At 38.9% G+C, this 144,179-nt stretch overlaps 2 protein-coding genes and 1 pseudogene across 2 annotated transcripts; 2 read left to right on the top strand and 1 right to left on the bottom strand.

Moving 5' to 3' along the window:
* The first annotated feature begins 1,288 nt into the window (after positions 1-1,288).
* LOC139725101 (neurotrypsin-like) lies at positions 1,289-24,639 on the top strand. The gene is made up of 5 exons (XM_071636186.1): positions 1,289-1,658; positions 17,039-17,350; positions 22,962-23,306; positions 23,998-24,048; positions 24,434-24,639. The coding sequence occupies exons 1-5, from the start codon at positions 1,289-1,291 to the stop codon at positions 24,637-24,639; spliced, it is 1,284 nt and encodes a 427-aa protein (XP_071492287.1).
* A 29,363-nt stretch (positions 24,640-54,002) lies between these two features.
* LOC139725092 (peroxisomal acyl-coenzyme A oxidase 1-like) lies at positions 54,003-95,984 on the bottom strand. Its single transcript, XM_071636180.1, has 14 exons — positions 95,810-95,984; positions 88,761-88,923; positions 83,940-84,100; positions 78,460-78,567; positions 73,500-73,619; positions 72,824-72,939; positions 66,063-66,232; positions 63,150-63,312; positions 61,870-62,060; positions 60,602-60,763; positions 59,072-59,177; positions 57,804-57,950; positions 56,643-56,849; positions 54,003-54,152 (listed from the first exon to the last, which is right to left on the bottom strand). Exons 1-14 carry the CDS (start codon positions 95,982-95,984, stop codon positions 54,087-54,089), a joined length of 2,055 nt encoding a protein of 684 aa, XP_071492281.1. The 3' UTR covers positions 54,003-54,086.
* On the top strand, positions 67,799-71,471 carry LOC139725100 (uncharacterized; annotated as a pseudogene).
* Positions 95,985-144,179: the final 48,195 nt, after the last annotated feature.

Genomic DNA, 144,179 nt, shown 5'->3' with positions numbered 1-144,179 from the left:
GGTGGGACCACTTCACCGGGTTAAACACCCTGCTCTTTGCGATGAATGAATGAAGCGGGATCTTTTACGTGCATGAGTTGTTACTCTCTCATACACGGGACCTCCATTTTATGTCCTATCCGAGGGACAGAGTGTTTTGCCTCTTGCTAAAGGGGACGGTATGTTTACATACAAAATTGCTCAGTCCAGACTCGGGTTCGAACCCGGGCCGCGTGATCGTGAGGCAGACGCGCTACCGACTGAGCCAACTCACCGCCCTTAGTGAAAGTTTATAGATAATTAATTTCAGTAATTTTATCTTCATTTCTATGTTGTTGTTTTTTCAAAACAAACGCATTGGGTACATCGGTTAAGCTCCGTTGTTATGCTTCTCTTTCGCAGTTGTATGGCGTGGTGCTCTGATATGAAATAAGTATAAAATAACAAAAATGGTTACCTCAGTACCAACAGACCAAGAGATTAGAGCCATGCAGTCAAAGGAGAGTTGAGCCATGGCTCAACTCTCCTCTGACTGCATGGCTCAACTGAGTCAACTCTCCTCAAGGTGGCCATTTTCAAATTTCCCAACGCGTATCAAAATCAGCAAAATCAAACATCCATCAAATTTACCTTACTGAAAGGCTACAATGGGAACTAGATTACACATATATCACTGACTAAGCAATTGCTGTCATGTGAGTAATAGAAACAGTAATACCGATCCAGGAATTCCGTAAACAGAAGGGGAGGCACCTTTACAAAATTTCCCCTCCCATTGTTTTTCTTTTGTTTTGTTTAAAAAAATAAATAAAGAGGGGGCACGGGCCCGGAGCGCCCCATCTGGATAAGCCACTGATACCTGAAACTCGTATAAACTCACTTTTGCAGTCGTTTGGTTTTGGGTGGGTTTTTTTTACCCGTGTCTTTGTTGTGCTTTACCACCTCTGTTTGCTTGTACAAACATGCTAAAGTTACAGTGATGGTAAACACTATCAACAGAGGGCATAAGTGGTTGCACCTGTAAACTCTAAATACAAGTTTGAGCAAGGAGAGGAGTTAACCAGCTCTCCTTATGGCTCAACTCTCCTGCATCTCCCCTTATCCCTCTAATGAGTAATTTCACCGTGTCATTGATTTTTCTCTTGTCAATATGATTACTAGTAACTTTAGCTCTTGGTTAGCATTTGCATCTAGTAGTACCAGAAGTATTCATCCCCTATCAATCAAAGTAGACGACAACACCATGGTCAATTAGCTACTTGCCCAATCGACTGAATAAAGTGAGAGTTATAGCACATAAAATGCGGCTATGCAATCACACTTGTGCACAGATGGTTACCAAACAACAACTGCTCCGAGCAGCATCCGCCTTGTCGGAGGAAGCTCCCTGTACGAGGGTCGGGTTGAGGTTTATTACGGTGGAGCCTGGGGCACGGTGTGCGACGATTCCTGGAATGACAACGATGCGCAGGTCGTGTGCAGACAACTCGGATATTCCGCCACCAACGCCGAGGCTTTTCGTGGAGCGACATACGGTGCAGGATCCGGGCCCATTCTCCTTGACAACGTTGGATGCTATGGCTGGGAGTCGAACATCGCTAGTTGCTCTCACAACGGGTGGTACAACCATAATTGTGAACACTATGAAGATGCCGGTGTGCGATGTGGTAAGATCGCGAGTTTGACATTATTTTGTCGGCCATCAGCCCCATTTAAGTCATAGCTAGGCCTCACCCCTAAATAGACTGGGAGGGGGAGGGGTGAGATAATGTGTATAGATGAATGTATTACGATAAGAATGTCAGGATTGTGTGTGTGTTTGTGTGCATGTGTGTGTGTGAGTGTGTGTGACAGAGAGAGAGCGCGCGTATTTAGTGGACTTCTCATCAATTTCTTACGTAATACTGAATTTTCATGGAAAGGTTTATTCTGCATTATCTCATCATGTGTCCCTTTTTGGCATGTCCATCAGTGACTTGGAATTTGACTGTTGATATAAAAAATAGCTGTCACGGATTGATTTTCTTTGTTTACAATATTCTCATGTTTTACTTTTCACTTCCTATGTTTTATGTTTTAACATAGGTTATATGATAATAAAAGATAATAGCGAATAATTTAGGTAATAACATGTGCCTCTTAGTAAAAGTTTGAATAATCAATGGACCTTTATTGATTTGTGGAGTTAAATATCGTTTTGCGATAATGAAACGCGCGTACAAATGTGGCTGGCCCATGTTGATACATAATATATCATCGGGTTTTGCTATAATCCGGCCCCCGCACGTTAAGTCCGACCACCAGACTTTCTAGGGCTGTAGTAGTTCCAGTGCCATGCTGACGACAAACATACTATCATATTAAATGGGTTAGTCAAATGCCGGTTAGTGATTGGCTAAACACAGTCACGTGATCATGATGGAGGCACATTGGTTATGTTCGCCCATGGGCAGAACATTTTTGTAATGTTCTCCCATGGGAAAACATTTTCACGTAACAAACAAAATCTAATGACAAACGATACCAAAGGATTGAACGATATTTTTCACCCAATCGATAGGATGAATTTGCCTATTCCATATAATGTGAAAAAGCAGATTTGACTAACCCATATACCAGATGATGACATTTGTTGTCGGGAACATGTACCAAACGTTCCACCCTCAGGGTTTGAAATGCTGTTTCGGGAGGCTATAGGTCCCTCAGTAGCATTTCAAACCCTTCGGGTGGATTACTCGGTATGTTCCCTCCCCCGCCAGTCATCATCTATATAGCATGATAGAGTGTGCTCTGTCATTTTTTAGACAGTAAAGTGAAGATTTCGGCCTGCTCAAGTAAATGTCTTCTACATCAGGACCGAAATCTCCCGAATTAACTTGGACCAATTCTGCCCGAATACGGCCTGAATCGGATGAATTCGGTGGATTCGGAAGCTATTTATCTCTGATTCGGGGAGCTCCCCGAATCAGAGACGAATACGTTCCGGATAGGTCCCGAATAAGAGCAGAATCGCCAAGAATTGACCCGAATCAATTTTGGGCATACCGAATAAAGCCGAATGCCAACCTGAATAGTGGCCAAAATCGAGCCGAACATGTCCCGATTGCCCCGAGTACAGCCGAATAGAGCCGAATGGCGACCCGAATGTCAACCCGAATCGGGACGAAAATGACCAAATGCGCCGAATACGAGGCCTCCCTGCAGGCGTATAGCCAATCTGGGTATATTCGCGATTCTATTCGGGTAATTCCAGCCGCTTATTAGACCTATTCGGCTGCTATTCGGCCGTATTCTTGCCTATTCGGCTCACTCGCCTGTATTCTGCTCTGTATTCGGGTAACGATTCAGATGAATTCGGGGGGAGGGGGGGGGGGGTATTCGGGCCATTCTGGGCAGATTCGGCTCTATTCGTGATATTTGGGTCTATTTGGCTAGATGATTCGGGCCGTTACTCTCCTGATGATGCGAATATGCCCCAATCTGCCCAGAATGCCCCAAATGCCTTCCCGAATCCAACCGAATTCCATCCTAATACATCCAGAATGTGGTACCCGAATGAAATTTGTCGGGGCCACATTCGGGAGTATTTTTGAGGGTATTCGGCTGGTTTTGAACATTTCAAAACGAGCCGAATCCCTCCATGAATGTTTCAGAATCCCTCCCGAATTTTCGCCCATTCGGGGAAGGAGATCAGAATGCTCCCGAATCCATCCGAATACGTGTATTCGGGTGGATTTCGCAGCTGATTCGGCTCCGGTGTAACCGAGGCTTTAAACTACCACCATTCGACTACTCGGCCGTGATCTGGCAAAACTATGGCACAAATTGTCGCCCCTGCACAAATTGTTGCCCCCTGAAACGGGCGACAAATAATTGTGCATGGAGCTGACGGCACAAATTGTCGCCCCTGCACAATTTGTCGTCTGGCGACAATTTTTGCAGAGCGTTGACGGCACAAATTGTCGCCTGCCCTCAAAGCACATTCAGGGGGTAATATCATTCTTGACATAGGCATTGGAATACCAACACAAAACTTACATGGCTTCATCCATCAAGTTCTGGTAGCGTTACGGACAGACATCGAAGGTGATCACTTACTCTTACCCTCACCTCTAGTGGGCTAGAAAAAAAAAAAGACGCTCAAACATACGTACACACATACATGCATGCATTATACATTCATACACCCATGCAGACATATTAACAGACATACATACTATATACACCCGCATACAGAGAGAGAGAGAGAGAGAGAGAGAGAGAGAGAGAGAGAGAGAACCACCACCACCAACAACACATAGACTCCACCAAACACGCACGCATACTGACCACAGGCCATGTGAGCCCAGGGCTACACATGCACACCACACATACACCCGTACACACAGACCACGATACTCATAACACACACACACCATACACACCAAACACATGCAAACACACACACGCACAAATATCCAAACACAAACAAACACACACACACACACACACACACACACTGCACACACACACACACACACACACACACACACACACACATACACTGCACATTTACCAGTCATACCGACCCTACCAAAGCATAACACAGGAACACACTCCCCAACCACACAATTCGTATTAGCATTATTTTCTCCAGCTTGAAGACAACGACCGACGACAATTTGTAAAGCTATCTTTCACTTTACCTGCACAAATTGTCGCCATTGAGGTCAAAATTTATGAACTGCACGAGCAGCACAATTTGTCGTCAGGCGACAAATTGTGCAGAGGCGACAATTTGTGCCATCACTCCCTGCACAAATTGTCGCCCTGTGCCGGGGGCGACAATGTGTGTAGGGGCTACAATTTGTGCCGTAACATACGTATCTCGTTTGAAGCGATTTCGAGATATTCACGTTTAAAATTTAAACGCCTACCGTTTTTATAGAGTGATTCACATAATTTGGAATTGTGTTCTATAACAAAAAGGAGACTTTTGTGTTTAAATAACTCCAAATACATGCTCTTTGCCACATATTTAGAAAAAAAAAAGAATTTTTTAAAAGATACGTAGTTCTGCCCAGAGTATATAGAAGCTAGCGCTATTTAAAGGGCGTACTCTCGTGATTTCGCACGCAAATGGACGTAGTACGCCATGGGGCCACAGAACTCTTACACATAGAAGAATCATACCCATTCACAACCCGCTGAGCTCGGTGTCGCCACCGCGCACCCCGGATGCGACGCCTCAGTGCACACGCCGCCATGTTGCTTAGCGGTACCTCCGCAGCTCCTCGCGAGTACGGTACGGTCAACTCACTGATCGGACAGTATGACAGCCGCTATAGCCCTTGATATTTACTTGAACTTGTAAACTGTCAAACTGGTACTTCTCAATCCAGCGTTGACCACAGATTCATGTACTCATTTATGTTATTTATTTCACACTCTTCCCTGAAAGTTGTCTGTATTGAAACAGGTGTTTTTTCCCCTTTCGGATAGATCTATTTGACTTCGGAGACGTGATCTGCTTTGGTATAAAATAATCTAAGACGCGCGCCTGTCCTTGTCTGTGTCCTGCCATTTTTCTGATACCCCTCTCACCCCTATGTCTTGCATTTTTCCCCCTCCAATGATATTGTAAGAAGATGTGTGTTCGTGCTTTTGATTTTTCTCCCATTAAACAGGTCAAATTACATTTCCAGTCAGTCCAGTTGTAAAAATCAGTGATTTGTGGATATGATCATGTAATACATCTTCCCCATCTGACACTCGTTCAACATATGAGAAATTTGGAAGACAACATCACCTTAATTATCTATATTCCTGCTGTTATCATTATCATTAGTAGTGTGTAGTACAATGTAGTTACCACTATTGCACATATTGGTATAGGAAGCAATATGCCTATAGGCATGTATACACTGTATATCTGTATACATGAATAAAACAGAAATCGAGTTCATGCTAATCACCAACAATTTATTTCACCACACCAATTTTTGAGCGATTTGCAACAACACTTGAGAAAGAGCGAATCGCTCAAATATTTGTGTGCTGTAAATAAATTGTTGGTGATCAACATGAAATTGGTTTCTGTTTTACTTTCGATATCATGATATTGCTGCACCAACATGTAGACTACCTGGTACTCAATATATATATATATATATATATATATATATATATATATATATATATATAATAATCTATGTATATATATATATATATATACATAATATATATATATATATATATATATATATATGTATGTATTCACACACTCACACACACACATTACAAGCATGAACTCCTTTCAAGATTGTCTTCCACAAAAAACAGAAAGTTAAGTTGGACAGAGTTAATTTTCCATCTTCACAGATGGAAAATGAACAACAACAATTTTCCTGATTTTTTTACAATTTATTTGACATTCATCAAGGTCAAAGTTGATTGCTGAGAATCAACCACAGTAAAGTGATATACCATTTGCTTGAAGTACACGTACCATTATCATACCTAATACGGCGGCTACAATCACAGGCAGTACATGCGTCAGGAACATATTATGCAAATGATAGGCAAGACCACCAGTGTCGCAAATTTGTGACAACTATTGTAATCACAAAATCAAATGCATATACATCTATAATGGACATGCAATAGGGCAACAACATAAAATTCATGAATAATGAACACTGTCTGGCAAGATTATCTAAGGCAATACATCAATATAGTGCACAATTTCACTTGCCCTTGATAGCTTCAAGCGTGATTCAAAAAGAAAATCCTAATGAGTGTAAAAACACACTATGGTATAGTATGAAAACATATTGTGTTGATCCGCATGCACTATGGCAATATAAATCTACGCATTATGAACACTGAAAAGAACACCAAAGGCATTCCTGGCAACAGTATTAAAGGCAATACATTTGTAAATGTAAGATTTCACTCGTACTTAGCTCAGCATGATTCAAGATTAAATCCTTAGTAATGAGTTTAACAAACACTATCCCATACAATGTGTAGTATGAAAACATAATTTGGTAGCAACATGTAAGCAAAACAAGTATCACAGATATACAACAAATGTTGTATTTCACGAAAGCAAATGCCTGTATAATCAACTATCATGCAATATAGCAACAACATAAAATCCATAAAGAATGAACACTGTCGGGCAAGAATATCAAATGCATTCTTGGCATAACAATATCAACTAAAGGCAATACATGAACATCTGTATAATGCAAGATTTCACACGCACCCATTTGCTTCAAACGAAATTCAAGGTGAAATCTAAAGAGTGTGAAAACATACTACACTGCATCTCAAAGTATGTAAATGTAGGCAAAACAAGTGTCACAAATAAGACAACTACATGTATTGTATATCATGAAAGCAAATGCATGTACAATCACTTAGCATACAATATGGCAGCAAAATAAAACCATGAATAATGGACACTGGCAAGAATATTAAAAAAAAATACCAAAGGCAATACTGTATAATCCAAGATTTCACTTGCACTTGTTCGCTTCAAGCACAATTCAAAATGAAATCCTTATGAGTGTGAAAACATACTATATGGTATAGTACGAAATGTTAACGTGGCAACAATATGTAGGCAAGACAAGTCTCGCAAATACATGTATGACAAATATTGCATATTGCGAAAGCAATGTCCTGAGGTTACTTTAATACTAGAGTACACAGTCAGTCTAGACAATCTAGTATCTAAACGACCATAGTGTTGTCACTGACACTGACACTGGCCCACACCACTGGTACTGTGACTCTAACTACCTAGACAAGAATAAATCTACGTGTAAAGTTTACACCTAAGCTCAAATTAACATAAATTTACACTTTTTTCATGTACAAAGCTGTTTGCCCCAACTCCCAACGTACAGAGTGTAATATAGCCCCAGGGCCTAAATTAGGCCTAGATCTATTCCAATTGATCTTTTTTATTTTGCATAGTAGTTGGTGGTAAACAGATATGTCGACGGCAAACACAAAATCCAGTGTCTGGGACTACCTTTGCTACTGCGCTCACAAGAAAGCCAACATACGACCGATCCGCCTAATTGTAACGTTACTTGGGGAATTACTACTTCTTATTCTAATCATGGCTTGGTGTCAAACTTACCTGTTTCCAAATCCTTTTTTCAAGTGATTTGTGCAGTTTACAGCCGCACAATATGGCATTTTAATGCCTCGCTCAAGGTCTCGGAACGTCAGAAAAACACGGTACAACATGCAGTCACTGTATGTGAATAGCGTCTGCTGGGATTTGCACGCAAAAAAGTTCCGCTAAGCAAAATGGCGGACGTCACGTGACAATGAGTCGAGCGACGGCGACAAAACGGGTGGCGAGTGATTCTTCTATGTGTAAGAGTTCTGTGCATGGGGCCCCATTTGGAGCCCAATGGCGGCCATTTTGGTAATAATAACGCGAGCTTTTTAACACGTGAGCCTATGGAGGACCTGTGCCTTCCTTTCATTTTCTTCATTTTGAGGACGCACACAGCGGTAAAATTGTGTTTCAGACCTCAAAATATCACCAGAAGCATATTTTCTGTTGATACGTTAAAAAAACAACAACGAAGTAATGTCATTTACTTTTCAATCTGTAGTCCCTCAAAGTTTGTGTTTGAGCTGACTAACGCCGTCTATCTCTTTCTCTCTCCCTCCCGAAACATGGTTCGGGCTACTTTAGCTCAAACTTTGTGGGACTGCATATTGGAAAATAAATGACATTTCTTCAATTGCATTTCACGATTAGACAGGAGTGATACTTCTGTATGAAAAAAAACAAACCGAGGTCCTAAGTACATATGAAGAGTTTGTTTGCAAAAACCAATAAGTCCATATTTGTCAAATGGAGATATTCGCGATTAAAGGTCAACAAAAATAAAGAGAATAATAAGAACATTTTTGCTTCTTCTGACCATAACTTCAAAAATATACCTTTATATGTAGTGACCAATATAACATTTAAAAGTTATTATTTTGTACTTTATGACAGAGACCGTTCTTCAAAATCTTCAAAAATGGACTTATCGGTTTTTGCAAACAAACTCTTCATATCTCTTTCCCTGTATGCCTCCTAAAAAGGGGAAAAATGAAAGGGAGACAGAAATGCGGAGGACCCAGTGTCATACTATCATACGGCACATGCTATGATCACGTAATACACGCCCTCTATCTGTCTGTTACCTTTAATGGCACCCGTATTTCGCCCATGAGCGTACTACGCGAAATCGCGGAAACAAACCCGCTATTATAGCGCTAGCTTCTTTGGTTCTAGTAGACTTGCTAAGGGGGTAAACGCTGTATTTTTTAGTACAATTGTCCTACTTGGCACAGATGTTCCCTAGGGCAATTGAAAAATTTTCATCTAAAGAGACAATCTGTATCTATGCAAATAAGCCTTCATTTGCATAATTTATGCAAAAATACATATAAAATTATTTAAGAATATATGTGCATCCAGCGGAAATACCTAATTTGGCAAAAAAAAAAATCTATTCAGTAAGTGGAAACAATTCCTGCAAAAATTGATTTCATACCTATGTAAATTAAAATAAAATATGCATAATTACGCAAGTTATTGGGCAAAAATCTGCATTTTTGAGAGAATTTCTAAACTATTAAGCACTGGATCTTGTAGTACAAAGTTTGAACCCGGGATGGATGTTCCTTTGGTCAAAAGTAAATGATTCATCTGAAGAGACAAATTGTCTCTATGAAAACAACCTGTTATTTGCATAATATGCATATCAATACCTACACATCTACAGATAATCAGAACAAACAGTAAGCCTTAATGTGACAATGTTTTAAATCGCTTTGAACTTAATATCCAAAAAGCTAATAGAATAAGACTATATTCTCACAGCAACACTTTTCAGTTGCTTAAATCGTTTCCATATTGTTAAATTAACTTGGGCATTTTAAGCATAAATTATGTAAATAAGTACACCAGACGTGAAATTTCAAAACATATTGATCTTTGAAATGATTTTTGCTCGCAAATTTCCCTCATTGCATAAATGCTTAGCAGGGTAGACAAAATAACAATCGATAGTGACACTCTTTAAATATGATTATGCAAATCTAACCGTAGAGCCTACATAATTATGAACAGATGCAAACTGGAAAAAAATATTGCTTACAAAAGGACTGTGTTTCCCTTGCAAACAATACACAACTGAGGTAATGGTTAGAAAATCATTACAAAAAATACTTCCATAGTGAAAGTGTGAATTCTAATTTTCATTGTATTTTCTAGGCAATCAAGCGAATAAGAGGCTTTTTACATCAAACTGATTGTGCAAATTATGTGGATGCAAGGGTAGCTGCACACATTAAGAACATACAAGATTGAGTTAGAAACAAAGTCTGTTTCTGGAAAAAAAAAAGTTAACTCAGTATACTATGAGCTACTATTGCATGGGAACTATGCTAGGAAATTTATACACAATAACATTTTGATATGGCAATAATATGCAAAACTTGTCATGTGAACAATAAAGGAGATGTTATACATGTACTTTAAGTCAAATAATCTCAGTCTCTGACTTAAAATCAGTCAATTTCAACCATAAATCAAAGCAGAAATATTATGACCATAGCCATAAAAGAGTTAATTCGATGGCTTTTACAATTACATGTATTAGGATGTGATTTGGCAACAAATCGTCACAGGCTACTGTTTACGTGAATCGTAAATGTCATATTCCTCCTGGTTGTGATTGTTTTCCCTTGGGAAAATGTAACTCCCTGGCGGTCCAAAGAATGTTATATTCCACCACATATCAGCTAATACCTGTATAGATGATCATGACCTACATGATCTTGAAGCTTTTTCCAAAAAAAAAAAATAATTATGTTAAGTGGTTTAGTGTAAAGATATCAGACGTTACATTGAAAGAAGTTCGCTCTTTAGCAGCCCCTCAATTTCCATTTCCATGAAATTCTTTTAAGAACCAATATGTATTATTATGTTCCAATGTATGTAATCATGTCAAAGTGTATTACCTGTGTTTGATTGGAAATGAAAATAAAAAAACATGCATGTGAACATGCATGTGTGAAATGAAGAAATACACAGGTAAAAATGTAAAAGGTATAGAGAATGTCAGAGGTTATACATGTGTGCATCAAAATTAACTTCCATGCGACCCATACATTAACTCTTTATGTGCCACGTTCGCACGTCCGACTCAGTCGATGGCGTGCCAACTTCGCATATTCTGCTCAACAAACAAAGCCGCCGAAACCGATCGATAAATCGCTAATCCGCCGGTACAATGAAAACGTTTCTCGCGCTTTTCTTCCTCTCATTTACGGCTTGCAGTCTATGTGGTGGTTAGCTATCAAGCTGTGTTCCTAACTAGATTTGCGTTTACATTCTAAGTTTCTCTCATAGTTTTATGCGCAAAAGTCATGCCTTTACAGTAATGAAGCAACTGGTCATTTAACAGAAATATTGGAAATAGATTTGTCATACAATGTATATCGAAGCAAAGTTTGGCATTCCTCTAACACTTTGCCCACTATTATGTACAGCTTAACAGAAATTTGAAGAAGTTATACAAATTGGAAACACAGAATTCTTTCTCAAAGCATGACTACCTTCGTGTCTCAGAATAACGTGGCACACAGGGGGTTTCCACCATGGCACATAAAGAGTTAAATGTAATGACGGTGATAACTATACCATGTCACTGAATTTCATGTCCTTTCCTACTTATCAAGAGGAAACAAAAACACTTGAGAGGGGAGGGCTTAAGTTTTTTTCGATAATAAACAAGGTATCACTGTCAGGTAGAACATGCACAAAAATGTACTAAGTTTCATGATCTCACCTTGATTCACATTCAAGATATGAAAGAAAAAGTGAAATATAGCACTTTTATCAGAGCTTTGACATTTTGGCAGGAAATTTCCCAGAGAATATCCATTACATAAAACATATATATATGAAGGTTCAAGAGAAATCCTGCAAGCATTGCAAAAACATGAGGGAAATAGTGAAATTTTGAGGGCTCAATTGACCTTGATCTTTGACCCCTGACCTTTGACAAATGACCCCTAAATTCCCTAGAAAATCCCTGCCAGTACCAAGTTCCATGAAGACACCTTGAACCATTTGCGAGATACATCGAAAAAAAGTGAAATTTAAACACTTTCACCTGAAATTTGACCTTTGACCTCTTGACCTGAAACTCTCTGGAGAATCTTATTTTGGTAGTAAATTGTATGCAGTTAGTAAGTTTGAGGAAAGTACCTTCAGACGTTGCATAGATATGGGGAAAACAATTGAATTTTAGCATTGACCTTGAACTTTTTGACCTTTGACCTCTTGCTGATTTTACACAAAAAACTGCTTAATCACTTGCCCCATCATACGTCATCTTTGGAACAGGTTTGGTGAAATTTGCATAGTCTAGTCTCGAGTTATCGCGTAAACTGATACAATTTCTTAAGTCGACCTTGACCATTGACTTCTGGTACATTCGGGTATTAAAATGCATAAGATGCTAATTAGGTGGTATTTGCATAGTCAAATAGTCTTTTGATATTACAAACCATTTCCTTTTGACTAAAGGAAATGCATACTACTTCCGTAGTTTCGATTATAAAATGCAGTTCTTTGATTGTAAGAAAACTTTAAAAATAATGTTTTTACTTTACTTTCCTTAGTAATTATGTAAATTAGCTGGTAATGATGGTTCAATAAATTCAATTTGTTTTCTCATTTTGTTTCATAAATTGTTTCTAACGGGTTAAATCTATATAGGATGAGATTTAAGGGGAGTTTCTTTAAAGCTCCATTAAGGCTTTTTGTTTGTTCTGATTATCTATTGATGTGTAGGTATTGATATGCATATTATGCAAATAACAGGTTGTTTGCAAAGAGACAGTTTGTCTCTTCAGATGAATCATTTACTCTTGACCCAAGGAACATCCATCCCAGGTTCAAACTTTGTACTACAAGATCCAGTGCTTAATAGTTTAGAAATTCTTTGAAATATGCAGATTTTTGCGCAATAACTTGCATAATTATGCAAATTTTATGTTAATTTACATAGGTATGAAATCAATTTTTGCAGGAATTGTTTCCACATACTCTATGGAATATTTTTACCAAATTAGGTATTTCCGCTGGATGCACATATATTTTTAAATAATTTTTATAGGCATTTTTGCATAAATTATGCAAATTAAGGCTTATTTGCATAGATACAGATTGTCTCTTTAGATGAAAAAAAAAATTCCAATTGTTCAGAGGAACATGTGTGCCAAATAGGACATTTTTACTATAAAATGCAGCGATCACCCCTTTTTTCGCCCTTAGCAAGCCTACTATTCTGCCTGATCATGTAAATCCCATAGATTATGTACAAATACGACACGCGCGTACGGATCGGAACTTGAGATACGTAGTTCTGCCAGCCGCTCAAGCTGCCTCAATAAAGCCCCAGTCACATAATGCTCTGCGTCCGGCGTTACGTCCAAAGTCATTTTTCCGCGGACCACCGCGGATCCTTTGCCGTCACCAGAAATATGTACAAAACATGCGGGCAAAAAATGCGGGCGATACGGACAGATACGACCAGATGCGAATACTTTCGTCCACTTGCGGATATTCTTACGAATTGGTACATAATAGTTCTGGACACTTGCGGAGAGTTGTGCATTTTTTGGATAGTTACGGATAGTTACAGATTGCTATGAATAATTATGGACAATTTGGTTTTCTCTTACGATCCCTGCTAAGTCAGTGTATTATGACAGCAAGGTTATCACATTTTGGACTGTCTTACATTGTACACTGGGGAAAACTGAAATTGAATTACGTACAAGTTGTGAAAAAATCGTAATCCTTTAATTTACTTTACAATAATAAAAGATATATGCAATTTTGAACTTGAAGTTTGAATTTTGTTTGTGCAACTCAGATATGAATAAACGTCATAAATGTAAAGAATGTATGTGACCGTGCATCACAAAACGAACAAAAAGTAGCACACACTGATTTTGTGGGAGGACTGAAAATAGATGAAATGGGTCAACCGAGCCGATCTTGACTTGACTACCCTGGGTAAATAAGGCCTTATCATCATTATTATTATTATTATGATTATTATTATAATTATTATTGTTGTTAATAATATTATCATTATTGTCATTATTAGTAATATTATTATTGTTATTAATATTATTATTATTATTATTATTATTATTATTATTATTATTGCTATTGTTATTATTATTATTATTATTATAATTATTATTATTATTATTATTATTATTATTATTATTATTATTATTCATTTCAGTTTAGTCTGATAATCCCCTCATTGTTGTTACTCCGGTGGTTTCCATCCTGTTTTTTGTCCCATTCATCGCATAACCAGCACGGCTTGATAAAGATTAAGCGCTTGAATAGACACTCTACTTCAGAGCCTCTTTTCTCAGTTTACTCTTTTTCTGAGTGTGTGCATTCTTTCCAATATTTAGATAGGTTAGGAGAGTCCCGTTTGATTTGAGTAATACATCATTTTAAAGCTTAAAGTCTGCTCTTTTAGAACATGCTCCCAACTAAAATTTCATGTGTGGCGGCTTTTTGTGTGTTTTGTGGTGCAGGGTCATATAACATCACTATACCATAAATAAAATACAATATAGATCGAAAAGTTAAACATTAGAGTAAGAAAATATTACTTGCAGTCATGGAATAGACAAACTGTGGTTACGCTGTCGTTGTTCAGCGATATTCATGACTTACTGGGTTATGTGAAGGAGATATTTATGATAAAGCAATGCTTATAAGATTTACAGGAAAAAAAAGACATCAAATTAACCTCCGGCCAAACACCCCTCCCACACCCAAGTACAATATCAAGTCATCTCTTGAAGTAATGTATTTTCTGTTTGAATTTCTTGTATGCATGTCATTTTGTAATGCGCAGTAGAGTATATTATTATAGTAGCTGCGCAATATATAAATGTCCTTATTATTATTATTATTATTATTATTATTATTATCATCATCATTATTATTACTACTACTACTAGTAGTAGTAGTAGTGGTAGTAGTATAAAAAAAAAAAGTAATACACATTCGATGGAGCGTAAAGTGCATGGGTATAAATAACTATAGAGAAATACTAAATTCGTTCTCATTTTATGTAGTTGCCCCTGTCCCACACCTTCCCCCGGCCAGAAAAGTTAATAAAATGCTGTCACCCCATCCCCTACCCAAAATATTGCTTTTTTCGAAAAATATACATTCGAAGAGTACAAGAAAAAAAGTTCAGCACCAAGAGTCAACCGATGTCATGAGTATACATGGTATATGGGTGCCACTTAAAATGACCATTAATTGTGGGAGAAATTTCATAATTTGCCCATGCAGTTCTGCCTCTCCACCGCTCCGACTGTGTTGTAGCATTCCTTCAGGTAAAGGCGCTGCAGCTTGGCAACAGGAGTAGTGTGCCTTTCCACGAGTCTCTGTGTTCCCATGCGAGTGGAAAACGGCCACGTCGAAGGACGTAATTGTCCGCAACATCCGTAGCTGTCCGTAAATATCCGTAAGCGGACGAAACTGTTGTGATACGTTAACTTGCGGTTAATTTCGGATACTTACGGTGGACGTAAGCGAACGCAAACGGACGGGAGGTAAATTCTTTTGCGGATGGTATGCGTCCATGCCACTGGTAGTTACGTACAGTTACGGATAGTTAGGTTTGGTTACGGTTACTTGCGTAAGTTTGCGTCCGTGGCGTCCCTCTGCGAAATTTTGAACATTTTAAAATTTCGCAGGTTCGGCGACGTCATTTTGCGTTTCTTTACGGATGAGTTACGGGCAGTTACGTCTACATACGTCCCTGCGGATGCCTGCGTCCACGCTGCGTCCCCCTGCGTCCCCTCATTCGTATCTATCCGCGGCGGACGTAATTCATCGTAAAGCACTGTGTGACTGGGGCATAAAGGAGTACGATCAGGCTTTACGTAACTTCATGTGTATCTGCAGTTACGTGCTACGTATCTCAAGTTAGGTAGTTCTACCAGCTCAATGACGTCATTTTTACCCCAAAACCTAGATATTTCAGAATTGCATTATAAAAATGACAAAGAGTTATAACGTCATATATAGGAGGCAAGAGTGGGAAATTAAATTATATATATATATATATATATATATATATATATATGTATATATATATCATATCATAGGGCTGAAAGTGCTCCCCCCCCCCCCCTTTTTTTTTTTTTTTTTTTTTTGGCTTGATGAGGTTAAAACAGTCCCTGCAAAATGTTGCTCGGACGTTTGTCGCGGAATTTTTATCCTCGCGAGCTAGGGTAATACCCTGACATCTCCCCGACAGCCCTTCTTCAAGAACGGTCCTGTGGTAACATTCTTTCATATACTCAATGTGCATGCGCAACATTGCAGATAGATAATAAAACGTTTGCTTTGTTTACTAGCTATGCCATTGCAAAAAAATAATAATAATAATTTCACATACTTTTCAATTTGTTTAATTTTATTAGCCTTCAAGCCTAAAAGCGTCGTGAGCTTCTCTTTGATGGATTGTTGCTCTGTAGCAGTGTATACTGTTATTATCATCAATAATTGACACACCGCGCGCCGATAACGAGCACGGATTGATCTCTATGTAGTTGAAATCAGTGACTATACCCACGTTTTGTTTACTCATGATTGACTGCTTTGATGTGCATAATCTAGAACAATAGATGGCGCTAGCGAATGGGCGGGATATATAGTGGACATATCCAGTGGATTAGTAGACAAATTAAATAGTCGTATTTATAAAGTGAACACGCCCACTTCGTGGAAACCTACCCGGACAAGGTTTCCGGTACGTGTATGTCAGAACGGTACCCTCGCTCTCTCCTGCGGTTTTCTTGACCGGACGTTCTCCTGACGTTGTCGAGGTAAGGTCTGTTAAAATAGGGCTATAGAACGGATTCCCCGAAACGTGTGCTTTCTTTTCATTTCATTTCACGTGTATTCTCATACCATTTCCCTGAACAGTAAGCAACATCCGTCTTGTCGGAGGGAGTTCAGTGTACGAGGGTCGAGTGGAGATCAATCGCAATGGAACTTGGGGCACGGTGTGCGATGATAGCTGGAATGACGCTGATGCTCGGGTTGTGTGCAGACAACTCGGATATTCGACAATCTTCGCAGAGGCTGTGTCTGGAGGGATATATGGGGAAGGATCCGGGCCCATTCTCCTTGACGATGTTCGTTGCTATGGCTGGGAGTCGGATCTAGCTGACTGTTCTCACAGAGGATGGTACAGCCATGATTGTGGACATCATGAAGATGCCGGGGTTAGATGTGGTAAGATTACGAGTTTGACGTTTCATGCAGTAAATGAGTCTCCTCGAAATAAATTTTAAATCCCTAAATTCTAAATCCCATCCTTTTTTGCAACCAACAAGTAATTGCTTTTCATTTTTTAATTTAGCCGCCCAATCTGGCCACCAGACGATTTTTTCGACATTTAGGGCTCCACATATTCTATCTTTTTTTTTATGCCTCCGCCACGAAGTGCACGAAGTGGTGCCGGAGGCATTATGTTTTCGGGTTGTCCGTCCGTACGTCCGTACGTCCGTACGTCTGTACGTCCGTACGTCTGTACATGTACGTACGTCCGTCCGCATTCGTTAATCGATAATGTCAGTAATGTGAAGTATGAACAGATAATATCGAGGAGGATTGAAGAATAGCTATAGATATGAATTCAGAAAAACTAGTTTAAGTTTATGTTTAAATGAATAAAGAGACTGAGATTGGATTATTTCTCTATCCAACTCATTCCAAAATTTAGGTCCTGTAGTGGTTATTGTTTTTAAAGCAGATACGGTTCGTACAGGAGAAAGATGAAAAGAATCTTTTTGTCTAGTAGGGTAAGAATGAACTTCAGTATTTTTGACAAACATCGAAGAAAACACATCACGGAGACCACCTGAGTTTAATTGATACATAAATGACCCGATATTAAAATGATATAAATCCTGGATCTTAAGTGTTCTACTGGAAAAGAATAAGACATTAGTGTGTTCGAAAAATGTGGCGAAGTTAATTATCCGTATAGCTCTTTTCTGTATCAATAACAAAGAATTAAGTCTAGTTGTACAGCAGTTTCCCCATGCCAGGATTCCATAACCTATATAAGGCAAAAATAGAGTAGAATACAATGAATGTAGAACATGTTTAGGAAAAAACTGTTTTAACTTATACATAACACCTACATTTTTTGATAATAATTTACGCAAAGAATCAACATGAACTTTCCATGTCAACTTACAATCAATATAGAGACCAAGGAATTTTATATATTCCACCTGGTTCAATTCTACGTCGTTTACAACCAACTTACCCGGTAAAATATTGATTATATTGCTAAAAACCATAAATTTTGTCTTGGTCAAATTCAATGACAATTTATTAGCCTGAATCCACTTAGATACTGATTTTAATTCAGTATTTACGGTATTCAGTAAAACATGAGGGTTTCGATTTGAATAAAAAATACTGGTGTCATCGGCAAAAAGTAGAAAATAGAGCAGAGAGGACGAACTGCGAAAGTCATTCATATAAAGAATAAACAATAAAGGACCTAAAAGGGATGTATGTATGATGGGACAATATACTTGATCAGTTTTTTAGTGAAATCGGATCGAGGTCAGAGGTCAAAGATCAAGGTCAAATCCTAAAATTTATCTGTTTACGTGATAACTCAAAACTGGATAAAGCAGCTTTCACCAAACTTGGTCCAAGGATGATGTATGATGGGGCAATTAGTTGAGTAAATTTTGGTGACATTGGTATGAGGTCAAAGGTCAAAAGGTCAAGGTCAAATGCTAAAAATGTTGTTATTTCCCCTATATCTATGCAATGCCCAAATTTATTTTCTTGAAACTTAGAGTAAACATGTACTCTTGTGTAAAGATTCTCCAGAGAGTTTCATGTCATAAGGTCAACGGTCAAAAGGTCAAAGGTTCGGTGAAAATGTTATAATCACTTTTCTCGTTAATGGTTCAATGTATCTTCATGGAACTTGGTACATATGCATGTACTGACTGGCAGGGATTATCTAGGGAATTTAGGGGTCATGGGTCAATAGTCAGGGGTCAAAGGTCAAGGTCAACTCAAAATTTTACTCTTTCCCTCATATACTAGTACATGCAATGCTTGCATTATTAGTTTTAAAACTACATGTACATGTATTACCTAATGGAGATTCTCTGGGAAATTTCCAGCCAGAAGGTCAAAGGTTAAGGGTCAAAGGCCAGGTTTAAATGCAAAAAAAAATTATTTTGTACTGTAATTACACTCTTTCTTCATACCTTGAAAATTACTGAATGCATAAACTTATAAAAGGGTTGGTCAGAAGTCAAGTAAAAATCCTCAATTCACCAATATACGTGTACCTGCACTCTAAGACAATTATAGCAAACCCAGTTCAAGGAAAGTGAAAATTCAAGATATTTCTGATAAACCTGTCATTTCAATATTTTGCCAGTTATGTGAAACTGTCATCACACATTGTGAAGACTTTGTACTATACACCTATTGGGAAAACCATGCATTATGACGGAGGCATCATTCGCCATAGCGACATTTCTAGTTTATTTGTTTATTTATTTATTTTTTATTTTATTTTATTTTTTTTTTTGGTGGCCCGTGCTTCCAGGCTGCCGCCAATGTCGAGTGTTGCGACACGGATTGTCGCCCCGACAAGGATTGTCGCCCTTGGCTCGGGGGCGACAATCCTTGACGGAGTTGGCGTCAAGGATTGTCGCCCCGTCAAAGATTGTCGTCTGGCGACAATCCATGACGAGGGCTGGCGGCAAGGATTGTCGCCCGCTCTCGAAGCACATTTTGCTGGGTAAAATCGTTCTTGACATAGTCATTGAAGCACATGGCTACATCTATGCAAACATGCCATGTAAAAAGTCATGGTGAAGTTTCAAGAAAGTGTGTATGTGTGCGCGCACATGATAATTTAGTGTCCGTTTGTGCGTGTGTGTGTGTGTGTATGTGCGTGTGTTAGTGTATATGATGGAAGAATGTGTTTATTATGTCAGCTTTTTGCGTATGTGTTTTGGCTGCGCGTGGGGAGGAATGCCTAGTAAGCTGTTGCTGGCATAAACGTTGATATTGATTTTATCAGCAGCTTTGACTTTGATGAGTTTGTTTGACGGATTTGTATAATTAATGAATTCGGAGTGGTGCTTGCGTGCGGGCGGATGCTGCTTTTATGCATACGGTCCATTATGTCTTATGTATCAACATTGGGAAGTCGTTTCATCAGGAAGGAAGGTGGTATCGGTTCGGGTGTGTGTGTGGGGGGGGGGGGGGGGGGGGGTTACATTTCGTTATTGCAAAAGTTCGTTATTCTGAAGGGTCTTTAGTCCGAAGGTTCTTTATTCCGAAGGTTCGTTATTCCGAATTTCATTTTTGGATCAACGAACCTTCGGAATAACGCCGCAAACGTTCGGATTAACGAATTATAACCCTTTGTCATTTTTCGGATTAACGAACCTCTAGGTATAGGAAATTGTGTGTTTCGGATCAATGAACCTTCGGAATAACGAACCTTCGTGTGTGTGTGTGTGTGTGTGTGTGTGTGTGTGTGTGTGTGTGTGTGTATGTGGGTTGGTGAATGTGGGTGTGGGATGATTTAGGTTTTGGTTAATAAGGGGTTGGTGGGTTGGGGATTGGATTTGAAGAAGGATAGTAATGGTATGGCAGATTTTGGTAGGATTTAATATTTAGGATAGATGTAGGCCCTAGATTTGTTGCGGTTTTTTTTTTTTTGGGGGGGGGGGGGTTGGTCGGGGTTTTTATGACTGATTTCATTATAGATTTGTGTAATGTATTTGTGTTTTTTATGTATATGCCCTTGTAAGTAAGAAGGTGTTACATGATCCAAACCAATGTATTCAAGGAATATAGGCTTGGTAGGGCCCTACATGTCAAAACTTTCTCGTCAAGACTTAGTAGGGTTGGTCTATAATCGAGATATCTATGTTGAAGTGAGATTATTTGTAGTAAAAAATTGACAAATGGATTTGTTTGTGTTTCGAATTTCCATTTGTAACTTTTTTGCAATTCTCCGCAAGTGTTCTGAACTATTCGGAAGTTTATGCAAGTTGAAAGAACAAAATTACGTGCCAATTCGTAAGAATATCCGCAAGTGGACGCAAGTATTCGCATTTGGTCGTATCTCTCCCTATCGCACGCATATTTTTCCCGTATGTTTTGTAAAAATGTTCTGGTGACAGCAAAGGATCCGCGGGAGTCCGCAGAAAAATAGACACATACGTAGGGCCTACGTAGCCCACGAACACCAAACCCCTCAGATACTCATGCAGGCACAAAACTGCGCCTACAAACACGCACCATCACATACCCTTTGATATACACATACGCCACTATATACCCACATAGATACGTAGGCATACAGGCACACGTATACACCCAGACAAACAAACCACTACCACTATACAACCACCACACATGCACAGTTTCTACATATTGTATTATCATACTCCAAACACACACACACACACACACACACACACACACACACACACACCTATACGGAAACTCGTACATAAGTCACTTATTGTACGCACCTATAAATCATAGACAGCACATACCATGCAGCTCACACCAAACACACACACACACACACACACACACACACACACATACGCATAACTATCCATGAGCTGTTCAGTTACCATGGCAATTATCCCTTACTTGACCGAGTTTATGAATGGGTCATCGTAAAAGTAGCGCGGCTCTGCTATAGTTACTGAACGCAATTTTTAATACTTGACGCGGGTTAATTTAGCTCGGACCAGGAGCGGGCCAAAAAATGCATGAGTTACTGAAAGCGGTATCAATTTCCCGTCTGTCACCGGACGATTTTAGGTACAAATTTTGCGAAATATTGCGATTTTATCCGCGCAGAGTCCGAGAAGTCACCGAGCGATGCCCCATCAGCAACTGGACGATCTCCCACCGGCCACCGGCCGATTTTTTACGAAATCGCTCGGCGACTGACAAGTGATCGATGGGTCATCTATACAGGTGTCCAGTAGGCGTACCGCCGGTTTCTGCCGGAAATTTCTCAGGGTCTACCTTGGTATAAAGTGACGGTGCGTCACAAAATCAACAAAAAGTCGCACGCACTGATTTTGTGTTATAACTGAAATAGGTGAAATGGGTCGACCCAGCCAATCTTTAGTTTTTCATATTTTTTGAAAGAGTGGGTCTTCTACTTTGAAATAGAGAAGACATTACAATAATTTTTGGATCATAAAATGAAAAGGAAATCATGTTTTCAGTAGTTTTTCTCAAACACTTTTTGATGGAATAGTGCATGTGATTGAGTGTTTCTCATGTAGTCCTCTTTTCATTTTTATAAAAACCCTGCCCATACTTTTCACTTTCAAGTTCAATAATTTTGAAAAGAATTATGCTACCGCATTGCAAGTTAGTATTAACCATTTAAAGAATGTGTTGATAAAACATGCTCAATTTATTTAGATAAGTTAGTAGAGTCCACTTGAATTAAGTTATACACCATTTCAAAGCTTAAAGTCTGCTTATTTTTGTTCACTAAATCGCTCGAAGGCGACCGCTCGATTACGTCGCTGCCTGGGCGGTTGCCTCTTGGACACCGAGCGTATTTTGGGCAGCGAGTAAAAACTGAAATTCTAACTCTAAATGCCCTAAAAATCGGTGGTACCTGGTCGGTCACCAGTCGGTCACCGTTCCGTGTCCGACCGACATTGGTTAAAAAATCGCCGACCAGTCGTCGAGCAGGCTGAATTTGGGGGTTGTGACCGCAGCCTTTGGGTAGTCGAGTTTTAGAATGCATTAACTGAAACACGTTTCCTTGTTTTTATTTTTCTTTCTTTCTTTCCGGTAGACGTGTTTGATTTCTCCACTACCGTTCCCGCAGTCGACATCCGCCTCGTCGGAGGACTCGCGTACTATGAGGGTCGTGTGGAAGTTTATTACAATGGAGAGTGGGGCACGGTGTGCGATGATAGTTGGGATAACGATGCTGCTCGGGTTGTCTGCAGACAACTCGGATTTCCCTCAAGCTTACACGGGGTGGCCGTGACTGGAGGCGTCTATGGAGAGGGATCGGGATCCATCCTCCTTGACGACGTTTTTTGCTACGGCTGGGAGTCAAATCTAGCTGACTGTTCTCACAATGGGTGGTACAACCATGATTGTGGCCACTACGAGGATGCCGGTGTGAGATGTGGTAAGGCAATTGGTTTTACATTTCTTCAAGGAAATTATTCTATAATGGCAGTGAAACCAAAAACACACTAACAAACAAATCACATTCGTGACAATTGAGGAAAGATGGACAATTTATTTCTCGTTCAAAAGTTAGGAATTTTTAACGATGTGGCTAAGTCCACGTGCCGCCGTCGCTGGATATGAAGGCTGTAAGTCTATAAGGCAATCACACAGTGGAAAAATATAAGGAGTGATGTTATTAAAATACAGACAGAATTCCACACAGTGTTTCAATGAATAGAATACATTTCATCGATTTGCGACTGCATGCCATTATGTATGTGTAGGGGTGATCACTTTATCCGGTTTTTGAAGGAGATACGTCAAATTATTTTTCACGGTGGTAACTTTGTCAAACACATGAAAGAAATTCAAGAAACTCACACGTATGTTGAACATAAGTTGCAAATAAGGTTCTGCTACTATTGTTTCGGGAAGGAAGAATAATTGTTAATTCCTTAACCAAGAAGAATCAAGAGCTGTCTCACTTGAAAACATAAAATACCACAGACATTACGGATGTTGCTTAGCTTCAGTCACTGTAAAGCTACCGAGTACAATTTGAAGGCTTTCGTAACAAAACAAATGTAATATATTCCTCGCTCAAGTTTGTCGCATTCTCCTCTTGATTGATTCCTTCTTTTCTTTAGATGAGCATGCCTTCGCCACTGACCCGCCCGACTACGGTAATCGACATGTCGGTAGGTGTTCGTATTATGATTAGTGATTGGAATTCGTCTGAATATATACTTGAGCCATAATGACTTATATAGGGCGCTCACGTGACAACGAACACGGCAATACCGAAACTGCGTTACAACGAGGTAAACATTCAGGTCCAAAAATGCTTGCCTGTATGCATCTTTATACTATATCACCCTATCTGTTCGGCTTTAACAAAATTACGATATAACGAAAGGAAACTTCGTTATAACGGGTTTCGCCTGTAGTCTAAACAATGTAAAAGAATTAACACGTTGCAATATTTTCAGCCTTTGCTTGTATTTCTGTCTAGCATGTGACAAGAATGACCAAATTTCAGTGGGTTTTTTTTTCGTTGTTTTTGTTTGTTTGCCTTTTTTTTAGGGAATAAAGTAATTGGCACCATGACAGCCGTGGGCGCTGCGCTCTCGATCGTGTTGATCGCTATAGCTGTCGTCTCATGTCGGGCTCTAATAGGCACCAACAGCGTCCAACAGCAACCAACGGCTCCCCAAGGCGGGATCGACAACACGACCTATGTCCAGACTGAGACTCACGAATATGCAACAAGTGATGTCTCACAAATGTAAAAGAAAAGGACCATTTTGAGCCTTATTATGAAGAATTGGGATATTGATAAAGAAGACAATCAACTGCAGTTTTAAAAAAAATGATGGGGGATAGGCTGAATTCCTTGACAGCATGACCTTATATGGAGACTGGTCAGACTTAGAGGAACTGCTTTGAATCGAGCGAAGATTTAAAAAAAAAAATGTTAAAGTTCTCAAAGATGAATCCCGTAGTCTTTCCTTTATGCTCCTGGCAAAGTTTGAGCTGGAAAAATGATTAAAAAAAAATAAAATAATAAAAATGTTCATATTACTAGACTAACATTGATCAAAGTGAAAAAAAAAATGTGTTTTACTTAAATTTGCCATAAAAAGGATTCGGAATCTTTCGCGTTGTTTATTGATTTTTTGTTTTTTTACATTTGTCCTTCAGTGCATGTTTCTATTGAGAATAAATCAGTCACTGATGTAAGACATATCAGACATTATACATGATATACATAGAACTGGTTGGCAGCATAATGGGGAGCAATTTCAGGTCTTGTGGAAACTGTGGGGCCTTTGAATCTTCTTAAATACTGGGTCTTAAAGGGATAGTACTGTATTGGTGGATATAAGAATTGGGCTTTTAACTTTTTGCGAGATACCAAGAAAACACTTATGAAATAGTACAGAGTATAATATTTCAAGAGGAATTTAAAGTTTCTTTGATAAAAATCGGGTTTTGAATGACTGAAACATCCAAAAACAAAGTAAAACAAAGCGATCGTAATAAAGTGTGGGTCCCACACTTGTTAGAATCGCTCTGTTTTGGATATCTCAGCCATTTCAGAACCAATTTTCATCAAATAAACGTTGAATTCCTCATGGAATTACATGCTCTTTCATATTTCATAAGAGGTTTCTCATTATCTCACAAAAAAAAAATAGAAACCTGAAATTAGGTCTCAACCAAAAGTATAAAGCCCTTTAAATCAAATTCTTTACAAGCGCATCATTGAGGACATGAGAGATTTAAAGTTTTGATGCCTGCTTTACCCTTAGAGATCTTAGGCACTGATGCGTGTTCAAGATCATGGGATTATTAGCCCTTATATTTACCTAACTGCTAACATTATTAGATCTTATGTGAACTGTTAGAACTGTTGACGATCTTTAAGATAACTACCTAAAATTTGAGTGGGGGCCATGCACACCATAATGTTATAATTTTGGTAATAAAGAAATGTTGCAATGATCAAAAGCATCAAACATCAAAAGCCTTGAGAAGATCAATAATATTGATGCATATTCTTTATTATCTTTAACACCATATATTCTATTTACAAGATCTAATGTTGCTTTAGCTGTTGTACGACCCCTCCTAAATCCAACTGACTTTTTATCAGAATACTTTGTAAGTCTATAAGCTCAATGAATCTGTACATCAAAAATACATTTTCTCTCATACGTTTGAAAATATAATTAAAATCAATATTGGTCTGTAAATACTAATATCATTACAGATACCCTTTTTATCAATAGGTATAACATGTGCAATTTTCACTTTTTGATGGAAAAAAAAAACCCAACAATTATACAATCATTGAAAGGAAAATTTGATGGTTCACATAAAGAGATTACAAATATTGTATTTAGGTCATAAAATGTCATAGAATATTTAACTGTTTTTAATATTTATTGTACCTGTTGAAATATTATTAATAATTTGTCATGTTGATTTTATAGTCTTTTAACTTGATCAAATTTGTCATTACAATTTTCCGTTTCTGCTTGACTTAACTCCTGTGTAAAAAAAAAAAAAAAAAAAAAAAAAAAATCCGAAATTCATTATACACCTCGTTTCTTTATTAGTAAGGGTTGGTTTTGTAACACGTTTATACTTGATTATTATTTTTATTACAAAGTTTAATAAAATCCTTACTCAGCCATGGATTCTTTTTCTTCTTATATATGACTATGATCGATAAGAAAAACATTCATCGTCAAATATCTTTGAATAATTGCAAATATTGTTGTTGTTTTTTAATTAATACTTCCTTTACCCATTTGATTTTTTTTTCATTCAACAATTTTCAATGTCTTAAGAAAAGAGTTGCATTTGATTGGGTAATATTACGCTTCACATAATTGGGGATGATTTGCTTTTATAATGAGCAATGGATGAGGACATACAAAATATATTGGTAGTTGATCACTGACATCACTTATCAAAATTCCTGAATGAGTACAAATATTAACATTTGTAAAAATATTATAAAAAAATACCAGCGGTTGCAGTTATCCAAGTGGAACTGTTTAAATGAAAGGTTCCAGATAAAATCCGTACGAAATATCCATAAACAAATCCATCTTAGACTTTTAAATCTAGGTCTAAATTCAAATCATCCACTATAAAACAATTATGCACACGTGGATTTCGATAGAGAAACATTCGGCGTTAATTTTTTTTTCTTAGTTTAGATATTGAAATGCATAACTGTTATCTCTGCATTTACTGGAGATTTGCCTTCCTATCACTTTTTGTGATCATACCAAACAAACTTCACTCGCACTATGGTAACCAGACTTATTGTTATGCACATATGTTATTATATTTTCAATTTCAATTTATTCTCATATTTCTCGGTGAAAATGCATCTAAATGATACATGGTATCAAGTTATGAAGCATAATATAATAGTGCAAACATAATAGAATAAAGTGGTCAATCTATTCAAGTTAGAACCTGAGAATGACACAAAGGAGATAATATGATAAAAACACAGGCTCGTTGATATAAAGATGCTTGTATACTGCTTTATGTCTAAAGCCTTGGTCACAACTCGCCGTGCGTGCTTTTAGTACGTTTTAGGCGGAAGCCACGGCATTCACGTTTTTCCTGAAAACGATGGGAGGGAGTGACTAGAGCAGGGAGGATCGAAGTACGTCAACGCACGACACTCGCACGGCTGCGCAGGGTGCAAGTACGTGGCCCGCACGCCACGTCTGGCCGTAAGGGGTTACGTGCATCGTACGTTGTGCACGTGGTAAGTGAGTTGTACGTGCTTACAACGTACAATCTCCGTGCGATTGCCACGTTATCTTGCGGCGGCTATAATTACACGTGCTGCTCACGTACAGTATCCCTACTCTCTCTCTCTCATGTTGTAAGTGCGTGCAAGTGCGATTATTTTCTTTTTTTTTTCCCCATCAGATATTGGGGATATAGGCCTATAGGACCACCTTCCGAGGTTCTTCGGATGTGTAATCATACGTCTTCTCCATACGTTTACATGGTAGTTTAACCTTCTGTGCCATACTTATTTCATGTCCATAGGTTTATGTGTGTATATTGTTGACTCACTGACAGAGAAAGGGTTAATACATCAGGTATAAATGCATAGTGTATACAATGACATTGTATAACATAATTTTGGATTAAATAGCCTAACACATTGACACTGGATTGACAGCTGAGAACAGACGTTTGTTATTTCAGATGCACATGATTTCCTGTTATGAAGTCTGCCATTTTTACAACCAGTTTCTGAGGTGACCAGTGGTTCATTTCAGCCATCCAGGCATATTTTGAGCTAGATTAACAGCACATTGCTGGAACGATGAATGTAGGTCTATGGTTTTGCAGTTTTCTCTGAGTCTGAAAGAGTCACGTTTGCAATGTATGTAAGGTTGTCATCATAGCCATTTTTTCCTTTATCACTGTTCTACAAAAATAATGATGACCAATGAATTTTTTTACCAAGCTTGTGCAACTCTTAAATGTAAAAAATATAAAAAAATAAAAAATAAGAAGAAGAAGAAGAAGAACTCCAAAAACCTGGTCACTTTGCACTTAGCACTCAGCATTCAAGATTTCTAAATACTTTGCTTCTTCAAGCAGTTTTTGACTGTCTCTGAATGTTCTGCAAATATATATATATATATATATATATATATATGAAATCCTGTGACAAACTTCACTTCACTTAATATATATAGGCCTATATATATATAATTATATATATATATATATAAAGCAAACATCGCCCGCCAGGCAGAAAGGTCCTATAGCTTGACATTTTGGTTTCTGACATAATGCGATAGAGTTTTGAAAGTTCTTTCATATGGTATAACAATCATTTTTCTGTGTATGCGATTTTTTTTCGAGCCCACCATCCATATAGGGCATTTCTGCCCGGTAGGTGAAGTAAAACAGTACGAATACCTAATTACCAACATCTTGGAGACGAAATGATGACACAAGATCGTCCTTCGGCTCGGCTTGTGTACATTGCAGATATAAGTGCGCACAACCTGCGTTGTAAGTGCGGAGCACGTGCTTATTCGGTAGGATCTGCGTGCTCTATTGAAGAGTTGAACCCACGGAAGTGCCGAATAAGCACGGACTACACACTTATTCACGTGCTCAACACGCACGTGCTACGTGCACCGTCCTTCGAGCAAGTGACGATGGAAAAATTTTAAAAGATGCACGGAGTCAGTGCGTTGTACGCACGTTTACTATAGAGGGCACGTACGTTGCCCGTACTTAGGGTGAATCCGTAGCCCGAACACAGCGAAAGTTCCTCGTGTCCGAAAAGTGCTACGGCGTGTCTGCGTGCTCCAAAATCCGTACTGAGGCACTGGCGTAGCCAGGGGGGGCGATGGGGGCGGTCGCCCCCCCTAAGATTTGGACCGGGGATTTGGGAGGCGGAAAAAAAATGCGTGTATACTGTATGCATGCACATGAAGTGGGTCTCCTTTGCAACCTTTCATCAAATAAGATATTTTTTTGAATAGTTCACCCAAAGTGTGCACCAGATCGTTGAATTTCAGTTCAAAATATGCAAAATTTCTCGTGCTTGGGAGGGGGTATCCCCCTCCCAAACCCTCCCCCTCTGTGTCTCTTTCCCTAGCTAAGTACACTTTTTAGATTTACAAAAAATTCTGAATAATTCTGAGTCCACAAGACTTATATTCCGAAAACTGAAGGTTCCCTCATAAGGGGAATTTCCCCTTTTAATCGACCCTTTCCTCCCTCAGTCCCCCCCCCCATCAGTTTTTTTTTTTTTTTTAGTGATTTTCCAAATGTTGATTCCATCAAATATGCGTATACGAGATATCTCAATTTCAACCTTAAAAAGATAAAAGCTCCATCGGAAGGGAAGGGTGGAGATAACACTCGCCCACGCCTTCTCCCTGCTCCCCCCCCCCCCCCCGCCATGCAAAGAAGTAGACTGTGGCTATACCCAGATCGCTTTATTTCAATTCTAAAAACGCAAAAGCTCCGCGAGCGGGAGGGGGAATCCCCCTTCCCCTAAGCTCTAGACTTTATACATACGCACAGATGGTGCACATTCGGAATAAGAGCTAAATTCACACTTTTAACACTTCGATGAAAAAGCATTGCACCAAAAATGTGCACCAGATCGCTGAATTTCAGGTCTGAAAACGCAAAATCACCTTCGTGTGGGAGGGGATATGCCCCTATCTACACCCTCGTGCTTTTTCTGTTTTATTGCTGAACAGACAGTGTTCATGATATTCAGTGCAAGAATTAATACAAGAAGACTAGTGTATTTAAATGATACCATTTTATAGGCAAATTGTTCAATAATAATCTACACTAAAATATCCTGCTACCTTAAACAAGTGGGACTGTTTCACGTCGATAAAACGCGCAAAAACATGCATCAAATTGCACCATTTGCAACATCAAAATGCAAAAAGTTCTTACCGTGGGAGGGGGACACCCCCTCCCACACCCTCCCCAATGCCTCCCCCCCTCGCTTGTTCCGCTCGCTCGGGTTCAGTCGCGTTCATGATATTCAGTGAACAGAATTAATACAAGAAGTGTGTTTAAATTATACAATTTTATAGGCAAATTGTTCAATAATAATCTACACTAAAATATACTGCTACCTTAAACAAGTGGGAATGTTTCACGTCGATAAAACGCGCAAAAACATGCATCAAATTGCACCATTTGCAACATCAAAATGCAAAAAGTTCTTACTGTGGGAGGGGGACACCCCCTCCCACACCCTCCCCTCCCCCCTCGCTTGTTCCGCTCGCTCGGGTTCAGTCGCGTTCATGATATTCAGTGAACAGAATTAATACAAGAAGTGTATTTAAATTATACCATTTTATAGGCAAATTGTTCAATAATAATCTACACTAAAATATACTGCTACCTTAAACAAGTGGGACTGTTTCACGTCGATAAAACGCGCAAAAACATGCATCAAATTGCACCATTTGCAACATCAAAATGCAAAAAGTTCTTACCGTGGGAGGGGGACACCCCCTCCCACCCCCTCCCCTCGCCCCTCGCTCGCTTGCTCCGCTCGGGTTCAGTCGCGTCCATGATATTCAGTGAACAGAATTAATAAAAGAAGTGTATTTAAAATTATACCATTTTATAGGCAAATTGTTCAATAACAATTTAATCTACACTAAAATATACTGCTACCTTAAATAAGTGGGACTGTTTCACGTCGATAAAACGCGCAAAAACATGCATCAAATTGCACCATTTGCAACATCAAAATGCAAAAAGTTCTTACCGTGGGAGGGGGACACCCCCCTCCCACACCCTCCCCTCGCCCCTCGCTCGCTCCGCTCGCTCGGGTTCAGTCGCGTTCATGATATTCAGTGAACAGAATTAATACAAGAAGTGTATTTAAATTATACCATTTTATAGGCAAATTGTTCAATAATAATCTACACTAAAATATACTGCTACCTTAAACAAGTGGGACTGTTTCACGTCGATAAAACGCGCAAAAACATGCATCAAACTGCACCATTTGCAACATCAAAATCCAAAAAGTTCTTACTGTGGGAGGGGGGACACCCCCCCCCCTCCCATACCACACCCTCCCCTACCCCCTCGCTCGCTCCACTCGCTCGGGTTCAGTCGCGTTCATGATATTCAGTGAACAGAATTAATACAAGAAGTGTATCTAAATTACACCATTTTATAAGCAAATTGTTCAATAATAATCTACATCAAAATAAACTGCTACCACAAACAAGTGGGACTGTTCGACGTCGCTAAAACGCGCAAAAACATGCATCAAATTGCACCATTTACAACATCCAAATGCAAAAAGTTCTTACCGTGGGAGGGGGGACACCCCCCTCCCACACCCTCCCCCCCTCGCTCGCTCCGCTCGCTCGGGCTCGGTCGCTTCGCTCCCTCGCACACTAACCGCCCCCCCCTAAGATGAAATCCTGGCTACGCCGTTGTACTGAGGAGGTACCGTAGAGCTGCATTATGGGCGGTACTTACTACGTACGGATCCCCAAATTTTGTCCACGTTTTTGCAAATAGACAGCACGTACTTGCAAGTATGACGAGTTGTGACCATGGCTTCATTGTATGTAGTGATGTGTTTGGGGTGTGCTGTGTTTTGTTTGTATCTACATTTTTCATAATTGGAATATTTTTCTTACGTAACAAACAATTACTGTCCTCATTTGTACATCCAGATTTATTATCATTTCAAGTAAATCTACCATTGTAACAATGAACATTAATAAAGGCTGGTTGTTAGCAGTTTTTGATGTTATTTTTTTCTTTTTTTTTTGTGGCCAAATCAATAAAGATAAGGTATCACCATTCGCATTATTTATGTCTGGATGTTTTTCGTATGGTCGTTCGTGAATATTAATCATAGGTTGATTGGATGAGATTAGATCTATGACATAGACATGTGAAAACAGATAATGCCCAGGATCAATGGTCACACAGTCCATTTGATTATTTTGTTGATTGTTAATGTTCATTAGTTAGGTGTTGCAATCTTGGATAGTGTGGGGGGGGGGGCGAATGGGGGCGGATGAGAGAGAGAAATATGGAGAAGGGCGAGATGATGTGAAGACGGTGTGGGTGTGTATGTGTGTCTATGATGGAGATGGTTATACGGCACGCGGGTTCGGGTGGGAGGTCGTGCAGTCAATAAAGACAAACACTCGACAGGAGTCCTGTGAACAGCAAGCAGAGAGGTCACTTTTATTGACTCATAATATAGTCACAACACAATTACAGCTCCTAAAATGTACTTTAGGAGAACCCTTGAAACACTATGTGCACGTCATCAAATCCGCACATGTTTAACACCAAAACAACTCATTCATTATAACACACAGATACCAAGTGAATTATTGTCTCTATAGCTATATAAATCCACAATGGAGTATCAATAATAGTATAACTAGTGAAAGCATCTGCCATATAATCAGCTGTATGTGACATAACTCTCTCTCTCTCTCTCTCTCTGTATTATTTCACTTATCATGACTGTTAAAAACCATTTATAATACATTAAACAGACTGTAAATGGCTGGGTACAAAATGTTGTGGAACCATTTGATACAATGTAAATGTGTAATTGTAACAATATCTGTTTTTTGAGACCTATATCTTACAACACTGTGATGTCTATTCACATAAAGGGCTCACTCTATGGAATAAAATCATACTCTCCACACTTCATGATAAGCAGCCAATGTCATGTCCACTCTGTTAGTGTAATGTCAGACCCCATATAGTAGGATAGGCTTTTTACATGTGTGACTACCAGTCCTTGCATATACATATACATATACATATCTTATTCATCATTATTTGTGAAAAGAATACCTGTTTTGTTTTAGAGTCCAGCAAAGATCTGACTCAAACTATGCTATTTTGTTTGATTGATAATAAAAACAAATGGGACAGCAGTTCTCTCTTCACTGATTTGAATTGCTGAACAGTTTACCAGAGCCTGAATGCATCCATTATTACTTCCACATAACCCTCTCGTTGTAGCCTATAATTAAACGAAATGATTAACTCACATCACTTCTTACACTGAGACCCTCCTACTACATAAGTTATGCTGTAGCAGTATAACCGCAACCTAAACAACCATCACGAGTTATCAAGGAATACAATACAAGGGTTCCCTCTATTAATTAAAACCTCGGCTGAATTACTGTACAAACCCTTATTGTACAACATTGTGCCTTTACTGCACTGAACATCTCTTTTGATCAACTTTGATTCTTATCATCTCTTTCACCTTAAATGCATTACAAATGTTGCAACATCGTGCCTATAATGTGCCTACGCTACACATCTCTTTGGTTAAACTTCAATCCTTCTCAACTCTATCACCATAAATGCATTACCAAAATAGGTAAATAGCTTCCAACAAAAACCATCAACTCAGCATCTTATCACACTATTATAGGCGCCCCATACTACACAGCACCATGGTACACCAGAGTACACAGATCACGCTAAATGCCCTATACTGTTACACAGCGCTACATAATAGAAAATTTAAATGAGAACTTACCTGTTTGAAATTTAAATTGTATTTTATGAGGAAGGCGAAGGAAGAGACTACGATGCATAAAGAGTAATAATAGGAGAGCCCGCACGCGCGTCCAGCAATATTAGTAGCTCCGAAAAATGTGAATACCAATACCAGCAGTCATCCTACTGCTATTGAGAACTACCTGAGATTATGAAGAAGGGTGGGAGAGGAGGGACTGTAGTCTCTTCCTTCGCCTTCCTCATAAAATACAATTTAAATTTCAAACAGGTAAGTTCTCATTTAAATTTTCTATTTTATTTCGGAAGTCTCGAAAGAGACTACGATGCATAAAGAGTAATAATAGGAGACTTTGAAGCTGGTAGTCACATTTTTTGGCCACACAGAAACTGTGCCAATGACCATAATTACCACAAGGGGTACAATGTATGGCTTTACCTTTTACGATAATACTGCATGGCTGAAACCCCTATTCTCATTCCTGAGGGGTTTCGCGTAATATGTTTGAAATGTCTTCTCGTTACTCCAGCCTGCCTGTGCCAAAATCTCATGTACAGGCAGATCTTTCCTCTGGGCAGCAGACGCTGAGGCTGCTCTCGTGGAGTGTGCCGAGAACATGCTGGTGTCAATCCCAGCTTCTGTCATAACTGTCTTAATCCATCGTGACAAAGTTTGGGTAGAAACCCTGTGATACGGTTTACAAAAACTTATTAACAGATACTTTTGGTCCTTCCTAATGATCTGAGTCCTTCTCAGATACTCTCGAAGGTATCGTACAATGCAAACTCGTCTGTCTGGAGGGTACGCTCTTAGGCTAACGACTTGGCCTGTATTACCAGGTCTGTGGTGCTTTAACAAGTCATCAATGACGAAATTGACAGAGTTGTCTTTGAATGTCATCTTGTCTATTCTCAAAGCATTCAATGTCTGCACCCGCTGTGCTGCGAGAAGCGCTAATAACATTGTCACTTTCAACGTTAGCTCTTTCAAACCCAATTCACCTGCAGGTGATTTCCTCCTCAGATAGTTGAGGACAGTTCTAACGTCCCACACCTCCGTGTAGCGTGGTCTGGGGGGTCGTAAGTGAAAGACTCCCTTCACAAATCTAGTTATTAGAGGATGAGTGCTTATGGAAAACGAACTGTCTGTGAGTGTCAGAAAAGAAGCCAGTGCACTTCTAGCAGAGTTTATAGTACCGTAGCTGGCTCCCTTATGGAACAAGTCGGAAAGAAATTCTAGTGCCCATTCCGATGAGGTCTGGAGATAGTTAATGTTGTTGGCAGTGCAGAAAACTTTCCATTTGCTGATGAAGCTATGATATTGCTGTCGTGTAGATTTCCTCCAAGAAGCTACGATGACCTTGACGGTCCCTGCACTCAATCCCTGCGACCTGAAGGGTTGGCTGAAAGCCTGCAACAGAGCAAATCCAAATGTTTGTGTAAGGGGTGGGGCATAAAAGACACAGGTTGAACAAGAAGTTGTGCATGTCTACATAGGACAAGTGGTTTTTCAGTCAGCATGTCCTGAAGTGCTGGGAACCATGATTGTGTAGGCCAGTTTGGTACTATTAACAACCCTGTGGCTTTATCTGCCCTTATCTTTTGCAGACATTTAGGGATAAGGCAGAAGGGAGGGAAAGCATAGAACCATAATGGACCCCAATCCACTGTAAATGCATCTACATTCTCTGCCGAAGGATCAGGCTGCCAAGTGATATACCTGGGTAGCTGGGCATTAAGTCTGGAAGCGAAAAGATCGATTTCAGGGAGGCCGAAATGTTCTACCACTTCAGTAAATTGGGCTTTGTTAAGCATCCACTCTGTTCGATCATTAAACTTCCTTGACATGAAGTCTGCTGTAATATTGAGCCGTCCTGGCAAGTAGGCGGCTGTGATCCAAATCTGTCTTTCAATACACCATTCCCAAATATCATGTGCCAAATTGTTGCATTCCTGGGATCTGAAGCCCCCCATATTGTTGATATATGAGACTGCAGTTGTATTATCCATTCTAATGAGAACATGAACATTTCTCAGGTTAGAGCAAAAGGACTTCAATGCCAATCCTGCTGCAAGGGTTTCTAGATAATTTATCTCATTGTTAACAGCCTTCTCTCTTTCCACTTCATTCCATCGTCCCCCTATGTTTGTGCACATGTCTGTTGCTCCCCAACCAGACCCACTCGCATCAGTGCGCAATTCTATTGTATGCCTGGGTCTGTCGATAGGATTAGAGGTGTACTGTATGTGATCAATCCACCACTTAAGTTCCTGTTTGGCTCTACTAGACAAGCTCATTTTCCTATCAAAATGACCTTTATTGGCCTTCAATGCCAAAATCTTCTCTTTTTCCAAGATTTTGTAGTAGAGGGGCCCATATTGGGCTGCAGGAAAGGTAGCAATCAGTTTCCCTATTACTCTAGCCACTTCTCGGATAGAGGATTCTGTGGCATGCAACAGACTTGTGCACTCAGCAGTGATATCTTCCTTCTTAGATTCAGGAAGAGTAACTGTCATGTTCACAAGAGTTAAGGACAAATCCCAAAAAGGTGATTTCTTTAGTGGGTTTTAACACTGATTTAGTCTGATGGACAAGAAACCCCAAGTCTTCAAGGAGATCAGTCGTAGCATCGACTGCTCTTTGAGTGCTAGCCTCACTCTTCCCAATAATGATAGTATCATCAAGGTATCCCACTACCATGTGACCTGCTCTTCTCAGATGAGCAAAAACTGGTTTGAGAAGCTTTGTGAACAAACGCGGTGCTGTACTAAGCCCGTTTGGCAGTGCGCAATATTGCCAAAGTTTGCCCTGCCACACAAATCGCAGGTATTTCCTATCCTGCGGATCAACTGGTACTGAATAGTAAGCATCCTGAAGGTCGACTGAGGCTAGCAAGCAATCTGGTGTAATAAATTGCGTTGCTGTATGGATGGAATCCATTTTGAAATGCTGATAGACTAGGCTTTTGTTCAACTCTGAGAGGTCAAGAATGACCCGAAGGCTGCCATTCTTCTTAGGGCGGGTAAAAATGTTCGAGATGAACTCCCCCACTTCATGTGAACAAGGTTCAATAACATTCTTGGCTGCCAGTGAATCAATTTCAGCTTGGATATTGGCCAAATCTTCATTCTTTACTTTGAACTGAACCAAAGGATTAACCCTTTCAGGTGGAAAACATTCAGACGTGAATTCAAGTTTATAGCCATTCACAGCTTGTAGTACTGTGGGATCTGAAGTTAACTTCTCCCAATTACATGCATGAAGCCTCAGTCGACCTCCAACTGGATGGTCATTTACACATGAAGTGGTAGGTCTAGATTCTATAGATCTAGTAAATTGAGGAGTAGATCTAGAATACCGTTCTTCTAGATAAGGTAGAAATGCATCATGGTCAGTTACTGACATGTCAAATGAGCAATATGTTGAATCTATATCTCCTACCTCTTCAGAGGCGGGCTGTTGGGTTACTTGTTGTGGGGAGTCTTGCTTCTGGCCTGTGGATGAGCTCTGCTCTGTGGCCGTTGCTGTGGGGGAGGTCGCGACTTCCCCTGGTAGCGCTGGTCTAAAAAAGGACGATTTGCCGTTCCATGCACGAAGCGTGAGGCTGCAGCGCTACGCGAGCCCGTCCAGCCCGCATCGCGAGCCTGCCGGCGAGCTCCGCTGTTGAAGGGCCGTCTGTACGGATGGAAAGAGCCGCTCGGACGAGAAGTATGTTTCTGCTGGGTCCTCATGACCCCAGCAGAGGCCTTATGTTGTTCTTTTAGATCTTTCATCTGTCTTGTGAGATCATCACCAAACAATAGCTGCGTGACTGGTGTAGAAGGCTTACAGAGATGCACGTATTCCGAGTTGATGTCCGGCTTAATCAGCTCCTTCCGCACGCAATTCAGTTCAAAGTGCGCATTACTCAATAGAGCAAGTGCGTCTTGCTGAGACTCGGAGATATCTCGCGCGTCGAGAGAGCGAAGAAGAGCCCCAATACCGCGAGTCAGACATTTCTGCACTCTCTGTAGTTTCAAATCACGATTACGCGTGACGGACTGCAAGTGTTCCCAAATGGGAGCGTTCACTTTAGGTGTATCGAGGTGGGGGCAGTTGCTCGGTGGGGGGTATTTTTCAACCGTTTCCTCAATGGCTTTATCTTCTAGTTTGTTGCCAATAAAGTAGTTCACCGATTTTGCGATTTCCTCGTCAACTGCCTCCCCAATCCCGAGGGGGATAGCATACTTGGCTGCCAACTGTGGTAGCTGTGCAGCAGGGGGAACCTCTTCCACCCCTTCGTCAAAATCGAACGGTCCATCACGCTCTGCGTCTTCAGACGTAGACGTATCGAAATCGTCCCCAACAAAATGGCGGACGTTAGTAGGCAAGCGGGAAAATTCCTCCGCTGTAGATTTCGATGTAGACGCGCCTGTATGTACCACAGCAGCACGGCTAGTGGTTTTATCATGCGATTGGGGAAGGTGTTTCACCACTTCGGCGAGGAGATTTTCAAGTTTGTCTAGACGAGAACTAACGTCCCCGGAGGTAGACGCCCGATCCTCGGAAGGGGCTTTTGATACCGTATGAGGAGCTTTTTTGGGAATTTTCTTCATCGTCTTCTTCCCTGAATCTTGAGCCTTTCCGATGCTCACATTCTTCTGTACGTGCGCCGTACCGGCATCGCCGGAGGGAGGCGCTGGTGGTGGTAACTCTGACTTCGTGGCACAGACCTCCTGTCCACGTGTAGCACGTAAAGCGAAGGATGGATCGTGCTGCTCTTTCGAGCTCATATTTATCGAACCACCGTAACGTTTAGGCTCGAAAGATGCGTCAAAACACTTCTCAGTAGGTTCCGGATGACCGGCGAAGCAAAATTTCTCGCGAGAAGGAAAATTCCGGCGATGAATTTATGGAAAAATTTCAAACCGCGGAGCTATGCAGGAGAACCTCCTGTCGGCTGGAACGAACGCGAACGTATTGCTGGACGCGCGTGCGGGCTCTCCTATTATTACTCTTTATGCATCGTAGTCTCTTTCGAGACTTCCGAAATAAAATACACTGTTCAATACCGTAATTGGTCACGTACACAAACCTACACAGGCCTGCAGCCCTTAGCCTTGCATTGTACTACTGTACTACGAATACATTGCGCGTACAAGACTACGGCAGCCGCAATTATCTACGTACGCCCTTATACACAACACACGTCCGTAGACCGACTTAACACAGGCACGTACATACATATGTCACCGTGCATTCAGTGCCACTGAACAAAACCACCATCAACCAGAGACACAGAATGGCTTCATGTAAATTATGACAAACACTCTCACTCCACATAATATGCCTGTTTGGCCCCTAAAACTCTTCATAACAATTACCAATACTGATAATCCAGCACCATAACATCTAAGCACTGAAATTCTTGTGTAATTTGCGACGTTCTCATTTCCATCAACTCACCTGTGAACAGCAAGCAGAGAGGTGCCTGCCACATGGGGGCGCCCCTCCGTTGCTGTCTGTACATAATTAACACATCCCCACAATAGTATTGAAACATTCTATAATCTAAACTTTTTTAATATTACTTTTTATATTGTTTTTATCAATATCATTGATATCATTATCATCATTGTTATTAAATTCAATCATTACGTAACATGCAAGGATTAATTGAAAAGGTCATTCAGCTTCACATGAATAGTAAAACCTTTCAGCCTGCACATTGTAAAAATCATAAGGCAAACTGGCGGGTTAAGTATATTTATTTGGGATGAATACATTACACGAGACGGTTCTTATTGAGGAACAAAGCGATCTAGAGTACCGGTAGTTATCAAACAAGGGTGGCCACTATTACATTACCGTCAGCCAAAAAGTGTTAACAAAATGTGGTATATATAATGTTTATGTATAGGCAACATGTAAATTTGTCATTTAAGGGTGAGAGGGGAGAGAGTTGGAAATACATGTACGTACATGTATATGAAAATCGTAGACGACATACCTGCTCTTATATTTGGTGTTGTTATGTTCCATTTTCCACTTGCGTTTACATCTTGAGTGTTACTATTTGTTTTCTTCGCCGTTATCAGTGTTGGTATATCTCAGTACATTGTTCTACGGTTTTCATTCATTGCGAGTCTCGTCCATACGAATGTAATGAAAAACGATAAGTCAATTCAATTTTCAATTTCAATTCAATTCATTTATTTTCATTCTTCTTTTTTCCAACGAAACATAACACAAGATAAATCAGGTATTTTGTCATCATAAACAAAAACATTTGCCTTTGCAGTAGCTAAATGAAATCGCTAAACATAAAAGCGCATACTGGCAAAAAAAATGATACAAAGTCATGCTTCAGTTGAAAAAAAAAAGAATAGAGAGGTCCACTAAAAAGCAAAGCTTGTATATTATGAACCACTCATAAAACTTATGAATTACTTATTTACAAACACTTGTCACAAATATGATATAAGACATGACGGGACAAAACAGAAGAAACAAAACAACATGACACAACTTTCCAGAATAGATGAAAAGAATGGAATGAAAGAAAGAAAAAGAGAGAATGAGAAAATGCCTACACGCTGAACAAGGGAAATGGAACAGGGGATGGTAGAGAATATGCGTCATAGAGTTGGCGCTGCATGCAGCTGTGCAAGGATTGTGATGGCTACTTCATTACGTAATAATGAATTCAGTGATTGAATGATTGGTGGATGGATGATGGACCCTGAGGTTGACGAAACCTATAGCTAATGAGAAAAAGGCATATCAGAGAGGATTTAATAGAACAAATTTCAACTTGCGCTTAAAAGAATACAAAGATGGGGAATTTTTTATTTCACAGCTTAGTGAGTTTCAAAATCTTAAACCGGTGTATATAAATGTATTCTGAGCCAATAAAGTTCTCAGGAGGGGTAAAGGAAACTCAATGGTAAGGTTTACATCTAATTGATGTTTATGAATACGTTTATATGTATACATCATGTATACATCATGTACAACTGGTAATATATTCATCTATCTATGCATGACGATCCATTCACAAGGATTATCAAGTGAAATTCACGCTTATACAACTCAAGGTATCCTTTTGAGTAAAATGTATATTTAATGTATAGTCATTAACATTAAATCTTTATGACAACATCGTTTTCGTTAACATTACCATGATTACTTTAATTGCAGGCAGGGCTAACGACCCAACCGTTACCTGTATGTTGGTAGGGAACAACCCTCTTAAAAATTCTATAACCCCCTCCTAATCTGCAGAAAGTGCTAGCTATAGTGTTTCCAAGTGCAATTCAATTCCATGTTCGGGCAGATTTGCCAAAGTTAGAGGAATCGATTAAATTGGTAGAATTTCATCAAATTTGGATGTGATTGTACGAGGTATGACATTTGAAAAGTTCGTTTTCGTGTGTGAGATGCAGTTATAACTTCCGTCTTGTTTGATAGTTTGCAGTGAAAGAATGACATTGGAAAATCACAAAAAGAAGGAATTTCTATCAATCAAGAGTTATATGCATATAATTCTTACATTTATAAAAAATTCCTTCTTTTTGTGATTATTTTCGACCGTCAGTGTTCAGGTTAAATGTATTTTAAGGTCGATATGATGGTAAAGGTTTCACTTTCTCCTGTGTCTAGTTAATGTCATACTGGCGGCACAAAAAGAATGTTTTATCTACCGTGTATGAAACACACGTCGTTTTTAAAGGAATAAGCCCACCGCAGAGTCAACATATTTATGAGCAGTGTTTTACATAAATGCTTCAACGATGCCAGCCCGTTCTTCATTCAAGCAAAAATATTCATCTGTCATCGTTACATTACAGCCTTATAATTTCATCCACATGTTCAAGTTCAAGTTTAATTTTTTTTTTTGACGTTGACGCCTTTTCAACTTCGCTATCAAACAGGCTCCTACCTTTCAGAACCTAGCTCACTAACATGGTCATTACTCCAAACATGTCAAAGGACTTACAGTGTTTCAAGTTTCAGTCTTCCAATAGTATTGGCCTATCCTTGGTGTTATATTATATTCCTAAAGGTAGGCGCACTTTATTTTGAATAACACCGACTTCCATTTATCTACGAGACTTAGCAGATTGCCCGTGATATACAACCATCTTTATGTGCAGTCCAAAGAAGACCCTGCATTTGTATTTTATACCAACATAATCATAATAATCCCTTTAGCAAAGAGTACCTCGGGAATTTTACATTATATAATAATGCCTACATGATAACCTTCACTTGTCAAAGACGTGATCATTATATTGGGGTAGACAGAAGCTTTCCACTATGTAATGTTTGACTTGTGTGGGTTTCTTTTTTCATTGCTTTAACAATTGAGTATATGAATATAAGAACGACCCAAGTCCAATTTTTGGCCAAATTTAGTTTGACATGGGAAATTGTAGCTTATGCATGGACTCATCTTGTGTGTAAATGATAAATCCTAATTACACCCGGACGTGCCTGAAATGAATGAGTTAAATCTTATATTAATGTAAGAATGAAGGACTTGGGTCATTCTTACATTCATATAATAGCGCCCTCTCTCATCCTTCTCCGATCTCTATAGCAGAATATCATGTATATGAATCAAAGAACGACCCAAGTCCATATGAATCAAAGAACGACCCAAGTCCACCACACAAAATGGCCTCTCCACAATTAATGTAAATGTTAATTGTCATAATAATATATGTTCTAATTTGTATATACAATGTTGCCTTCCCATCACAGTTAAATAGAATATTATTGGACAAATAAAAAAGATATTAAGTTTTTTTTAGTTTACTCGAAATGATTTTCCATGGACTTGGGTCGTTCTTATATTCATATACTCAATTTTTACTCAGAAATACATCACACAATTCTCAGTGATGAAATATTTCAAAGATGTAAATCCGACAATAACGAAGTACTGAAGATCCAGTCGTACCCGAATACAAAGAAGAAGAAGAAGAAGAAGAAGAAGAAGAAGAAGAAGAAGGGAAAAAAGATGAAAGCTGAAAGCTTTAGAGGATAAAGGAGAAAACATACTGATATGTAATGCACCTCTTGTTTGAGAACAGTAACGATATTTGCCGTTCGGATGGCACTTCGTGATCAAGAAGCTTTTAAAGCCTGAGAAGACCGATATCCAAGCAATCTCATTCTTGTGTACGACAAACAAAAATCTTGTCTGCCGTAAGAGGTCCCCAAGTGCTATGTTCAGGCAAGAACGTCTTGAATTTCCCCCCACTCCAAGATATCTTGCCTCAAAATTAGATGAAATAAAATTCATCTCCTTTTTCTGGAGAGGGATTGTAAGTGTCCGGTGGGCCCAGGGCAATAAGGATCGGTTTACGGGATGAAATATTGCCATATACCTTTCCGGGAGAGACGGCTTAGGCACGCGCTAGAAAGCCGCTAGTGTCGGAGATTGCATTTCCCCTTCCGTCATAATGTGACTAGATATCCTGACCACGACATTAAACCGCGCGTGCAAGTGCGACATGGATAGGATGAAATTATAATGTCTAGGACATCAACATTGTTTTGTATAATTATGGCCACATTTTCAAGATAGAAAGTGGAAGTATATCCAGGATTCTAAATGCATATGCCTACACTTGGATATACGGATTGAGCACCCTCGAAATATCAAAAGTAAAATCTTCAAAACACACACATACACACACACACACACACACACATACACATACACACACACGCACACATTTTCGCGGACGACTAGGCACAGCTATATACAAAATCTGATTTTGGCAACAAAGATACCCTGACGCAATATTTGAAGGGTTTGTTTGCAAAAACCGATAAGTCCATTTTTGAAGATTTTGAAGTACGATCTCTGTCATAAAGTACAAAATAATACCTTTTAAATGATACATTGATCACTACATAATAAAGGTATATTTTTGAAGTTATGGTCAAAAGAAGCAAACATTTTCTTATTATTCTCTTTATATTTCTTGACATTTAATCGCAAATATCTCCTTTTGGCAAATATGGACTTATCGGTTTTTGCAAACAAACTCTTCATTTGTTGCTCAATTAGCAGCGGAAAAGCGACTTGATCTGAATCTTGAACCTAAAGCAAAGCAAGTAAATTGATTTATTGCCATTCATTTTCCCCCTTGGTATTTTAGTGATAATTTGTGTACTCCATTATTGGGGGCAGGCTCGTCTGACGAATCTAAAAGCGCCCACGTAAGGGTCAAAGGCAGCCACCAACATGCAGTAATCATGTGTGTTGTGGCCGCTTTTACTCGCATAGACTTTAAAATGATTAATCATTTTGTAGAATTAACATTCAGCAGCGCGGTTCGTAGTCCGTATATATATCACCTATACGTTTATATCCTGTAACTCTCAAGACCTTCAAAAGTACAGACGTAATACTATGAACAAATGTACATTGAATAGGGATGAGATCATTATCTTCAATAATTATGAATGGGCATCATTGTTCACAAACTAGTGAGACTAATTCATTGAAAATACGTGTATAATTCAGTCCGATGAAAAGAGTATAATACTGTGATATAGATTTAGATTGTAATTCATAACGTCCATCCGCGAACGTCCGATGTAACTTGCGAAAGAAGGCGCGGTCACACTGGCAAAAGATCAAGAAGTTTGGAGGGGTTGGGGGAAAATCCCCAGTTGATGTGGGAAGTTTCGCGATAAGTTTGTGGGGAAGTTTCGCGGGAAGTTTGCGGTCACACTGGCAAAACTTCGAGATCTTAAAATTCGCGATGTTAAACTTCTTGATCTTTTGCCAGTCTGACCGCGCCTAGAGATTACAAAAGAGCGCCCTCACATGTTTTGAAGGGGATAAATTCTTCTCAGTCAGTGTATGCTGAGTTGAGAGGTGATAACTGCTACATTGAGCTGGTGGGAAACAGCAATGACGCTTTAAGATGTTGATTAATTGGCCTCAGGGTATGTTACGAACTAGATTGGACATTCCAAATACTGTACAAAATGACAAAACTGTTTTCATTGTCGAAGGCAGCTGATTTCGCATTCCTTCCTAAGGCAAAGCCTTATGGAGCTTGTATTACACTCCCTTTTGCAAACAACACAAAATTGTGTATGGTTGAAGAAAATGGTGGCCAACATTGTGGAGAAAATCTTACGGAAATCGAAACTACACCACAAGAGTTAAAACATATAATAATGATAACAATGATAATAATAATAATAATAATGATAATAATGATAATAATAATAATAATAATAATAATAATAATAATAATAATAATGATAATAATAATAATAATAATAATAATAGTAATAATGACAATAATAATAATGTTGATTGTCCTTAGGCAGGGGTGAGGTGAATGTCATAATCATTTACTGCCGTACAGTAAAAAAAAACGTAAAATAAATTAAAAACAAAAGATGAAATCCATCTCAAAAAGGCAATATGACAAGAATGTCTCTTTACGCCAATTCTCATTACTGCAATTCTGCGCCGATCAGACAATTCACTACAAAGAAATCATCATCGACTATACTGGCTATAATGAGGATTTTCGTCGGTCAAATCTCTGGAATGCTAAAATGTATTGTTTGTTTGTTTGCTTTTCATTAAATATAGGTCATGAATTATTAATCCAAATATGATTGTAGTCAAGACGACTTAACATCAAGAACTGCTTTCCATCAAGGTCTGCCTCATTCTCATCAGTTCCTAGAAACAGTGTATACTGTATCCCCGAACCCACCCGTATTGAATTTCGCCTAACAGATGTTATACGTATTGATTCAATTGATGAAACTAATGACACGTGAGAATGAGACACGTCATTTACGTCAGAGCGCCCTCTCCGTTTGAAGTAATCACGTTGAGGGTCATTGATCTGTTCTCACTGCCTCGGGAGGGAAAAATCGATTCATGCCATTCAATTACGAAATTGATGTGCGTGCATAAAAATAAAATATTAAAAAAAAATCATCTTGCATCCAGTCTCATATTTAGCATATGCCATAAAAGTACCGTTGCACAAGACATCTTTCTCTTTCTTCCTTTTTTTTCCCGCGAACACCGTTACGAATTAGTGGTAATGCCATAACTAGCAGTCATTCTCTTTAAAGTCAATTACATTTGTCAAGTCTGAGGGTGCATACATGTGCGTTTCAGTGACCGTTAATAACAGAAAATCTTAAACTTCCCTAACTGACAAAGCTTCTCAGCATTACACGTTAGCAGTAGTATTCACCATGGCAATTACACCACAGACTGAATTCCATGAACGAAATGTTTGTCGGAACCCGCACGAAACGGGGCAGCCAGGCGGTCCAGGCGGTCCGGCGGGCTGGACCCCGGCAGGAAACTATACTCGGCCTGATGCTGAGTCACAAAAAAAAAAAAAAAAAAAAAAATATGAAACAAATTTGCGGCTGGGTTTAAAGGGAAGATTTATGTTTCTCCATCGATGACACTTATGCGACTTGAAAAGTTCTAGGGTTGTCTGTCTGTTTCATTCTGTCTGTCCGTCTCTCCATCCCCTACCCCTTTCTACCCCGCATCATCTTGAACATGCGCAGGAAAGTACAGTAAATATGCTTGCGAAATTAATACACTATTACCATGTTGGTCCTACTTTGATTTAGAATGTAAGCATGTTGTCCATTGATCTAGTGTGGGAGATACACTCATGACAGCTTGTACGCACCTCCCTAAAAGTTGCCGTGCCTTCATTATATTAATGCCCACGTTGTTTGTTTGTTTGTCTGTTTGTTTGTTTGTTTGTTTGTTTGTTTATTTATTTGTTTGTTTGTTTGTTTGTTGTTTTACATCCAGTCTAGAATTTTCTAATTTTAATCCAGGCAAGAACAAAACTGATAAGTGAGACTGTTTCATTCATTCATTCAGTTATTTATTTCCACACGGGTATTAGACCCATTCAACATAATCTGTTCTTTGAACGGGTCCGTGCATAAAATGCATAACAATTTACAATTTAAAAGAACACACAAATAAAACAAATTACGTACAATACATCGACACAGAATAAGTATATAATGTATACAACATAAGAAATGTTTAAAAAAGGAAGAAATGTTTCGTGTTTAGCATGGGACTTAAGTGCATCATGCTTTCGATTTTATTAATTTCTTATTCTCTCTTTTGGCTAACCCGCTGGTGCAAAACGTTATGATGCATTTAGAAAACTTAAAAGGGGAAACCCTAAATACATGTTCGAGCACTTTTGAAACCATTAACATTGAGTGAAAGTCCGTGTGAGTGGTACATCAGTACATGTGCACTAAACAAATAATAATAATAAATGAACTTTTTTGAGACTGACATAAGCAAAAGCTTCCAATTTCTACTTATTTTAAAGGGATCGTACAGTTTTGGTTGAGACCTAATTTCAGGTTTCTAACATTTTTGGTGAGATAATGAGAAACCTCTTTGAAATATGAAAGAGCATGTGATTCTATGAGGAATTCAACGTTTATTTGATGAAAATTGGTTTTGAAATGGCTGAGATATCCAAAAAAAGAGCAATTCTGATAAAGTGTGGGACCCATACTTTATTACGATTGCTTTGTTTTACTTTGTTTTTGGATGTTTCAGTCATTCCAAACCCGATTTTCATTAAATAAACTTTTAATTACTCTTAAAGTGGTAAGATCTGTACTATATCATAAGTGTTTTGTTGGTATCTAGCAAAAAGGTAAAAGCCAAATTCTCATCTCCACCAATATTGTACCATCCCTTTACGGTTAAAGGTCTGAAATGAGAATCTGGAATAAAATGTGGTACATCTTCTCCTTTGTTAGCAGCGGAGATGTTGCACATGACCTCAGCTAGCCAGAAAACAGACGAATTCATTTAACCCTTCACTTTAAAGGAATGACATAGTTTTGGTTGAGATGGGGGATTTAGATTTTAACTTTTTGGGCAGATGATTCGAAAACACACGTGAAATATTACAAAGCTTACAATTCCAAGAGGTATTCAAAGTTTATAATGGTGAAGATTGGTTCCGAGATGGTTGAGGATGATATCCAAAAACAAAGTAAAACAAAGCGATCCTAAAAAAAGGTGGGTCCCACCTTTCATGAGGATATCTGAATATCTTTAATACTTGTATTATTTCATAAGAAGTTTCTCATCACCTCACAAAAAAGGTTGGAAACCTGAAGCCCAATTTCAATAAGTATACCATCCCCTTAAAAACCCGTCTCCGTTTACCTCGATGCGGAAGCTCTCATGATTCCATCGAATGAAAAAAAAAAAAAAAAAAAAAGATTCCAGGGGCAGTTTAGTATGCACAAGGAAGAGAAGTTTATATGGACAACTAGTTTGCCCTGATGGTTCTCATATTGTGGTCGTGGTTGCAATGATGGGAGTGAGTACTTACTGACATGCATCCCACGTGGGGAAAGAACTTCCTGGACAGAAAAAAAAAAAGAGAGAAAAAAACAAACGCAAAGCGGCTTCTTCTTGATCTAACATTAACTCTTTCGGTGCTAATGAGTCGATAATGTGCACAAATTTCAAACACATGCATATAGACAGGTAATCAATGTGGCATGAAGAGGGTTAGCAGATAAAATGTGGGCAATATGTGGGCAATATAGCATGATGTACAGACTTCAAGGTCACTTCGGCCGAGCCCAATCAGGAATCCCCTTAAAGGGGATGGCTATGTAGTAACTGATCAGTGGGAATCAGTGGGAATGCTGGGGGATGATTGTTCCAATCCTTGTGGGGTTCATTTAAGAGTACATTGTATATCTATTGTTGTGTAAAAATTATTTGCTTCAGAATGGTGTCATATTCAAGTAATGTGCAGTTTAATGTTTCTAGGTTAGCATGCCTGGTCAGTGACGGAGCATTAATCTGCTCATTACTTGAATATGAGACCGTTCTGAAGCAAATAATTTTCACAGAACAGTAGATATATTGTACTCTTAAGTGAATCCCACGAGGATTGGAACAATCATCCCTCAGCATTCCCACTGATTCACACTGATCAGTTACTAGCCATCCCCTTTAAAACTTAGCAGATTGAAGTGAAACAAGACGGTTGACTTGGCGACCAAACAAACAAAAACTTGCATTTGCCGGGCATCCCTTTCTCGCCGCGCAGTGTCCTCATCACCAGAGCTACCCTGGAGCATTCAATTTTGCTCTTACCATAGATCTGTCCGAAGGTTCGCTATTACGAAGGTTCGTTATTCCGAAGGGTCGTTAATCCGAAAATGAAATTCGGAACAATAACCCTTCGGAATAACGAATCTTAGGAATAAAGAGCCTTTGGAATAACGAACCTTCGGAATAACGAGCTGTAACCGATATGGCCATGCAGCGGCCGAGATCTGAAAAACGAAGATGAACTATATAAGATTCCATGCAGTATTTAGGGTAGTGTATGCATGCAAGAACTCATCCTTCAAACATTATTCCCAGTTGGAAAATTCTGAGCTTCATGTCTTACATGCTACAAGTACATTGTATAGTATCTCTGATATGCTATCATTAAACCTATGCAAAAATGCCTTTAAAAAAGTGAACACTAAATGCTTCCGTGAGGTGAAATCTACGAGTTCATGACTAACCATACTCAAAATTTACCATTCACAGTAGTCGATGTAGTACATGTACATCAACGTAGGTAAATCATAAGCATGGTAATATTGGTCAATGGTATCTTGATTTGGGCTGTAGGTCCTAGAATTTTCAACTTTCTTGACACGTCGGTGTCAGCTTTGTACCCATCTCAGTCAGCCAGTTTGATTTTATTAGTTAAATACCGCAATGTAAATGGCGACCTCTACGTCTACAGACAACAGCTTTGGAATGTCACCATGAGATAATCCTCTGCTCCAAGCTCAGTCCCTGTGCCTTATCCCTCCACTATACCCGTGGACAATGAGACTGGAGAATAGATGTCACTCATACTTGGCAACCGAGTCTCGACACGCACCTGTCCTGTTCAATCCCAACTTAATACTTCCAAGAAGGCCCTACACCATTTTGATCAGCAGCCAGAACATGACAATAAATGCATTAAAGACAAATGGAAGAACATCACCACCCGGAAATCACACGTCTGTCTTTGTAAGGCCAGCAGAATGTTGACTGGATAGTAATCACAGGGCTATATGTGTCAGGGGCAGATCCACGTATTCCATAAAGAGGAGGTGCCTTTACAAAATTAAAGGAGGGGTGCACACACCCTTCCCCCATTTTTTCTTTTGTTTCAACACAAAATAAAGGGGGGGGGGGGGCGCGACCTGATGCACTCCTCCTGGATCCGCCACTGATGTGTGCAGCTGCAAACTTTGCTAGTTGGATCCACGGCTCCATGCTAGAACATCACAGATGCAGAGATGCCAAGTTCAAAAAACTTTTATGAGTGAGATTTTCATGACTCGGCGTTTCGGCGCTCGCGCGCATGCGCACGCGAACGAGGAGGGTGTCACCCCTTCCATGGTAGGGAGCTTTTTTGAATTATTAGCTCTTAATGATGCGATCTGGTGCATACTTAAGTGACTATTTTTTACTAATTTTGAAAGACAAAAGGGAAATGTACCTTCAATTGCAACTATCACTTGAATCCTTTGAGCTATGCTCCTTATTTTTGGCACAAATTGCAGACTTCACCCGATGCGTGAGAAAAATGGGTGCCCTGCGTGAGATCGTGAGACAGGCCCTAAATGCTTGAGTCTCACGCAGAATGCGTGAGACTTGGTAGCTCTGCAGATGGTTGAGATCGAGTGAAGCCATTTCCACTTGGATCAGGTGTACAAGTAGCAATCTAATGATGTACAATGTACTGTTTATTTATTACTATTTATTCAGTTAGTTGATAGGAGGCTTTGCACAATTCAACTATCATTGATGTACTCCACTTACCCCCCCCCCCCCCAAGTCCAACTATTGTACCCCCACCCATCCCCTCTCCCTCCCAAACAGTCAGGGGTTATTGGATTTACACACAATGATTGACTCATCAAAACAAATAAAGACTTGTAAATCAGATTCATATATAAATTTATTTCTCCTTTGATGCTGTAGGACACATGGTGTCTAATATTTCATTTCATTTCAACATCAAAATACATTGTACATGTAACATTTCTGTGGTTATAAAGTGTTAATTAACATGAATGAAAATAAGCAAGGAAACTAGAATACAACACAGAGGATATCCCACTGTCTTTGCTCATTTTCACACATAAAAAGATTTCTGGTCTGTTTCTGCTCTTTGTTTGCATTTATGGTCATTAACAGATACAGTATGTACTTTGGGTTGACATGATAACACAAGTGAATGGCTTAAACAAAAACTAGAGTAAACACAATGTACTATGACAAAAAGGAGGATACAGTTATCCTTTTACACATTGGCTTGATGATAATTATACGATGAATGTTGCTCTCTATTTTAGGCCTATAGCTGTCGCTATCGCAAACTGCTGATCGGTGTCCAGTTTTGGAATCCAATACTGGTACAATATAATCAACGATGATCACTTTCAGAAATATGCACATGGTTCATAATAATTCATGGCTGACTTGGTGTCAGTTCTTGATTTGTTACATGTTCTATTGTTCTCACAATTAAACAATTTCATGTTACAGTGCACTCCCGTTATAACGAACACGGTTATTACTAAATTCTGGTAACGAGGAGTAAAAATTCAGGCCATAACATTATCCACTCCATGCATTTTAATGTTTATTTGTTCGGTTATGACAAAGTTTCAATACATGTATAACGAAAGAAGACTGCTGGTCCCTGGGCTTTGTTATAACAGGAGTCCACAGTACTACACTTACTAGGAGACTATTCTCAGCAGTCGTTCATGTCGACCACGCCCTTTCAGATCCAAGCGATCATCATCAGGACCACACTTCGCTTCACCAATGCCTATCCCTCATCAAATCTTTCACCTTCAAATACTGATTCTCATTTTTCTGCAATATTTTTTTTTTCCTGGTGTAGTCTAATTTCAAGTTTAACCCAGTCTGATGTGCGTTGGGTTTTCTTGACTCTTTCACACAGCGATTCCTGTGACTGAAGACACTCTGTCTTTCAAATAATAAATTCCTTGGTAATACATGTACTGGAATTTGACAATGATCATTTGATGTGTTAATCTGTTGTTTTCCTAGTGATGAGACACAATTAAAAATGAGTATAAACACAAAGATAATATACTTTGATGGAAGAAAAGGAAAGATGCAATGTTCTTTGAAGTCATGGCACTGAACTCCTGGTAATGAAGTGGTTTAACTACATTTAAGTGACACACAGTGATTAAACATTCGAACGAAAGTTATACTTTATAAGCATGGCTTATACACATAATTTGTCAATTATGTTTTGTGATAATATAACAATGGGCAAAGGGAACACTAAATTGTTATAATTACGCACTATACAAGCTTCATTTTTATTATTATTATTATTGCTGTTTGACCAGGAAAACCAAATCATACTACTGGGCAAGTATCATTCAGGATTCCTGCCAAGTCAAGCAACCATTATCTATGTCATAATCGATTTCATTCAAATAAAAACTACATAAGAAGAGGATTTAAATTAGAAAAGCAAACAAAGATGACATAAGTGTCCTTTTATACACATTGCAACAACTGCATAAAAAGATCATACACAAAGTGTTTTCAGAGTAGAATATTCTGTTAATATAGAGTAGAATATGTCTGTTAATTTCTTGGGGAGCAAAATATTCATTTCAATCATGCAACATTATTACTACTTCTACTTATTTATTTATTTTATTTCATTTTATTTCCTTTTTTTTTTTTTGGGGGGGGGGGGGGGTCACCCGACAGGCTCTTGGTTTAAAGTGGAAACACTATTAAGCAGTTACAGACTTCTTTTGGCTAACCTAAAAGTCTTTCTGCAGAATTTATACAGTAATTCCATTTGGTGCACATGTATCGTGCTGATGTGCCCTTCTATTCCAGTAAGCCTGTGTTAGTTGTGGTTCTTTAATGTTCCATGATGGGCAATGAATGAAGATCAATTTAATCAAAGAACGGTAACACCTGCTAATCAATTACAGTGTACTTTTAAGCAGAGGGAAATTCCAGAGAACAATAGCTGTCTAGATATGGATAACTGAAGACCTGATGAGCTGAACAGACAGATAATTCTACCATCTTTTGTTATACTGCGCAATAAAGACACAAAGCATCAATGCAAAAATATACCGTAAATTATCCACTTCTTATATTGCCTCATTTGGTCCATGAACTTCAGTATATCTCAAGCGACTTCCCAATATAACAGTAAAGAAAGTAGCAACCATTGTCATGACATTAAGTATTCATCAACCATAATAATTTATCACGTTTTCTGAGCTCATAAATTAAATACAAACATACCCATACACACACAAGCAAACGCACTCACTGAAAAGTTGAAGTTCTAAAGGAATGAAAGCGACTACAACTTGTACGTACATTCATCTCTCACGCCTAACAGTGATTTTTCTTTTTTTGTCTATATCCTCCTGATTTCATGCTTTTTTGTTTCTTTTATCTCACCTGCTGGATTTTTGTCTGTGAGAAGATGGAATTGTTGGCCCTATTTCAAATACAATCTATGAAATCCTAAAACTTCTGGGTCTATCAAACCTCTTTTATTCCGCCTAGGGTGATACATACTGTAGCAGAAGATATCTGTTCATGTACCTTTTTTTTTCTTTCTTTGGCAATTGCAAGTCTACACGTATATTCAGCGCCAGTATATATTCACCTGGACACACAAGGACTCAAACATTTCAGTATTCCATTCGTCTGCCTAAATTTGTTCATCACTTCGTTTACTGTTTCCACTATCAACACTATACATATCCATATCAAATATATTGATATTGTTTACTGTATGTACCATTTGTACTTCACAGAAATAGAAGATGAGACAGTACAGAATATCATTATCAAATCTTAATATCATTGTCATGCAACATTCACACACCCTTTTTCACTTTAAAATCACTTTGTGCAAAATATCTCTTGAAACAGTGACTGAGGTAGCAGATTGCAGATATTGGTTCATCAAACTCATTTCACTATCGGCAGGCAATTATCAGAGACAGTCTTGAAAGCAGGCTACCGGCAATGGAAGGTCAAAGGTCGCTGTGGTTTCACAGCTTAGACTTGGCAATGTTCTCTTTCAGGAAGGGCCCGATGTACTTGTAGGCATCTGGGATCTGGAAGAGTGATTGAGTGAAAGGGAAGGTTAATATGAGGCCCTTTGAGAGGTAATAAGCCAAGCCTTACAGATGAGGACCTGGGGAAAATGTAGACACAAGATTACCAGAGTAACACTGGATATGCACTGACATTGAAGCAGGGATGGAAACCCTGGAAAAAAGGCACAGCAATATTCTGAGGGCTGAAAAGGCATAATTTTTTTTTTCTTCTTCTTCTTCTTCTTCTTTTAGAAAACAGTACTTCTAACTTTCCTGCGATAGACCGGTGTTGTATCAAACACTTTGAGAAAAACATTTTCCATGACACATGCAGTATATTTGGCAAAAAAGCAAAACAAAATCACACACAAACACACACAAACAATACAATTCAAAATACTGCATAATAAGTAAAAGCCTGCATCTACGTTGAAAAAATCCATATAAGTAAAAGCCTGCATCTACGTTGATAAATTTCATAAACCAGCATGTTCATAAATTGTGACGGAAGCATAAAATTCAATCCTTTTCTTTAACTTCATGCTTCCAAACTATCAAAGATCCTTCAGTCAGGAATTGGCATAGATAGGAAATCAATGTTGTTGACCCAAAGTGTGTATTTTCAGACCTAAACATGTAACTGAAAATTGACCTGTGCAACTTTTTGTGCATTTAGTGATGCAGGGTAATGAAAAGTGTCACAGTTTTTGAGACATTTTGTGAGAATCAACTAAACAAGCTCTTGAAAGTGCTACAATGTTTAACATCCATACATTTTTGGACAACAGCGCAAAAACCTGTTTAACCTAACTTTTTTTTTTCAGGAATACAGAAGAAAAAGCTAAATGTATCACCAGGGCCAGTCAAGCTTTAATAAGAAAAGGCTTTAAGATTCAATTTCAACAATGCATCTTCTGAGATTTCTCTTTTGTCCCCCACCAAATGGCTTGTCATTTTGATGTGCAGGAAGCTCAATGTTACTAGTTATGTCCTGTTTTTCTTTTCTTTTGTACCTGTTTGGCAAAATGGGTTGCCTTTTAACCCGTTGAGGACGAGTCCAGGGAATACTCAGGCAAGTGTCCATAGGGAAATCAAACCCTCCTCAACAGGTTAAGAGCAATGCAAACTACTGTAAACGTCAATATTTTTGCGATTAATTTTTCGTGCTGAGCGGCTCGAAAACATATTCGCGGGTTCTTAAATTCGCGCTCGCCAGCGGGTTAATACACAGTCGCTGTTTTCATCAAGCGATGTCAGCGTACGATAAGCGACGTAGCGAGCGGCGCGAGTGCGAGTACAAGCGCTAAACTACGTAGTACATGTATTTTACTCGATACATGTTCTGTAGGAGTAGTACTGTAGTCGCGGGAATGTAGTCGCGGGGATGTACAATGCTGTAGCACACCAATCGGCCGTGGGCTCGGTGCGTGCGGTGCGTGCGATGATACTGCTATATGCATAAACATGTCTGTACTACGTAGCAGTATCATCGACGAAGCGCACCAGGCCGTTCAAAATGTGCATAGAAAATTGCGAAGATATATTCGCGCGTTTTTGAATTCGCGCTAGCCGAACGTAGCGCGAAATCCGCGAAAATTAATGTACCGCAAAAATTTCCACGTTTACAGTATGCCATATTTAACTTAACTTCGATACACATAGTAAGTCTGAGATGAACAGAATGCAGAAAATTAATTTAGAACAGAAGTTCCTCCCCATATTGCTCAGAGTCAACTTGAGCCTGATGTGGAATCACATTCTAACCCTTTCTGTGCTAAGAACTTGGGACAGTGTGTACAACACTATGGCACTTTCTGTGCCAATCAGTACTCAGCATACAAAGGGTCAGTAAAGATTAAAGGCTGGGGAGGCCCAACGATACACAATATAATACAACACCTCATTAGAATGTAACTATCCGATTGGTCGACTGCCCATTACGTCACATTTAGTTAAAAGTCCAATCGCACACTGTGGCTGTCAGCCGTGCAATTTCGTTTTAGCAAAAATGGATAGCGCATGGCTGACCCCACCCATTTCCATTGACTCCCGTGTTAAACAAACGATTGACTGGAAGATTTTGTTCCATCGCACGGCTCTGATGTCACAATAAACAAACGTTTGCCGCACGAACTCAACAATTACAAGACGCTTATAAGCACATATACTGTACTTTTTTCACTCATTTTTGTAAACAACTCCAACTCATCGGCTTCGCGTACGTACATAGGACTGTGACTGTACGGCTACTCATTCGTCTTTCACAGAAAATGGTTGTCATTTCTGTGCTAAATTCAAGAATCTGTGTGGACCACATTCTGTTTGAGGCGTTGTGTTAAACAAATAGTGTATGGTCTTTACTCGCGCAATGGAACAACATTTCGCACTCGGTGAAAGATGAGACGCATTATTCAAGTCAGCTAGAGCGCCTCCATCTTTCACCTCATGTGAAATCTCACTTGTACGGTACCATCGCACTCGTGACCATTCACTTTTTGTATAACGTACCTCCTTCCTATTGAGGGGGGCAGCCTTGGCCCACTTGTAGAGGTTTTCGTAGACGTTGCCGTCGTAGCGACCCAGCACCGACGACAGCATCTGGTCGGGAACGTCGAAGGCGTCGACCAGGGTGACAGCGATGGGACGGATGACGGCCAGGAGATCAATGAGCTGTCTCTCCAACAGGTCAATCTGGACACCAGTCAGGTAGCCATCCTACCAACATGGACATAAATCACACAATTCTTCCAAGTTACAGGCAAGTTTCTTGATTTGTTTTTATTTCCAAATATGCAATAGGACTATTGAAAAGTTCACTAAAATTTGAGGAAACTTCAGACAGCTCGTTTGAACTCATATTAGCTTATTCAATGCATTTGCCTGCCCTAAATGGAAACTCTACAATTTGTGATGTCACAGTATGAGAACGATGTTAAGGAAATTTAAACAGCATTTCACATATCTTTGTTGCTGTTTTTTTTAAGCACTTTTTCCTGAAACTGTTACACTGCTTGAGATATTTTGAGGCAAATGTCATAAGTTTTTACGCCATCAGGACGAAATATTAAAAGCCAGGCACTCCTTCCAAGTCCTAGAAAAATGGATTTGTGTGAAATGCCATGAATATTTTCTTCTTTCATATTATGCTATTCTAATAGTGTGACATCGTAACTTCCTGTGATGTTCAAATTTAGACATTGCAGCAGATAAAATTTACCATTAATCAAAATCACAAGAATAGAGCAAACAGTAAAAAAGTTTGCATTCCACACATTTGGATAATAAGTAGCTCATGAATACTTTCATATGAAAATGTGAGCCCTCATAACCATAGTGCATGTGGGTAAATCCAAGGAAGGACACAAATTCATCAGATGGATCTCTTATTCATTTAACCTATTGGCACTAAGCTCCTCCCTCTCAATATGTAGAACACTTGTTTGATTTCCACCATCTATTTTACTTCAAGATCTATTTCTATCTCCTAACTTCTCTTTCCTCTCCCTAAAACATCATGAAACTCTCAAGTGTGTTATGTATTATACCTAAATTAACATTATCTGCTAAGAATGCAGACTATGCCTGACTGAGATGACATTATCCTGACAAAGTCATAAGTTGTTGTCATACACAAAAGAAATTTTCAAGTTGGAAGGCTAATGTCAATACCTGTAGGAGGTCTCCCTTGTTTTGGCTGATCCCGTGGATGGCATAGAGATAACACAGGGTAGAGAGAGCATCCCGCGCTGGTGGGGAGAGCTCAGCTGAGTTGAGTCCATCAAAGAAACTTTCCACAGTGTACAGGTGACAATGAGCCTGTGATAGGGAGAGATTTCAGAATGTTATCAATTCTACGCCATACACTCACTTTACAATATCTACATGTACGTGTACCTCATTCCCTACCTGAGTGAATCTTTCAGTTTAAATTGTAAGCTCCTTCCATGAGGCTTGGGAATGGACTTTAGTGATAAAATGTAATCAGTATATTTGCCTACAATTTTAAAGCCTGCAGCAGCCATCAAAGCGTATTCTCTAATAGTAACTGAATGAAAGCATTCACTGTAGAGTGTTTAATTTCATGCAGTGAGCGATCAGAACACATCTTAAAGGCACTCAGTCGTGGCGAGTGGTTTGTGCGGCACGGAGACGAACACAACACGCTGCCTCCCCCATTCTGTATCAAATGTAGTGACCCCCGAATGAGAATAGCGCTGGCTCAATGGGTCAGCGAACAACACGCTAGACTACAAGAGCTCTGTGCTACAAATCTCCTAACCCAAAATGGCTGTCCGAGCGATCCACGAGAGCTTCCGAATGAACGTACACTCTCAGTGCGCATGCGCATGAAGAGAGGCCAAAAGAGCCAAGCGTCTTCTGGCCTCTCTCCTCCAATCACCGCAGCTCGCGGTGACAATGTTTGTGTATGATGCGTACACACACACATACACACGCGTGTCTCAGTGGCAGCATTGTCCCACACGTTTATGAATATAGCTGGCATTGCGCAATTGCATGCACAAACTTCGGTCGTTCGGAGTTTACGTACCATAAGGGATGACGACCGTATGCCTTTAACCCATTGAGGACGAGTCCCGAGTATGCTCGGGCAGGCGTCTATGGGAAATGCGTGTTGTAGCAACATCAAACCGTCCTCAACGGGTTAAGACCTGGTAGAGTGGGAATATCATGGAGTTGGAAAACTAGCCCAGCCTGGATATATTCAAGAATCCCTGTAATGAATTGTGAACAGCTTTATCACTGATCTCGATGTAAGTACAAACACAACCGAGAAATCTTGACTGGAGTTCACTATTACTGATGAGCGTACGCTTTGATTATTCTGAGCTCATTATTAAAAGTTGGGGATATTTACTTCACAGTTGTTTGATAGTGACATGATAGGGAATGGCCTGACCCCAAACGGGGATCCTTACCGCGGCGGCCTTGACAAGGTAGAGATGGCAGTTATTCCAGGCTATTGGCTGAGACTGCCCCTTCTTCACTGCCTCATTGATCCTCCTAGCAGCCAGCATCACCACACTACAGAAAACAAGACAGAGATGGAGGCAGGTAGTAGGCAAACGAGACAGACATACAGATAGACAGATAGATTGACAGACGGAGAGATAAGAAACAGACAGACAGACACACACACAAACAAATATACAGATAGATAGACAGACAGATAGACAGAGAGACAGACAATGTACAGACATAAAGACAGACATACAGGCAGAGAGACAGATAGACAGACAGACAGAAATAAACAGGAAGACAGACAAAGAGACAGACAGACAGACAGATAGACAGACAGGCAGAGAGACAGACAGACAGAAATAGACAAACAGACAGATAGACAAGCAGACAGGCAGACAGACAGACAGACAGATAAACAGACAGACAGACAAACAGACAGATAGACAAGCAGACAGGCAGACAGACACAGAGAGAGTCAGACAGACAGACAGACAGACAGAAAGACAGATAAACCAACAGACAAATTAGACAAATAGACATACAGAGAGATAGACAGGTAGACCGACAGACAGACATAAAATGTACAGACAGAGAGGCAGATAGACAGACAGACAAACAAACAAACAGACAGATAGATAGAGAGGCAGATAGACAGACAGACAAACAAACAGACAGACAGATAGACAGACAGACAGACCGACAAAAAGATAGACAGAAAAACAGATATAGAAGCAGACAGATAGACAAAAAAGAGAGAGAGAGATAAAAGATGAATTCTGTAGATTAGATGAGAAGAAACCTAAAGGTGTAAACAGCGACCTGTAACCCACAACGGTGCACTTTATTTTATTCATTGCATACTGTATCTGGCAGAAGGCTTCTTTTCCTTTTTGGCCAATCTTTTTGGCACAGATGCAGATCATAAGAAGGTATAATCCAGTCCCCTTAATCGCATATCATGAAGAGATTATCCTGTCCATTAATCTCTATGATATCAAACACATTTTCACTTTAATAGAAAGTGCTATTTCTTTTTTTTTTTTTTACCAACTGAGAAAGTTTGTCTAAAGAAGTCCACTCATATAACCTGGTGGAGTGGTCTGCACCAAGCGCTTGCAACTTATTGCACCCTATGGAGACCTGTTAGTGCTTGGAATATGGGTTGTCCTGCCATCTTTTCAGGTGGAAAATGCAAGCAAAGAAACAAACAAACATCAAATGCCAGAATTCAATTCCATTTTAATCACTAAGGCATAAGAAGATACAAATAGTGATTTCTGACAATGCTGTTAAATATAATGGACACTCATATGACATTCACAACAACAACAAAATTGACCTACCGAAATCCGGTCCTGCAACCATCACTCTCCCTTTGCCTCAGGAAAATTCAGGGAGATGGATCTACGAGAAATGAGAGAACTAAACCGAGACTAGACAAAACTTTCATCATCACATGGGATGGAGAGGAGGGGTTGCTAGGTTACCTCTTGGCTCGGTGTTTGTAGGCATCCACCAAGACGTCCCGGTTGAGGAAGTCAGACTGCTGACGAACGGAGCATCTTGGACTGAGGTTGGCTCTCAGGTAGGCTGCACACCCAACCGGCTGGTCTCCAGACTTAGTTTGACGAGCAAGCTTCATCAAATACCTGACAGAGACAACAAAATGTTACATTCATGAATTTCCAGAATATCTTCTAATAGATGATGAACATTTACTCAAATTCTCGTGCATTTATGACCATGCTCAATACAAAGCCTGACAAGGTTGCCAACCAATAATGTTCTAATATTCATGTTGTTCAATTTTACCCACTCTAAGCTTTCCAGTGACAGCTACATTTGTATATAATATACTTTTCTTCTAAAAAACCTGTCCAGAAACGGTAAGAAAGCGGGCCATCATTTCACATAGTTGTCAGAAATTCAGTCTTGGTGTTGTCCAGCAAACTGGAAATTGAAACAAAATATTGAAAATCATAACATCATGCTAACATGGTTCACAAAACCATTAGATTAAAAAAAATACTAAAAATCCACACTTTGACTGGAAGGGTGGCTGTTATTAAGATGCCAAACTTTTGATTTCTGAACAAGTTAATTACGATTGATATTTTTTACTCTTTTTTCAGGTAAGTTAGCTGATTTTGCTATTCTTTTTTCCAACTAAGGTGTCATTGATTTATTAACAGTATCATGGCAACAGTTCGTATACAATCAAAGAATCTGACATGATAGAAAACTACTCAGAGGAAGTATGCTAACTGAATAGTTAAACAAATGCTCATTCACAGTCCTGTACACTAAAGTGATCCTTTAGAAAGAGAGGGATGAGGAGGAAAAGGAGGAGGAGGAAGGGGAAGAGGAGAAGAGGGAAGGTGGATGAAAAATGGAGGAGGAGGAAGAGGAGGAAGAAGAGAGGGAAGAAGAGGGGGAGGAGGAGGAGAAGGAAGATGAGGTGAATGAGGAGGAGGAAAGGAAAAGATAAGAATGATATCAAAGAAGTTTATTAGAGACAGCTTTAGAAGATGGAAGAGCAGGAGGAGAAGGAAGAGAAAGGGTGGAGAAAAGGGAAGAGGAGAAGGAGGTGGAGGAGGAAGAGGAGGAAAGGAAAAGACAGGATAAGGAGTTAGAGAGAAAGCTGTAGAAGAAAGAAGAGCAGAAGGGGAAGAGGAGGGGAGGAGGAGGAAGAGGAGATGAGAGACAGAAGAACAGAGAAACAGGCATAAGAACTTGTGAGTGGAGCCATCTGTACCTCGCTGTCTGCAAGAACATGACAGTGTTTTCTCCCTCATAGGTGCTGGCGGGTGCAGCAGTGCCGTAGAGCTCTGGAAAGCCACTGGCCTTGGAGAAACCATGACCACCACAAGACATCCTCAACTCTTCCAGACCACTAGCTGAAACGGTGGAGGTGAAGGCTTTCAGACCGGCCGATGTGGCATGGAGCTGAGCAAGAGAGGACAGATAATATATTACACTTTACAAACAACTACAGAGAAAATGCTGGTAGTAATTATGACTCGAAAAGTTTGCCAGAGTCAGACCATACACTGTAGGTAGATTTAACTGTATGCCATATGACTCTCTGATGATGTTATTTCACGAGGGTTTGTGAAAATGTCACCATGCACTAGTCTAATAGTGGACTTACAATGGCCTCAGTGTCAGTTCACGAAATCAACATCTCGTGAAAGTGCCTGCGACTGGGCTTCTCTGCAAAAATATCTGTACGCAAAAATAACAGCAAATACAGCATATCCAGCTGGGATAAACAAATTGAGGAACATGATTTTTGATACACAGAATGTTTCATCCTGGCTAATGCACACACTGTAAAGGGAAACAAAAACAAAATAACATCTTACCAACAATTTATTATGGATTTTATTCTGCAAAGATTTCAAAAGTGAATTCATTTGGAACAGTTACTGCACTCTAATTGACAAACTGCCCTTCAATGACGTAAACAAGTACCAATTCTTAAGTTGATGAAATTTGTCAATCAGTTGCAATGAAAACAACTTGATGCAAAATTTGAATCATTGCATCCATTTTGAAAAAAGAAGAAGAGAGAAACAGAGATGAAACAAGGAAAGCTGGAGAAAAAATACTTTCGTCAGCAAAATACCTAATGACACACAAATACACTGAATGCTCATTCTAACTCTCTACTTCAAATGCATAAAACTTTAAATTAGAGTAGGGTGGACCTAAGGGTGCTTTTGAGCGCTGTCCTAAAGCAAACCAAACTTTACCAAACCTGCGCCAGAGGAGCGCTCGAACATTCCTAAAGTGTACCAAAGAGTTCATTCTCTTTCTTCGCGACATCTATAAGCAGTTTAAGCGTGCCAGGTGAATGACTTTCTTGCTATAAAATCTGTGACCCCCTCTAAAAATAGCTCATGAGGTACGTTTTCGCCACATAGTGCTCACATGCTCCAAATCTGGCACAGTACAGTTCGGTACGCTTTTAATAGTTCGGTTCGCTTTGGTTCACCTTAGAGCGCTTGACTGCACCCTACGTGTAAGACTGACCTCTGGTAGAGAGCTGAAATTTCCTTCATTCATCTCAGCCAGGCTAGCAAAGTAAGTCTTCATCATTTCCTGTCCGGTGTAGATGAAGGCGTAGGCCGCTGCGATGTTGGGAAATATCTTCAGCTGCTGGCTCTGGTAGTCTAGAATCTTGGCCTCCTTTGTGCTGTGGCAAAAAACCAAATCAAAGTATCAAAAATGGAAGGAACTTTCTCCACTTCATATTCTAAGAATTATGAAGATTCTACATCAGGGATGATATTGAGGTTTGTTGGAAAAATCAGAAATCCACATTTTCAGGTGATTTTGATACATGGAAAAAGCAAAATGTGTGTAGACTTGAGAAAAAAAAATCTGAAATCAGATTTAACCCTAACTTACCTGGGGGGGGGGGCCATAATGGCCCCCCCCTCGACAAATTCCGCGACCATTCCGGCGCGCAAAATTTTTTGACCGCGCCGCTCGCTGACTTTTTACTTTCAAGTCTCGCGCAACTTTTGAGACCAAATTTGTCGCGCCCGGGCATACCGTTCCGAAGCCACGCCCCTTCAAAAAATTTTCGTCAACCCCAAAATTGCTCAAAAACGTGATTTTGTGTACAAAGTCAATACAAATTGTGTTTTTTCAATTAATTCATATAAAGATTCATATTTTTAATTTTAATGGCTGAAATCAATTTTTTTTTAGTATAATTATGCTTCAAAAAATGTGTATGACAAATTCCATTGAAAAAAACAACAAAAACAAAAGTTCGAAAAAACAAAGAAATACAGTGTACATAAAAAATTGATAAAACAATAAAAAACATAAGAAATTAATTTTGATACTGAATTTTTTTTTTACACACAAATGTTTGGAATGTCACTAGGAATATTTACACCAAAAATCAGCATTTCATAAGCTTTTTTCAGGTGATTTTGATACATGGAAAAACGTGATTTTGTGTACAAAGTCAATACAAATTGTGTTTTTTCAATTAATTCATATAAAGATTCATATTTTTAATTTTAATGGCTGAAATCAATTTATTTTAGTATAATTATGCTTCAAAAAATGTGTATGACAAATTCCATTGAAAAAAACAACAAAAACAAAAGTTCGAAAAAACAAAGAAATACATAAAAAATTGATAAAACAATAAAAAACATAAGAAATTAATTTTGATACTGAATTTTTTTTTACACACAAATGTTTGGAATGTCACTAGGAATATTTACACCAAAAATCAGCATTTCATAAGCTTTTATAAGCCAATTACAGACGAAAATGAGGTTTTCTGCATATATTTGCATAATTAATTGATTTAAAATAGACAAGAGACCCGCGGGTCTAGCGCTCACCTGAGTATCGCAAGTTCACCTTTCACGCAATCACTAATCTAAATTATTCACAGCTCTACCAAAATTTGACCAGGCATTCTCAAGTAGAAGATGAAAATGTACAATAAAGGCCCAATTTTTTTAAGATTCCTTAATTTGGGGGGATTGGGGCCCCCTGGGGCCCTCTGGGTGGGGCATGGTGCCCATTTTGATAAATTGAGATCCTGACCCCCTAGGGATGCTACCTGCCAAGTTTGACAAAAATCCATCATGAGGTTTTCAGGAAGAAGATGAAAATGTACAATTCAGGCCCCCATTTGGACCCTTCCAACCACCCCCCCCCCCCCCCCCCCCCCCCACCCAAGAGGGGCACCCCTGGATCTCCTATGAACAAACTTGAAACTACAGCCATTAATGTACTCACTCATAGTATTATCTCAGCTCTTTAACTTCTGATTCTAGAGAAGATTTATAAAGATTCCTTCATTTGGGGGGTTTGGGACCCCTGGGGGCCCCCTGGGTGGGGCATGGTGCCCATTTTAACAAATTGAGATCCTAACCCCCTAGGGATGCTACCTGCCAAGTTTGGTGAAAATGGGTCATGGGGTTCTCAAGAAGAAGACAAAAATGTACAATTTAGGCCCCATTAGGACCCCTCCTCACCCCCTCCCCTGGGTCCCAAGGGGGGGCACCCCTGATTCTGCCGTGAACAAACTTGAAACTACAGTCGTCAATGTACTAACTCATAGTATTAACTTAGCTCTAACACTTCTGGTTCTAGAGAAGAAGATTTTTGCGGATTCCTTAATTTTGGGGGGTTTGGGCCCCCTGGGGGCCCCCTGGGTGGGGCATGGTGCCCATTTTAACAAATTGAGTTCCTAACCCCCTAGGGATGCTACCTGCCAAGTTTGGTGAAAATGGGTCATGGGGTTCTCAAGAAGAAGATGAAAATGTACAATTTAGGCCCCATTAGAACCCTTCCCCACCCCCCCCTCCCCTGGGTCCCAAGGGGGGCACCCCTGATTCTGCCATGAACAAACTTGAAACTACAGTCATCAATGTACTAACTCATAGTATTAACTTAGCTCTATCACTTCTGGTTCTAGAGAAGAAGATTTTTACAGATTCCTTAATTTTGGGGGTTTGGGCCCCCCTGGGGGCCCCCTGGGTGGGGCATGGTGCCCATTTTAACAAATTGAGTTCCTAACCCCCTAGGGATGCTACCTGCCAAGTTTGATGAAAATCGGTCTTGGGGTTTTCAAGAAGAAGATGAAAATGTTAAAAGTTTACGCACGACGGACGCCGGACGAAGGGCGATCGCAATAGCTCACTTGAGCCTTTGGCTAAGGTGAGCTAAAAATGCAATTTTTTTGAAAATTTAACTTAACAGTCTTGTAGATTACATCCGGCTCAATCATCATCATGCACATCATGCACAATTTTGCGGCGATCGCGCGATCAACGGCCGAGATCTGAAGGGGGGGCCATAATGCCCCCCCAGGAATTCAAGCTCGCTAAATAGCCCAGGTAAGTTAGGGTTAAATCCACGGAATATCATGCCTTTTTTAGTAGCAAGGTCACAAATATTGCTTCTCACCCTGGAACGAGTTCAGACTGTCGACGCACCACGCTGTATCTGGTAGCGATGGTACAGCCTCTGGACAGGAAGGAGCCAGTGTTACCCACAATGCCGCTGCGGATAGGTACCATGCTGCCGTAGCTCACCTTGGCATGGGGTGGTGGAACGTATCGGCCATCTGGAAGAACCTTTGGTGGATTTATAGAGGAGAACAATTTTACAATTATGAAATAATTATGAAATCAATGGCTTGCGACAACCTTTATTTGCTACTTTTAAAAGACTTGAATATCATCTTTTGCAAGTTGCAACTATGATTCTTTAATTAGTCTCTTACAGAAAACGTTAAGTTTACCCTTGATTCTTCACTATCACGCCAATCCATCTTCATTATTTGAGGTTAACCCCTTTAGGATGAGCTAATTTTGCCAAAACATAACTTCCCACAGACACCTGCCCGGGTTTAACAGACATGACTAGTCTTCTTAACGAGTGATGCATGGGAAAGATATAGCATCGAATTATGCCAATAGAACCTTGCAAGTAAATTTGAATATGTGACACTTTCATCTGTCAGTTTGGACAATACTTTCAATATATAAGATGCAGACATTGATAGTTTTACATGTATATCGCCAACACCTAGAAACAACATTGTCGTATATGGTTTGTTACTGTGCCTTTTATCATAATTTGTGTTATTCGTTGTTAGTGTTTTGGGAGACTGATTAAACAATTTTCTTTACATCTGAGCTCTTTTTGCTGTTCATATGCTATCATTTCTTTCAATTGCACATTCAAGTTTCTGAAGTCTCTTGTCTTGATCACTAAATCTACACCTGATTCTCAACTTGGCAACACCATTTTTAAGCTCATATTTTCTGTTTTTCTGTCAAATTGGCAATGTTTTGTACAATTCTTTGACTTTGCACAGATTTCATAAATTTGAGCAATTCCACTCCATCTTTCTTGACTAGCATGAATGCAGTTAACTTAAGTGCAAAGCGAATTTCAAAATGACAAGATGAAAAATTCTGTGCAACATTTTCTCAAACTTCACGTGGTAAATCCTTCAGCCCAGAAGCGCTCCTGAAGTGCTTTGATTTAAAATGCCCTTCTGTGTTTGTTCATACAGAGAAACATTACACACTGAGACCATACGCAAAGTGGCTGGGACGGGCATAACTGTCATATGTATGACTTTTGAATGCGTAGGAAATTGTAACATATAAACTGTAGGCATAGTTTATAACACATTCCACTTCTGGTGTGCTCTAAACATAGATGACGATTTAAAATTTATGGAGTTTTGGGCACTTCGCAAGCCATCCTGAGCCTACTGTTGTACATGTAGGTTCAAAAGGAGCATAAATTAAGAGTGCTGGGGGGGGGCATTTCATGAAGCATTTTGTCAGACAACTTTGTATGACAAATTTGCTCTCAGCCAATCAGTTGCAAGGATTGCAGTAGCTTTTAACAGTTTGTCAGACGAAAGATCTGACAAATTGCTTCATGAAATGCCCCCCTGCTCCCTACAGCTAGAGCTCAAAGGGGCTCAGGAGTGCTCCTAGAGCACTCTAAACGCCCCGTGAAAAATTTGGGTGTAGACAACTTTGGTGACCAAACTGATTTGCAAGCATGAAAGACGGAATTCAGATATAGAGAGAAAGAAACAGAGAGACACACACAAAGAAAGGGAGAGAAAGAGAGAAGGGGAGAGAGAGGGAGAGAGAGAGCAGTGGTTAATTTCTATGATGTGTAGAGCCACACAGGTATTATCACATGAATTATCAGGGTCATAAGGTTATCTCTCTACCAAAGCACACACCCACAGAATGGAGACGCAAAATTGAGTCAAAGTTCAAGTATGTTTGCAAAACCTGTTTACAGTAGCAAGAGTGAACTTGATTCTCCATTGACTGGTGTGTGTTTTTCCAGTGTTCTGTCGAGTTACGGCTACTAAAAAGGCTGCTAAACAAAATCTACCAGTGCGTTTTCAGGTGTCTACAAGTTTGCCGTACATATCATGCTGTAACACACCTCCACAGTAGTAAATTGCTATCATTTCTCGAAAGTTAACAAGGTGAAATAAATGAGGAAGAAAGGTTTGCAGTATAAACACTTCGACCCAAATTCAAAAAGGTGGAAAATCTTTGTCCATGGTTTATGGACAAAGACCGTTGTTTGTATGGGGCACCACGTGTCGCATGGCCTATTTTGTTAAGAAATCAGTCATTTCGTTACAAAACATTATGTAAACGTTATTTCGTTGATGAAATGATTGATTTCGTTACGAAATAGGCAATGCGACACTTGGATATGGACTTCACCTGAATGTGAGTCTGACTTTTGACCTGTTAATAGCTCCAGCACTGAAATATGATAATTTTATGACTGGAGTGTGTTTCTAAACTGTAGAGGGAGCCCTCTTTTATATTGTAGGCAAACTAACTCATTTTTTACAAAAATGTGACTTAGGTGGTTATAATAATATATTATATGGGTTAGTCAAATACAAGTTAGCGATTGACTTATTCGGATCAGGTGACCGCTGATTATCCGGTATAATCACCGCGCGTGCATTGTTCTCGTATAATGTGTCACTTCCGGTATCGTTTAACACGTAAGCCAATGGGTAAAAAAGAGATGAATGCATGGATCCATGATGAATGCATTGTAACGTCATAATTCATTGCGCGCTTGTACTACATTGTCGCGCGTAAAATCTCAATTAAGTTTTTAAACGTCTTTTGTGACATCGTAATACATTTGTATGGTCTCGAGCCTGGAGATCCCGTGCTTTTCTGAAGTTGATGTCAAACCACGATTATGATTTTCACAATAAACCCATATAATATAATAAATAGTGACTTTTATGGTCGGCCTTATACTAAATATTCAGCCCTCAGTGTTTAAAATGGTATTTCGGGAGGTTTCAAGGCCTCGACTTTGTCTCGGGCCTTAAACCTCCCTCAATGCCATTTTAAACACATCGGGTATGCTAATTTAGTATAAAGCCCTCCCAAAAATTCACTATTTATATAATAGTCTTCAATTGTGATCGATTTATTTAAATTATTATTAATGCTTTCAGACGACTTCTAATTCTACAATTTTTTTTTTTTATGATTTGCAGATTGATTGCTCAGCTCTTCTAGAGATGAAGGACGAAGCCATGAGAGATTACATTCCTGCTTACGGAGACAGACTTGCAGCAGTGGCATACTGTAGGGTGAAAGAAAACCCAAGTTGTGAACGATCATCCTTGATTGACAAAATTAAGAGCAAGCTGCACAGGAAAAGGAAGTGTGTAGCTCTTTTTTAGATTAATAGTATTAGATTACATAATCATTTATCAATTATATATTATAGATTATATTCAATATGTTTTGTTTAGATCGTCTAGACAGTTACATGTGCTATGTATTAATATTGATGTATAAACATGTATTCAAACTTTCCTGTACATATGTTGTTGTTATAAATAAACTCAAACTCAAACTCAAACTCAAACATCAAATGGAGGTACATGTCAGAAAGGTAATCTCAAAAAGGAGAGAAGAGTTGAGAGCTAGGATGGCCTGACTTCGATGAGGATTTGAAAATGTTCAAGCAGGTTAGATCCCAGAACGGCGGTGGTACACACCAATTGAGAGTTCCTCGAACCGATGGTGCTAAAGAACTTTTGGCCACAGCTACAGAACTATTTTTTCCCAAGAGGGAAATGTAAAAAGGGTCGCCTTGCAGAATATGAATGTACCATACAAGATTTCAGGGTGCGGACATAGAAGATCTTAGTGTCAGCGATCTGTATGAATTGGTACGAAAGTTAAGCTGCTGAGGTTGTACCTGTGCACCAAGAAAAAATACAGCCTTGTTTCAGATAAAGATAGTGAGAGTGATGAGGAAATTGAAATAGGAAAGAAAGTCAGAAAACTTAACAAGCCATCTCAGTTAGAAGAAACACTGCTACTTTACCCTGTCATACAGGAGCCATACGAGAATGCTATCCTGCTTGAGGATGACTCTTCAGAAGAACTTCCACCTATGTACCCAACATCAGAGACTGACTTGCAATCTGGGATTGAAGTTATGGAAAGTGTGCATGAGGGAGAGCAATTACCTCATATGCAGCCCCAGGCACAGGAGTTACTGGATTCTGAGCAACTGACAATTCGAATTCACAGGAGCAGTATCCAAGCGGACATGATTTCGGTTTTCAAAACTCCGGAAATAATCAACAGTCAACTCTACTTCAAATTTGTAGATGAAGCAGGGGCTGACGCAGCGGGGGTCTCAAGGGAGGCCTACAGCGCCTTCTGGGCTTCATTCTTTGATTCATCGGCTGATGGTGAGGACCAGAGAGTGCCATCTCTGCAGCCGGAATATGGGTGCGAAAAATGGCAAGCAGTTGGGCGGATACTTGTGAAAGGCTTCCGCGACCATGAGGTTTTCCCTCTTCAGCTGGCACCAGCTGTCATGCAAGCACTCATGTTTGGTGAAAAGACAGTATCGAATGAAGATCTGTGTGAATCAGTCCTACTATACCTCAGTGGTACTGATAGAGCAGTTATCAAACGAGCCTTGGAGGGTAGAATGTCCGATGATGATAGGGATATCTTTGAAGAGATCATTGACCAGGAAGGGTGTCATTCAATTCCTAATGATGACCAAATCCGTCACATGGTGGTGCGGTTAGCTCATTAGTGCATTTAAATCCAAAATGCTAGCTATGCACTCACCGCCATGCAAAAGGTAGTTCGGGACGCACTTCAAGACAAATTTCCAGATATCCAGTCAATTCAAAAAATGTATGACAACCTGAAGCCAACACACAAGAAAGTTTAAGAGTTAATTCAAGCGAATCCAAAGAACAAAGATGAGAGTCAAGCCCTCCACTACCTCAATCAGTTCATCAGGGCTCAAGACAGCGAGGGCCTGGCAAATTTGATGAGATTCATGACGGCATCTTCTGTGATGTCTGTTCGCAAGATTGACGTAGAGTTTCAATGATGACACTCATCAAATTGGCAAATGCTTTGAAAGAAAAACATCGTTGCTGCATGTATTATTAATACGCGTACAGAGGTCGCCGAGAGAGCTAGAGACGGAGAGAGCGAATAGGCACATTATCTCAGTAGTTATTCACGCATTCCCGGAGGCGAATCGAGAAATACAGAATTTTTGCCAGCTTGCCGGAAATTCCGGAAAGCTTCCCTCTTTTTGGAAAAATCTGGAATTCCGGAAATTTCCGGAAATGTGGCATCTCTGGAGTTTAAAGATGTGACAGGGCTTCAATTGCAACCAATTGCACACACCTGTGGTCCAGTGCTCGGCTTGCCTTCCACCTACTCGTCATACCGCGAATTTCGGAGTGAATGGCAAGCAATACTATCATCTGGATACCTTGCCATGGACATAATGTGATTTCTTTGAAAAATAGTACAAGCAGAACTTCAGTGAACAATGTTTTGTTTCGTTTCCCATCAACTATTTCTTGCTATGACATCTACTGTGCAGTAACTTTCAGAGTACATGTGTGGATGAAATATAGAAGAAAATGGCAAGTGGTAAATTGGTATACCTTGCCATGGAGCCATTGTGAATCCTTTAAAGAATTACGTTTGAATCACATATTGCAGCATACCTGTGTAAAAAAATACAGTTTCTTTGTATGGACTGAACTTTTGTTTGTCACCTTTTGACAGCACTTTTGAACGGATTGTCCGATTTTCCTCAAACTTTCAATGATGTGTTCTACTAATATTGCTACATTCTCTCAATCCTTATGTTTATGAAGGTGAACTTGTCCTTTAAAAGATGGAACTACACTGTATGCTCTTGAGTTTCAACAGTCCATAGTATTGTCTGGTTGAAAGACGTATTAATGAATTTAGGGATGGAGCAGTGAAAGTAATTTTTTTTCAATATTGTGTGAGGATCTCAGTTGGTGTTAAAGATATTGTTATTGCCTATATATAAGTATGCCTTGAGTGCTGAAGAACATATTATGCAATGCTTATGCATATGTACATGTACTTAGTGTTCATTTTTTTAGTACCATGCTCATCATATATGGCGCCAAATGAATGTCCCAATATGTGGTATTGATTCACTTTATATTTTGTTTAGATATTACTTGGACCTTAAAATAAAACAGAACAAAACAAAACAAAACACTTCCAAACAAATGTTTTTATCTATTATAAATTCATTATTTTCCTCATTCCAGTGACAGTTGCTAAATAAGGATCATGACACAAATATAATGAGATGGACAAAGATTGTACCACCTTCATGAATTTGGGCCAAGGTGTACGTAATCCTTGTAGGGATCACTGCTTGGCAAAAGAAGAGCCTAGAAAGAGGAGAGTTGAGAAGGGCAGCGACATACGAAGCATGTAAGGAAGGCAAGTGGAGTGAAAATGATTGAGCAAGAGATCTAATGGAATAACTAAGATACTCAGAGAATCTACCAGAAACATCACATTCTCAAAGTATCAGTATCAACAGTGACATCAGCATACGGTGTAGACATCTTCGACTTCGCAAACTTTACTCCTAGTCTTTAACCCATTGAGGACGAGTCCCGAGTATACTCGGGAAGAGGTCTATGGGAAATGCGTATTGTAGCAAAATCAGCCTGTCCTCAACGGGTTCATAGGTTCCATCAGCATCATTATCATCAGCATTTCACTCCATCACTACCATCACTTTCCCCATTCATCATCAGGGAAAAACTTCTGCCACAATGTTGTCATGGCAACAGGAGGCCATACCTTAGAGTATCTCATGCACATATTTTCTCGTGGAATGCGGAAGTGGTTGAAACGGAGGAAGCCGTTGTCTATGTTTCCATATCCAAACTTTGGTCCAATGTCACCAAGCTCAACTCCTGAAATTGAAATAAAACATTTTGTCAAAAATTGACTTTTCCCTGATAATGTAAGAGATCTAAACATAATTGTTTTTTTTTTCACATGTACATCTATGGAAAGCCTGGACATACAATTGTGACTGTCACATTAACATAAAACAACAAACCATGGGAATAATATCTAAGCAAAGTGATGATGAACATTCTCAAAACTTGGCAATTTTTTTTAGCAACAGTACATACAGGTGTCTGTATCTACATGTAAGTGTAATGACTTCTGTATGAAAAATTATTCCCCCAGAGAAAAAATTATAACTTTTAAGAACTACAGCAATCTAAAACTACTAGCTCAATAAGTACAGTGTCGTAAAAACTTCAACAGATAAAATCTACAACCATGATACCACAAGAATTATCCCATGAATTATAAATCACAATTTTGCAAGCAGTAATTATTCAGTTTATATCATTGTGATATGCTGTATTGTTGGACAAGGGAAAACTAAGATCCCAGGTCAAAATGTGTCTAGTCACATGATAAAGGTTTAGTTGCTATATAGAGACAGAATCTTCCATACCAGGGTGGGGGAGGTGAGTTTCCAGACTCCTGAGGGGAACCATAAACATGTGGACCCCTTTCTTACTCCCTCCTGTGTATAGCTGGGCTGCAACAATGGCATGGGTGGCTGTCTTTCCCACTGTACACAACACGAAAACACCAGGTAATGATTTAAAGGGACTGTACAATTCTTGTTGAGGTGAGGATTTAGCCTTTAACATTTTGCGAGATATTCAGAAACCACTCTATGAGATGTCAAAGAGCATGCAATTCTAAGGGGTATCAAAAGTTTATTTGACGAAAATCAGCTTTGAAATGGTTGAGATATCCAAAAACAAGGTGAAACAAAGAGATCCTAATAAAAGGCATGGCCTGTCGCCTTATATTATTATCACTTTTTTGGATATATCTCAGCCATTTGAAAGCCAATTTTCATCAAATAAACGTTGAATCCTACTTGAAATTACATGCTCGTTCATATTTCAAAAGAGGTTTCTCATTATCTCACTTAGGAATGTTAGAAACCAGAATCCCCACCTCAACCAGTACTGTACAGTCCCTTTAGGCAGTGTCTTGCCTCATCAATTTGAACACAGCAAGAGACAGCATGGTCAGTTGCCTTTCAAGTTCATTGTTAAAGGTACATGGAACGACGATTCAAGAGGGCACTGTTGAATGGTCTCACACTTACACGTTTGACATGTTGGGAATATACACAAACGAATAAAACCAGTTGCTAGGTGGATGTCTGAAATAATGTCAAGTTTGCTTCTTGATTTGCTGCTATTTTTAGCTGGTCCTTGTACTAAATATGGATCCGTGAAAGACAAGGTTTTCATGGTAGCCAGCTGCAGAAACTTGTGTGTAAATACGTATAAACCTACTTTGCTTTACATCATCGATCTTCGCTATACAAATGGCATCGATCATCACATCATTCAATAGCATCCTCCTGAATCTCAGGTCTGTGTACCTTGAAGAGAAAGCCTCTCATGGGACAAATGCAATGTGCATTCTTACACAGGAAAAAAAAGAAAGAATGTTTTAAAGAATGCCCCCAATGATTTCAACGATTCAAGTACTTTCAATAAAACAATGTGCACATTACGAAAAATGGGGCACAGATAAAAAACTTGAATGTGGGCAATTCCATGAGAAATGTTCACTTTGGTGAAAAAATGAAGTTTTGAGTTTCACTTAAGTTCTCAAATATTCTAAGAAAGTAACATATATATTTTCATTTTTCACTAGTCGCATCTTTGTCATTACAAAATTTTGTATTTTTCTCAGTCAATGAAAATTCTGTATGATGTGTTGCAATGATGCAAAAATTTGGCTATTTTTAAAGAGTTTAGTGTTCTTGTCTCTAAAGAAGGCCAGATATGTCCTAGAGGCCTTGCTCAGCTTTTAAATTATAGTCCAGTGTATATATCAACGGAAAATCACAACCAACTTCCTTAGCATTCATCAGTTTTTGACCCATTGATCCTCAAAGTTGTGTGATTTCTATAACATTTGAAGCGTCATGTCCGTTACGTTTTTCACTATAAGTTTTCATAGCCAAGAGGAAATTAGTGTAAAGTTGCTGTAAATTAATTTTCTATGTTAGGATTGAATCCCCTTGCATGTGTGAAAACCACTTTTCTATACCACTTCTAGTTTTCCTGTAAATGGCGTAACGGACATGACACTTTGCGTAACGGACATGACACCTCATATTAGACAAGTGGCAAAAATAACACTGTGGCCCAGTGAAACAGGGTGGTGATTAGTTTTAATTGCTTGAGGATAGTAGGACATTTCTATACTTCAGTAAATAATTAAGTCTGCACATAACTCAATAAAACAAAAACAAGTGCCTCAGAGTTTGCTTTCTGCTACTGGAAGACTGTTGATTTTAGATGATCTTGCTACCCTGTTACACCGGTTTGATCCATTCCCACCTCTTGTAATCCTGACTGATAAACAGCAGCTGTCATTCCAAGGAGTATTTAGACAATGGAGTTTTCATTGTTGGCCTTCCCTTCAATACTTAAAGTGAGCACTTTCTACATATAAGTACATTGTAGACCACATTTAACACATAACCACCATGGAGTCAACACAACAGCCAGGAACTCCTGCACAAATGGATCCTTGTGCATCCAATGAACATGATCACTGATGATACAACAACAAAGAATCCAAATGTCACCAGCATCAATGTCTTCAATGATGGTGTTGCCTCATAATTTAAAAAAAAAGTTTGTGCTGCATCCATACATACCTCTCTCATCTCTATGACTCTATAAATCCACACCTTCAGTGGCACTTTAATGAGATATCACTTGCCAAGAGGGCTGAGAATGGAATTGTTTGCTTTATTAAGCGTGTTGACAGTACATGTAGCTCTATTGTCAGAGAAAGTCGCTCTGAATGCTGGCTATCCATTTCATCAATACAACTAAACTAGATGTACCTCTATGCCAAGGGATATACTGGTATAATGACAGCGCACAGCATCGTACAACAAGCACAATTTTGAGATGCTATGAGAAGATGTTTATCCACTGAAAGGTACACTGTATAATCATTTAGTTGGTACGGAAAGCATCCAGTATTTCAAGAAGTCCTAACCTCACAAGCTGGTGAGAATAATGTAACCAGTACACCACTCTGGCAAGCCTTAAGAAGTGCCTAAGCAAGCAATAAGTTGATTATACAATTTGAATGAGTTGAATTTGCCGAGAAGAAAACAAGAAATACTTTGTTGCCCAGGTGACCACTCTACATGGAAATGGATTATATGTTGTGAAAATTCTCAGAAAAAAAGGGGGCTTGATCATTCACTTCTAGCCAAGACAAGAAAGCATTTGTTGACAATGATAAAGTACTGGTAGTAGCAGTGGAATTTTTACAATAGTCTATCCAAGATTGGATAACAGAGGATGATTCTACTCCAAGGATGACATTAATGCCAAATGAAAGAACTTTGCAGAAATGAAGTTTCTGTACGCGTATTAATAATACATGCAGCAACGATGTTTTTCTTTCAAAGCATTTGCCAATTTGATGAGTGTCATCAAAAGAATTTCTTTCAGATGATAACACTAATTTGATAATGGTACCAAACAGTTTTGTGGTCCTGTTTCATTGCATAAAAGTTGATGCAATCCTGAGTGCATCTTAATGATGTTGTATTCAAACTTTTTATTTCATACAGATCTGGTTCGTTCTGTTTTCTTTGCCTATCCGCAGATATGGAGACATGGTCTTCTGTGTTGAACATGTATGCCATTGTGGTACTCTGGGCATTGTACTCCATGTGCTTTAGAGTAGCTGTTAGATCACTGAAACCTGCAATAAAAGGACTTTTTGATGTTTTGTTCAAGATCATAATGTAGTTAGCAGTGTGCAGTTATTTTAATCTTTTTATTTTGAAACAAAGAAGTGAAAATATGGTTCACCTTACAAGGGTGTCATGTCCGTTACGCTAGTGTATAGTACTAAGTATCAAATAGTAGGCCACTAAGAGAAAAATAACCATAGTATAAGATAGTAATATGTCCTGTTTTGCTATGGTGGGTGGTAGTAACTGGAAATTTGTTACTAATTGTAGCTAGCTGGTGCAGGAGCGAATTTGTTTTATATTTCTTTGTTTTGTAAATATATACAAAGACTAACCCCCCTAAAATGATAAAAATATAAGAAACATATACATGATTGCAGTTATGATGTGTGTCCCTATGTTCTAACCTTACTATGCAAACAATTGAATATCTGCTGTACCTTGTAATAAAAAAATTCTCTTAGCTTACAAAAAGTGGACAAAACTGTCATGTCCGTTACACTCGAAGTGTCACGTCCGTTACGCAATATTTTAAACTATTAAAAAAGAATGAACTGTAAAACTACTCTAAATTAGGACTTTATGAGTAAAGCATGATCTAAAGGTTTAATCAAGACCAAAACCAGCTGCATCTTATCCAAAAATTCACAGGAATTTTCATAATGGTAAGTAGATCAAAATGCCTTGTCCATTTAGTGTCATGTCCGTTACGCTCGCTAAAAATGCAATTTCTCAACAACCACTTGATAAATTTCCATGAAATTTTCTGTGTACATTACATATATTTAAATGTGTCTGATAAACTCAATTAGAATCTTTTGGAGACTCCTAATTTCATTGTGTGATGGTTTGAATCACAAAAAAGTGGTCTGAATGTCATGTCCGTTACGCTGGAATTGACCACGTACAAACTTCCTTGCTCAGTTTCTTTCCTGACTCAGTCCAGTGTTTAAATAGTGATTCATGGCCATACAAACTACTATGTGAAATGTTCACAGAAAACCTGGCACTGTTCTTGCTTCAGAGAGTAGTGTGCAGAAATATGCCAGTGCTGCCTGTTCCACTAGCCTGGTCTACCCCACTATATAAGATCACTTCTCTGGGTGGCTGAACATCGCACGGTGTGAACATAACATGTATTACGAGTGTATGCAGCTCACTTTGCCCCTACAGTGATTTAACTTCCAATTTACTGATAATGAACAAAGATTGACAATATATACCTATTGGATGTGTGAGTGAGTGTGTGTGTGTGTGTGTGTGTGTGTGTGTGTGTGTGTGTGTGTGTATCTGCCAATAAACTAAAGCCAAGATATGTTTTTGTGTTTGTTCACTGATGAATTATGTATAAATATGTGTTATTTCAATTTAGACTAATCTTCTGTATGCACTGGTCCATGTCACAACAAGTGTTGGTTGATTGTATTTTACCTTTTTTGTTTGAGGGCTCCAGCTACAAGCACATCATTGCTTCTTTACAAGTCCTGGCATGCATTTGTTTCTTTGTAATGACCTTCAAGTTGTACAACTGTATATTGTTTTATATTCTGCCAAATGAATGAATTAATGAATTAATTAATTAATTAATTAATGAACCCCACAAAGTCAGAAATTTAGGATGTAATAAAAAGAGCAAAGGATATATGATTACAATTTCCTGGCCACCACTTCATAGAAGTCAGAGTTGGGGAGTGAAGCTCAAACTCCTGAGTCGTTGGGTCATAGGTCGCTGTGGTCTCTAGGCCCCTCAGGAACGTTCCTGGCAACAGTGATCAGACAGCAAAGACATACAATGGTATCAATCTATGATGTACATTGTACATGTATCCATAACCTCAGTGTGTATAGCTGAATATTACACGCAAAATAGGTCAAACACGTTTCTACTGGACTGAAAATGGGTGCTTTTTTGTAATTTCTACCCATTTTTTATTCTAAAATTTTAGCATTTCCTGTGATAAATCTCCTGATTGTTTGCCACCCCTCCCCCCCCAAAAAAAAAAAAATCACTAAATAACGAAAATGAACACAAGAATGTATTAAAATAGAATAAACAAACTATTTAAATCATGCAGACAGACTGAGGGAGGTATTTTGAAACTCAGACCTAACACAAGAAATTACAGAAAGGTAGATTTTGACTTTTCACTATACATGGAGGTTAAAAGTAGATCAGAAACCCATTTTATGATAAATGTGGTGGTAATGATTTTAAAGGGATCGTATAGTTTTGGTTGAGACCTAATTTCAGGTTTCTAACATTTTTGGTGAGATAATGAGAAACCTCTTATGAAATATGAAAGAGCATGTAATTCCATGAGAAATTCAACGTTTATTTGATGAAAATTGGTTTCGAAATGGCTGAGATTTCCATAACACAGCGATTCTACAAAGTGTGGGACCCACATTTTATTATGATCGCTTTGTTTTACTTTGTTCTTGGATGTTTCAGTCATTCCAAACCCAATTTTCATCAAATAAACTTTGAATTCCTCTTAAAATGGTATGCTCTGTACTATTTCATAAGTGTTTTCTTAGTATCTCACAAAAAGTTAGAAGCCCAATTCTCATCTCCACCAATACTGTACTATATATTAGTCACTATTAAAAAGGGACAAATGTCTGAACACTGACAGTGTGAGGAAGACATCATAATGACAAGAATGAAAACTTCAATTGTCTTCTTTTATCAAGAATGCTTTACAAATTCCTTTTTGATTTGAGGCTAGATTATAGTCTTGAGCAAAATTAAGTGTTCATGCAAAATTTTATTGTATATTGCGATGTAGAGTGAATTATCCATCTCCTCTAAACTGTCTCATCATGTTCATTGATGGTCTAATATTGATACACAAGAAAATAATAATTATTCATTTCAGATGGATCTGAACTATATTAATATGAAATTTTGTCACGGGTATGTATACACTGTACATTAAACATGCCTATAGATAAACATATTACACACATAGAAATGCGCACACAAACATCTATGTACAATGAACAAAGTGAAAACAATGCATGGAATTCCAACCATAGCAATGATCAGATAACCTACATGCCTGAATACATTTTGTAGATAGATATCAATTTATTTGGGAGCTGACAGTGCATGACAGTGGAAGTTTGATTGTGGCTTTTGATACATGGAGATATAAAATACAGCCATATTACCTGCATAACTAATAAAAACTGTATCAATGTTTTATGCATGGCTAGTCTAGGTGTGTACACCAACATCAAGCAAGACTATAAATAATGTGTTATCTTTTACGACATACTGATGTACAGGGTGTCTCTGAAAAAAGTAAACCCAACTTCAACGGCAAATTTTCAGAAAACTATAAAATATTAACACATTATTTTTTCATGGTTACATAGTCCAATAAGTCCTCTGTCCAATGATACCACGTAGGTTATGTATCTCTCATGCATGACTGAGCATGATTCAACTTAGTGAATGGGTGTGAAATCATCACTGTGGCAAGTTCCGTGATCAGCATACTTTCTCACATTGTACCAAATGGCTCTTTGTGTTGGAGGCTGCCTGTCGGGGAACTGCACCCGAAAAGCCTCTTGAACTTCCACGCAACTTCTTGTTTCCTGGTATCGAGTAATACCAGGAGTACTCTCTGCTCAATTGTCAACTGTACCATGTTTGGAAAGCATGTGAAGTGTGCCTGTGTCAGGAACAACCTTTGCTGACAAAAATTTAACTTCAAATATGCCCTGAATGCATGACAATAGCAAGAAATAACTTGCCACAGTGATGATTTCACACCCATTCACTAAGTTGAATCATGCTCAGTCATGCATGAGAGTTACATAACCTATGTGGTATCATTGCATAGAGGACTTATTGAACTATCTAACCATGAAAAAATAATGTGCAAATATTTTATAGTTTTCTGAAAATTTGCTGTTGAAGTTGGGTTTACTTTTTTTAGAGACACACTGTAGTTCAGTTGTGCTTTTAACACTGAAACAAAACATGCAGTCATGTATGTGAGGCTGTTTTGCTCATCTAAAGTTTCATGTGGGAGTTTACATCATTGGATGAGAGCCAAAAGGGTTTATTGCAATTTTGGGGGGTATTGAGTTATTGATATCATGTTGTAGAGCTTGATCTCTACTACAGCTGTACATTATGGTATCAATTTCAAATCATTTCTATTTTCAGTAAAATGATTGAAATTAAAACCACAAGGAGTAGTTTACTCTATATTAGGAATAGTGATTACAAATCTATCCACTTTAGATGAAATAAATTTTTCACTGAGTGAAAATTAATTGTTTCATCTTTATCTAAATTTTCAAATCTCAGAAAGCAAAACCGCCCTTCTGCTCCTAAGCTGACAATGTAATGCGCTGCATTGTATACTCAAAGAGCACTGAAAAAGAAACTGCAGAAATCTAGTGAGAGAACACACACACTACTTGCAACATTCTTGATACATTGTAAGTCAGGCTAAACTAGCCTTTTGCAAAAGGCAGCTGGCAATGGACTATACACACAGCCATCGGATCGCGTGCTGAGTGTGCGAGTCCACTGCTCTCTGTGTGCGTGTCCTCAAATCATAGCAAACTGCCTTTGGCAAAAATCTAGGCTAAGACCCCATCTTCACAGTGGGATGAATGATACTGGTGACACAGAGACTCCAACCCTAAGCACCTTCTGATCTGGAGATTCTCCCACCCGAAACCCTAGCAAATGGGAGACTCCATTAAGTTGATGTGTATGAAGCACCTAGGGTTCTAGATGTTCTCTGGTGCTATTCAAGGCTTATTTTTTTCAACATACGATAGCAATAAGTAAGAAATCCTTTCCACAGGGAGACACAGAGCCAGGGCGGGAGAACGGGAGATTTTGCAAAAATGGGTTTTCGGCGGGAGATCTCCCGTCGAAAACAGGAGAGTTGGAGTCTCTGCTGACACTGCAGTGATGTGCATTGTTCAATTAAATTAGTGAAGTTAATAGAATGATGATGTTTATGAGGTGAAGCAAAGAAAAAGAAAAGAAAAAATGATCAGATTTCATGAATACAAGTGTTATTGGTCATGGATGACTCCAAGATGGTGTCTTACAGGCCAGACAATATAAGGTCAAAGTCTACTCTGGTCATTGGCAGGGCAGCTGTACTTTTGAAAAACTGAGAGAAAATTGTCTAGAACTTTTTCAAGTTCAGAAAAAAAAACCCCAACATTTATCCGATTCAATCAATGCTGTTGATTCAAAAGACATGATAGGGTGAGGATCACAAAGTGATCTTTAGAACTGTTAATCTACTAGTACCCAAGGATACACAAACAGAAAAGAGGTGCTTAACTCTGCCCTCGTCTGGGTGTTGTAAACATTAAACTGCTTCTAGCCTTCTATCACTTTATGTGTTTTTGTTGTTGTTGTTGTTGTTTTGTTTTGTGTGTGTGTGTGTGTGTGTGTTTTGTTTTTTGTTTTTGGTGTGTGTGTATCTTTATGTAGGTTTATGTTATCAATCATGCATTAACATGTATCATACTACAAAATAATATAGACCGAACATCCTCCATTTGTAGACTGTTCCAAAACAGTCAATAATCACAAACTAAACCACCTACACATTGTAGAACCTGAATGTTTCATCATCCTAACAGCCACTATAGAGAATCACAAACAAAGAAATATCTTCAAAAATTAATGAATAGCTAAAGATGTAAAACCTTTAAAAGGAATAACAAATAAACATAAAGGACAAATCTATGTATGGTGCAGCACTGCAAATACTTTAATTTTCTCATTCCAAATGGGAAAAATCCACAAACTGAAGTAACTGCACTTTTTTCTTTCTTTTTTTCTGGATGGCATAGGACTTTGAATGCTGCATGGAAGTATGTGGATGAACCTTTTCATGAAAATTGTAAAGCATGTATTAAATTGATTGTCATGAAGGCTCTGAGCATGTAGCTTTCACTATACAATGTGTTTGACTTCCATTCTACAAAAGTCGCCATGACCAATGTCAGACAGCATGAAATATAAGAGTGCATGTCTGGTTAAAAGTTCATTTTGTCACAATTAGTTGCAAATTGCCTTTTCTTGATGAGACTTTCACCTAATGGATCTGTAGGCTTCCTCAGATCCCATTCTCTCAGATCGGCATGCGACAGCTATGTCGGCTAGTGGGAAGACTCTCTCACAACGTTCGATCTGAAGAAGCCTACAGATCCAGCAGGCGAAAGTCTCATCAAGAATACTAGGTAATTTGCAACTGATTGTGGCAAAATGAACTTTTAACCAGTTGATATTCCATTCAGATGAATTTTTTTTCAGCAAAGAGTGTACAAGTACATGTATGTTAAAGAAAATGAATGCTTTCTGGTTAGAAAAGAAAGGAAAGAAAGAGCAACTTCAGCAGGGCACACAGATTCACTTGGGTATAAAATGACAAGAAAGATGAACTCGTGAAACAAAGAGTGTTAGTCTTTTCTTTTCTTCCATGTTTGAATGTGTGCAGAATTTCCAAGAAATCCTTCAAAAACTGGGAAATAATTTCAATCCATAAATAGTGCAAGAACACTACCTTTATGCTCCATGCCACAAAGTGCGACTAGTATCTCCAAGTAGTTTCAAATGATTATACGTCACGTGAGCTAATACATTAGGGAGCTTTAGATTTTGACGCGCGGACGTTTGAGGCGACGCTTGCGCTGGACGTTCTCCTCTCCCCTGCGTCGTGTAGAAAAGTAGCTTTAGATTACGCTGGGACGCAACGTATAAAAAATAAAATCGCGCCCCCCATATGATTGGTGCATGAAGTAGCTCTCTACGTCGCAAACTGTGCGGACGTAAAAATAGCCCAGTACGCGTAGTGAAAAACTCAGGCGACGCAAGCGAAAAATAGATTGACTTGATGCGCACTTCTGCGCATGCTCAGAACATGCTTTTTTCCTCTGAACGTCCACGCGTCTATAAATCTAAAGCTCCCCTTTATATGTAAAATATTCCCTTCACGTTGGTGACACTATACTCTACAATATATCCCTAGTTTAAAGACTACAGTGTAAAACAAGACTTGTAAAATAAGGACACAGGGAGGAAGGGAAGGTTTTATACCATTTTGGATTTTCAAGTTTGTATTATCTGTTTCAAATTACCGTGACCAATTTCCGTCTGGGCGTAGGTGCCGATTAGGGTGTAGCTGAACGCAGCTTCCAGCCACTTTTCGTGCTGCTCCTCTGACATTTGTGAGTAAATGGCATGGCTAAACATGGTGGCATGTAGACCCAGGGGAACTTCTTCCACTTTGTGAACGGCCCTGTAATAAATAGAGATTTGATCACAGCCTGTCTCTCTGATACCCCTTTCACACTAGTCACGCTAGGGATCAACCGGAGATTCGCTGGGGAATCAAAATGTGGAACCCCTGTGAAGAATTTCTTTCAAACTAGCAAATGAGCTCCCACGTAAATATCTCTCGGCTCTTCTGCAGTGGAAGTACACAGTATGGTGCATGTGTGAAACGGCCTGCATGGTGTTGTTGGCACATTGGCCTTTGCTTTTTACCCAGAAGTTTACCTACAATGACCTTTGACACTTCAGCGTCATCCGGGAGTTCAATGGGACACTCCGAGGTTTACCCAGGGCAGCTTGAGGATAAAATTTTGGAAAAATCACCAGCCATTTTACCACAGAATTTGCCTACGAGACCTTTCACACCACAAGAATTCCCGGGTGCATCCGAGTGAAATCTGCCAAGTATGAAAGGGGTATCAGAATGGTATTTCTCCTGTAGCGTTGAGTCTGTTCTGTTGATGGACCTGTAGTAAATGGACACTTATGATTTAAATAGCTTTCAGTGTTCTTTCGCGCCCTGAGGGTGAGGTCGTAGAATGCATCGAGGGGTCAACGCCCTCTAGGCACACTCCGCTCAGCCCTTTCATGCTGGGAAAGTTGGTGGACAAAGAGAGTACTTGGTCCTGTTCTCTGGATGGCCCTGCGTTAAAATAAGAGTTGTGGGGTTTTGTTCGTTTGTCTCTTTTGTTCATCGGATGAGGCAATGGGGTAGATGGAACATCTGTGTCCTAGACTGAAAGGGAAAAAGGGATGCAGATGAAGCAGGCTGCAATGGAATTGTATCACATCGAATACTACAGAGAAAGAAGGAATTGGATAAAATTAACAATAGATATTCACATCAGCACCTATCAAAAGAGATAGCTGTCTCCATACCAATTTCAACCTCACAGAATGGAAAAACAAAATTGAGTTTTCTTCACCATTTCACGAGCCTGACAAAGGGTGCATTATAATACCCATACAACAGGTATTGATAAATACTAGATCTAAAATAAAATTATCTCTGATTTTCCGGTGGTACAACAGGTTCTTGCTTTTAATCCCTCCCTCTCCATGAACAATGGATTCTGATGCTACAAGTATCTAAAATCCTGACCTTCTCCCAAGTTTAACACACACTATACAAAACCATGAAAATATCAGAAAATAAATAACTGGTGAAAATTTGGTGCAAATATAGAGGAGAAATTGTGAGGTTTCTCATTTACAATTGTATGTAAATTGTACTACATACGTGTATATTCAGTCATACTGTACAATGTATGTATGTGTATAGGCCTGCAAAAAAATGCGTTTTTATCTCCATACATGCCTGACAGTGACAAAACTTTTGTAATTTCTTTTTGCTCAACTTTATCCCACATAGGATCTATTAAAGCGAAATTGAACATCTACCATGAAGTTCACCTTAATGATAAATAGTGGAATAATGCAAGATTGACTTCAAAGTATACTTTCATCAATTGTGTTGTACACACTGTACATCCTGGTAGAGTACATTTTCTCCCATATTTTGGAGCCACATTCATAGTGCACATCGTATGATAAAGGTAGTGTTCCCATACTATTTAAGTAACAATTTCTAGCACAAGCTCTGGAATTCTAGAATGATCAATATGGATAGATGGAGACAATTTAATGCCTCATTTGTTGACTCCTCAAGGGACACCAGAGGGGTCTCAATCCCATGCTATTGTACAGTTCTTGGAGTAAGCTACTCAGAGCATAGCATGCAGTTGAGCTCCCTCAAGCGGGGCGATAATACCAACCATGATAGAAAAGCAGTCCATCTCTATGATAGGGAACAATAATGACAACACAGATGCAGGGGTTGGATTTTTGAATTTTTGCCATGCAATCTTATGTAAGCAACTTATATAACTTGCTTTGAAAAAAAAAAATGAAGATTAAGCTGAGGGGCAAGATACATGAACATGAAAATAAGAAATGAATATTAAACAACTAGTGCAGCAAGTACAGTTAATGGAATGAATATTTCATATCAAACATTTGAACATAGTCACAGAGAGTACTGTAATCTGTTCAAAGGAATAATGATAGGGTATCATCCCATTCAATCCAACATGCAGGGACCACAAACACTTCTGTCTGTTTGTTTGTTGTTTTTGCTTCTTGATGTTCTTTGTTTTTATTTGGTTTTGGTTTTGGTTTTGGTTTTGGTTTTGGTTTTGGTTTTGGTTTTGGTTTTGATTTTTCTTCAAAACTTATTGATGGCAGGTGGGGTTGAAACAGAATATAACTGAGGGTTGTAACCTGCCCCCAAAATGCAAACAATCTCCAGTGTTCATCATCTACATGTACTGTATCCCCACATAAAGGTCATTAATGCCTGTACACCATCACAGCTGACAAACAAATCTGTCCAAATACTAAAGCTGCAGTCACACTGGTAAAAGGCTGAAAAGTTCAAGATCGTGATCTTCTCGCAAAACTTCTCACGAAATTACCCATTCAAACTAGGAATATTTGAATGCCCGCAACAGAAACTTAACAAAGCTTGTCACATGACCAGCCCATCACCTGTTTGCTGCATTGATCAATGGTTTTCAGACGGTGCCTCAATGGGATGCACAGACTGTGTGCATTGTTACATCACAATCACTAGCTGTCTGTACTCTTTCTTCTTTCTAGCGCAAGTGCATGAGTGACCCAAACTTTTCGATCCAAAGACCAAGAAACTGAGCTGCCAGTGTGAATGGACAACAATGGATTAAAATAAGTCTTCACAATCTTAAACTTTACGATCTTTTCTTAGTGTGACCGCGGCTTAAGATGACTTTCCTAGTTCTCCCAATAAATAAATAAAAGCAGCAAATGTGTGAGAACATCATGTGGAAATGGGTATTCAAGAAAGAGAGACAGAGGAAAGACCTGTGTTGAAAATCTTGTTGATTCTGTGAGAAAGATTTTGAGATGTGGTTATTGTTCATATAATGGTATCACCTTAGAAGTAAAAGAAGGCTGATATGGTATATATGATGACACTTTGTAGCATATTTCAATACTGCATGTGCCTTACATTTTGGTGCATTGATTTAGACAGGTAGACATTTGCATGACTTTTAAGGAAGGTTTCTGCAGCTTGACTATAAATGTCTACAAGTGCCTTGTACAATAACAATATTCAAAGCACAACTACGGTGTGACAATTACACACAAATTTAAGTTAAAGCATCGGCAGTGGCAATATTATACCATGACCAAGTTCTGTCTGGGCGTAAGTTCCCACAAGTTGGTAGTTCCGGGTTGCATCCAACCACGCCCCTTTTTGCTCATCAGACATTTGAAACTGGATGGTGTTGAGGAACATGGAGGCATGGAGGCCAAGGTTGATTGTCTCCAAAGGTGAGGTGGAACTGCAGTAACAGAAACCTTCATGCCATAATCCCAATGTTCTGCAGTGTACTCTTCAATTTTCATGGAAATTTCATGACTTGCTACAATTCTCGGACATTTTGCATGTAATTTTATCCATGGGATACAAATCTATATCTGGTCTGTTGTTTCCATCAGCATCAATTCTCTGCTCTAGTCATCATAATCCTCATCAAAATCACCAAAGTTCATGAAGAATGCATCACTATTTAATCATCTCCCTGAAGTCATTCTCAACATCACTCAGTTGAACTTTCATGAAAGACTCTTGCATCGCATCAGAAATATCACAGTCATGATAAACACAATAAACATCTCTTCATCATCATTTTCAAATATCACTCCCATCATCATTTTCAAATATCACTCCTATCATCATCATCACTACCATAATGTATTCACCATCATCAACAACATTACTTTCATCATCATCATCATCACTACCATTATCATCTTCCAGATCATCACCATCACTATCATTACCAACATTACTACCATCATCATCACTTTCATCACCATCATCATCACTACCATCACCATCTTCTTCCAACTCATTACCATCACTATCATCAGTACAGTACCGACATCACTACCATCAAAATCATCAACATCACTATCATTATCATCATCATCATCACTACAATCATCATTAACATCACTCGCATCATTATCAACATCACTGCTACCAACATCATCACTTTCATCATCATCAACATCACATCATCATCATCATCACTTCAATCACCATTAACATCACTCGCATCATTATCAACATTCCCACTACCAACATCATCTTCATCATCAACATCATTATCACCATCATCATCATCATCATCATCAGTATCACCATCATCATCAATCAACATCACCACCATCATCACGATTGATGCTGATGAGCGTAACTAGAGAGGGAGTACATCAATGACGAGTTGAAGGGATGGCATACTGTATACGCCGAACATTTCGCGAGGTTTTTATTTTCGCGGATTTCGCGAGCAAGGTGCTATTCGCGAAATCAAAGACACGCGAAAATATTGACTCCGATCCTGGCGTGGATGTGAGGTGTGCATATATTTCTCCGTTCAGTACAAGACTCCACGATCGCGAATTTAACCCCTTGCGAAATCGTCGGGAATTCCCGATTCGTGAAAATTAAGACTCGCGAAATATATGGCGTATACAGTATCTGCAAATGTGGTGTACAGTACATTCATAGCACTCACACACGGAACCAGTGCATGTCCATGTGGTTGGTCAGCTCCAACTCCTGCATCTTGCGCACCATGTGGATGGCCTTGCGGATGCTGTTAGTATGCCGCTGCTCCTCAGACATGAAGGCAATATCTTCAGGGTCCTTGAAAGCTGGGTCACTCAAGGCCTGATCCTCTGCAAACATCAGAAAATGGACAAAAAAAAGGAGAATCAAATGAAAAAGACACAGAGAGACAATGATAATACACTGTACAGTGCACTCCTGTTATAAGGAACACGGTTATAACGAATTCTGGCTACAACGAAATAAATAATCAGGCTGCAACATTATCGGCTCAATGTATTTTTATTGTTTACTTGTTCGGGTATAATGAAATTTCGATAAAACGAAAGAAAACTGCTGGTCCCGAGGACTTCATCGTAACGGGAGTCCACTGTGATTAATACAAAAACATAACAATAATGCAATCATTGCATGTAATTGTAATCCCCCAAGGAAATAATTTATTGTAAGAAAGATATGCCCCCCCCCCCCCCCATTTTTCAAATTATTTCAAAATCAGATTTAAATCATTCATATCAATCAGTCAGTTTACATTCTGAAAATTAATACTATGTGCGGAGGGTCATCAAATTTTTCACTGAGCTCAGTCCCTCAGAAGAAACAGGAAAGTTACAAGTGAAATGGAAGAGTCCAAGAGGACCTACAGGGAACTGGGAGCGGCAGCAGTGTCATTACGTACACGTACACTGTACATGCTGACCACAACCAACTAATTGTGTCCTGTTTCTTCATCTTTATTTCAGGTAAGAGAACCTATATTTCATATTTCTCTTTTGTAGTCTATTGACAATAATTATATCCTAAAAGGCTATTGAGCTCCAGGAGAGCTACCTTGCGTTTAAGGGATATTTTATCATATTTTCTTATCATTATTTCAGTGAATGCACGGTTCGAAATTGGCGATGGTCCGCTGGCCATTGGCCACCCAAAATCATGTCGGACTAGCTAAAAATAATAAAGTTCTGAAGTAACTAGTCCGTCTGGCTAGCCAAAATATTGCTTCAGTGTCAAAATTGATTCTAAGTAGTCAACCTGGCTCCGATAAAAAAAAAAGTTAAGTGGGACCCCAGGAATGCCTACTGGGCATAGTTTGTCAGATTCTTTGTCTTGAATAATTTTTGTTGCAGTGATTAATAAGAGATTTAGGAGCAGTTTGCAGTATTTGTATATATTTTTCGATATTTGGAACTCCATACCAGCAAAACAATTATATCATACATGTTTCAAGAAATGTTACCAAACTGATAGAATTTAAGATTTAGATGTGAAAATCTCATGCATTCATACTGTGTAACATGTATATCAGGAGAGCATCATGAGATGCTGGTGGTTTTCAGTGTGAATAGGGTCCTTCATCGCCAAATGCAGGTTGTCGAGCAGGAAAGTTAAATATGACATGTTACCACTATAAGTAATATGTGTGTAAAAGTATGACTTGAATGCATACTTGTATATTGTATTTGATGATCTATCATGTCCATGTCGCTTGTTAAAGGTGCATGGTCCCAGTGTTTTAGTCAAATGCGTACGCGGGCGCACGGCTCAAGTTTCCTATCTAGAGACCTACGCTATCGACTCCCCTTTAGCGCTTACGCTGTGGCCCACTTCCCTGAGTCCGAAGAAGTCCGATTCACTGTAGTCAGTGGTCGGATCACAGTTCGGCTCATGATTCGGCTGAGGGGGATGACAGTGTTAGCAAACTTCTTTTGTGATGTCATAATAACAAGCACATATGCACGCACGCTGGCATTACTACAGACTGCGCGATGCGCAGAGAAGACAACAAAGGCAACGTTAGTTAGCAACACCTATGCACTTTACTCTTGATGACAGCTCAACTTCGGCAATCTTCGTATCAATGCTAACGGTGATCGGCAGTATCATCAACAGCGCCCTCTACACTACCAAGACTATGCACCTTTAAGATTTTTTTAAATGCTAAAGCAGTACAGAATATAATAATTGCCGCACTCCTTGAATAATTCATTTAGAGTAGTTGCATCAAGGCAATGCAAACTTCAATACATCTAGTGCCAGCAATACATATGTGCGCTTTTCATTATATTAACCATGAGATCTTATGAGCAGTAGAAACAGGGCCCCTCATGAGCTAAGCCACAGCAGCTCAGGGACATAGGGATAACAAATATGTCAAGACGGGTGGGTTAATGGGAATTTAATGGACTACGGCAGGCTGTGGATTTTGTTTAGACTGGTGGTTTCCAGCTCCGTCCACATGCTAAGCTAGATATCTCATGTTTCAGTCTTGCACTGATGCTGTGTTGTTACCCAAGGAGCTTATCATACACCTGGCTAACCGCCAAATTACAAAACAACAGCAATATCTAAGTTCAGATAACAGTAGCTTGTTCACCTATTTTTCTGAAGGAATGAAAGCTGTGTGCTCTTTTATTTTCATGATTATGACTATATAATGTTTTTAGTATAATGAACTTAAAATAGCAAAGCCACAAATATACATTTTGAAGAACAAGAATAATTCGTATAGGAATTCAAAATCACTGTACATATTTGATATTCCTTACACTTGCATTGTGTGAAATTAATAATGACTTATGCACTCTAATTTTTTTTTTCATACTGTTCACACTATGTTTTATATTTTGCATGTGAACATGGCAGGTTAAAAGAATCAAAACACTTTCTCAATAAGGGATTGTCCTCACTAGATTATTTTCTGTAGGAAAGTTGGAATGTGAACATGACTTATGCCCAGATTCTTGAAGGACAGTCAAGACAAGTGCTTAAGCCCCCTTCCCACATACAGGTATTAGTACGGCGTATCGACGCAGATGCCCATCCATGCTCATCCGGGAGACATCCCTGAGGATCCCCAGTACACCCCTGGGCATCCCTAGTAGCCATGGCGGATATGGCGAAGCCGTGGCCACGCCGCAAAAATTTCAAACATGTGTGAAATATCCAGGAGTCTGCTCCTGGTAAGACACACCCATAGCACAGCCAGCGGACATCCAACGGACATACACCTACAAGGTTGTACATTGTACACCCGGCGGCTAATCCGACGCATACGTGAACAGCCGTGGCAGACACGTGGTATGTGAAGTCGTCGGATCCACCACAGCTCCATGCTGGGTATGCGGGGATGCGTCAGGGACAGTCGGCGGACAGTCAGCGTATTAGCAGTCCTTGCCGACGAGTCCGTAGAGGCATCCCTACTGTACTCCTTGTATCCGCCCACTGATCCGTACAACCCGACTTCGACCGTCACAGCCGGGCCTAACCCCTGCTCGTCTGCACTGAATTCGGCGTATCTCCCGCCTGACAGCCGCCAGGCAGTCGGCGGACATCCTGCACACCCGGCGACTCACCCGTGCATTGCATTTTTCCCATCGCATCCGCCAGCAATCCGCCAAATTACGTTCCGCCCCGCATCCGCCGTATTATACCTGTATGTGGGAAGGCTGCTTTAGACTGCCAGAACTAATTGGATTTATTGCTGTGTTGTGTTTTGACACAATCACATTTTGTTCTTTTATGCTACTGAAACTGTATAGCAATTTAAGAAACTCAGACTGCCTTTACATCAGTCCATGAATAATCATGGCAAAAATGGCAGTCTCACCAGTTTAATCCAGATTAAAGTTATTCTTAAAGGACAAGTTCACCTTCATAAACATAAGGATTGAGAAAATGCAACAATATTAGTAGAACACATCAGTGAAAGTTTGAGGAAAATTGGACAATCGATGCAAAAGTTATGCATTTTTTAAATTTTTGTGTTGGAACCGCTGGATGAGGAGACTACTACAGTTTGTGAGTCATATGCGTACAACAGTATAAAGGAAATGTAAAAGAAAATTCAACATATTTCCACTTTTTTTCGCATAATAAAAGAGCACTTGACTTGCCTCTTTCTAAAGGCAGGGGGAATAATATTACCCATAACATTTGTCGGTAACGAGTCAGGGGAATGTGTACTTTTTTCAAAAGATGGAATTTTGTGAAATTCTCTTTATATTTTCCTTATATTGTTGTACGCATGTGACATCGTACACTGCAGTAGTCTCCTCATCCAGCGGTTACTGCACAAAAACTTCAAAAAATCATAACTTTTGAACGGATTGTCCGATTTTCCTCAAACTTTCACTGATGTGTTCTACTAATATTGCTACATTCTCTCAATCCTTATGTTTATGAAGGTGAACTTGTCCTTTAATGTTACAAACTGGGTTAAGTTTAAACCTATAGCAGGTATAGTTCTGTACTTAGCTTTGGTATGCAAACATACTTGTCGTTACTCTTGTTAATTGTTGATAGCATTATGGAAATAAATTAGAATTATTTTGATAGTTGGTTAAAATGGAATTTGTTAACCAGATATGAGAAAATAGGTGAGAATCAAGCCGTTTGACAATACACACTTTGGGACTTATAGTTTTAGTGTATTTCATTCATATTTAGGGATTGAATATCTCAGTGAAAGTAGTATGAAGTTGTCAATTGTTCAAGATAGTGAAAATTATGAAGTTTAAGTAGTTGAACATTGCTTATCTACAGTTATTGCTTTTTGATATGTTACAAGTCAAGCATTTTAGATGATTGTGCTACTGTTTTCTAGTAGCTATACAATGTACCTTTATTCGTGTAAAAGAGAACGATTGTATGTGATATTATGTTGATAAGAACATGAATAAAAGGGCCATTACACCCTTATGGTACATGTACATGCTGACCACAACCAACTAATTGTGTCCTGTTTCTTCAACTTTATTTCAGCACCCCTCAGGGGTGCTACTATAAATGAATATTCTTTATTTTCCTTTCTTAATCATAGAATGACTCAATAATGCTGTTCTAACACTCTCCCTGAGGTCAACTAAGTAGGAGAGGTAGATATATAGACACATCCTTAAGAGTAGGTGCAAAGATAACCATTAACCAAACAAATGTAAGGACATATAGCATCCATGTCATAAGGCGGTTTTCCCATTCACTTTGCATGTAATGTCCCATGCGTAAGGCATTTGTCCCACACGTAAGCAAACTTTAATTAGTTATAAGATAAAGGACTAATTAAATTTCCTCATTTAGTTTTGCTAATCTGGTGTTAAAATGAATGAATTAGAACTTCCTAAAGTATGATTGGTCAATGTTAGAAATCTTCAGAAAAAACTAAAAAAAAACATACTCAAATCCTTACCTATGGGACATTTCGTTCTGGGAAAGAGCATAATTTGCATAATTAATGTGCTGACCTTGTCTTACCTATTGGAAATTATACTAGCTCATACAGGGGTCATGTCCATAAAGGAACTAGGTCAAGGACAAATTCAACTGATTTTAGATGAATATTTTTAATTTGTCCCATACGTAAGGTTTGTTTTTAATTTATGCAAATTAAGGCCATATTTCTTGCATAAATTTGCATAATTAAATATTTTCTTTGCTGGAAATATATAATTTAACTCTTTGGCTACAACATGATATCAATAACTTTTTGATTAAATCAAGATGAATATTGAGCATCTGAGGGGACATTATCTTGGACTTGCCCCATAATGAAAAGAAAAAATATTATAATCATAATAACAATTAAGGGCAAGTCAGAGTGATGACCCCTAAGTTGCTTAAAATTCATCTTGATTTAAACTAAAAACTTATCAATCTCATGTTGTAGCCAGAGTCGAATTATATATTTCTAATTCACATTGAAATGTTATTTTCATATACAGTTATTATGTTTTTAATTGGAATAAAACCCATAAAAGAAAAGTATACATATATAATAAAAACAAACTGGAATTAAAAAAAAAAAAATTGGAATATAATCATAAATGATTAAAGGGACCATACATTACTGGTTGAGGTGGGAATTCATATTTTGAACATTCCTAAGTGAGATAATGAGAAACCTCTTATGAAATATGAAAGAGCATGTAATTTTATGAAGGATTCAATGTTTATTTGATGAAAACTGGTTTTCAAATGGCTGAGATATCCAAAAAGGTGATAATAATAAAAGGCGACAGACCACGCCTTTTATTAGGATCTCTTTGTTTCACTCATTTGCTCCCTCGCATGCATGCCAGTAAGAGGCCTTTTTTCTTTTTCTTTTTCTTTTTTTTTTTTGCTTGTCAGCTGCAGAAACCTGGAAGTGGAATCAGAAAGTTGTGCTGAGCCTGAGCTGAAGTGAAGGCCTTCTTTTTTTTTCATTTATTAGCATTTCTATTTTTCATTTTAATTTTTTGTTGTTGCTTTGTTAGCTGATGAAATCCGGAAGTGGAACCAGATATAAAACCTTATATACAGATTACAACACCCTCCCCCCCCCCCCCCCCATTAAAAAGAAGAAAACAAAAATAGTGATGCCCCAACCCGGCCCCCATGCCCAGGAAAAGTACTGCATGTTTATCATTTATTTTTTATACATTTAAAGCTGCGTCTGGGCAAAGGGCTCGGAAAGGCTTCCATATGTACAGCTGTACCCCCCACTATAATACACCGACATCATGTACATTGTATTCTGAGCTTCCTCTGAAGTTCTCATTTCCCTAAGACACCGAGATTAATGTTACAAACTCTCCTAATCCTAATCTGAGAAAACTCTATTAATTATTAACAGTTATTAAATCCTAATCCCAAAGCCACCTAAACTTTTTCATGTTACTCTAGCCTAAGTTACACATAACGCATAGCGGGGGTAGGCCTACATTTGTGGATCTTGAACATGAATGCTTCATATCAACTGTCTTTTTGACCCTGCTTCAACGCGCTTGCTAGTGCTACGATCGAGACCTTGAACCCGGCGCGGCGGGGGCGTGTCATTCTCAACAGCTAGCTGTCGCATCGCTCGTTGTTTATGTTGCAAACTCTCACAGTCGGCCTACTGCACCCTATGCTGCAATGCATGCAGGGGCTGACCTCGTCCAGCCAAGGTAGGACGTCCTACGTACCGACACGCGCACTATGTAATGCAGCCAGCCGTGCGGCCAACTGCATCAGCAAACTTACCCAAATATTGCCGCCTTTCGGTCCTTTCCTGCCCTCCATCGAGGGTGTAAGTTAGTTCTATCGGATCAAAGTTGGCATTAGCTCTCTCTTCAGCAATATCGGGATTGATGTTCTCCGTTGGCGGAGATCTAGCCGAGAGATTACCGCTGATGCTAACGTTCATGTTGGCCGCCATGTTGAGAATCTTGTTTGTTGATGATTGATTTTAGTGTGATTGCGAAATTGTGTAATAGTGGAATCGATCAGTACAAAAAGGCAAGATCGATGACAAACCTTCTTCGTTGGCTCTGGATCTGATCAGCGGCCGTGCACTTTTGCATGCTTACTGATCAGTCTTGTAAGTTGTAGTGGGGTAGTTGGCGATAGCTGATCGACGTTTAAAAACGACACAAAAACAAGAAGAAAAAAAACACGAGAAAAAAAAAACGGGGCCAACTTTTTGGGAACAGGGTACGTTGATTCATTTTCAGCATGGAGGGGGACTGTGCTGCCACTCGTTCACCGGCCAAAATTGCCTGCAAAAAAACAAAACAAAACAACCCTAACAAAAAAGTCCTGTGGTACTCCCTGTGGTACTTGTCGGTACCACACAATGTACCACACACTTGTAATGTTACCACAGGAACTGTGTGGTACTGTTTTACAGGCTCATGTGGTACTCCCTGTAGTACTTGTCAGCATAGGCGCCGGAAGTGGGGGGGCAGGGGGGGCGGCCGCCCCCCCCCCCCCCAATCCAAAAAGTGGGGGGGGCAAAACGCATTTTTGCCCCTCCAAAAAGCCCCCCCCCCCAAAAAAAAAAAATACTACTAATAAAAATAAATGAATAAACAAAGAAAATAAAACAAATATGTATATATATGAATAAAAGGGAAAAAATATGGCTACAAACGGCAGCTTTTGGACTGTAAAATGTCAAAATTTTCAAGCTCGCTCGCTTCGCTCGCTCGCCATCCAGCAGTTGAGCCCGGTGCGCCTCCCCCTTAATTTCTAAAGCGAAAAACATAGCTACGACGGCAGTTGTTGGACTCTAGAATGTCAAAATTTTCAAGCTCACTCGCTTCGCTCGCTCGCATTGAATCGTTATGCCATTCTCCAGGGGTGTATCCAGGATTTTTTCTGGGGGGGTCGTAACCAAAATTTTTGGACCTTTACCTTTGCGAGGGAGCGGAGCGACCGAGCGGGGGGAGGGTGTGGGAGGGGGGTGTCCCCCCTTCCACGGTAGGGAGTTTTTGAATTCTATATCTTAAAATGGGGCAATTTGGTGCATACAAAAGTGACTTTTTCGGCATGGCAGTGCAGCTTAGAAATAAGGTAAATTATGGCATACTAAAACTAAGTTACGAAATTTACGAGGTTTTTGACAATTTGCTGGAACACCACCTGGTCACTTTTTTTTTTCCTGTTGTAGGCCTATATAGAGTAAAAAGCCCTCAAAAAAAAATGTCTTTTACAAAAAGTGGACCTCTTGAAAATTTGGGGGGGTCGTACGACCCTCCCGACCCCCCCTTGCATACACCCATGTTCTCCTAATGTTGCTGACAGTAATTGCCAGCAGTTGCGCCCGATGCCCCCCCCCCTTAATTTCCAAAGCGAAAGATATCGCTACAAACGGGAGTTTTGGGACTGTAAAATGTCAAAATTCTCAAGCTCGCTCGCATTGAATCGTTATGCCATTCTCCTAATGTTGCTGCCAGTAATTGCCAGCAGTTGCGCCCGATGTGCCGCCCCATTAATTTCCAAAGTGAAAGATATAGCTACAAACCCCAGTTTTGGGACTGTAGAATGTCAAAATTTTCAAGCTTGCTCGCTTCGCTCGCTCGCATTGAATCGTTATGCCATTCTCCTAATGTTGCTGCCAATAATTGCCAGCAGTTGCGCCCGATGCGCCCCCATTTATTTCCAAAGCGAAATATAGCTAGGATTAAAACTCCAGTTTTGGAACTGTAGAATATCAAAATTTTCAAGCTCGCTCGCTTCGCTCGCTCGCATTTTATTGTTATGCCATTCACCTTATAAGTTGCTGACAGTATATAATTTGTCGATCGTTTCACACCGTCATTCCATAATCCATGTAAGGAAAACTTACAATGTTCCTCAATGACTGCGTTGTTGAATGTATCACATTCCGTAATGTATTGTAGTCCCATTATTGCTCACGCACACATGCACAAGCATACAGACCGTCAAAATTACTTTATGGTTCCCCCCATGTTTCGACCCACCGTACGCCACTTTATATATATATATATATATATATATATATATATATGTATAATATATATATATATATATATATATATATATATATGTGTGTGTGTGTGTGTGTGTATGTGTATATTGTGTAACATATGCATGGTCTAATCTTGAGCCCCCTCCAATGTTTGCCCCCCCCCCCCCCCCCCCCAATCCAAAACTGCTTCCGGCGCGCCTGCTTGTCAGTACCACACAATGTACCACACAAATAAATGTTAACACAGGAACTGTGTGGTACTGTGTCACAGGATCGTGTGGTACTCTGGGATGTACCACAGGGCAGTACCACAAGACAGTATACACACAAATTGTCCTGTGGTATTTTGGGATGTATACCATACAACAGTACCACAGGACAGTACCATATGAATTGTCCTGTGGTATTTTGGGACGTACCACAGGAGAGTACAACAGGAAAGTACCACAGGATAGTACCACAGGACAGTACCAAACGACTTGTTCTGTGGTAATTTAGGACGTACCACAGGACAGTACCACAGGGCAGTTCCACAGGACAGTACCACAGGATAGTACCACAGGACAGTACCACAGGATAGTACCACAGGACAGTACCTCACGACTTGTCCTGTGGTATTTTGGGACGTACCACAGGACAGTACCACAGGGCAGTACCACAGGACAGTACCACAGGACAGTACCACAGGAAAAATACCACAGGATAGTACCACAGGACAGTACCACACGACTTGTCCTGTGGTATTTTGGGACGTACCACAGGGCAGTACCACAGGACAGTACCACAGGAAAGTACCACAGGATAGTACCACAGGACAGTACCACACGACTCGTCCTGTGGTATTTTGGGACGTACCACAGGACAGTACCACAGGGCAGTACCTCAGGAAAGTACCACAGGGCAGTACCACAGGAAAGTACCACAGGACAGTACCACACGACTTGTCCTGTGGTATTTTGGGACATACCACAGGACAGTACCACAGGAATTGTCCTGTGGTATTTTGGGACATACCACAGGAATTGTCCTGTGGTATTTTGGGACGTACCACAGGACAGTACCACAGGACAGTACCACAGGATATTACCACAGGACAGTACCTCACGACTTGTCCTGTGGTATTTTGGGACGTACCACAGGACAGTACCACAGGATAGTACCACAGGACAGTACCACACGACTTGTCCTGTGGTATTTTGGGACGTACCACAGGACAGTACCACAGGGCAGTACCACAGGGCAGTACCACAGGACAATACCACAGGAAAGTACCACAGGATAGTACCACAGGACAGTACCACATGACTTGTCCTGTGGTATTTTGGGACGTACCACAGGACAGTACCACACGAATTGTCCTGTGGAATTTTGGGACGTACCACCGGACAGTACGACAGGAATTCCTGTGGTAATTTTCGATGTATACCACAGGAGAGTACCACAGGAACTGTCCAAAATCCCACAGGAAAATCATAATATGGTGCTATTCCACACGTAGTTAAGTACCACACAGCAAATTAAATTCGTAAGTACCACAGAAAAATGGTACAGGATATTCTTTTTTTTTCTTAACATTTTATACCAGAGGACTATCACATCAGGAGAATATCAAACAGCAGTACCACACAGGAGTACCACACAGAAAAATTGTAAGGCAGAATCAACTGAAATTTATAGCAAAAATACAAACAAAAAAGCACATATTAATATTCCTCAATTTATTGATAGATGAGTTATGCTGTGAATTATAACAATTGATTTGCCATTACTTATCCTGTCCTATACTCCTACAGTATTACCTATTTAGTGAAAGTGCTGATGTAAAGCATGAGAAATTTCATAAGGACTTCTGTGGTACTCCTGTGGTACTCCTGTTGTACTCCTGTGATACAAATTTTTACATAGCTCATGAATATTCATAAAAAGCACTCTAGATTTTAGAAAATACATATATGACTTAAAAAGTCAAAGTATTAATGATGGAACTTACTTTGAACTTCATGAAAGATTGTCTAATTCTATTATGTTATTCCCAATATCATAGATATTGTTATGAAAGTGTAATTTCATATCTTGATAATAAAGTATAATCGAGTTAGTAACCATGCCTTAATGCTTTACGGATAGACGGCCATATATATATGTACTGAGAGGGTCGATGGCTACCTAGGAATAGAATATGACTATATAGATCTATTATAGGACTAGATTGGCACTTGGCCATTAGACTCTCGTTTGAGGTTATATGTTAGGAGTAGGACAGGTTATTAAGTAGGGCCATGTTTGTCCTAAAATCCATCACTCACCTATCACAAATATTCCTTGAAATGTGGCTAAAACTCTCCCAGATTTTTTTTTCGATCTATCCTGTGTGGTACTCTCCTGTGGTACCATGGAAATGCTGTGTGGTACTGCCCTGTGGTAATGCTGTGTGGTAATGATCGACCTGTGGTACTGTCCTGTGGTACTGTCCCAAAATACCACAGGACAGTTCCTGTGGTACTGTTCTGTGGTACTAGTCCTGTGGTACTGCCCTGTGGTACGTCCCAAAATACCACAGGAACTCCTGTGGTACTGCCCTGTGGTACGTCCCAAAATACCACAGGAATTCCTGTGGTACTGTCCTGTGGTACTGTTCTGTGGTACCGGTCCTGTGGTACTTTCCTGTGGTACTGCCCTGTGGTACGTCCCAAAATACCACAGGAATTCCTGTGGTACTGTCCTGTGGTATGTCCCAAAATACCACAGGACAATTCCTGTGGTACTGTCCTGTGGTATTGTCCTGTGGTACTTTCCTGTGGTACTGTCCTGTGGTACCGTCCTGTGGTAATTACCACAGGAGTACCACAGGACTTTTTTGTAAGGGAAACTAAACAAACAAACAAAAAACAAACAAACAAACAAACAAAACACACGAACAAAGGTTTAAGCACTGTTTGCTGCATTTTCCTCTCAATTCGGCTGACACGAGTTAAAACAAACAAATAAACAACTGACGAAAACAAAACCACACATATACACACATTGCACACACAAGTCTGAGCCTATTTTCTTTTTTTTAAAAAAAAGAAGAATTAAGCCCAAAAAGTGGGGGCCCAAGAGTCTCTACCTTAGTACCACAATGCATTCTGTAGGCCTATGTTGCCCGTGACTGATTAGGACCTTATGCTTGACTACTAAACAATAATTATTTAAAGGGATGAAACAGTTTCAGTTGAGATGGTGCTTCAGTTTTCCAACGTGTTTTGAAGATGTTTACAAAAATAGTGAGAAATCTTTTATGAAATATGAAAGAGCATAATTCTTCGAGGAATTCAAAGTTTTGATGAAAATTGGTTTGAAATGGCTGAGATATACCACACAAAGCGATGCTAATAAAAGGTGGGACCCATCTTTTATTATAGGATCAATTTGTTTTACTATATGCTTTTGGATTTCTTAGTCATTTCAAAACCCATTTTCACCAACTTAACTTTCAGTTCCTGTTAGAATTGTATGTCATAACATTAGGGTCCACATAGAGTGGTTTCTATAAGTATACAGGAAGTGAAATTTTGAAACCTGAATACTCACAACAACCAATACTAGACAATGTCCCTTTAAAGGGATGGTTAAGTATTGGTGGAGATGAGGATTGAGCTTTTAACTTTTTGGGAGATACCAAGAAAACACTTATGAAATACAGTAGTACGGAGCATACGATTATAAGAGGAATTCAAAGTTTATCTGATGGAAATTGGTTGTGGAATGGGAGACGTCAAAAAACAAAGTAAAACAAAGCGATCGTAATAAAAGGTGGGTCCCACCTGTTGTTAGGAATTTGCTCGGTTTTGGATATCTCAGCCATTTCAAAACCAATTTTCATCAATCAAACATTGAATTCCTCTTTGAATGACATGCTCTGTTATATTTCATCAGAGGTTTCTCATTATCTCACCAACAAAGTTAGAAACCTGGAGTCAGGGCCTATATAGATGAAGTGAACCTTCGAAAGCTCTTCAAGCTATTTTGGGGGCTTGCCAAAGATTTTGCCGCCGCTCACAAAATTGGGGTCATCCCACGAGACTGACACCCATGAGTTATACAGACCACGAGTCATACAGCTCACGAGTTCGACACTATATAAGTAAATAAAGCCCAGACATGAATTCGACACTAGGTAAAAACAACCCACGAGTTCGACAGACGGGGTTTACATGTGTCGGTCTCATGGGCCTTGTTTGCTTAATGTCGAATTCATGGGCTGTATATATGACTCGTGGGCTGTATAACTCGTGGGCCCGCGGTATGACTCGTGGGTGTCGGTCTCATGACGTGCACCCACAAACTTTCATGAGCCTGAGAAACTCCATTGGCAGTCATGCAGTTGCTAAAGGTGCCTTCACGTATTGGCAGGAAGTTTGTTACATGCGATCAGAGACCCGGAATATGAAAAATTCCTTTATAATGCCATCGTGTCCATCTTAGCTCAACTTCGGGACTTGTGTGACGCCTACAAAACGGAGCAATTCGACGTTATAGAGACAGACACGAATCCTCTGTGCGTGACGCTTACAACACTTTGCATAATCATATCTTGACAATTATGATTTGCCAATCCGTCGTCTTCCCCCCTCCCTTCATAATTAAGAAGAAAAAAATGTTTTGTTTTGACATGTCTATTGTAAATACCTTCATATGAAAAGTTTTATTTTTTTTAAGAGATTATCTGGTAGCCAGTTGGTTAAGATTAGATGTTCTATATTGATATAGAATCATTATTGAATATAGCATTATAGAATGTTGATAGCCTATATTCTTTACTGCTCTTATAGAGTTTTGCTGTAGAACCAGGTTGGAATATATGATTTTAGCACGTATATCGGGCCTACTTGAATTATACTGAATGTTCAGTTCCCAACTTTAATTTAAGAAGCCTCTTTCATTTATATTTTCAAAAATCTCACTCAAGTACACGTTTATATTTGCACATTTTCGTCAGCCTTTTTTTTTTTTATTCTAATGAATGGGTAACCGCTTCCGCAAAAGACAGGCAATATAACAATGATCAATGTGAAATTCTGAAATTCTGGCCCCCGCGGGTTTATAGGGATTTCATTATTTCCAACTTTACCGCACTGCATAATGTATGTTGCGCGCGACTGATAATGCTTCACTATGCAAACAATATTGAAGTGTACCGAGAGAAGAACTCCAGGAAATAGAGTCGCACAAAATAGGTGTAAGGTGTTTGATCAAACAAAGAAGGGAATATAAAACTATTGAAAGAATGTAACCAAGTATAAATAATTACTTATTCAAGTCAAGGTTGAAATTCTTATTAATGGAGCACTAGACGCATCAATATACACACACACACTATCATATCAACATAACACGAATCATATTATTATTGTCAAGCTCTTTTAAGGCAAATGGCATATTTTGAGAAGTGACTGTAACTGCTGATCATCGATATGTTAGTGTCAAAGTTTTGCAGAAATTCTAAGCACAATTTGGTCTTAGAATTTGCACTTTTGTTAGGTCCAAAGCCTGGAACGTTGTCAATCGTCTTTAGACCTACAGTTGTATTTCTTGATTTTAGTGTATAACTATACGTTTCTTCTCTTGTCTTTTCTTTCAAACTCCGCACGGGTCGTTTTATTCCTCGTTGCTACTGGGAGCATCAGCCTTCGGCTGGTGTCCTGTTACATTTCGGATTACGTTTTCGGATTAACGAATCTTCGGAATACCGAACCTTTATGTTTTAATGTCGCATCCCAGTAACGCAATAACGAACTTTATTTCATTTTCGGATTAACGCTCCTTCGAAACGAACCGTCTGAACAACGAACCTTCGGAAAAACGAACTGTAACCAACTATACCAAGTTCAAGTCCAGGTTCAAGAACGCATGCACATCAGTAAATGGAAACCTATGTAGACACACCAAACAGTTGATGTGATAAACATTATTTCTCCATGATAACAATTATGTACAGTAAGCGAGAGAAATGCATTTATAGCAGCATCCATAGCAGCATCCATAGCAACACGGCTACATCATGTAGAAGTCTGTAAGCAGGGCTGGCGGAGCGTTTTCAAAATTGTGGGGACCCACTTCCGGGTTTCATGAGCAAACAAGCAAAGAAAAAAAAGGGGGGGAAGTCTTCAGCTCATCTCCCCCCTTCCATTTCCGGGTTTCTTCAGCTGCATGACAAGCAAGAAAAAAAAAGGGGTCTTCAGCGGAAAAACACAACCTTACCGCAATTACACTTCATAATCTCTATCTATTTCCTTTTAGTGCCACTTACGTACTTCCGGGTAAAAAAAAAAAGTGTAGGGGCCCAAAGTGATGACACCTTATGTATTTCTTTGTATGGTGCACAAAAAGTGTGGAGGCCCGAGCCCCCAGTGTCCCCACGGTTCCGCCGACCATGGTAAGTGTTACTAATGTGTAGGCCCCTATACTGTTGAAATTCAAGCTATGATTGGTACAGTACACTTCTCATATTGTTGCACTGTGAAGCGAGTGAAACAGAGAGTTGTGTTGAGCAGGTTGTCAGGTTGTTGTACTGCTGTGGTGGGCGTTGAGTTGGTAGCGTGTCTGCCTCACGATCAAAAAGACCCGGGTTCGATTCCCGAATCCCCTTTGAGCAATGTTGCGTGTAATCATACCGTCCCCTCTAGTAAGAGGCAAAACATTCTGTCCCTTGGATAGAACATGAAAATGGAGGTCCCGTGTGAGAGAGAACCACAACTCACGCACGTAAGAGATCCCGCTTTATTTATTCGTCCCAGCAAAGAGCAGGGTGTTTAACCCGGTATAAGTGGTGCTGCCTTACATCCAACAGCATCATCTGGACCCCATTGAAGACCAGCTATTGCAGCTGAATATGGGCTATCAAGCCATCTTCTCAGATGGGAATAAAACAAACAAACAAACAAACAAACAAAAACACAAATGGTGCAATCCATTTGCTCTGATGAGTGAATGTGTTCAAAGTCAGAAGGAAAAAGAAACTGAGCCCTTGTTGTGTTTAGAGCTCCCGAGTCCATCTCTCTTTGGTTAATTGAGACGGCATATTGAACACAATAATGAGCACTCATTAGGAAACTGAGTTTTGTTGAACAAGACAACATTGCAATTGTCAAAAAAAAAAGTGATGTTGCACACCGAATAGAGAAAAGAATTTGCCCTCTCCGACCATTTGTTTTGTTGTCCAGCTGCTATTGCTGGTACCTTATGAAGTTTTTCCCAATTTATTTTAGCCTTGATGGGACTGAGGGCAAGCCGTCCCATTTCATCCAAAGATAGCATTGGCTGCATCATGACGTAGAGGACGCTATTTGAACGGCAAGAGAGATTCCCTCTGTTGGGACTCCAGCAACAGGTAACAGGAGGCCGTTGATATAAGATTTCTGTAATTGAAACGGACCATTCAGACGACGTTCATTTACCTGACATGCTATCATTCGTGTGATTGAGGCAGTCTCATTATTACTTATTGTTGCAAATCTGTCGTCACTTGTGTCGAACGTTGTAGTAAACTATAATTATCAGAATAAACAACGTAGGATCAGGCGAATAGAGATTTTATAAAAAAACACCAACGACAATGAAATAACACAGGACATCAAAAGAGAATTCAAATGTATAATTGCGTGTTGATATATCATAGTACCATGACAGAGGATTACTCAGTGATTGTAAAAGAAAAGAAAATTTAAGTCTGGAAACAACATCTTCTGTAAGACATCTGGTTAATACATGTGGCATCATCTCCATTATGTTCATAAGGAAGAGTGTCTGCTTCTAAGGCTGCAGCAGGACAGGTATATTTAGAGGTCTCGGAAACGTAATATGCGCTTTATATATTATTTTGATTTTTTTGTATATTAATTAAATTCATTTACACTAAATGTACATGTTTAATTGGTTATGGTGACGTTTAACCTCAACCAGCAGGAAACAAACAAACAACTTGGAGATTTATGCGTGCAAAGCAGCGACTGGTAATACAACACATTTGAAAGAATCGAAGCTTTAACCAGATGTGCAAAACCACGACACAAAGTCATAGAGGTAAGAGAGTAGATAACTGACAATATATCTGCAGCTTATTGTCAGCAAGAGAAAATTGTCATTGATCATTGATCATGGGGAGGGGGGGGGGGGTGTTGAACTTGGTTTCTCCGATTGGGAGTCGGGAGTCTTATCCACTCTGCCACAGCGCCCCCAATGCATGAATGAATTAAGCGGGAACTTTTATGTGCGAGGATTGTGACTCGTTCATACATGCACGTGGGATCTTCCACATGGGACCTCCATTTTGAGTCCTTCATCCGAGGACGACGGTATCGATACACTAGGTTACACACAACATTGCGCAGCAGTGCTGGACTCAGGATTCCAGCACTGTTCATCAGGATTTAAATTCAGACGCGCTACTTAACCAAATGCATATAATTTTTTGCCAAAGATTGATGGAAAAAAAAAACATTCATTGAAACTTTGCAGTCGAATGTAATCCAAATATAAGGCCTACATGTAGATCGAAGAAAATGCAAGCGTATTAGTAGCACCATTCAGCGAAGATAAGGAAAATAGAACAATCTGTTCCATGTGCCGCCATCTCTGACTGAGAAGACTTTAACTCTTTGTGATGTCATTTAGTAATAGAACACGATATTATTTATATGGAAAATGTAATATAATTTACACTTTTTCTGACACAACAAAGGGGCACAAGGTTTTATGTTTCTTCAACAACAAAAAAACCCGAGGGATGATATTAACATGCCAAGTCGAGTGTATACGAATTGTCTTGTGTATAACTTCGAACAGAAATACCTGAACGGTTAGAATTGACACTCAATACCACACATGTACAAACATTTGGGAAAAAGCAATGCAGGTGTGTGAGGTGGTAGGTGGTAGGAAGACGCCAATCGCGTGGAGTGTCGCGTGGAATCCTTGCACACAGTGTCGATATGATAGCGACATGCGACGCTTTAACGAGAGACAAAAATGGATGATGCACACGTTCAGTCCTTAATTTGCACACGTTACCAAGGAGCTGGTGCAAAAATTTCCCACCTACCATGTATGAATTGACGCTCATCCTGATTCCCCTCCATTAGCCAGATAGTTTGTCCACAGTGACTGCACTGAATTGTTCAGCACATTTACTCATCATTGACAATAACCTCCACTTTCTGCGGTATTAATCTCTTGAAGCTTGCGATATTTCTTGGAGTAATTGCATACTTTACATTACGTCATTGGTACCTGGGCAGGTTTGTCCAAAGAAAAACATCACCATCGCAAACATAGGAAGTAACAAGCTTCAAGTCTAATACCCCTGACCGCTGTCTCGAAAGGAGCACATTAAGTGAAACATTTGCAATCATTGAGAACAAAAGTACTGGATTCAACTTCTGGTCTGCACACAATCTCAAAAAGACTATGGGTAGCACCGAAACGTCGAGGTAAGATAATGTTTATAACATTTCATTGGTATGTCAGTTTATCGCTCATGTACTCAACCGTGATGTTTCTACCAGTTGCGAGAGATTTGATTAATCGTAAAGATGTATTCCTGCCTTGGCCGCAAAATGAAACAAAAGTGAGCTGGAAATTAAGAGAATTAATGAGTCTGATACAATCATCCCAACTCAATGCCATCGTCAGCGTTTCTCGACACAGCAAGCCTGCATCTTTATCTTATTATTATTATTTTTTTGGTGGGGGGGGGGGGGTATTGCTTTTTTTCGCCAGATATACTTGGCAGTGGCGGCGAAAAGTGTCACGCCACATCATTGGTGAAGGCGCAAGCGCATTACAAATTATATTACACGTATGATTGTTGTGACGTAAGCAGGCATTGTCAACGTCACTTGTTATCTTACTTGCCTCTTCTTGAAGTTATAGTATTTTGCTTGTTTGTTTTTTGTTATGTGTCTGTTTATTCCCCTGGTTCTAATTTTGCCTCTCCTCTCACTCCGCTGGAGGAGGGCGGCTTTGTTTTCATTTTGACCCTCATAGAATCAAATTTCATTGCCGTGGATGTAGAGAGCGGAGCTCCGAGCGCGCGCCTACTCTTTATTTTGTTGTTAAAACAAAAGAAATTTATGAAGAAAATGAGATGAAACCCGGAAGTAGGGCCAGATGTGTTGTGTGCGCCCCGCCCCCCTTTACGAAATTCCTGGATCCACCCCTGTATAAACTCTTCAACAGAGTGTGGATCATGTATACACAGGGTTGGCCTGTGACATTCAATTCAATTTAAATCTGTCTTTATTTCCATCATTACAAAAACAAAAACAATCAGATTACACTTTATTCGAACAAGAAAAAAATACACACTTTATATAAAGAATATAGTTCTTAACCTAAACACAGTACAATCGTGTATTTAATCCAATGTACAATGGTGTAAAACAAACACGTATATTTTGCAGACTGTGAATAGCACTAGGAAGTGAATAAAGTGATAAAAAAGAGTGATCCACTATTAAAAAGGCACAGCTTGTTGACGTGGATTTCTGGGTGGACAATATGCATATAAAGGGCATTCCCTTGAGAACGGCGAGAACATGCTTGTCGAAACGTAAATGGAGTAATATTAGTAGAACACATCACTGAAAGTTTGGGGAAAATCTGGCAATCCGTTCAAAAATTATGAATTTTTAATGTATCTATGCAGTCAGTGCTGGATATAAGAAGACGACTACAGTGTATGATGCCACATGCGTAGAACAATAATCCTAAAGAAAATATGAAGAGAATTTCAAAAAAAAAAATATTTTTTGGAAAAAAAAAGATCACATTTCCTTGACTTGCCACTGATGTATATTAAGGGTAATATCTACCCCTTGCCTGTTGGAAGAGGCAAGTCAGCTGTTTTTTTTTTTATCGTCTCAGAAAGGTGAACATAGTTATATGGAATTTTCTTTATATTTTTCTCTATATCGTTGTACACATGAGACATCACAAGCTGTAGTAGTCTTCTCAACCAACAGTGACTTTGAGCAGAAACCTTAAAAATTCATGACTTTTGAGTGGATTGTCCGATTTTCCTCAAACTCTCACTAATGTGTTCTACCAATATTGCTGCATTCACTCAATCCACATGTCTATGAAGGTGGACTTGTTCTTTTGAATACTCTCCCATTCAACACTTCATAACATCGATAACCGGAAAGACTCAATTCGGGTGCACACCTCGAGACCGAGACCCACGAGTCACAAAGCCCACGAGTCATACAGCTCACTAGTCATACAGGCCATGAGTCATACAGCTCACAAGTCATATTATACAGCTCACTTAGTCATACAGCCCATTAGTTCGAAACTAACAAAACCCACAAGACCAACACATTAAGCACCGTGTTGTATCTGTCGAACTCGTGGGCTGTTTTTACCTAGTGTCAAACTCATGGGCTTTATTTGCCAAGTGTCGAAATCATTGGCTGTACGACTCGTGAGCTGAATGACTCATGGACTTGTTTTCAATGTCGAACTCGTGGGATGTATGACTCGTGGGTGTCGGTCTATTGGGATGAGCCCCTGCGTACATACATTCGGGCCCCATGGGACCGACACATTAAGCCCCGTGTTGTATCTGTCGAACTCGTTGGCTGTTTTTATACCAAGTGTCGAATTCATGGGTTTTATTTGCCTAGTGTCGAACTCATTGGCTGTCGACTCGTGAGTTGTTTTCAATGTCGAAATCGTGGGCTGTATGACTCGTGGGTGTCGGTCTATCTAAGTGGGATGACCCCCTCAATTCCCCTGCGTACATTTAACTAATGCGGAGAGATTTTAGAGCGCAGGGGGAACAACTAAAGCGAAGATTTAATGGGCCAAAAACGAATAGAATTGCAACAAGTTTGCCTCTGACAAACTTGTCTGAGGTAAGTGGGCAGTTGTCGGGTCGGAGCTTGAAACTGCGAATGACTTGAATAAACAATAAAACTTCCTGGAGGATTTCAGCTGTGTCAATACAGCAGTTAAAGGGAGTCTTTTATGTTTAATTCAACAACAATGGATTCTTCTAATTCCAGTGGTGTAATAAACTTGTCTCCATTGTTTCTCGCTTTGTATACAACAATCATAAGAATTCATGACAATGTTTACCTACATGCCTTTGGCGTTCTGCGTGAAGAGTTATTGAAAACGAGTAAAGGTGGGGGCTATAAATATATGATCAAAACAAGCTTTGTGGGCGGGTCGGGCCCATTGTGTTATATCTTACAAAGGAATATCAGCTCAGGAAGCAATGTAAAGAAAATAATGCATATCAGACAGCAGTTAAACTTGTTTAGAATAAGTGCACTGAACTATGTAGGCCTATAACATTCTGTGACTCGGATATTTATAGATGTGAAATATATATCATTGTGATCTAGTATGATGTGTATTTCAAATCTATAGATAAGGTTTTCCTGATCATCATTCTTGTGTCATTCAAATTCATGAATGTGCATTTAAATTCACACATCCCAGGCACGCGAAAATATTCGGGCATTCAAATTCAGACTCCGAGAAATCAGTTTCATTTAAGGGAGCCCTATTTCGTTTCCTTCAAGTCAAATTCACGCATGCACGTTCAATTTCGAAATGCGAGCGCTCTATTTCCTATTATACTCGTGCATCCAAATTCATGGCATTAATGTGGAGGGGGAGGGGGGTGGGTCAATTTTATTTTCAGATGATCAACTTCTTATTTCAAGCAATCCATTTAATGAAGGAAATAGAATACATTTTAGTTGTTGTTGTTGTTGTTGTTGTTGTTGTTGTTGTTGTTGTTGTTGTTATTGTTGTTGTTGGAAAGAATGGGGGTGAGGATGGGGCAGGAAGGGGTTTCTCATAAAACAAGCAGAGAGTTATACACCACCGAGTTTTATATGATTTCACTTATGTGTAATGCTTCTACATTGTTCTGTGTTCACGTATACTCGGAATTTCATTTCAAGAAGTTTTAAATCACAAGGTCCAATCAGCAGTGCATCCAAACAATACGAAAATTTAAACATACTCCTTACTCCTCGATGACACCTCATAAAAAAGAGGACAACGTCCCAACACCATGCAACCACACAATGCATCAATTTGGAGAGCGAATGCTTATAGTTCGCGAAAATTAACCAATAATGTATGAGAAAACAACAGACAAGACGCGTACAATGTTCATGTTATCAGTTTCAAAGCAACCGATTTGTTTTCTCGAAGGTGAAAATCAACCCCACCCGCATATTTTATGCAATGCCTGATATGTCTGTATAAATGGCTGCCATTATACCCTCGTCATGTTCGTGAAGTTCACATTTTAGAATGACCAGGTGGACCTACACGGCGAAATAGATAATCTTCATCATGAAGCCCAATCTGTTGAAAGTTAAGTGGAAAAAAAAAACACACACACACACACAGACACACACACAAACACGACCTCAAGCTAAAAAGTCTTAGTTTAAATTGAATGCATTAATTTGGAACATGGATGTCTTTTCACGAACTTGAATGACCAACGACATTCCGTCGCCGGCTTGAAATGAATTTGATTGCTCATTGCTGAAATGCGTGCTCCTCCTATCTTAGATTTGAACGACGGAAATGAACAATATTGATTGCTCCGATAGTGAATTTGAATGACCGGAGTACTGTTTGAATTTGATTGCTGATTCAGTGCTGCGAGCGTGGAATGCGTAAAATCGAATGCTCGGAATAGGAACTTGAATGACAAAAGTATGAAGTTGATTAAAATTTCTATAATAGACATAAGAAAAAAAGAAAAGGAAACAAACGAGTGATCTTTTAGGTGGTTTTTTCTTTTAAAGGTAATTTGCATGTATGGTTGTGGCTAAGATCATTGTTTACATACGCAATGTTAAATTTTAACGTCCAAATTCGACGGAACTTCTACCATTGTAGGTCCTAAGGTGTTCAGTTTTACACTATTCATTGTATCATAGTGAAATGGGATGCGGTAGGAATTGCACGTCATTACGCCGTCGACTCGGTGCACATTACTGACTTAAGTGACTGGTGTTATTAGCGTTTGGTTCATACACCAGTTATAGGTGCACGTTACTGTCGTTTTGAAATAATACAGATGCGTTTGACTTTATAACTGGTGTAATGATTAGTGTTTGGCATCATTATACACAGGTAGGTTTCATGGCCGGTGGAAGGGGAGGGGGGAGGGGTCAACACTTTTTGCACCATACAAAGGAATACATAAGGTGTCACTAATTTTGCCCATCCCCCCCCCCCACACACACTTTTTTTCTTTTTACCCCGAAAGCGCGTAAGTGGCACTATTCAATTCAATTCATTTTATTTTCATACTTCTCATTTGTGAACATTACAACAGAAACCAGACAAGTTCTTTTACCTTGTGAACAATGTGCAGAAAACAAACAATATACATGGTGATAACACAGTAATTACATGTAATGATAACTGGTCAAAATCGAAATCGAAATGGGGTTGATCAAAGAGAAGTATGACGGGACCTACATGAAAGCTAGCTTGTTTGGCTGTAAGCCCCGAGTAATCAGTGTTAGTGAAAAAGAAACGGAGAACGGATAGAAGATAAGACCAGAATGATGATGTAAGGTTGCCAAATTTTATGTAATAAAAGAAGAAGAAAAAGAAGAAGAAAAACAAACAAACTATACATTAATATGAACTTACTGTGACCGAGCAATCATTATTATACAGCCTACTTTGGTATAAACTATTGTTGCATTAAAACTTTCACCAGTTATTATGATCAGTAAGACACAAAAAGTAACATATACAACTATTAAGCCATTTGGTGCCTGCCGTCAAGCTCTGCATAGAAGGTTAGAGAGGGGTAGAGGGAAAGAGGAAGAGAGGGAAACGAAGTAGAATGTGGAATTGCTAATGATGAATTCAGAGAGCCCGATAGCAAGACCCTAAATGGAATCTGCAACGTGTTGACAAAATGTTTGATTGGACAATAACATACCACAGTATTACATAAGACATTAGGACTGTTCAGTGTCTGCAAAATATGCACTCAATAAAAACTCTTTTAATTTACGTTTAAAATTTACGTTTAGAAAGAAATAGAAAGAGACCTTTCATTTTTTTTCCTGACCAGCTGAAAACACCGGTATAATAGTGGAAGGAGAAAGATTTGAAGAATTCTTCAAATGAGGTGATGACCTTATTTTTTTTTTTTTTTTTTTTTGGCTTGTTAGCTCATGAAACCCGAAAGTGCCCCCCCCCCCACCCGCCCACTTTTGAAGACGCTCCGCCGGCCCTGGGTTTACTGGCATAATGGTTGCTGCTTTTCTTCATAAAGCAGGCATAACGCCACGAATAACAACCGCAGTATGGTCCAGTGAACGAAGGTAATACATAATATGAGTAGGCCTACATGTACATAACGTAGGCCTAATCTTTGATTACGTGATCAATTAACCTTACCTTCAAATTCCCATTTCATTCCTAAGCCGCTGCTTGTTAATTGTTTATTAAAGAATCATCCCTTGCATTCGAGAAAAAAAAGTTGCGCCCGAGAATAATCGTGCAAAGAAATAGGTGAATAAAAATGATTCGGTTGGGAACACGACGGTACTTTTACGTGTTTACACATTAAGCTGACGCGCACCCTATGGCATTTTTGTTTTAGTTATCTTATTTTATTATTATTATTATTTTTTGCGCTCGGCCGGCCGGATGAGACGAATTTTGAGTGTTTTGAATTCCGCAGAATCAGACCATAAAAGAGTACTGCGTATAACAAGCAAAATACAAGAAACTAGATACGTCACTATATGGCGACTGGTATCAGCCTCGGAGCCGCGATATCGCATGGTTCTCCCAATAGGTCTAGATTCTAATACGTCTTGGCAATGTGAGACGACAGCTTCGGATAATTGACCAAAAACAAAATTTAAATGGCATAGAGATAAGTTGAACTGCATAGAGATTTTGCCTTTTACATCAGGATTTATGGCTAAGGGATTGTTTAAGAGAGCAAGCATTTGAAGATTTAAGCACTGTCACTTGCACTTTAACCGTTGACATTCTTGACCCCATGGCCCACAATTTTTCAAATAGTAACTTTCAATATCCATTTTCTTGACATTAATGTATGTTCATATGCATATTCGTAGAGTAATCCCTAAGGTATTGAGAAAAAGCGTAAAATCCGCATTAAATGATATAATTTTAGCATTTCAATTTGAACTTTGATGGTTGACCTTTGATCCTATGACCCCTCAAAATTCCCAAGAGAATCATTGGAGGGCTACAAAATTATTATGCATTTGTAGGCATACTTCGTTTCATGAAGATACCCTTGAGCCATTTTTGAGATATGGATTTTAAACATGTCCTTGACCTTTAAACTTGTACCCCACAGCTTTTCCTAGAGAATCTTTATCTGGTAATGCGTGTATACATCTCTCTAAAAAAATCGAGTGAGAATATTCACTCTTAAAGGAGTGAATACAAAAAAAAAAGAGTGAATTTAGAGTGGAATTGGAGTGAATTTTGAGTGAAAATGTTCATTTTCACTCGTTTTGAAGTGACCTCAGGGATCACTCGAAGATTTAGGAGTGATCCCTGACGTCACTCCAAAACGAGGGAAAATGAACATTTTCACTCAAAATTCACTCCAATTTCACTCTAAATTCACTCTTTTTTGTATTCACTCCTTTAAGAGTGAATATTTTCACTCGATTTTTTTTTTAGAGAGCACGAAGTCTCAAGAAAAATACGTGCAGACATTGCATTGATATGGGGGGAAATAGCAAAATGTTAATAATTTGACCTTGAACTTTGACCTTCGACCTTGAGCATTAATATGCACCCAGAAGTTTATAGGTATAACTTCGTCCACTCATACATACGCTGTCCACAAAATTGATTGCGGACACAAGGAAGGACGGACGGACGGACAACCAGAAAACACAATGCGCGACTTCTCTACAGCCATGGGGCTGTGTTAAGTTACAAATAACCGATTCACCTTCAACAATAGATTTTCCTGCCTTCCGCAATTACAAAAAGGGCATGTTTTCGAAGACACCACTTTTGAATAGCATATATACCGAAAATGAGTAAGGCATTTAACGATTTTCATATAATATTTTGGCCAAGCATATAGCCTCTCCTTTGTGTGCGTGCGTGTATGTTTGTGCGTGTGTGTGCTGGTATTCATGTATATGAATGTGTGTGTTTTGAATGCAATGGTATTGAAAGTTTGTATGTTCATAAATTCTTTGCATTCCGAACCATAATCAGATTAGCAGGATTTAAATAAAATACATTTTAGTATCACTTTCTTTACCTCTCCTTCTAGGGGTCTCGCTTATTGAAAAGGTAATCAAAACAAATACCGAGCAATTCCTTTTTTTTTTCTTTGTCTATCAGGGTTTGTCAAGTAAATGAAGAAATCCCACTAAGCCGTCTAAGCCTAAAAAAAAAATAGATACAACAAAAATTTAAGCTACATTTTAGCAATTTACCTTTCTATTCCTCCTAGAGTGAAATATATCTCATTCGACTTCGTTCGTTGATTGTTTCGGAAATGAACGTACACAATTCTATTCATGATAATACTTATAATGGTTATTTCTGTAGTGATTTCACAAGGAAGTCATGAAAACCAAGAGAAAAGCTAGAAATTGTCTCTTCTAAATGTCTGAGGAAAAGGAATGGGGTCATCCTCCTAGACCGACACCCACAAGTCATACAGCCCACGAGTTGTACAGCCCATGAGTTCGACACCGTAAGGTTGTAACAGACCACGAGTTCGACAGATACAACACGGGGCTTAATGTGTCGGTCTCGTGGTCTTGTTAGCTGAGTGTCAAACTAATGGGCTGTATGACTCGTGAGCTGCATGACTCGTGGGTTGTATGCCTCATGAGCTGTATGACTCATGGGCTGTATGACTTGTGAGTTGTATAACTCATGGGCTGTATGACTCGTGAGCTGTATGACTCGTGGGTTGTATGACTCGTGAGCTGTATAACTCGTGGGTTGTATGACTCGTAAGCTGTATAACTCATTGGCTGTATGACTTGTGAGCTGTGTGACTCGTGGCCTGTATGACTCGTGGTTGTCGGTCTCGTGATGTGCATCCGAAGGAATAGAATGGAGAAGACAGTAAAGAGACAGAAGACAGACAGCGAAGAGAAATAATGAAAACCACCCAACTGAACCAGTTTGGTGTCGAAATGTTTACAATGATAAAAATGAACCGGTTTAACAGCCAGACGTGATACTTGTTGCTGTTTTTAGTTTGTTTTCGTATATCATAGTATAGAAAATATCATCACACTTGAATACAGTATATGTTCCCCAGAAAATACAATCGCATTTTCGCATTGATAACACCCTATGACACAATATGATTAAACTGTCCAAATGCTACTTCAGGGTCTTAAGATATATAACATTTTAGCTCTATTTTGCAGAAATGCATAAAACCCCATTCAATTTGGTTATGTGGTCACAGAGAAATGTGGATTGTTGTAAAACAATTCATGAGTCTGGTTCTTCCAAGTTGAGCACTTGAATGCTCTTGGAACTGCACATTGATTATAAACACAATAGACAGAACTTGGAGGGAAGAGATTCCTGATATGCTCTACAAAATTCCTAATTTCTCTTTGACCACTGAAGCAAATCGAATGGGTTTTTCTGTAAGATGTAGGCAATGTGTTAAAGTTTCATACCCTGAAATTGTGTTTGGACTGATTCACTATATCAAAGTTATCATTCATTCATTCATTCATTCATTCATTTATTTTTCATTTCCAACAGAAACATAGAAAAATATTAAAGAAATTGAATATATAGATTTCATCATAATACAAAATAAAGGATAAGTTTACACAAAAAAAATTGTAAGTATACGAAAATGTTGGAAATGAGGAGGAATGCTAAAAAGCTTGGCTTGTAGCGTGCATTCCCCCCACACGTAATACTAGAAATTATATGATCGATTGACTGATACACATTAAAAATGGATGAAACAAACAAAGAAACTTGGACAAAAAGACATATAACTAACATAACTAATCCAAAACAAAAACCCTAAACAAATCCCTATACACTAAGTAGCTGTCATGCCGGAAGAGAGAGGAAAGAAAGAGAGACAGAGAGAGAGACAGAGAGAGAGAAAAAAAAAACTTTTTACGTGGAGTGAAAAAAGTGGTAGTGGATGGATGGAGCCGCTTAGCCGTGATTTCAACAGAATATATACAAAGGTTAGATTTTATACTTCTGTGCAACCAATAAAGAATCAACATAATTCTTTAATTTCATTAAATTAATATACAAAATATCAATTTTCATAATGTTTTTAAATAAATCGTTGTAACTGTTCAAAATATTTTTCTTCAGATTACTCTTAAAAGAACTTAAAGGTGGGGATGCCCTTAAGGATACTGTTACAGAGGTTGTTCCAATATTTAGGTCCGGCAAATGTAACTATAGATTGTGTAAGCATAGTTCTAGTTAAAGACAGATGGAATTCATCAGAGTAACGAGTCGGATATTTATGGAACGAGCGGTTTTTCGCAAACATGCTGGTGAAAACAGTCGGCAACAACTTATTAGTGAGTTTGTACGTCATTGCGGAGGGTCCCGTTGTATAAATTTGTTTGGGACATACGGTAGACATGAGATGAGATGTTTTGCATGGAAAGAGCATCATCCACAATTTTGGAGCAGCTTATCATCAATCCCTAAATTTTTATTTCCTGTCTTTAATAAAATGAAACAAGATACCTTGCTATCATTATCCCTTTATGGAATATACTACAGTACTATTTCTACATTTGTAATATATTATTGTTTTGGAAATGAATACAAAAAGCGAATGAATTAAAAGTCACAATTCCATGATCATACTTACAGAATAGATACAGCGATATTAGAATGTTAATAAGACGAAGTAATGCTATCATAGCTGCACAATATCATATCATGTACTTACGTGACTTACATGAAAATGTAACATCAGATTTACAAGCATTTTTACCAGCATTTACAAGCAGGAAAAAAAAGAAACTAAACAAAAAACGCACAAAGGAGACATTACATATTTCGATTCTGTTCAAGGCAAACTTAAGAGCGGCGAAAGAGGAACGTTGACATAAATCACAGCATACAGCACTTTCAGTAAACTCTTTTCAGTTTATTTTATATTTCTCATATCACTTTACATTGATATAATTGCACACATTCTTGTACTTTGTCAAGTGTAAATGAAGAAATATGAATACATACGTGTATACTGTTATACAGTTTAATGTCAATCACGAAAGCCATGCCATATTGTCATATATATGTATAATATATATATATATATATATATATATATATATATATATATACGTACAATAAGTTTATTGATAAGAGGTTTAATTGCCTAGAAATGTGATTTAAAATGATCTATTAACGCGACTTTTATACTCTGTTTTTACAAAAAGTCCTTTTGTATCACCCTCCCCCCCCCCCCCCTCCTCACACCCTCTTCGGCTCGGTCGCTTAGCTCCCACCGTCTCAAAGATGTACCCCCGTATGTTATAATCATAGTCCTTCGCACTAATTATTTTTACTATGTTTATGTTTACTATAAACGCCTCTTTTCTACTCTGTTTTTGCAAATACTCCGTATACCCACATCCTCCCCCGCTCGGTCGCTTAAAATACTCCCTCGCCGAGGATTTCACACCGTCACATAACTGTGCCCCACCCCCCCCCCCCCCCGTATGTTATAATCACAGTCCTTCTGTCGCAAAAGATTTTTTCCCTACGTTTTATTCCCTAAAAATTTGCTTTTTAATGCTCTATAAACGCGACTTTTTTAAAACAAAAAGTCCCTACCGTGGGAAGGGGGGACCCCCTCTTACATCCTCTCCCGCTCGGTCGCTTCGCTCCCTCCCCGAGGATTTCACACCGTGTCCGTCACATTTATGTGCCCCCGTCGAGATTTTACCCCCCCCCCCCCCCAAAAAAAAAAAAAAAAAAAACACACACACACACAAAACACAAAACAAAACAAAACAAAAACAAAAACAAAAACAAAAACAAAAACAAAAAACAAAAAACAAAAAACAAAAACCAAACAAACAAAGACGGAAGTGTTCCGTCGCGCTTGTTTCAAGAGAGCAAAAACATTAGAGATTAGATTCTTTTCTTCGAAAGTTGTTCGTCATTCAAAGTTCCGTTAGTTTTTGTTTCTTACTACACTGTGAGGATTTATCAAATAAACATTTAAGCACAATCTCCGAGTTACCAATCATACCGTGCGGTAGGATGGCTCGGTCGGTGGTGTGGCTGGTTGCCTTTCAGTCGAATGACTCGATCAGGTCCGGGGGTGCATGGTTCGAATCCTAGGAGTCTTATTGAGCGATGTTATGTGCTGTCATCACAAAGAGCAGGATGCATAACCCAGTGTAGAGGTCCGCTCCAAGTAAATACAACTGGACTCAATGGAAGACCGGCTAGCGTAGCAGCTGCTTAATATGGGCCATCCAGCTATCATTTTAGATGGAATTGGAAACAAACCTTTATTACATTGAACATGTTGAACGGGACTCAAAACAAACAAATATAGGTGAAAAAGCAGGTATATTTGTATGCTTCTGCACTTGAATGTGCCACCAAACACAAAAAAGTATAAAATAATAAACGGTTGCAACTGTATGTCTCCTCGTTTGCTGCCCGTTGAGTACCAAGCAAGAAAGGATGGAATGAATCATGACTAGTACTTATAGCCCATCGCACTGATCGCAACACAAGAGTTACAAGTGTTTCCGAATCTCATCATTGCAACTTGACAATCTGACACGTCTTCTTCAGCGTGGTGCGATGTCCTCCCTTTGTTAAAACACTTCCGTGATCAGCTTCCTTCCTAATCCGAAGGGTTCTAATACTTTCACAATTGCTTTGAAACTTTAACTTGATATCTCTGAAGGCGTCCGACTTTCCTTGTCCTGGTCAGGGTCAGGCTCTCCTAAACGTACATTGGATGTCCCTGCAGATTTCTAGGGAGGCTCAGAGCATAACTACACACGCGACCTGACGTCGTAGCTAGTGAACCGTACGATGCATGCACCGTAACCCTCCTCCCTTTTTTGGCGCTGAAACGGTGCGTTCTGTCAGTAGTCTCAACTTTTAAGAAGCACTGTGCGTTTTTTCCTCGCAAACATGTTTAACGACTTATTTTGTGTCTCACTTTCATCATGAAACACATAGGGAGGTTTCTCTTTGAGTTTTCCTCCGCCTCCTGCTGCTCTTTCAAACGTTCGATTTCTCTTTCTAGTTTTGGTATCAATAATATTCACCCTCACCGGGCCAGTTTTCACCAACTCTCTGTTGGATATTATGGTACGTCCTTCATCGAGAATTGTTTTGTTCTTAAAGAATGCTGATGACGTCTTTGGCCTCATGAGCATTCTTGACTTCTTCACGTCCATTGAGAATGGCTCTCACAAGTAGATCATCGGCGTCGCTTATACTTTTTCGTCATGTCAGGTTTCGGCTTGGCACCGGGGATGTCACAAGTCCGGCAGATATCTCTCAACAAGATACATATCTTACCGATGGAATAGCACTGTATGAAGTGCTAACAAGTCCACAAACTTGTAAGCTAGTAAATGTGATAAGTGAAGTAGAACATTTGCGACTGTTTTCCAACTTACAAAGCTAATGGTGTACCCAGCCCCTCCTCCCTCCACCTCCCCCTCCCCCTCCCCCATAAGATTCGGATGGTTGACGTCAACAACGGGTCATACTCGACAGAACATTTTGGTAAATCAGATGCATGTTTGTCCAACAAACAGTCGAAATGTTTGATAGTTTTATTTTTTTCTTTTCCAAGTAATAGACAAGAGATCTGAATGTTACTTCCCCCTCAAAAAAAAAGTCTTTTCTGTTCCGATTTTAAGGGAAATCACACAATAGAGCTTGCAAACGTGGCATACTTTTCAAAGAAATTTTATTTGACAGAGATGGATGGTGGTAGCAGGTTGTCGCGTCTATGGTTGACAAACAATAGTTGGTATTTGCTGGTTTACTGGGCCAGTTGCTATACAAACAGCTATGGCTCTAATGCTCAGGGTACTATGTCAATGCCTCTTCTCTCACTCTGCTTTTGTAGGATGTTGTTACAGCTATGCTGGGATCTCTTTTGCTTAGTCTATAAGATTTCTGAAAACGGCAACAAAATTTAATGTGACCATTTTTGGTTTTGTCTCATTGATCTAGCATACAGACTTCTGGAAATATAACATGAATATCCACGATCTATACATAGATAAGGAAAACTGAACTTTTTGCCAGGAGGTACACCAGTGGCGTAACTACGAGGGGGGGGGGGAGGGTGCACGGGGGGCACGTGCCCCCCCCCCCCCCCCCATCCGCTGGTTAAAAAAAAATGAATAAATAAAACCTTACGTAAATGGTAATTCAAGGGTTAGTAAACTCCTTTTGAAATCGACTTGAAAGGGTGATCAAGAAATGAGATATTTTTTCTAAGATTTCTTTTAACCATGATTAAACAGGTATATAGTGTGAAATGTTGTTCAAAAAGCCCGGAGCCGTCAAAAGATTGTGATTGAGCGTGATTCCTGGTTGGCATCCTGAATATTAGCAGGATGTGCGCAATATATAAATCTGAATCATAATTCTGATAATAATAATCATTGTATCAAGACCAAATCACGAATCCTGATCTGATAAAGATAAACAAGAACCAACTTCAGCTATTAGAATAAAACATGCATCTCATTTGCATAATAGATTATGTAAATATTTGGCAATTTTCTCAACATATTTTCCCCTTAACCCTAACCAGGCCGGGCTTTTTTGGGTGTTCTGTGGCCGGGGAGGGGTTGATTCAACCCCCCCCCCCCCCCCCCCCCCCTTGAGATCTCGGCCGTCGCTCGCGCAATCGCCATGAAAATTGGCACATACATTACCTGTGGCGTAATCTACCAAACTATAAAAAAAAAATGGAAATTTTCGTCATAATGATTAATTATGTTAATATAATTATGCATAAAATCATACTTTTTGCTCTAAATCAGAAATTAAAGCTCCTAGAATCCTAATTTTTGGTGATAACATTCTTTGAAGCATTCCTTACAATGTACATGAAAAAAAATCTGGTGTCGAAATCAATTTCTTATGTATTTTATTGTTTTATGAATTTCTTATGTATTTCCTTGTTTTTTCGACCTTTTGTTTTAACATTTTTTTCCTCAAAATTTATGACAGAACCTATTTCAAGCATAATTATGCTAAAATCAATTAGTTTCAGCCTATGAAAGTGAAAATAATCATATCTTTATGAATAAGAAGAGGAAACTCCATTTGCATAGACTTTATACACAAAATCACGTTTTTGAGCCATTTTCGGTCTGACAGACATGTACAAAAGGTCGCGCAGCGTCGTAACGGTATGCGCGATTTTCGCGAAAATGGTGTCAAAAGATGCGCGAGACTTGAAAGTAAAAAGTCAGCGAACGGCGCGGTCAAAAATTTTGCGCGGCGGAGTAGTCGCGAAAAATGTCGAGGGGGGGGGGGGTTGATTCAAACCCCCCCCCCCCCCCCCCCCGGCCTTTTTAGGGTTAAACAAAGTCTTGGCATCAAACTGTACCTTGGCGTATAGTGAAAAAAATAGGTAAGGTATCTGTCAAACAAAGCGTACATGGTGTCATCAGAGTCTGAGGAAAATCAAGTACTGGAATCAACCAATTCAGAAAAAATAATAATAATATTTGCAATTACGTATGCAAATTGTTACTCAAGAGACTATAGAAGCGACAGGTTTCGAGATTCTACAACACTTTGCAGCGATATATGAATCTAAATCATTATAGTTATCAGATCAAGACCTAAGTTGATGATTCCTGCAGTCATAATGAGATACAAGAAAAAAAAAGTTATCAAAATACCTTAATAATCTTATTTCCACAACGAATTATGCAAATGATTGGCCATTTCCATGCACATTTTCCCTAAATCAAAGTTTTGCTATCAAATTGTACACGTACCTTGGTGTACTGAAGAACAGGTACGTTGTCGGGCTAACAAGGTGCATATTATAGTGTCGTCAGAGTCCAAGGTAAATAAAGTACTGGAATTAATTAAAAAAGAGGAACTTAATAACACTTGTGGAAATATGTTATCAAATTTGGTATTCAAGAGGCCGTAGGTTTCGAGATTATACAACGCACTGCCGCAATATATGTCACCGTGCATCACAAAACCAACAAAAAGTCGCACCTCTTGATTTTACTTGAGGCCTAAAAAAGGTGAAACGGCTCAGTAAAGTCAAAATCGACTTTTTCATATTTTCTGGAAGAGCTATTCTTTTTCTACATTATTTCTGAGTTTGGGATCATAAAATGAATGGGACAGTGTGTTTCTGGTAGAGTAGTGTGATCAGGTATGCCTTATAGAGGCAAATATTTCCTTAAAAACCCTTTACACAATCTTCCCTTTCAACTCTAATAACTTTTGAAAGGATAAAGTGACACTGCCTTGAAAGTTGGTATTAGTCACAGAAAGAATGTGCTTATAGAGCATGAGGAATGTCAGCTTAATTTGATAATCCCTTTATTGTTGTTGCTGTGGAGATTCACAACCTATTTTTTGCCCCATTCATTGCACATCTAGCACTGCTTAGTAAGGTTAAGCGCTTGAATAGACCCTATACTTTAGAGCCTCTTCTCTCAGTAAACATTTTTCCAGATTATGTGTTTTCTTTTCTATGTTTAGACCTGTTAGGAGAGTCCATTTGAATTGAGTTATACAGAATTCTAAAGCTTAGAGTCTGGTCCTTGAGAATCTGTCCCTAACTAAAAACCCATGTCTGGCGACTTTTTGTTGGTTTTGTAATGCAGGGTGACATAATAAATGAATCTGTTTCATAACAGTTATACATCAAGACCTGTTCATGATTCCTGGTGTGATAAAGAGATACGAAAATTAACTGCAAGCTCTAAACAACACACCTCTATTATCTTATTTGCATGATAAAATATGCAGATATTTACCCATTTTCGATGCATATTTTCCACAAAAACAAAGTCTTGCTATCAAAGTGTATTAAAATGATAAGTTATCGGGCGATCACACCACTATCCATTGCTCTATAGATTAGTGCAAGGTCACTGTATCTTTCCTGCGCTTTGGCGGATTCATTGGATAAGTTGGTATGTGATTATTTTCAATCTGCAGGTCAATTTAAAATCAAGTGGCAACTTTCATAAATCTCGTCTGCGAACATAAAATGTCTTTTCTTTCATTTATCTCTTACCCCACTCTGTCATTAAGCTCAAGCAAAAATAAAAAGAAATTGTAAGAAAAATCCTGGAAACTCGGAAACAGAAACAACGGATGACTTTATAATACTTCCGTTATTAAAGGTATAATTTAACATCTGATTCAGCAGATGAAACAAAAACCCAGCAATTAGGCTTCAAAATAGTTCTAAAATGTGCGTTAGGGATGGAAACAACGATGTAAAAATTTGAACCAGTATAATCGATGTTAAGTATAAGTGAATATACAAAATGTGAACAATACTTATAATGAAAATGTTTCCAGATTAAACCATCTACAGTTATGGTTTAATGAGAAAGATAGTTATTTCTCCTTACATTTTATGTTTTGTTGCAGAAATTTTGTGTAGTACGGAGTTTTGTGATACAACTGACCTACACATAATATGCATCAAAAGTGATATCTTCAAATTTTTTAAATCACAGCTCCCAAAGGTAAACAGGCCTTTAACACAGAGACTCCAACTCCAACTCGGGAGATTTCCCGCGGAAAGCACATTTTTGCAAAATCTCCCGTTCTCCCGCTTGAGATTTATTTTCTCCCGCCCTGGCTCTGTGTCTCCCGCTGGAAAGGATTTCTTACTTTAATATAGCCATTGTATGTTGAAAAATAAGCCCTAGATAGCATGAGAGATCATCTAGAACCCTAGAGCTTCCACGGCCCTTAAGCGGGTCAGAAGGAACTTCGCGCTCGTGGCGTGCGCCAACTTGGAGTCTCCCGTTTTCTAGGGATTTCAGGCGGGAGAATCTCCAGATCAGAAAGTGCTTGGGGTTGGAGTCTCTGTGTAATAACACCTTTATGTTTTTGCCGTCGAAGAAGCATAATCTGAGTCGAAAAGTCTATTTCCCAATCGGGGCTGAATCAATCTACATTCATGCAAGGTTTGCATCATCAGATTGTTGCTGACATGTACACATTGCTGTACATCGTAGGCCTGATTTGTAATATTTGGATCGAAACGTTCTGCATTGCTTTCGCATGCACATGAAATCATCTCGAGGCAACTTTGCAGGATTGGAGCTAGAGACATCAGTGCAGGCTGTTGGCCAGATCAAAACGTTCCCACCCAGTGCCTGTATATACTGGTGAGGAAAGATCAGGTCTGGCACAGTGAGCAGATTTTTCTCCTTTTTTTTTTTTCCTTTTTTTATACAGGAGAGTAAAAATCGGTAAAATGGGTGGAACACTTTTTGTGCCAAACGAGCTTGTGTGATGCATCTTTTAAGTCGAATATAAGTTCATTCTGAAGACGACTGATAACAACCATGTTCTTGGAATCCTTTAGTTTTCTTCTCGTATGAGCAGCATCCTTGATGATTGTGAGTCCTTGATCACTTGCTTGACTAAGAGTATCTGTCTGTATCAGTCTGGCAGAAAACGCGCAACTCAGTATCTATCGCATCGATGTTATCTCTCAAAGGAACAAACGTACTGTAACTTCATGTTGCAAGGTGATGGTGGAAAACCCAGGTCCTCCATAAGAAGATCCATATCCTAATTCTTGGGCAGAAATTCAAGTGCCAACATGGATTTTTTTTTTAAATATACTTGATGAAGTATATAATGAGAGGCAAAAAGGCGACCATTTCCTTCTTCTACGAACTGGAATCTGTATGTAACATGGTTCCTTACGAGTATTCAGTATTCATTAGTTCTTACAAACCACTGTGAATCACTGGTCCTTAAGGCTATAGAATAGAGGCCCATCTACTAAGAATGTCATTTCTTTGATCTGAATCACAGCTTGTGAGATCTATCATAAATATGTCTACTAGATCAACATGAAGTATGGACTTGATCTCGATATCTAGAATTATAATGATCAACAGAAAATGACATCAATGAATGGAAGCAGATTAATAAGCAATGTACATCACTTCTCACTGGTTAAGATTCATAACAGTATAATTTTTCGAGGAATGGGACCGGATAATTTACCTATTTAGCAAAAGTCAGACAGACAAATGAGTCGTCCAGTTCAGAACAAACTGAAATGCATCAATACCTGGTGGTTGTCACTGGCGGCATGTTATCCCCGTATGTTACAAAAAACAAAACAAAACAAAAAGGACCAGGAAGGTGTGAACCCTTATTTCGCGGACTGCCCTGGCCGAGGCAATTTCAGAGTTGAACAATTAACATTTTCTTTAACAGATGTAGAAAGATCAAATCTAGATAGATGGGTGCCATACGTCCTCTTCATTTCTTCTCCCTCGATCACTGCTATCCTAACGTCGCTATTAAAGTTTACCATAATAAGGCGCGGTCAGACTGGCAAAAGATCGCAAAGTTTAAGATCGGGAAGTCTTCGCGATATTTTGTTTCCCAGTCACACTGGCAAAAGATCGAGAATTTTGGCGGGGATGGCATATAGGATGAAATATCCCTATATAGTTGTAGTGGGAAGTTTCGTGAAATGTTTGCTGTCACATGCACCTGCAAAACGTCGAGATCTTAAAGATCGAGTTCTTAAACTTTTCGATATTTTTCAAATGTGACCGGGCCTCTTTTTTTTTTCTTGATCTTTTGCCAGTGTGTGATCGTGTCTATTTTACTAGCTTTACTTCCCAATGGATCCTTCTCCAGTCTTTAAAAAATATCATTATTTCATCTAACAACATGATTTTGTTTATATATTGGGACATCAGTAATGTTTGTTATGAAATTAAGGGCGTTTTTCTTCGACGTGAAAGAAAAAAATATGTCTCAAGTTTATGGCAATATTGCAGCTATTTTGTATGTATCATGCAAGTAAGGTGTTAAAGTTCATTCACTTGAATAAAAACCGGATTTATTCATTTCATTTCATTTAACTCTTCGATCCTCAACTTCAGGTCTCTTACATATTCCGTTTTCTAGGAAATCTTTGGGGGAACGAGCTTTCGCTCACGCTGGACCAACACTGTGGAATTCACTTCCTCGTGAGCTGAAAGACTCAAGCTCTATAACATCTTTCAGGAGTAATTTAAAATCCTATTTGTTTAGCAGTGCATTTTGAAGACCAGTGTCTTTTGAAGACAGACTTTCATGTCTTTTTTTTCTGCTTCTTTATCTTCTTCTATTACGGTGATGTACTTGTATCTTCAGTCTGTTTGCTTTGATGTACAATATTGTAAAGCGCCTTGAGCATTTAATCAAAGTGGAGAACGGCGCTATAGAAATTGTATGTATTATTATTATTATTATTAAGTTTCCACACAAATCATAAAGTGTTGTGTTTATAACATCCATCCATGACAATGTAAAGTAACATAAATTATAAGTTATAAGTTCAGTATTTTAAAATAGCATTTACATGGCAAAAAAAAAATCCAATTGAACTCATTCTCAAGGGTACATTCGTGACGGTTGAATAAAACAAATTGTGTGTGGGAGGGAACCTACATAGAAGCAGATGCTTGTGGGAGTAATATAGGTTCCCCGAAAGAAAATCAAACACATGCTGTTACACTCACGCACACACTCTGTACGCGCGCAAGTGTACCTGGATAAGCAGTGGCGTAACTACGGGGGGGGGGGGGGGGGCATGTGCCCCCCCCCCATCCGCTGGTTTAAAAAATAAACTTACCAAAATGATAATTTAAGGGTTAGTAAACTGCTTTTGAACTCGACATGAAAGGGTGATCAAGAAATGAGATATTTTTCTAAGATTTCTTTTAACCATAATTAAAGAGGTATATAGTGTGAAACATTGTTCAAAAAGGCCGGAGCCGACAAAAGATTGTGATTCAGCGTGTTTTCCCACTGATTCCCACTGATCAGTTACTAGCCATTCCCTTTAAATACCATTAGACGAACGTGATCACTAGGACAGTATTAGACACTGTGTATTTTAAGATTCTGTGCTGTCATCTCTCAGTAATTTGCCAATTAACGTTTCAACATAACTCAGTAGATATTATGTATCTATACTGCCTCTTCATTTCTTGCGTAACATCATACTTTGATATAATAATGTACACTGTAAAAACATCGGTGTTAGATTTAACACCACGGGTGTTAAATCTAACACCGATCAAACTTCAATAAAGGACCACACCCACAGGTGTTGAAAATGCACTGTGATGGTGTTGAAAAGTGTTCACCTGACACTTTGTGGTGTTAATTTGACACTGTACCTGGTGTTATTTTGACACTGTACTGGTGTTAATTCAAAAATGACACCACATGGTGTTGATTTGACATTTGTTGGTGTTCATATCAATGGTTTAACACCCGTCCAGCTTCAATAAGAGACCACACCAGCTGGTGTTACTGTGGTGTAAATTTATTTTCACATTTTTTCAAAAATCTAGTATTTTAATGTAAAATTATTGATAGTCTTGTTTAAATTAAAAATCAACAAGAAGTGCAGTTACTAAGAAACTCTTCAAAAAACAGTTTAAAATTTGAAAATGACACCCGGAGGTGTTAATTTAACACCAGAAATGAGCACCGAAAATTTAACACCAGCTCGGTATTCACTATTTAACACCGGACGTTTTGCAGTGTAGAATATAATTACTTTTTTGCATTATATGTTTTGTACACTCATATTCTTTGTTGATAATGAAAATGAATAGATGAAATAAGAAATGAAACGAAACTTGCAAGTCTTATAGGTACCACCAACACTGAAGTAGGACATCAAAATGTGCGTTATCCGTTCATCCATTATCAAGAAGAGAGAGAGAGAAGAAAGTGCTACATATTTTATTTGTCGATGCAACAAAGGTAAGCTTGCTCGGCTTCAGTCACAGCGGCCGAGGAAGGCACAAAGATCACCCTCCATTACCCCCTTCTGTGCCCTTATGTCACGTGATCTCACACACAAACCTATGGACTTGAATAAATGTGGCACGTAGAGGATTAAAATACACTCCCATAGATTCTATGTGCTCGAATAGAGGAAATGAGGGGGATATCCTACTGTATTGTCAGTATTACAATATCCATGGCGTTTGTTGTACTTTCTTACTGGTATATCGGGGGAATACTCTAAAGTCTATATTGTGTGTTTGAGCATTGGGGGTTGCATTAAATGGTCACAACGTTGCATACCGCTTGTCATACCAAAAAACAAACAAACAAACAAACAAACAAACATACAACCCAGTGTAATGCTACCGGCTCCAGAAACATTTTAAGTACAACATAACGTAAGCGAGGTACCTTATGCAGATTGATATGCACTAGTAAATGGGAGCAAGTCTCATGAAATTATGTGTTTGTATCAGTACTCTCAGACAATAATTCTTTTATGAGGAAAAATTCGTGTGATCAGAGAGTAACAAAGCTGACACTGGCTTTGTAGCTGAAAACGTACTCTTGAACGCTCACCACCGTGAAGTAGCAATAGCACAGATATGAAAAGCCGCATATAATTTTTGTTTGCCGTTGTTCAATCTCCTGCTGGGTTTATTTGCGTTCTTTCGGTATAATGCAGCATGTCGAAGAGTTACCAGCTGTATCGTGAGCATTTCCCTCTTCATGCTTAAGGGATTTTTAGTTCCACATCTTTTATAATTATGATGTGGTACTTTTCCCATGACCCCAAGAGTAAGTTGTATAGAACACATGATAATAGTCAATATGTCCCGGTTCTATCGTCAGGAAAGTATAAGTTACATATGGTTCTTATAACGGAAATATGTCAAGAAGGAATTACCTTAGACATTAGATCGGTATATTCCCCTCTTCTTACAATCAGAAAAACAGCATATGAAGGTTTACACAAAAAAAAATCCCAATTTCAGCCAATCGCGCTTCTCTCCTTGGTTACATAACCTGTTTTATGTATTGTCTGTGATTGAAAACAGGCTGACAAAAAGATTCATCTTTATAGCTATAGGAATTAACCAAGTTACATTTGACCAATTCTTAAGGTGGTTCAAGAGATGGAGTCATAAATCAGTCTCACTCCTCTTGATTCATCATGTGCGATACCTGATCTACTCAAAAATATTTGAAGTATGTACCAAACTGGATCTACCTCACTTTATAGGAAGACTATTGATTCATGTCTCATTGCATAATGGTCAGCCACTCTAGGGAATATATATATATATATATATATATATATATATATATATATATATATATATATATAATGGTATCATTATGTGTATATATATATATATTATATATACACATAATGATGGCAATTACTCTACGTCACCCATGCCTGTAATATGAGCGGAACATAATGCAAAAAATGGGAATGCGCAAACAGTAGTGAGTTTGTGTATTTTAGATATGGAAAATAAATGCAATTTGATAAATAAATAGAAATTTCGCAAATATTGATGAAGTAGGAAAAATTGGACATTCCATCTGGACACTAATTAAATCTGACATTTGAAGATTTATACAATGGCATATCGGTTTGTATTTGTTGGAATCAATTGGAAAAGTGATAAATTCACTTTCCATGAGGGTACCATTTCAGACACTTTTACAACATACAGTTCAAATTCACACTTTGGCACATATTTCTGAACGGGATTGACTTTTGTTTTACGCTTTATCATTAGGTGAAGTTTCATTCCATTCATTAGAAAATCAAGCAAAATAATAATGCGACCATTTTATGCTGGGGTTCAAAATGAATCTTCAGATTGCTCAAAAAGTTGACGCACCAGACGCCAAGATCGAAGACATAACTGCACCAGTGGAATTCTTTCGAGTAGCCATAGGAAACTGACAGCTGTTTGAATGATTAAATTCAGTTTTTACTCCATTTCTTGAACCTACTTGATTTGACTTTGTCTGGCTGACTTCTGATGAAATACAAAAAGGAAATGACTTCAACAATCTCCATTCCATCTGAAATTTTATATCATTACTGTTGTAATAGTCATGTTGTTTTTATACGAAATATGTGGCGGTGACCACTGAGCCTCTAAATCAGATGGATCTGATAGTTGACCCTGAATGGTAGCTACCTCTCCTCTGGAAAGGTTACTTATGTCATAAGCCAGCTACTGCCCATTGAAGCTGAGATTAGGAACCAGGCTCTTAAACTTTTGATGTGAACTGGAATTGGCCAAGCATCGTTTATACTGAGTAAATTCACACCAGAACTAAACTTTCTCATGAGACTTCTAGTCCGGGAGCCAGCGGGGGTCAGCCTAGCTGAAAAGGTTACCAATTTTTATGTGTATAGCAATTTAGTACGTATGCCCCTGAGTATGGAAATGCACGTCTGGCTGGTCATCGGTGGTGGGTGTGGCCAGGAGAGCCACAGAAAGGACCCCCCAAAATTAGGCTAGCCTAGCTGGAAAAGTAACCCCATGAAAACAACTGGAACTTGTTCGTTACACTTACAGGATAAATGAATGACCATTGCCAGACGTTTTAAGTGGTGGGGGGTAGCCGCCAGACGCTCTTAAAGGCCCAACTCCAGCTAGGCTAGCCTAGCTGAAAAAGTAACCTCATGAAAGCCACTGGAACTTGTTCGTTACACTTACAGGATAAATGAATGACCATTGCCAGACGTTTTAAGTGGTGGGGGGTAGCCGCCAGACGCCCTTAAAGACCCAAATTTTTCCAGCTAGGCTAGCCTAGCTGAAAAAGTAACCTCATGAAACCCACTGGAACTTGTTCGTTACACTTACAGGATAAATGAATGACCATTGCCAGACGTTTTAAGTGGTGGGGGGTAGCCGCCAGACGCCCTTAAAGACCCAAATTTTTCCAGCTAGGCTAGCCTAGCTGAAAAAGTAACCTAATGTAACCCACTGGAACTTGTTCGTTACACTTACAGGATAAATGAATGACCATTGCCAGACGTTTTAAGTGGTGGGGGGTAGCCGCCAGACGCCCTTAAAGACCAAACTTTTTCCAGCTAGGCTTGCCTAGCTGAACAAGTAACCTTGTGAAACCCACTGGAACTTGTTCTTTACACTTACAGGATATATATATGCATGACCGTTGCCAGACGTTTTAAATGGTGGTGGTGGTGGGGGGGGGGGGGGGGGGGTAGCCGCCAGACGCCCTCAAAGACCCAATTTTACCAGCTAGACTAGCCTATATATAGCTGGAAAAATAACCTCCTGAAACCCACTGGAATTTGTTCTTGTAATACACTCAAAGGATAATTGAATGATTGTTGCCAGACAATAGCCGGCAGACGCCCCAAAGACCAAACTCTTACCAGCTAGGCTAGCCTAGCTGAAAATTAGGAAAGTAACCCCATGAAACCCACTGGAACTTGTTCTTACACTTACAGAATAAATGCATGACCGTTGCCAGACGCTTTAAGTGGTGGGGCGTAGCCCCCAGACGCTCTCAAAGACCCAATTTTACCAGCTATAAGGTTCACATATTTCAGAAATGATAGCAGTGTAATTCCATAACAATACCGCTTGCTTGCGAGTTCACCTGTCTATAATCTATGCATGCCTTATTCTTTTGTTCTGCTTCCTTGAGCCCCAACTCATGCATTCTTATGGTGACTCTCCCATGTCATCATCCTTGTTCATTGCAATTTGTTCTATTTTTTGAAAATATTCTTATTCTTCATCCCAATTATCACAAATTCTGAAACTCTGTCCTCAGTATAACTAATTCATAGTTGTACAATTAATGTAAAAATCTGACAATCACCCGGAGGTCTCCTTTAATGGGGGAGTTTCTTGAGCGCACAGGGAAACATGCTTTGAAATATCAATAGGGCAAGTGTTGAGACGAAATACTGTAGAAATATGAGAATATACAATGCTGTGGTTTTGGTAGAAGAAATAGGGTATCTGTATTTGTCCTCAGTGATAACCAAAAAACTTATTTGGAAAGAATAATAGACATCAAAAAAGAATTGCCCAATCAAACATGTCGGGATTTTTCTCAAACATCAGTGTTCTCATTTTCTTTGCAGTGTAAAACAAAAATAAAAAACGAAAAACAAAAAACAGGGCTGGGTACAGTATCCGGATGGAAATTGGTGGGATGGGCGTAAACCCGCGAGTATTATAATATACTGACGTGAAAAAAAAAAAAACAAGACCAGAAACTACTTTCTTTCTGTGCCCTGGGGAGAAATATTCATCAATTGCATTTTGGAAATGTTGAAAATCACAACTTTTGATGAAATTGCGTCCTACAGTATCTCTTCTTATATGAAGGCTTTTTTTCTAATTAAGTTTCTTTCCTCTATGACCATGATAAAACAAACCCCTGATGATTAAAACAAAAGACAATCAAAACTTGGCAAATGAACTCTTCGGACATTAGCAAAAGGGAATAAATTAACAGTTTTTGCAAACACTTTATACAATTGTCTAATACTCCATCAAGCTCATAAAAAATACAATTCTACTGCAACAAGAAATCCATTCAGTAAGACTCGTCCTCGGTGTACAAAGCTTAAAATGCCAACTTTTTAAAAATAATGCCCCAGCTCTTAAATTTACTTTAAAAAGGGGAAGTAAAGCTCAACACCTTTCGCCTATGACTTTTTAGGTACCGTATCACCTTACGGTTGAGGAGATGGGTAAAGAAAAATTATTAACGAAATAAAACTTATAGGAACATGCTTCACATGACCTCACCGTTTTCTTCTCTTAAGAAAGAAACGAAATCTGAAAATTGTTCAAGAGTGTTTTTGAACATAGTACATTGCAAAAGCAGAAAAAAAATCAGTGTTTTTAAGAAACATAACTCACAACAACAAGGAATTCCTGTCGTGTCTAGTATTGCACGTTTTTGGTTTGGAGGGTTTTGGATGCTAACATTTCAAGACAAGTTTATGCTCCGGCACTTCAATGAACTTAAATGTAAAGTAATGATCAACCTCTCTTGCCAATAAACTCAACATTTGCTGTTCTTCAGTAAAGCATATGACAGAAACATATGAGAAACATGTCTAAAATTCATATGAATAAGCTCACAGCAACAACAAAAATATTATGTTATCTATAAACTAATACTGCATGTACTTAGTTTCGAGGGATTAAGATGCAAAATGTTATGACAAAAGCCCCTACGTGGCTACCAGCAATTAAACACCCTTCAACTTCTTTAGCAAATGAGCTCATGTGTATCATCTTCTTGTTGAGAAGACGAAGATGAGTAATGATAAAATAACCAAACTATCAACTTTCCTTTACATGTTTTACATGACATCATTATTGCCTTCTCGTAACGAAATTGAAAAAACCAGAACATCTGAAATTGTTCAAAATCGCTTCTTGATAACGATGAAAGCAAAGGAAACTTAGTGTTTGTAACCACTATGACACGTGTCTACAGATCTGTCATGCTCATAAGAAACGTAACTCACAGGATCATAATTTTATACAGTAAGTACTTGGTTTGGAGGACATTTAGATGCCAACTTTTCAAGAACAATACACCAGCACTGACATTAACTGATGAAAAAAAAGAAAGGAATGCTCAGCTTCTTTATCCAATTAGCTCATAGGTAATTCCTTGTAGTTGAAAAAAACCGAGTACACATAAAAATATAGACTTCCCGTAACATGTATCACAGGTCATGATCTCCACATTTGCTCCTCTTAACTTAAAAGAAATAAATATATATTTAAATTTGTTTTAAATGACCTTTAAACAATATGAAGAAAAAAATTCTGTGTCTGCAAAGGCTTGACACGTGTCTAATACTGGGTCACGCTCATATTAAACGTAGCTCACAGGAACAAGGAATTCACGTGTGTATAACATAATACTGCAGAGAGGGTGCAAAGTTGAACCCTTTATTGAGGGTGCGAAAATGTTCCCTTGGGTACATCTTTCCACCCACACTAAGTGGTGCTAGATTGCACCTCTTCTTGAGGGTGCATCTTTCCACCCACACTAAGTGGTGCTAAGTTGCACCTTTCTTGAGGGTGCGATCTTGCACCCTTTACCTTTCGGCGCACCTTTGCACCCCGTGTTTATAGCCTTTACATCTTGGTGCAACTTTACATCCTTTCGTGAGGGTGCAAAGAAACACCCAAAGTTCCAAGATTGTGCCTTGTTTTGAGGGTGCAATCTTGGAACTTTGGGTGCTACTTTGTACCCGCAAGAAAGGGTGAAAGTTACACCCTCGGGAGCAACTCTGCCCCCTTGAAAAAGGCGCCACCTCGTACCTTTAGGTGCAACTTTATGCCCGAAGGATGCAAGAATGTACCCTCTCTTGAGGATGCAATCTTGTGCCTTATTGGTATGATGTTGCACCTATGTGGTGCTTATTTGCTCCATGACTACTGCAAAATTGCTCCTTTAAAGGAGCAAGTCAGTGTCACTGCCTGCTCCTTTATAGGGGCAATATTGCCCATCATCTCAAGGTGCAACTTAGCATCACATAATCGGGTACGATTTATTTCCTTAACTACTCTAAACCTTGAATAGTGCGAACTGATGTAAGCCTATTTGCTCAGTATATAACTTATGTTGTTGTTGCACTCTGCAAAGTAAATAGGATTAGTGTAACTTGGATCTTGTGAATCATGAAATGTGTGTGCGTGTGGAATTTGTGAGTTGTGAAAATGTTAATGTAAAAGTTAACTTAGTTGTGTTTGAATAATATACTGAAACCAAAAATTTACCCAATTACCTTTTCAATAAGGTGAGCACTATATCTATCAAACAGTTAACCTTCTCGGCAAGAGTATACATCTGCATGAAGGAAGAGGTGAAAATATGATATATGCAGTTGTCTGGATACGTTTTATTCAAAACATTCTTGAATGCGTACTTATTCACATAATCTATAAGAATAACATATGCTTCTTACCAGTACTCAAAGCCTCTAAAACAAGAGCATGCTTCTGTACACTTCTAAAGTATACACCATTTCTTAAAAACAAAATGTAAGAGGATTTAAGAAGCTGTTTGTATGCATTCAAACGAATCCATATTTCTATCTAAAATCTAAAACGTGTCTTGTAAAAGGGGAATTCGTTTTATAATGACGATGCCAATTGTCTTAAAGTCCTTATCACGACATGTCTTGGAGTTCACGCTTATTGAAAACATGAGATTCTTGGCACGTAGATTACAACTATGGTTTAAAGAGTTAACTGAGATACGCATACCGTATACGGGCATTTCGATGAAAACATTTAAATACAAGGTACTGTAAATAATATGAAAATCAAACTTGATACCAGCCCTTATCGGCAACCAATAGAGACTATGGAGGACTGCAGTTATAATTGTGTTCAGATATTGTTTTGGGTGATACACGCATGCCGACTGATTTGGGATCAATTCGAGTCCCTCGAGCTGAGATTCCGGAACTGCAATGAGCAAACCATCATTATGCATAACAAAGTGACTGAGAATAATGCATGCACCAGTTTCTGTTTCGTTGTTCTATACACAGAAAGTTGTTTCGTTTTCCAATCCTGTGCAGGCACACAGAGATTTACAGAATTCAATCATCTTTGGCTATAACGCCATGGTCGCGTGCAAAATGAATGCAGCTTATCTAACTTAACCTGTAGTTACTGAATAGGGGACTACTGTATATTCAATTTATACATTATTAATCGGATGATAGAACCTGTCAAAGAGTAGACTGCGGATATCATATACCATTGTCAAATTCACTTTCTGTTCTATACATAGTATCAATGGAATGTTATGAACCACTTCAGCATTACCAATCATTATCATAATTTCCCTGAAACGGCTGCATTTGTATGAGCGGGAAGAGTTTGGCATCATACATAGCAAGAGTCGTGACTACAAAACTAAATACATGTATTATACAAGGTTTTAGGACACTTTGAATCATGCCCCCCCCCCCAAAAAAAAAAAACAACAACAACAACAACAACAACAACAACTTAGTGAAATGTTGTACAATGTATGCCCTACTTCCATTAACCTATGATCTTTGACCTTTGAATACATGGCCCGCATTTTTTCAACGAATAGGCATTTGGATGCAACGTAGGTATTGTATAAAAGAAAAAAATGTTTTAGGAAAATACATTTAACCACTTCAGAAATGATTATGGAACAAATACCAAAATATTGACACGTTCACTTCTTCCGTAATGACATGACAGAAAACTTTCCTCACCGAATCGTTCTGCCGTAATTCATGAGCAAGTCATGGATATATACTTAGTTCGATTAAAAGTATACATTGAGTCATTGCAAAAGCATCTAATGAAAAGTATGCTTCAGAACTGCATCATTGTCATTTATTCTATAACACTAATAATATAGAGCTATTGGTCCGCCATATTGCCTAACAGGTCGTTGTCCTCCTATCGCTATACCACGTTTGTTTAGCAAATAAGGCACAGAATTTAATTTTGCACTTGTTGCCAAAGACTCTAATCTTCTTTACCGCTATTCTCAGACATGTATGCTGGTGCTGTATGAATTAGAAACGGAAGCTTACAAATATTCACCATCTAACAAGGCAAAAGCAAAGTGATGTCTCGTCCACGTATCGACTTTGTGATTACAGAGATTTTCAAATGGCATAGGCCTAGTTCATTGACTTTTTGACTGTTGACGTAGTCGGACTTCACCAATATTAACACTTGGCAGCAATCATTAGATGATCTGAGGAGTGAATTTGGTGGTCATATAGCTCAAAAGTGTGGAAAGTTATTGAAAGAACACCAGAATACTATGTCGACAGTGTTTATCAGGTGAGATACAAACATAGAACAAGTTCCAGTGGTTTTCAGGAGGTTACTTTTCCAGCCGGGGCTATAGTCTAGCTGGTAAAATTGGGTCTTTGAGGGCATCTGGCGGCTACCCCCCCCCCCCCCCCACTTCTTAAAACGTCTGGCAACGCGGCCATGCATATATCCTGTAAGTGTAAATAACAAGTTCCAGTGGGTTTCATTAGGTCATATTTTCAGCTAGGCTAGCCTGGCTGGAAAAAGTTGGGTCTTTAAGGGCGTCTGGCGGCTACCCCCCACCACTTAAAACGTCTGGCAATGGTCATTCATTTATCCTGTAAGTGTAACGAACAAGTTCCAATGGGTTTCATTAGGTTACTTTTTCAGCTAGGCTAGCCTAGCTGGAAAAAGTTGGGTCTTTAAGGGCGTCTGGCGGCTACCCCCCACCACTTAAAACGTCTGGCAATGGTCATTCATTTATCCTGTAAGTGTAACGAACAAGTTCCAGTGGGTTTCATGAGGTTACTTTTTCAGCTAGGCTATAAAGCCTAGCTGGAAAAATTTGGGTCTTTAAGGGCGTCTGGCGGCTACCCCCCACCACTTAAAACGTCTGGCAATGGTCATTCATTTATCCTGTAAGTGTAACGAACAAGTTCCAGTGGTTTTCATGAGGTTACTTTTTCAGCTAGGCTAGCCTAGCTGGAGTGGGGCCTTTAAGAGCGTCTGGCGGCTACCCCCCACCACTTAAAACGTCTGGCAACGGTCATTCATTTATCCTGTAAGTGTAACGAACAAGTTCCAGTTGTTTTCATGGGGTTACTTTTCCAGCTAGGCTAGCCTAATTTTGAGGGGTCCTTTTTTTGGCCCTCCTGGCCACACCCACCACCGATGACCAGCCAGACGTGCATTTCCATACTTAGGGGCATATGTATTAAATTGCTGTATACGTAAAAATTGGTAACCTTTTCAGCTAGGCTGACCCCCGCTGGCTCCCGGACTATTCTTCCCATGTAACACAGAGTATTTCACTTTTGCTTTAACGATATCTTCATATAAGCAACCGAGATGCCAAAAAAGGATAAAATAAATATCAAATTGTTTACATATAGTTATTCACATCACATACAGAAAGCGGCATTTTTTTTTTGCAGACAATATTTCTACGCCATTTCAAGAGTGATATGTTATGCTGATATTATAGTGTATTGTGTATGCTATAGTGTTATAGTGTATACTGAGTATTTGTATATTGTATTATATTGTATAATATCGTATAATACTTTATTCATTATATCATATCATATCATATCATTTTCACGTCATATCAAATTGTATTATATCGTATTATATTATATTATATTATGTTATATTATATTATATTATATTATATTATATTATATCATATTACAGTATAGTATAGCATATTACGTTTATTGCTTATATCATATTCTGTCATGAATGAATTATTGTATCATCTCATTTTAGAATATTATGTGATTGACGAATGTGTCATCTCAGAGAGAGAGAGAGAGAGAGAGAGAGAGGGTAAAGAAGGCTCTGGAGCCCGTTTCATAAAACTTGGTATCAGTGACAAATGCCACATTTCTATGATAAGTTTGCTCTTAGCCAATCAGATGCAATGATTTCAGTAGCTTGTCACATCTATGACAACTTGTCACTGATGACAAGTTTTATGAAACGGGCCCCTGATTAACCCTTTCTATGCCATGTATTTTGGAAAGTGTGTATAATGCTATGGGATTTCTGTTTCAATCACTCATTGCACACTGTGAATACCTGATTTCAAAGGAATATTTTCAGTTGTATCAAATTGTCAGATTAAAAGTGAAAAAACAAATGCAAAATTTGTCAAATCTCTTTTAACTGGTTAGAATGTTTACAGCCAGTTGAAATGGCTCGAGGTCAAGGTGTTTTACTGACGAAACATAAATTCTCAACAGTCTTCAGTTTTCACCACTTCACTCTTCCTTTGCCAATCATCGTAAATACTAACGAAAGAAGATTCACCAATATGGCAGACATGATTAGCTGATTGCAAATATAAGCTCAGGGATATACCTGGCTTAGAATTGTTAATTCCGTGTGTAAGTCGCATTATATGGTTATGCTGTGACCTTAATAGCATCCGCAAGAATTTCACGGGTTGGCTTGTAATATCATTATAAATCATTGTTTGAGTGTATGACAAGAGCACCGTTATGCATATGGTGTGTAGACGACTAATTAAGCTAACAGCTTTTGTGATATGGCGTCAGTGCCAGTATTGCCATAGTAGTTGGCAATGGATGTGGAGAATGTGAATATGGATGGGACGAGAGGAAAAAAAACCAAAAGATAACAAATTAAAGGGAGTGAAGGGATAAATTCTGCAGATATCTTGCACCAACGGTCAAAATCGGGTGTAGGTTATTGAACACCTTGCCTCAATGTGAATTTCAAGTAGACAATGTACTCCTATCAAAAGAGGTAAGCTATTATATCTTTAGAAAAATGGCCAATGGATGGGATGAGACGAAAAATACGAGGGCAAAAAGAGTTAAGGGCATTAACGGCCTAAATTTTACAGATATTTTGCATCTTCTCTTCGATCCAAATTGGATTATGGTCAATAAATGACGCTGCCTCGTTATGAACTTTAGGCAGACAATAGCTTGATTGAAAAAAAAACCCTACTCTTTTGAACAAAAAAAAGCTATTTGAATCAAAATATGTTTTATGAAAAGAAGTACACTATTTGAGAAAAAAAATGACCTCTACCATAGCAAAGAAACTCGCTTTTTGCCTATTGTATTTGAGTTGAAGGGCAATCGACCATAGAGTACGCAACACAGTCCAAACAGTATTTTGAAGTTCTGTTGAAAAACACACAATCGACATGAGGTTGATAATGCTCGTATTCCACGGCGTCATTCTACAACTGAGTGTTTGAAAAGTGATGAGCCCTACCTTCGAACAGGTGGAATTAACGACGCCTCTCACCTACTAAATCCCTGCGCAGTTACTACACAGGTCACGCAAGAAAACTCGAATTACGGAACAAAAACTCACGTGGCTTTAACCTTTGTTGTAAATTACACTTCACACCAAAGGATGGTAGTGATACATGTTTTATACCTTTACTTGAAAAAAAGGAGACTTATGTGCACAACGATGGAAGAATGTGTACATGTGATGTTTGTAGAAAGGTGCCATAGCAGTCACTGTAAATTTGACATGACAGTTCAGATGAGATGCTAGCTGGTCTAAAAGGTCATGTGTATATTTATATTTGTTTCAATTCATTTATTGATATTACATGACGAATCAGAAACATACAAGCACAATACTTTATACACTAATCTAATCAGATATAAAGAAACACAAAAAGAGAGGATTGTCCATTGGCCATTGTCTTGGGGCTTATTCTTAAATTTGGTTTCAAAGCTCTTTTCTAAACACAGTTTTGACATAATGCACTGCATAAACTAAATATCTGCAAATTCGTTTAGTTATACACTAGAACACTTTTGTCTGATTAAAACTTAACAAATCTACAGCATACACACACACACACACTCACACATGTATGTATATATATATATATATATATATATGTATATATATATCGACATACATTCATTAAGGATCGAGTCATGTACAGAAGCGTATGATATCAGCAGAAATGTAATCGCCTGCCTACAAAGCTCTTTCTCTGTCCCTTTCTACGTCCGTCTGGATGGATAGAGATACAAAATATTACCGTGTGAATTTCTTTGATGATGATATCTAGGATGATAGAAGAGGAGATAATCGTGCTATACCGCTGCTGCAGCCATGGATGGGATTGCTGGTTCCTGTGCACTCATACACATTGCTGAGAAGGATAAAGACAATATTCGCCATGACAGAAATTCATTACCTGCTCTTCATTATGCCTGTATCGACAGGCTGATGAATAATTGATTTTTTCATCTTTTTAATCGACTAAAGTGCTTTGTCCTGATATTATGTCCTAGAGAACCGAGGGATACGGCATGGTCGGTTGGTAATACCCGCCCCCGTTGTTTACTGCTGAGTAATTCAATGTGTTGTGTATTATACTGGAAATGGTAGTTAGTGCAATATTGTATCAAATGGTACGTTTTTCTTTTCTCTTCTTGGAGCGTAGAAGAGAAAACGTTCACTCATTCATTTTCGGTTGATTTATTTCGTAGTCTGCAAACTGACATGAGTTTAAGATCAAATAGAAATTCAATTTTGTGATGATACCAGCCTCTTGAAATGAGAATAAACGGGTCATAATGTTTGTTCATGTAAAAAAAAGGTTTAAATGACAGGTGTCTTTCCATATCTTAAAGATTCAATCTGTGCCTATACATTAGTGAGTCCTTTTTCATTTAGGGAATTTTTCATTCTTCTGCCCCATTGTTGGTATATTTATGATAAGAGTAGTATACTTTTTACGTGTTCTCCTTAATGGCTATGTTTCTCTCTGTTTAAATATTTAAAAAATGAAGATTATTGACATACGAAAGGAGAGCTGCTCAGCACCAATATCACGCAGGGTTTCCAATCTGTCTTTTTTTGTTATCTTTTAGAATGCATTTCTTTAGAATGCACTTCTTTAGAATGTTGGGTTGTTCTTTTTTCCATCAATTTTACTTCAAAATCACACAGGATTAATCTCGTCCTCATTTGCATAGGTCTTCCTAAGTTTCTAAGTTTCTAAGAAACTTAGGAAGAAACTTAGGAAGATTTTCAGAATACCACTTAGGAAAAAAAATTGACTTTATAGGAAGAAACTTCTTTCTAGGAACTATTTCAGAATACCACCCTTGGAACATATCCCGTACTCCCCTAATCGCTGCTCCATCTTTAACATACAATGTGATATCATCAGCGAGCCAGGTTTGCCGAACTTCAAATGCAACCTCTTTGATAACGGCGAAAGTGTGTCACCCTGTCTTCCTCCTCGATTAATGTCAAAATAACCTGCAAGGAAGACATAGCTACTGATATCATTATATACACAGGATCTGAACTTAAGAGAAGAAAGACTGTCAAAGCCCAAATGATTTTTGAACTTCGCGAAGAAGACTTTGTTGAACAGAACAAATTATATGGGGATGGGTTTTTTTCTTTCGAAACCACTCAAATCAAGGAAAGTAGAAAGAAATCTTAAACGCAGTAATTATCGTCATTATGCAGAGTTACATCGTCCATCAAGCGTAATGCTTCAACAATATTCCTGTCATTCATGTAACCTATTGTCCTCTAGGAACTACTTGAAGTGGGTGACTAATTTCACTCAAAAATCCTTTATTCGGCTTACTATAACCTTAGAGATGATTTTGAAATACGTATATGATAATGGGATAGGTATGTAATTAACGTATAACTCATATCCTGCACCTTTTTCTGTCAATGTTATTACGCCTTGATTCTGCGACGTCGATAGACAACCCACATTTGTATTAATGATATTCCTATCTGAGACTTTTGAATCTATAAAAGTTATAGAATAACATGAACATAAAGTGGAGATGTGCCACTTGTGGAAAATCTTTAACTTATTTCAATTTGTCATTGTCTCTTAGTTCAATATTTGGTGGTGAAACCAAAAGAGCAAGTTAATTTACAAATATATATATATATATGTATATATATATATATATATATATATATATATATATGAAGAGTTTGTTCGCAAAAACCGATAAGTCCATTTTTGAAGATTTTGAAGTATGGTCTCTGTCATAAAGTACAAAATAATACCTTTTAAATTATATATTGGTCACTACATATAAAGGAACATTTTTGAATTTATGGTCAAAAGAAGCAAAAATTTTCTTATTTTTCTCTTTGTTTTTATTGACCTTTAATCGCAAATATCTCCATTTGGCAAATATGGACTTATCGGTTTTTGCAAACAAACTCTTCATATATAAGTAAGCGTAATATGTGAAATGGACGTTTATTCAAATGATAAAAGATATAGGAATTGTAAGTTAAAAAATAGGCAATACCAAAAGAAGTCATAGAACTGTGTCAAAGCATTGCTTTTTTTTTTCTCCGTAATCAACACCTGTAGTATATTACATTCATACTGATGTGTATTTTTGTGTATGTGTCCTTGTAAAGATACCCCCTCGCTGTGATTATATCTATCATGTCTATGTTTATTTTGTGTTTATGTTAGTTTTACTTTTCTGTGTGTTTTATGTGACCTTTACGTAAG

This window comes from Diadema antillarum, unplaced genomic scaffold, assembly GCF_040938485.1.
Source record: "Diadema antillarum isolate AM-2024a unplaced genomic scaffold, OU_Dant_1.0 seq00000015_RagTag, whole genome shotgun sequence".
NCBI classification, from domain to species: Eukaryota; Metazoa; Echinodermata; class Echinoidea; order Diadematoida; family Diadematidae; genus Diadema; species Diadema antillarum.
This window is presented reverse-complemented; position numbering and strand designations above follow the sequence as displayed.

What these genes read in the sequence shown, in the direction of transcription:
- LOC139725092 (XM_071636180.1), bottom strand. Translation starts at nt 95,984, where the DNA reads ATGGCGGCCAACATGAACGTTAGCATCAGCGGTAATCTCTCGGCTAGA. An exon ending in TGTGCATGAGATACTCTAAG is followed by an intron (nt 66,233 to 72,823) that starts GTATGGCCTCCT and finishes AATCCACCAAAG; the next exon opens with GTTCTTCCAGATGGCCGATA. An exon ending in ATTTCAGCTCTCTACCAGAG is followed by an intron (nt 62,061 to 63,149) that starts GTCAGTCTTACA and finishes TCTCTTGCTCAG; the next exon opens with CTCCATGCCACATCGGCCGG.
- LOC139725101 (XM_071636186.1), top strand. Translation starts at nt 1,289, where the DNA reads ATGCAATCACACTTGTGCACAGATGGTTACCAAACAACAACTGCTCCG. An exon ending in GCGATGTGGTAAGATCGCGA is followed by an intron (nt 1,659 to 17,038) that starts GTTTGACATTAT and finishes TTCCCTGAACAG; the next exon opens with TAAGCAACATCCGTCTTGTC. An exon ending in AGATGCCGGGGTTAGATGTG is followed by an intron (nt 17,351 to 22,961) that starts GTAAGATTACGA and finishes TCTTTCCGGTAG; the next exon opens with ACGTGTTTGATTTCTCCACT.